We start from the raw sequence: 126,750 nt of genomic DNA on the forward strand, positions 1-126,750 counted from the left end.
GACTGATGAGAGAGCGCTGAGGAGCTTGGTCTACCAAAGGTAAACCCAAGTGCCTGAGGGTAGAACATGTTTCTGTAGTTAGTTTCCTCTTACAAATAAATTAGAAGAGTCCTTGTGGGTAATGTTTTGTGTACAAATGATGATGGTGATATACAAAACCAATTTTTCTGCCTTCTGTTCACAGAAAACTCCCATTAAAGTCATTGGAAAGTCTGCTCAGTTACAGCTTTCTGTATAGGGTGGGAGTTGTACATGCATGATGAGCATGTTTAGAGCCTAATGGAAAGGTGGTATACAAAGCATAATCATTATGCATGCATTTAATTTTATCTTATTAGGAGGGCAGAATATAAGTTATAAAACAACTAGATGCAATTCCTGAACTTACCCACTACTAGTGGCCTGTTTCTTGGGATCAAAGTGAAGCTTTAAAAAGTATTTAAAGTCTTGAAGTGCAACTCAGGATATTCTCCACATGGAAGAGAATACGGAAGAAAGTTGTGAAATTCGTTTATGACCTAGGCTAAAAATTGTGGTCAGTAGGGCGAGGTGACAGCGTGCAAGAGAGGCACACTAGGGCAGAGCACTGGAGGGGCTGCAAGAAAAAGCTTGAATATAATGCAACAAGAAAGGGGGATTTGAGGAAGGAAGAGACATTTTATATTTGAAGGATGCTCATTCTTTGGGAGGGAGGGGGCCAGGCAGAAACTGAGAATACCCATTATCTTGTATAAAGGTAGTATGGCAGAGCTCTTAATCCTGCTGCTGAAGATAGCTCTGCCCAAGCCTCCTGTCTTAATGAAAACTGTGTATATGAAGTAATCATCCATAAACCACTTAAATTTCAAACTAAAAGTTATGAACTGTAATCCTATCTATTCTATACATGGTCTGTGGCCAGAAAAAGTGGATTTTTCAAACTAGGTATTTTGGATCAACTTCAGTTTATGATTTAGCAGTTATAACTCCTGTTAATGTCCTTGCCCCACGAAGGAGTTTGGTCTTTTTTTTTTTTCCCCAGCAGGCACCAGTTGCTTTCTTATAGCATTCAAATACTTTTACCCAATATAATGCTCCTAATTCTACAGAAACACAATGTACATTTATATATGGTTAACCTGATGCACTAAGGCAGTTCAGGCTACCCTTGAAATTCTAATCGTTCTTCTGGCCTCAAAACACAGCATTTAAACATCCTAATATATCAAAAGAGCTAAGAATTGTTATGATTTTTCATATGATGGATATTTCAGGGAGCAGGTTAAATGTATCTTTATATCTTTTACTTTTTTTCTCATCTTCTTGGTTTTAAGAAGCAAGTTATTTTGTGCTACTTTCACTGCATTAGTCCAACGACTGTTAAAAAGCTTTGGTTGAATTTCTGTTTAGTTGAGAGAGAAGTGCAAATAAAAGAAGCAGCAGATGGTCCCTTTGTGACTGAATGAAGAAAAAGGGTTTTGAGAACAATATGTGAATAGGTGTAGTCTAATAAAACAGTCAGCCACCTGCTGCCTACATCCTTCAAAAAGATTCTGTTGCATATTCTGGGAATTAACGAGTAGTGCGTATCCTTATGTTTAATCTAAATGAAAGCTGTAAGGAGCAAACAGACCTTTTTGCCCTGGTGTTGATTGAGTTGTTCTCTTGGTTTTGAATTATTTCTGTTCTTTCTCTTTTAGTTCCATCCTGTGACTGTAATAGCTAACAATTTGGTGGTGGTTTATTTTTGAAAACAAAGAAAGATTTTAAAACCTAGAAAGCACCTACACAATTTTTCCTGGTTTTAATTTGAGAACTTAAAGTATACCTGGAAAAGAAGGATTCCAACATTTTGCTGTACACATCTTTTTTTTTTACATTGCACCCAACCTGTTGCTTGGTTTACCATACGTTGTAATGTATATTCTTTCTCTTCTAGGGATTTACTCTTCAGCCTGATTATCAGAATATCATCAATCCAACATCTACAGCTGCACAAGTTGTTACCCAAGCAATGGAGTATGTTCGTTCAGGGTGCAGAAATCCTCCAGCACAGACTGTGGACTGGAATAATGACTACTGCAGTAATGGGTAAGCAGCCAGTGAATGCCACCTTGTGTTGAGCAACCTTCATGACACAAGCATTGGATAGAGAATTTGGAAACAGCTTTGTTGCCTGTTTCCCTATAGTATTTTAGAAGTGCATCTGTGAGGGCATTATATTTGTTTAGCAGTTAGATTGTTGTAGGACTGCAATACAGCAGTAGAGAATTCGTTGCCCCGTTATCACAACAGAGACATTTTGGTCTTAGAGCACTTCCATTTGTTAGAAAAGAAAAACTGAACTGTTAGGGAGAAGGTGAAAGAAAGAAGTAATATGTGCCTTCGACCTGAGGGACAAATGGCAGGAACTGTTTCTTCCAAATTCTCTATCACTAGGTAAAGTTTACTTCTGGTGGAAGTAGCTGGGTGGGCCCTGAAAACCCAGGTCAGTCACTGAGATGCCAGGGTGATTGATGCAAGGGATACAGGATGAATGGAGGGGAACGACATGAAGCTCAGGAGACTGTTACCAGACAAAACACCATACATACAAGAGCTCTGTGCCCTTAGTAGCCCCTTCAGACCTTCAACTCCCAAGCAGCATGGTTTTTGTGGAGCCATGTTGCAGTTCCAGCATCTGTCTGGAAACCTTTAACTATCTGAATGACATATTTGTCGAGTTCTGGATGATAGATATCGCGCCCTGTGTGCACACATCCTTCAGCCTGACCTCTCCTTGACCTTGGCAAGAATCCCCAAAGCAAAGGCAGATAAAAAACTCTCCTAATAACCAAGGAGCCACATCCAGCCCAGACAATCAAACCCAAAGCAGAAGTAAAGACCAGTTTCACCCATTACATTTACTCAAACTCAGAATTTTGCTTGCATTATTTTAAAATCTTTGTTGAACTCAATCTAGAACTGAACAAAAAAATTTTTGTGGTTACCAGTTCAGAATAACATATTGACTAAAACCTGCTGACCCTGAGGCAGACCTTAGCTAGTCTGCAAAGCAGCATCACTTTCCCCCATGCCTATCCCTGTTGCCCCATGACTTGCCCATGTGTTCAGCAAAAAGTTCCTGCTTCTCTACTGTACCACTATACTGCATTGCTTTGTGCTGCCATCTCTTGTAGGAGAGGAGCGCAACAGCCTTTTATATCCATTTAAGTTGAGCTCTTAATAGACTGTCCTCCGCCAAAAGGGCTATAGCCAGCTACAGCTTTGATTTCTAGTCTCTTCTGGTGAAAAGCAATGTATGCTCATTGCCAGCAACGCCTTCTAAGTGCTCACTGAGCATAACTTCCCATCAGCACAAGATTTCTCTCAGTAGACCGTTTATACCCCTCCTGTATAGATGTGTGTGCCTCTGTGAACGTGCGTGCATGGATTTAGCCCATCTTTGCTGTAGCTGTGGCATGAATTGCCAGTGCAAGCAGTAGCTTGCTCTGTGCTTGCTACTCCCTGACTTCAAACCAAGTGAGCTGTAAAGCTGTGGAAGAACAGAACTGGTGCCTGGGTTACAGCAAGGAAGCAGGAGATGAAGAGAAAACCTCTGCACTGTGAACCAAGCCTCACCAGTCATACTTTTTCTGCTTTAAATTATAATTTTTTTCTGACTTGCACAGGCCGTTTCGGATTACAAACTGATAAATGATCCCTTTTTGCTCTGAACTGAACTGGTATCTTTCAGGAGAAGGTGAACCAAGCAAGAACTGAATGTAATACTGTACTCGACCCAGTGTGTTGGTGAAAGGCTTCCCCCAGAGGCAGGAAGCGTTGGCTCTAGTCTGGGCTCTGCCAGAATTGTCCCATGTACCCTTGTGTGAGCTTGCCTAGCCCTGCCAGCATAGAACATTTTGTCTATGTCTGTTCTAACAAATAAAATAGGCCAGGAACCTAGGCTAGTTGGCACAGCATATTGACTCATGTCTATATAACCAAGCTCTCCTACCATATAAGAAAAGTGACCAGCCAGATCATATAGGCAAAGGCTGCTTATTGAGACTGGTCCCTAGACCTGTGCTAAACCTTAGGTGCGCCTAGGCAATTTTTGAGAGAGGGACAGTCAGGACTAACCACCCACTAGCAGGTGATCCCAGACCAGTACTTAAACCCATGTCCCAGTCCTGTTTAGTGTAGAGATAGATTTGACCTCTATGTGCCACCATGGAGGAAGAGGTTTTCTTATTATTTTTCTTACTATTGCCGTGGTACTTCAGCCATACTTCAGTGATATGCCTAGAATCAATGACATAGGGGAGGGTCATGGGGATTTTTGGAAGAATAGGACTAAAAATTTGACAAATTTAAAAATAACATTTGTTCTTTTCTCTTTGAATAGGAGCATGCAGAGGGACAAAGCACTCTACCTTACCTGAAAATCTGAAACACCTTTCCTTTTCATTGAGGAATGCAGGGAAGTCTTTTCATCATGGATTGCTTTATGCAGTCAAGGCAGTTCTGCATTTTATTAGAAAATACAAGTTGCTAAGCACTTAGGACTATTTGAGCTTGTGGGTCACCCACTCTGGAAAAAAATAGTCTTGCTTCTTTCTTTTTCTTTTTTTTCCCCCCATTTTTTCTCTTTCTTTCTCCTTTCCGCCCCCCACCCTGAGATCCTGTAACGGACATTGCTTTTCTTCTTTCCTGAAGGAAACTTGGACCATTCAGATTTTATGTTGGTTTTTGCTGTGAAGTGCTGCGATAGTAACTGCCTTAGCAACTGTAGATGTCTCGGATAAAAGTCCTGGATTTTCCATTGGTTTTTCATAATGGGTGTTTATATGAAACTACTAAAGACTTTTTAAATGGCTTGATGTAGCAGTCATAGCAAGTTTGTAAATAGCATCTATGTTACACTCTCCTAGAGTATAAAATGTGAATGTTTTTGTAGCTAATTGTAATTGAAACTGGCTCATTCCAGTTTATTGATTTCACAATAAGGGTTAAATTGGCAAACATTCATATTTTTACTTCATTTTTAAACAGCTGACTAATAGTTCTATATTTTCAAAGTATGTGGAGAAAAAAAAAATATTCCCGAATGATATTAATTAAAAATATTGGCTTTGTCTCATTAAATAAAGAGAAAAACTAGGAAAAAACTAGTGTTGATAAAGAGCAAACACATTTATTTTGTACTGCCTAAAAATGCTTCTTTTTTTTAAAAAAAATCACTTTATGTGTAATGATTAGTAAATGTCATTTAAGTCCTTTTATGTATAAAACTGCCAAATGCTTACCTGATATTTTATTAGATGCAGAAACAGATTGGAGACAGCTAAATTATAACCTTTACATATGGCTATGTATTATTGTTTCTTCATACTGTGTCTGTATTTAATCTTTTTTTATGGAACCTGTTGCGCCTATTTATGAAATAATAAATATAGGTGTTTGTAAGTAAATTTGTTAGCATTTTAAAGAGGTTTCTTTGACGCTTTAACTTTTGCTGGCAAAGATTGTTCACAGCTGATGTGAATACTTTATTTAGTTTTTACAGTGACATACATAACACCAAACCTGCTTTTTTTGGCAGGAAAGGAAGGTAACCAATACTTATTTCTATATTTCTTTGATTGTTAAAAAAATGATATTTTAAGTAATTTTAAAGCATTGTAGCAAGACGTTGCCCAAAACTAAGACTTAAACCAACAAAACTAACTAAAGAAAACAGCATAATGCTGTTTCTTGAAAATGTATGTTTTCATTGATTGGTCAAGTGGAATAAAAATATTACCAACAGAAATATTACCAAATATGCTTAAGCCATTTTATTATACATGCAAAAGAGCGTATAGAGATTTAAGGAGTGTATTGCAAAAACCTCCTAAAGTGAAAGGTAAGTAAAACAGCTACAGACAAAGGGATAAGATACCCCTCCCCCCCAAAAAAAACTGATCCATGTTTTGGACCAGGGATAGCTCTGAAAACAGATTTCTGGAGGATTTCATCGTGGATGCCTGTCCAATTAATGAAGAGTACCACTGATTTGTATTTTCTATGTGAAATAAAGAAAGCAACTCTGACTAAATACACATTATACAATGCCAACAATTTTTTTAAAAGCAAAATAAAAACAAAGGTGTGCTTGCTTTGGAATGATTTTAGGCAATGTACAATTGGAATCACTTGGCATGTAATAACTAATAAATAATGCAGATCAGATATGATTACTCAAATGACTGTAGCTGAGAGCTCTAATTTTCCTGTCTTGAAACTGTATGAGAACTCGTGATTAAATTCACAGTTTATTGTTTGTCTGTTTAGTACTTTAGAAATATACCAGCACTACTAATTACCCAATGTCTTCTATTTATTATATTATAGTAAACTACATTTTCCACTCATATTAATTCAAAAGTGAGAAGATAATTACTGAGGATGAGAAAAATCAGCTTTGATTTTGACAGGCAGGTTTCTTTTTTCTTTTATGGAAAAGAACTGTGTTATCTCCATTTCTTTTAGAGCAGGTATGCAGTCACATAAAGTTGTTAATTTCGATATCCAAGCAGAGTTCAAAATACAAGAAAACTTTAATGTAAATAAAAAAAAAATCATGAATAAAATACTTATTCTGTATGAACTCCTTGCTAGTTGATGTCTGTTAGTCTGTAAGAACTTAAGCCTCTGGTGTGTTTAGCATAAAGCACCTTACCAGTTCCAGTGGTTTCAGTGGGGCTCTGTGCCTGGGCTCTGTTCAGCAGGAGCAGCTCTATTGGAGGAACAGCAAAACTGGCCTAGATTACACTGAAGCCACTTAGTTGCAGAGGAAAGATCCAACTTTGATGCATAAATGTCAACTCGTCTTGTCTGACCTTGGGAAAAAGCAATAGTTGCCTGCCAATGGCAATCTGTTACTAGTTTTCAAATGCGTATTGACGGACAGCGGAGTCAATAGCTAGAGCCCAGAAGGTTGAGATCCTTTTGTAAGCAGGTGAAATGCCACTGAAGTTCGTAAAGGATGCCCTATCCTTTGCTGAAGCACTGTGGCTTAGGCACCACAGTAACACATATACTCAAGCTACTGGTTGCAAGTCACCATCTGTCATGAGGCTGGTAATGAGAACACGCAGGAACAAAACAACCCACACGTGTAGTAAATAAACATGGTAAAGACATCTGTCAACGTGATAGAAACCAAGGGAGATAGTCTTCCATTATAGGAAATTAATTTATCTTTTCTGATGATTTTTAAGTAAAAAGCAGTACATGAAGCACCAGGTTAGCAACACAGGCACTCCGGAAAGTTTAAATCCTATGTGCTGGAAACCCAGGTAAGCAGAGGTTTTGAAAAGGAAAGACAGTTGGAATTTATCTCTTGAGATCAGAGTGCCTCATTCTAGTGACTGGTGTCCTAGTCTCTCTCTTACCAAACTCGGAGAGGTTTGAACAGAAATCCAGTCCGGCTGTTACCTGCTACCCAGAGAAGACCTTGAGAGTCATCTAATATAGAATTTTTTTTCCCCACATTCCCCCACAGCCAGGAAGTAATTAATGTATTCATGGTGGGCATCAGCCACGCACAATGAAACTTTATGTATTCATGCCCACTGCTCGCTCTCTCACCAAATACTCTTTCCTGATTCCTGTGGCATATTCTACCAAATATTCCCAGTGAGGCTCATCTGTAAACAGGAAGCCCTACAATGAAAGAGCTCATTACTAGAATGTAAAACATGGTCTTATCACCTTCCTCAACCTTCTGAGACTCTCTCTCAAGCTAAACTACCATCTCCCAGACCGTATCTGTCTGTTCTCACCCAATCCTGTAAATATGGCAAATGTGTGGAGAAGTCTTTGGGTGCTCTGGGGAAATGGAGTAGCTAACGGATATCCTTATTCCTTATTATGGGAGAAATAAAGAGCAGTATGTAACCCATACATGAGAACAACCCAGAACTTGCACTGATTTATAGGTGTAGGTACTAATAGATAGATGGGGAGCCGTTATACTGTTAATTATTTATTTGGTGTCTTCAAATCTTTTTGCATTTAAATGAAACATTATCTAGTGTGTCTTAAAACATGACCTGATGGTGCTGGCAATGCTGCAGGAGGTGCCCAGCATCTCAGAGAACACGAATTCCTGCCTCATGTCAGGTCTCGCCTACAGCATTTGCTTTCCTTTGCAAAGTCATATATTTTTGTATTGCCCAGCAGCACATTAAATCACAACTGAAATGTAGTTCCTATTCCACCGACAAGAGGACAAGTGAGAACAATGACTTGTAACATTTCTGAGTCTGTCACAGTTACTGCCTAATTAGAGGAACCTACTAGCAAACGTGCATCTGCATGGCTCCTACAACTGTCATCGCTTCACATCCTTTTAAGGGCTTGCTGCAATAGACACTGTATAAAGAAATTTCATTCAGGCCAATACCACACTGGCAAACATGTAACTAGCTCGAAAATAGAATAGAGGAGAAAAAGACAGGAGGCGGAGAAGAAAAGGAGATGGTCCTATTTTGAAAACAACTGTGTGCAAAGATCTACAGTATACTGCAGATAAGATCCTTACCCGCTGACAATTGTGTGATTGCAACAAGTCTGAGCATAATTGCTCTGATGGGCTGTCAAGGAAAAGATTAATTTGGCAAAGATTAGTATTGACTTGCTGTTTATTAAGGCTTTTAAACAGCTGTATCTGGCAACATTCCTGTAAGTGCCTGTCATGTCTGAAAATCAGGCTCACACCCGGGTGCTTGCCAGCTGTTCCTGAACAAGCTTACCACTTTTGAGTATCTTTCTCCAGGCCAGATAGCAAGAGCAAAGTATTGCCAAATGAGTCTCTCCCATCCTGTCACTTTTCAGGGCTTCTGAAAGCTAAAATGTCAGTTTATGGCTTGATGGCTGAGCTGATAACAGCTACCGGAAGCCAGTCGGGTGGTTAGAGAGGTGCTACACAAACCTGTCCCACATGCGGAGAGTGGGTACTGCTGTTACTCACCTCACAAACAGAAAACCACAGTTTGCAACTGTTAAAATGCAAAGGGTTTTTAAAACTGCTAGTGCCTATGATTAAAGTTTTTCAAGTGACAGAATTTGTCCCCTCGGGCACTGCACATGCACTGTGGGCTGTAATGGATAAAGCCAACACAATAGGATGGTGTGTGAAAGTACAGTAGACATCATTAATCTTCATAAAATGAGCCAACATTTTCTTCGATGATTTTTTTTTCCCCAAACTGCAGATAAACATGAAAGCATACACACAAAATATCCTGGGTCAATGGAAACCTGTAAAAGGAAAGATATTGGCCGCTAATTTTTTTTTATGTTACTTAAGAGTTTAGCTTTGATTATAGGGTTTAGTAGCCGGTTCAGAAACAAATAATGCCAATGGAAAGAAGGATAAACTGCTGCAGCTAAACGCCAATACAAATAGCCATGTGTTACAATTAAAGTTGATTTGGCCTTTCCAATAGAAGTCTGATTTTTCTGGGATTAATCTCGACCTTTTCAAGTTGCATCAGGCTGAAATAAGTTGTCAGAACAGATGTGAATTTTGTTTGCAAAGAACAATTGCAATCCGGTAACCCTTAGAACATCAGCATTTTCCAGACTGCCAGCCAGCTGAATACTTAGGATGTGGATGGGAGATACTAAACGCCCACAGCAGGCACAACCAGAGGATTCATAACAATGTCTAGAGGCTGGAAGTTTAAGTCATAAATTTTCAACCTCAAAATAAAGTACAATTTTTAACTCTGAATTTACCAAGCAACACAGCGGATACACAGCCACCTTCAAATAAAGGCTTTAGATCAAGGATGGATAGCTTTGTAAAAGGCAAATCAAATTTAAATCAATTTAGCTAAATCAATGTAGCTAAATAAAACACAAGGCTGGGTGACCCTCCATGTGCCACTGTTTCACAGCAGGCTGGGCACACATTTTGTAACCTGTAAGTCTCTAACAGCTCCAAGAGTTGCATGTTTCAGAGGCTACTCTAAATTAGCTTTCTAAGACGTTTTGACTTACAAGCTGCAAGGCACCAGTTAAGGAAAAAAAAAAAAAAGAAACAAAAAAGGAGAACCTCTAGTGAATATTCAGGATCTCATGCTTTGGTATCTGGAGTCAAAAACTTCCCAGCTACATGCACAGCATATATGCTGACCTTGATGCTTGGTGCTGGGTTTCAGTGGAACTAAAAAAGCCCAGTGCCTTTCTGGTATGTGGAGGGAAAAAAGGTCTGTGGGGCAAACTGTGGGGCTATCCAGCTTAATGTGTTAGCAAAGTCCTCTGCAGCCAGAGCCTGCTGGTTGCTTTTGTTATGCCTTTCTTCACAGTGGAGCACTTGTATCTGTGCTTATGCCATCTGATGCAGCAGTATTGTTAAAAACTGAAGACACAGGAGAGGTTTTCCCTACTGGCTGCCAAAGCACCGCTTAGAAGGCAACATTAAGGACCCAAGTTCATAAATAAGGCTATCTGATGCCTTAATTAGTACAATAATACTTTATATTTTGATATCTTCTTCTGCTCACAGTTCTGAAATAATGAACCAAGGCTCTCCACTCCTCTGGTATACAAGTATATGTTATTTCTTGTGTTAAAAAGAAGAATAAGCAAGATGGTTAAGTAAAGTGCCCAGGGACAAAAAGTAATTTAGTAGAAGTAGCTGGGATCTAAGAGTTTTGAAAAGCAGTCTTCTGCTTTAATCATAACTGAAGTTCAACAATTGTGAGGTAATGCTCCAATCCATGAGGACACCTTTAATTCAGGTGAGTTTTTACAAACAATAAACAGGGGGTTTTATTTCTCTTTTGATTTTTTTCTTTTTTCAGGTCTTTGATGTACAACTGAGTGATATTTTCAAACCTATATGTAAACTAAATTAAAAAGACTAAAATGATAAAGCAAAGATGTTCTCGTAATCTCTGGTTTTAGGTAGCTGGAATTTGAGATTAAAACTGCAAATCTCATGAGACTGGTATGTTGACTATACTATTCTTATCCCTGAAACATCTTTATTTCTCCCTCTCCCACCCTCTCTGCAGAATTTTATCCTAGAACCGGGCCAAGCCTTCTTCCTGCCTGACTTTTTGTGTCAGACAAAACGAAGCACTGTATACATCTGCACACCTGGGAGACTCGTATGACCTGCAAGGACAGAGCCATGTCAGCTGAATGGGACTGACTCAGTTCCTGACAAAAGTTGTCCACTGCAAACAGGCTGAAAGCAGTCGGGCAATGAGCTCCTGGCAGGAAGGTCATGGTTTTGCAGAAAACGGGCAATAGACGGGCAAGGATGAGTATTTGTAAAGTCTGAAGAGAGAATTTTTTGAGAACAACATGAACAGAAGTCAGAAACAGGCTATCCTGACTTTTTGTGCCGGGCCACCTTTGGACTGGCAAGGAACCTGAGCCCAGATGTGGGAGCCCAGTTGATCCCAGTACTAGCAAAACTTTGATATACTGGAGTGGATCTATCGGAGGTCACCAGGATTGTAAGAGGACTGGACTGCACAGAATAGGAGGAGAGGCTGAGGCAACCCAAGGAGAGGAGGTGAAGAGGAGATCCTATTGCTGTTTGCAAATGCCTAATGGGTGTTTATAGAGAAGACAGAGTCCAAATCTTTTTGGAGGCACACAGTGAAAGGACAAAAGGCAACAGACACAAGTTGCAATGAAGGAAGCTCGGATTACATTTTAGGGAAAAAAAGAATCTCTATGAAGGAGTTCAAACACTGATACAGGCCCCCAGAGAGGCTGTGGGATGTCCATCCTTGGAGATACTCAGAACTTGACTGGAAACAGCCCTGAGCAATCTAGTCTAAGTTTTCAGACTGTTCTTGCTATGGGGATGGAGAGGGGTGGAGCAGACAACCTCCAGAGGTCCCTTACAACCTATGCTGTTCTAAGATTGTGTTTCACACAAAGTCCCTTACACACAGGACAGAAAGAAAGAAAGCCCAGAATATCATGGTTATTTGGCCCCAGATTAGAAAAGAGAGGGAGAAAGTCTTTGTTGGTTACTAACTGTTACACACAAGTGAAAAATCACCTCATGTGCTACAGTAAATTGTACTATTTTAAACTTAGGTTTCACAGTCTGGTTTTACATGTGCATAAAAAGCAAAAGTGAATGTCATTTTGTATTTGAGTTTCCTGTAGAGGTTTATTTAAGGGAAAAAACTCCCAAGTAAACCATAAACCCCAATGCACTGATCATTCTCTTGAAATTAATTTAGTTTGCGTTTTTTGGACTGCAACTTTCATGCAAGGACAAGCTGGGAGTGTATTGGTTGCCAGAGCAAAGCTGATTGGTCAAAGCTTGGACTCTGAGGAGCAGAGACTCAGAAAAATGAAGGAAAAGATTTTTTTTCTCCTATTTTTTATTTTTTAATGTATAGCACTCAAAAGAAGTCTCTGGGGGCTTCAATACATGACTTCACATTTTAATACTTTTCCACCACCAGATGGTTTAGATAAAACCTATTAGGTTGATTTGTGCAAATGGTTTCACACAAAAAAATGCCTATTTTTAACATTTTTGCCTCAAGGCTTGGATTTAACTTTTTTTTTTTGCAGAAGTGGAGAAGTTTTGCTAGTGTCTAATACTTTAATCATCATCGCTCTTACCATCAAATAAGATTCATACCAGAATGTGGTTGATGGATCCTCTAAAAGAATTTATGTCAAAAAAGTGCATTAAAATTACTCCATAAATTTGATTTATGCATCTTTTCACACAACCTTTTCGTGTTTGCAATTTTCCATAAGGTTAGTTATGATCATTTCAATCTCTGCATAAGTAGTGTATGCTCTGTCAAACATAATGATGCAAACCCTTTATCTTCCTTCTTTGTCTTGATGTCATTACTTCGGAGAATACGTTCAGTGTGTGAAAATTGGAGAGGGTTATCTACTGGAAACCCTAATTGCTCTTACGGGCAAATCTTCTCCTATTTCTGGAGGTAGGGAATTCCCCCCCAGCAATGAAACTGATTGACTCTACTCTGCATGTGGTGAAAGGATGTGAGGAGGGCATATATGAGTTATTTCAGTTCTGCAGAGACTTTTTATATTGTTCAAGGAGCTAGCTGGGAACCAAGAAGAATAAGATATGGAAAAATGCCAAAATTGCTACTGTTTCATTTACATGGTCATCCTATTTGATGCCGAATAGGCAGTATTGGCTGTTTTCTGTCATTTCAGGCAGAGCTGTCTGGGTGCTTAGAGTTGCCCAACATCCAGCCCATCGTTGTGCAGAGCACTAGCACCTAACACTAGCATCTGGCAGATGCAGACTGTTAGGATCCTAATCCCACTAGCCTCCCTCTGTAGACAGAGGAGAAAGATCAACACCTCCAAGGTATGTATTATTTTGGACAAAATCCTCTCTCCTTAGAAAAACCACCACTCTACAGTACTCGGAGAGCCCAAAAACCTACATCTGCACTACACTAGCAAGTAAATTGGCCCATTAGGAGCTGATCAGTGAACTGAGGAAGTACAGGTGACTGAAGCTCCTGCAGCTGCATGACGTTCAGGAATTTTACTTAGGATCAGATTTGCTCTCTTCCTCTACACTGCACTTCCTCATCACATGTGTAGTTTGAAGCTGCCCAAAGGACCAGTCTGCGGCTGTAACCCCTGTGTCCCTACCAGGAGTTGGAGAAGATTTGCTGCATGCCCAGAGTGGAGCTCTAGGTCAGTTTCCTCTGAAAGAAAACAGATTTGCACACCCCAGAACTGTTTTTAGAACCAAATCGATGTGTGGTAAGTCAGAGTGACTGCAGGCTGACTCACTATTGCCCTGAACCAAACCACTAATGTAGATACAGACTAACACTAACTCATTAATTTTAACACGAGAAGTTAGGAGGCTGAATCCAAATTTGGAACTTGATAGGCATTCAGCAAGTTAAATGCCATTAACTGTTAACATGGAGATTTAAAAACAAACAAGTAAACCTTGTTTGTAATTTACAGTATTGGGTGCTTTAGCTACTTTTGTGAGAAACTGTTAGCAAGTAGGCATGGGGAAGAAAAAAGATAGGGGACTTGAAAACAACAAGAGAAAAGGGAAAAGCAAGGAAATAACATCCTTATATGTCTTCAAGATGCAGGTTTGTGCAGCATCTCATTCTGTTGGACGTTCAGAGAACCTGAGTATATGTAAATAGAAACCACTCCAAAGAACAAAACTCTCCATGCAATAACGGGATTTCCAGTCATGAGTATATTGGTTGCAGGATTTACACCACAGGGGCAATACATTGACAGACCGTGACTTCATATATACATCACTGTATTATTATAGCTGTTAGGATGTTCAGGAGGTTGTAATTAGTGAGCATCAGGGTGTGTAAGCCCCCTGCGTGGTGCTGCCAAGGCTAATCCATGTCAGTGCCTACAGGCAATGGTGGAAAATAAAACATTTCAGTGAACAGCAACAGGAAAATCTAAGCCAGGCCAAGACAGCCGCAAGGCCCTGCAAAATGAAACAAAAGCAAATATAATCCAGGGGTCAGAAATAACTGCTGAGCTGAGGCTTATTTTTGTGGTGTACGTCCAGCAGCAAGAGAAAAATTTGCATATCAAAATGATGAATGGGCGTGTCGGAGCAGCGGGTGGGGGTTTCTTCCAAAATAATCCGAACAGATACCAGTACCTCATTTTTAGCTGTGGATGGTAGCTGAGCACAGCCGTTCACGGCTGGATGAGAGCTCTCTACAGCAGTGTGGTAATACACAAAAAATTGGGTAAGCTCTTCTGTTCGGTGCTCCTCACTAGGCTGTGAGATGTGGATCTGTTGCCAAGAGCAGAAGTCAGCGAACTTCTTTTGACCTTGGCAACACCCTTGGCTGCAACTAAAGGTTGGACTTTATTTTCCTTTAAGTCAAAGCTGTCCCTCCTTCAGTACCCTCACTCCACCGTGACACCTTGGCCACGCTCCCTGCCAGGAGAGAGATCAGGAAGCACAGGAAATGTCTAAACTGAGAGGTATGGGGGGTACTTCTCATAGGCTGGTAAGGAGTCTAATAATTGGCTTTTGCAGGGTTATTTCCAAATGCTGGCTCATCGCCTAGGACATTCAAGGCTCTTCAGTATTCAACCTGCCATCCTGATGGCTGCATTAGACTGACCAGGACTGGCAGGTCAGTGTCAGCATGCCAGTGCAATGGCTGATGGGCAAATGCACCAAGGTAGCTGTTTGTTTATCCAGTTCCCGTAGCACTTTTCTACTCTTTTGTCCACTCCCCTCTCTGTACTTTGAAGTCCGTTGCAGCTGGGTCATCAGCCACTGCCAACTATTATTTCTGTCGCTCCTAAAAATCTGCCCAGTGTGTTACATGGGAAACGTCTGAGGGGGAGTGAGAACCATCTCCGTGGCTGGGTGAAAACTATAGAGAAGTAGAGCCATTGTATGGAAATTTTTCAGTATGTTACCTTGAGTGAGCTAGCATTCCCTTTCCTCCATGCCCATTCCCCCAAGAAGAGAAACTCTCATCATAACAGCAAATACATATGATTATGATTTTTTCATAATGAATATTTGTACCAGGGAAATAGATTCTAAAAGAATAATGTGCATCTAGTCAGGGAAAATGGACCCAGAGTATGACCTTTGTGCCCTCAAAAGAGCTATAACTTGAATTACAATGAACCATGCATGAATAAACTGCATATCAAGAAACAGCTAGTTCATCTCTCTAAACATCAGCCTTATGGTGCATATTTGCAATCAAAAAAAAAAAAAAAAGAAATTCATCGTATGAATAATTTGTTGTAAATTATTTGTCCATGGTAGTCACTATTATCTCTCAAAACTGTTCCTTTTATCTTGTTTGGGAGAAGAAGTTTTTCTCGACATTGTCATGCTCTTCCCAAAATGAATCATAAAATTTCCTTTTGAGAGACACATCCAAGCCAAGAAGCCTTAGAAGGAGATGCTCCTCCGGTGAGACCTTATCCTCTACTATAGAGACTAAAGGGACTTTTGCCATTGATTTGAATATATCTGAATTAAAAAACAGAAAGAAAATTCAGACTGTAGAAATATTTCAGTTTAGATGAAATATTAAGCTAAAAGCAGAATGAAGGTGTTGAATGAATTCCTTAACGTCATGTTATAATTTTCTCCAAAAAAGAATATAGATAAAACAGGTAAAAGCACACAAGCAAACACTTAAAATGAATTAAGGTTTGTTTCAAGAGAGGGTAGAAATTCCACTTTGCCCTCGAAACAGATTCTTCTCTCCTTGTTCTTAGACCAGCCAGAGTTTTAATTTGCCTCACACAAAGAAAGTGCTCCCAAAGGTATAAGCATCCAATTTGCAATGTGACATGCGGATGTTCCACCTGCTTTGGGCCAAGCAGAGAGCCAGCCTCTTTTCTGAGGACACTGCTGCAGAAGCATCTCCACAGGGATTTTAAAAATTACAGCCTGGGATGTTTACTGGGTATGAGGAAGTTTAGCCTGTTCAGTGTTAAAAAAAAAAACGGGTTAAAAAAAGGTGTTCCCTCTCAGCACGTCTTCAGGATTTAAAGGGTGTATCAGAACCGCCAAATAACTTGGTTCATCATTTCGCTCCTGGGCTCTGCTCTTGTATGTTACACAAGTGTTAGTTCACTCCTGAGCTCCCTCTTGGAGTGAATTTCCTCTGAAATAAAACTTGTGTGTAGTTTTGAGCATATTGTCCTATGTTTTGTTCTTCAGCATGGACAAGACAGACCAGCCCCACGTGGCACTCCAGCACTATCTCTGCATGCCTATCACCCTCAAAGAGCCCCACTCCCATCCTAACATATAATCTCCCTTTCCAGCCAAACTTTCCAGTGGGCTGCAATACAGCCATCATGTTTCCGAAGGAAAGAAAACAACCAACCGACCAACCCAACAAACAAAACCCTCACCCCAAGTATGTTTTGCAACCCCAGGGTACCTTGTGGGATGCTCAGGGGACCTGGGCCCGTGGGCTGTGCAGTGTGGACACAGCCAGTCTGTCCTAGCAGATGCTGGCCCTGACCGGAGTGGACTGGACCATGCTAAAATGCTTGGCCTGGGAGCTCCACATCACTCCTTGGTGTGCGTGCCTTCAGCAGTAAAGTAGCTAAAGAGACACACACACATCTCTGGCAGCTTTTCTGTGCCTCACACTGGGAATTATCTGGACCAAATAGCCCTTCAGACACACTTGCTAGCACCGCAAGGGAGACATCAACCATACAGCAATGCTGCTCTTTATATGTTACATAGGAAGGACTACTGGAATTATTCTATTCTGGAGCTACAGGTATATATGGTGAGAAAAGCGTTTTAGTTTCAATTTAGAATATGCAAGATATCTGTCTGAGACAGTAAGAACCATTTTGCAAATGCAACAAAGATTTTTTAATGTAGCTTGTGCCAAACATACTATACAATTTAAAGCAAACACTAGATGGAATAAAATAAAATAAAATAGCTAATGGGAGAATATAATACATACACAGTGAGGCTACATATTTGACAGTCTGCCACTGCTGAGTATTATTATCTATATCACTGTATTCAGCCATGTGAATTATCTTTGCATGAGCTATGCTTCATCTTATAATATGAAAAAGGCTGTGTTTGAAAACTGTGATCAACATAAATTATGCAGCTCATAACTAATTTCTAATTTATGTTTCCTTTCATTTTGTGACTCTCCTTTACAGTGATATCTTGATCCCAACGCACTGAAGAGTCTGTTATGTACAAAACCGGAATGCAGCAGTTCTGTACGCAGTAAATTGAGCGAGACAGGCAAGCAGGGTACTACAGTGCACTGCTCCTCTGCCTCACCTCGCAGAAGCCAGAGCTCGTGCTGACTGGGAGATGAAGAGGTTTGCAACTAAGTCATAATTCTGTCATTACGCATGGACACGTGAATAAGGCAGGTGAATTTATACTCCTTGGGGACCAGGCACCTGACAGGCACAGATGCAGTGATCTGAGAAGATCTCTTGGGAGAAGAAACACTTTGTGGGTGAGACCATGGTTTGACTGTTGTTCCCACCCGAGTATCAAAGCACACAGCCCTGAATGATGCCATCCTGATCATGGGTTTCTTTTCAGCCTCCACACCAAGGGCAAGTGGCACTACTGCAGGACCTTTCTATCCTCAAGCCACAGAGACTTAGCCCAAAGCAGAAGAGTAGTCTTTTCTGATACAGAATGAGCCAGAGAAGCAGCTGCATAGAGTGACTTACTGTCACAGTGCAAGACATTACCATAATAGCAGCCAGATGCTCAGGCTTTGCCTTCTCTTATTAGAATTACTATTCATATCACAGGAGTGCCAAGATTTGCCAGCCAAGATTGGCACTTGACAGGCACATGATAAAATACATCCTTCACCCTTCAGAGGTTCCAGTCAAAAATGTCAAGACAGGTAAAAGGCAGGAGAAGAAATAGGGGCATAGATAAGCTAAATGATTTGCCAGTGGCTGTAGGGCAGAGCAGGGGCAGAGCTGGACAGTAGCCAAGTCTGGCATGCTGCCCTGGCCCTGGCACGGCACTGCCTTCCCCATCACATGTGCCGCTCCTCGCAGCTCCAGGGGCTTTGGCTCACAGCCGCCCTGCCTCTTTGAGACACCGTCCTGGTGAAAAGGTGCCCGTCTCTGACAAAGCACTCCTGCCTGCGGTGCGGTAACAAATACTAGCGGCAATGCCAGAGGGCAAAGTCTAGTTTTAACATGACAGATCATTGCCTGGAAATCATCCTGTCCTGGTAGTCCCTGCATAAAAAGGGACAGCAAACTAAGTTTGGTAGCAGCTCATCTGTTATGTCACCAATGTAAACCGGTTTGTTTTATCTTTGACAAGGCTATAATCCTTTAGTTCAGTTTATTACCAATTAAACACATGCCTTCATTGATGGCCTCCTCTCATTAGAGGAAAAATATCTGAGTAGTTAACTTAGTAGGAGTGTGGAGAAAGAGCCATCATCAGATAGCATGTGTGCACTTGCTTTGTTAATTGAAAACCCACAAAGAGTCACATGCCACTTTGTTTTTTAATTTTGCCGAGATCGGAAAAATCAGTTTAACAGAAACAAGAGCATAGCCTCAAAGGTAAAAGCCCGGGGGCAAGAGATAACCATATGGGATATTATCAAGGTAGGTCACATTTTTCTCTAAAGTTGAAACAGTAAACTCCTAGAATTGATAAAATCTTGCAGCCAGACTTCATTCAATATGAAAAAGCACTTGTGGGAGGGAAGCATCTGTTCATTATCACTCACGGGCTTAATTGTATGTTTCTTATCACCCAGCGGTGTTTTCGTACTTACCACATGCACTACCGTATGTCCAACTACAAAGGCAGAAAAGAATATTGTAGCACTTTCTGAGCTGCTTGTTTCACAAAGGAAGATCGCTTCAAATAACCTACCTGTCTTCTGAGAAAAGGGAAGGGGGCAAAATGCGGGGAGTGGTGTCTCCTTCCAGAGCTAAATTGGTTCCTTTGAGAACAGCAAACTTCTAAAAGAAGACATAGCTCCAATGAGTTAGTTAACACTTTGACTAGTGATCACAGACAGGAGTTAGTGTGAGTCAAACTTACCCTTTTTCCTCACAATAAAATAAAATAAAATAAAATAAAATAAAATAAAATAAAATAATTTGTTACTTCTCTTAAAAACATACTACAGCTATGAAACAAAAAAAACGAATTAAGAAGGAAAGGGAAAAGCAGTAGAAAGAAAGAAAAGAAATAAAAAAGAGAACAAATTGTTATACGAGGTGATGATATCTGAGAGATTCTTTCTTGCAATACTGCCCTCTCCTTTGTGTCTGTCACCTCTCACCTCATGCTCTGCTCCCAGGCTCAGGCCTGTGGTTTGAGCTCTGGTTTCCATTCAAAGCCTTCAACATCAGAAAAGGAAAAAGGCCCACCAAATTCTTTTCAAATCACTTTTCCTACTAGAAAAGAAATAATCATTGCAGGGCTGAAGTAGTCCTCTCCATGTGAGTTTAATTAATTGAAGCAAGAGAGTCCCCAGGAACCCTGTCATAATTCCCATCAAAAACACTGCAGTAAGTAACCCCATAGCTACAGATGAGGGACTTTTTTCATTACTCTTTCGATCTCAACGCTTCAGAAATCCTTTTGTATTTCAGCCATGACTCAGCTGATTTAGGTACTTTAATTCCTCTTTTCTTCCTTCATGCTTTCCATATTGTTCTGTATTTCCAAACAGTATGTACATGAAATTCATGCTGTGAAAGAGGAGAGGTAATCTCTGATAGCTGCTTGAAGGCTCAAGCTAAAAATAGTCTTGTGCCACAGAGGGCTGCTTTTTCTTGTTCTGCAGATTTATATTTGCATTGGTTACATGCCAGGGAGTTTACTAAGATGTTTATTTCCCCACATATGGCAGTTTCAGTGTGGTAATCTACTGAACAACAACGCTCAAGAGCAGCCATCCACTGCACTTCCATGACATCTTGCATTAGAAAAAATAAGGGACACGTTACAGTGACATCCGAGGATTTCTTCTTCCTAACCATGTAAGGGGCTTAACTTCCAAAAACTGTTTGTTTCTCCAAGACCTCATTATCACAGACACTGGGAATTAGGTGGTTCAATTTCTCTCTATTTGCCTTTTTTTTTTTTAATTAGAACGCCCCAGATTTGCCTAGCTGTGCTCAAGGCGGTAAGACAGGTAGTTCTGAACGTTCAACTGCTTTTGGCTCGCCCTCTTCTGACTCCTTCCCTGTGCTCATGCTGCTTCTATCTGGTCTCGGAGATGCTTTTAGTGCTTCCTAGCATGAAGCCACCAACTCTGCCTCTCTTGTCTGCCTTTGAAGTCAAAAGATTAGCCCCTGCAGTAGGCAGCAAGCTGAGCAGAGTACACACAAACTGGTTTGGGGAACTTTTTTCTTCTTTTTCCCTTTGCAGATTAGCCCATTCTCAAGTTTGTCTGTTAATCAGCTCTAGGTTTACCTGATTGAAATTGCCACAAGTCAATTAGATTTCAGACCCAAGGAAGGAATTCTGTAGAATTTACTGGAATATCCACTATGTTCAGCACCTTCTCATTGAGATATTTCCTTGGTTTTCCTCTTTTTCTCTGTCTTCTGAGTAAAACAGGATTCATCATTGTCCTGTGTATACTCACCCTGGCTCTAACATATAACTCTCTTTCCTCAGCTTTGCTTCCCCTTCTCCCGCACTCTGCTCCTCACTAAACCAGAGCCTCTTGCTGCTGGAAGTATCAGAGAGGCTTCAGGGTAAAGCAGATCTTTCATCTATCTGGAGTCTCTGACTCCAGTGGTACTTTTAAGCTCAGAATTAAACTAAGCTCCCCAAACTAAAAATTTATGACCCCATGCTTCCTTATTTCTTCACATTTCCTTTGTCTGTAAACTAGACCAGCAACATTTTTAGGGCTTTGCCAGAACTTGTTTGATTCTATGTCATTTCAGACCTTTATTAAAGCCAAGCAGCTGTATTAATATTATGCTTGCACAGTTCAAATTAAAAAAAATCAGGACATATAAAAATGAAGGTTTCAGTGGTAGCCTTTAGTGGGTATACTTCAAGTATGTTTTCCAATAGCTATTGACCACACGAAAATAATACAGCATATCAAGCTTCCCACTTAACCAGGAAAAGAGAACACAGGAGAGCTTTTATACATTCCCTGCAGCTAAGGCACTGTCTAATTTTTCTATTTCTAATTCTAATTTTTGCATCCTTTGAATTTTTTATTTTTCCTATGCAGTTTTTGTGCTGCTTGAATTTAATTTCCTGATTGATTTTTTTAAGGAAAAGTAAAAATGAAAATATCTGGAGTTATATGATTTGAGGAAATTGTAGATTTTTTGGACATGAACTCTAACGGACATGAAATGCTAAGCAGCATTTTTGTGGTGTCTGCTTTCCAGAGCATCCTTCTCTTACCCCTTTTATACATTACCCTTAGTTAAAAGGGTACCACTTTTACTCCACATTGCCAGTGCTTCAACATGGGACAAATCCCCACATCTACCGCAAACATCTATTTCTTTACACTTTTTCAAAAATTTAATGCAAGTGAGAAAGCAGCCGCCTTGACAGCTACTTAGAAGCACTAACTGGAAGAACACAGAAGCAGTTCTCCCAATGACGTTTAAAGGCACTTTCGGTACTGGGTAACCACAGCAGGGAGGTAGCGGTTGACACCATGGTTATACAATGAAGGTACCAATGCCCCTACCAAGGGTATTAATAATTGTATTGTTCTGTATTAAAACAATAATAAAAACTATCAAATCAAATGGTGAAGGTAAACATGGAGCTAATCAGGAAGGAGATTTAGGAGTTACAATATAATTCCCCCAAAGCCCCCAGCCTAATTAGTGAAGAAGATAAACTGGTTGACAGATTGCACAGCTAGAAAAAACATAAAGCAAAGGAGGTTATAATATTTATTATTACTGTGTAAGACAGTGATTAGACCCCCAACCTCTGTACAGATCTAATCACCATCCCCTGGAAAGGATAATAGCCAGCCCTGCGAGTCTGGTTTGACAAATTAATCCAAGCCTCATCCAAATGAAGAGATTTGTAGTTTTCAATGAAAAATTAACTCCTTCACTGTGCAGCAGGGAAAGCACTGCATCCACGAATGGCATTGTTACTGGGAGACAGTGCAGCACCACATCTGTGCTCAAGGGTCTGCCAGATAGCACATGGAGAATTGTTCAGTGTTGCAGGAAGCGCAAAGACTTAATGTAGAAATTAGTGTATTTGTAAAGCATTAGTCATCATAGGATAAAAAACCTAATTCCAGGATGTTGACAGTAGTCTACAAAGGATGAATCGACAAAGCTGGTCATTCTCAAATTCCTGACCTTTTTGAAGGACATCCATATATCTCACAAAGGGCAAGGTGAGGCTAATTGCTCACATTGAGCCTCACACACTGTAGAAAGTGTCAAAGAAAGCAGAGTTGATTAGCGTGGCAATCTGAAAGCAAACAGAAAGGAAGGAACATGGCTACTGGGTGAGACATCCTATGGACACCCATATTCTGTCCAAAACATGAGAGACATGAGAGATTTTATGGAGTTTAGGGAATTCAGGAAGTCTCTGAAAACTGCTGGAACAAAAAGCAAAATAGAACCTAAGGTCTACCCAGGAAACAGCCCAGTGGGCAAAGGACAGGCCTGAGGTTTTTTGCCATGTAATGAATTACCTTTCCCATGTAGTGGGAAGCATTTTAAGCCCTTTGGTATAATTGACGAAACGGTATGGCCATTCACTTCAGGGCCATGGCCAGCACGGCATCCCCTCCCAGAACATTAACAAGCATTGTTCAAACTGTAGGCGTTATTCACCTGACAAGTACCAAAATTATATGATGATAGTAAGTAAGCAAGTAAGCATGATTTCTGCTGCAATGATTTTAGCAAGACATAGTTGAGAGACTTAGGGAGCTACACAGCTCAGCAGTGTGGTTCCTACTTTTTACGTCTAGACTCCCAAAATGAAAGCCTTTGTGCAGAGGTAGGTATGTAAGCACGCAGTGTGATCGCAGGGAGAAGCAGGTGCCTCAGCACAGCCTTCACAGTAGTTGGTAACCTGAGAGAGTTAAGGAAGTTACTAGGAAGAGCTGAGGACAGAGGTTGGTCTGAAGACCTGCCTGTCTCTGACCCTGTGGTACCCGATTCTGTGCTGCGAGGAGATACTTCTATTTGTAAACCCATACTGAATTTTCTCCAAGCTACCCTTTAAAGGTGATAGCAGCAGCTGTCTTCTAGCTGGGAAGCGGCATTTGCAAAAGAGAATACAAGCCCATTTTACCACCCCAGGGCACAATAAACCAACCACAAGACAAAAACATTTCCTTGAGTAGAAGTACTGGAGATGATGCCCCCGAACTGAAGCTCTTGCTCAGAAGCACTGTTATTGTAAAATATTCAGGTGCCCTTGGGATGAGGTTGAACAATTACCATATTTGGCCGCAATGTTTAACTTGGGCAGTAGGGTGGACTTGAATTCATTGGTGGGAATCTAACCTCATTTTCTACCTACATCTAATCTTCCCCTCCCAAGGTGTGCAGAACTCAGTGAGTTTTCCATTTCGATTTTCAGTCTGCAGACTTTTTCCCATTTTGGCCAAAAAGCAGAGCTTTTAAAGAGATCTTTTCTCACTCGCGTCATGAGATTAAAGCATTTACTAAAGCAGTGTGGTGTGTTTGCCATTCCTTGCGCCTGTATCTGAGTGATTTAGAGAAGCAAGGCTATGTTATTGTCCAACCGTCTTTTGAACAGCTGGGCTTTACAACAGTAGAGAGAAATATCTAGGGAGAAGAGGGGCTTTTAAAAGTCTATGAACACTAAATTCAGAGAACAAAAATTATGAGAGAGTCCTGTTTCGTGTTTAGTTGAAATGCATATTTGATGAGACTAGATAACTAACAGCCAGTCCTTAAGGTAACTACTCAAAACATTATTATGCTTGTGCTATACAAAGATTATATGTAGTGATAACCAGGTAAAGACACTGAGGGAGGAAATAAATTCCCATAAAATATTTTTTGGGAATAGCAAATAAAGAAAAATATAACAGAAGTATAAAGATAAAAGTGAAGGAGATTTAAAGGTAGTAAGGTAGTTTGGTTTTTTTTTTTTTTCCCCCAGAAACAGTCTGTTCACCGAATCTAGATACTCTCCCAAGCTATGTTAAGAAAAGTTCTCATGGAAAATGTTGTCAGGGCGCTATGGCCATTCAAGGTATTTAAGGTCCATTGATGCCCTCAGGGTCCTGAAAAATGTGAAGGAAGTGTTCTGTGATTGTCCTGCTCTTAGGCTGTCTAAATAAAGCTGATAACTAAATAGACCTTATTGTGCTGTCCACAGTCACTGCTAAACAATGGCAATAACAAATAAAATCACACAGTCCTCTAAGATTATACAGAGAGAAGATACCACCACGATCACCTAACCTGCTTTTCTCCCTGTACTGTACAAGCTAATCTGATCTATTCTCAAATGTAGGTGCAGGTATGGTCCTAAGTGCTGAGCCAAAAGCAGACAGCATAGGAGATATGTTTGGGTGAAGTAAGTTTTCCTTTTACACTTGGGAAATGCAGCGTTTGGGCTACTTCACACAACAATCATAAACGTTTGCAATTAAGCATTCATGTCAATTATTTACTACAACTTTTTCAAATTTTTGGAAATTACTTAGATCTTTATTCCTGAATTCCTAGAGCTACATGGTTGCTCAATATAACAAATAGGTACAATGAGTCTATTGGGCTTGGGATCAATTTATTGATAAGATGAGGAGAATTTGAGGAGAGCCTTCACAGCAAATAAAAGTATCTTGTGCCCAATGTGATAAAAAGGGAGCCAGTGGAACTATGCGAGAGGTGTGCATAGGAAAGCAATTTTGCCCTCTAATAGATATCAAGTGAACAGAAGTACCTGCAGTAATAGAACTTGTGAATGCAGACTGAGTGCTTCTTTAGAGCTGAACACAACCTTCACAATAAACTCCCCCAAACAACCTCAAACCTAATATCAAGACTATCCCTGTGGAGAGCTCACCTATTTATTACATCACACCACTTGCATGAAAAACTTGCTCATTGTAGAGAAGGTAATACAGCTATCTTGTCGCGATTTGTGGTGATCAACCCACAGGATGCAAGAATTTTAATGTGCTACAGCTTCGTTGTGTTGCAAACCTTGCCAGACTGCTGATCCTATATGTTCATAAATGCCATATGCTGGTCACGGAAAGACTATCTGAATAACTCTCAGAAATTCTGTACTTTTAGGAGCATTTGAAATGGCAATTTTTGACCACAAATTTATTAGGATTTACAGCCATACTACTGTTTTCAGTTACACTTTACCACCGTTTCCTGGTTTATTCAGTCAGCCTCAGCAGGCATGATAGTTGCCAAACTCTATTAGTAACCACGTCAAGAAGTGTAGAGGAGCAGGGGAATGAACACATCAAGAATCCAAGCAGAGCTGAATGATTTTGCTACAGACTATATTTGATCAGTACTTTTTAAATGATATATTTTACATGTTACATGTGAAGAAAAGGGGATGACTCAAGAGCAAGGTAATAAAACTACCGCATAGGCAGAATGCATGAAGAGTTTCTCAAGCCAGAGTAAGAATCCATCACTATGGTCAATTCAGCAGCTGTCTAATTGTGACGTCAAGGTTATAAGAGCAGCTTATATACGGCCAAAGTAGGTCTATTGATTTCAACTGAATGTAAACTCTTTCACTTAGCCGGGGATCTTATCCGTTGTCCCTACAAATAGAGGTACCAATGACCATGATAATAATGACATTATTCATCAATGATATATTTCATAGGTCTTCTAGTTCTGTTTAATTTTGCTTAGTCCCATTTTAATCACTCTAACTTGCAGTTTTCATAGTAGAATGACCTCTATAGGCAAATAATTTCTTTTTAACTTAAATGACCGTTCTGCAGTCTGTTTGACCTCAGAGGAATAAAGGTTATTTCTTTCTCTTTTTATGTGCTAATGAAAATATGGAAATGAAATGATTTCTGTTGCTTGTTACTGTTTTCAATGTTTATTCAATCTAACATCTTCAGCTGGGCAGATGTTTGTGTTTTTTCCTGTGTTTTTGCAAACAGGGAAACCACTTTTTTTTTCTGTTGATGGGAGGGAGAAGACAGTAAAATCAGCTCTGTCAATACTTTTCACATGTGTATGAAATAAATATCTCTTATAAGCATATATATGTATACGTGTATATATATATACATACATAACCCTTATTCATGTGTAACAACTTTCCATGATAGCAAGACAAAGTAGCAAGCAAATTCTTCTTTACAGAGATATTTCAGGATCTACAGATGGCACCATGGATTCCACGACCATGTGCAAGCACTGTATCATGTTAAATCCAGTGATAAGCAATCATAAATCTGATCGATGATAACTATTCTATCCATTGGATTTAAGGTCTTAATGATTTTTAGGAGTAGGGTAGGTCATAACTTCACACTTGGATGGCTTGTTCCGAATTGATTTAAAAATGTGATCTCTATCTTTCCACAAGCATCATCTTTTCTTGCCTGAGCAGAAAGATCCAGGTCTGTTAGCCAAATTTTAGGGGACTTCTATCAGCCTCAGGCTCCAGCCAACCACCAGTGGGGACGAGACACATCATCACTCTGAGTGGATGCAGGTCTGAAAAAGAGTCAGAGAATGAGAAAGATTTTGGCATATTAAAAAACAAAAAAAGTGACTCCAATTATTAAACATGAGAAGAGGGCAGGCAACAAGGGAGAAAATACAGGACTAAAGATTTGAGATAGTGTTGGAACGTAACGTAAACCCCTAGCTGACTGCAGGACTACGGAGCCTTACAGACCCCCTTTTCCAAACAACTAATGATGCTTAACCTCTTTTTGCCAAAGACTAGACTTGATGTTAAAGTCATTACTTATTTTGTTTTGTTCAAGCAGTATAGCAAGCAGCAAAACAGCACAATGCTACTATGCTAGCCCAAAATCAAAATGGCACCACAGTGGAGCCTATTTTCTCAGTGCCTAAAATCTGCAGAGTACAAACCCCACTTTTCTTTATACTCAAAATACAGCTAAAGGATTGCGTTGTACCACAGGTTGCTGAGATATCTGAGGTATCTGAGCCACATGCTTATACTAGTCTGTCTCCCAATTCTGTGTTGTACCAATGCATCTGTGCTTTCAAACGGGACAGCTCAACCACAGAATTTTTACTCTTATTCACATTTATTTGTCAGTATCGTCATTTCTCAGCTGTACAGTTTTCTTAACTGTCACATGTGACTTTTACTGTCGTTTAGGCTCAGGATTTCAAAATACAGCCTGAATTTATGTTAATGGATGCTCCCATTAACTTCAACGGTGCAGGGTTAGATGCTGATGTAGAGATGAGAAAGTAAAGAGTGCAGAGTGCTGAGGGGCCTGGGAAACTTCAGATATGAGCTTAGGCCCCTGCCTGACCAGCAAAGCCTTGCAGCACACGTGGAAGCTCCTCTGAGTCTGCTCAATGAGTGGAGGGGAAAAAATACAAGCAACCAGCCCCAAAGGCACTTAAGGGCACGTTTTAACAACGAGATCTGGTTCACACTGTGAAAGAAATTAGAACAGAGCATTTTGGAGAATGAGGAGAGAAGGACCCTATCTGCTGAGACACACTCATGCAGAAAAGACAACAGGACAGCGCAGGTAGCTGTTAAAAGTGTAAGGTGGTTATTAACAGTGTGTATCAGGGAATAGCACTTGCACCCTGAACAAACAAAGATCACAGGACAGCAAACGATGTTCCTCTTTCAGTCTGATGCAGTTGTATTATTCACATTATTGTTAATTAAAAAAAAGACACCACACAGTGGGCCACTTGATAGGAGTCAAATTTCTGAAATGAAAAATCTAATGGTTTTAATGACCTATGGAGAAGACTAGAATCAAATGGTGGCAGCAGTGGTGTGTGATTCGCAGGCAGGAAAGGGCGGTAGAAGTTCAGTACTGACTAGAGTCAACAGCAAGAAAACATCCCATCGCTATAGTGGTGTGAGATGAAGACTGTAGAGAACTGAAACGTTAAAATAGAGAGAGGAGTAAAAAAATGCTAATTATCTATCTGTGATTATTAAACTTTTTAACCGGTCTCTGAGACCTGTTTGTTATGTTCACACTATTCAGAACTACTGAACGGTTCCTTTTGCAGAAAGGGATTAGCTTACAATCCTAAGATCTGGATTCATCCCTTCAGTATTCACTTACATACTTTGACTTTGGATTGATTGCACACCTGGCATACTTCTGAATATGACTGCTTTCATAGTAACTTAAGGTAGTGCTTGTAATAGTGCCTATAAAGCTTGCAATTTTCTAAGGCTGTAATCAATTCATTCATTAGGTTTTAATGTATTCTTTTATGTTTTTAAACCATAAAGCAGCACTGAACCATCAAGTGTAGTGATATTAATATAAAACTATGATGCACCCCCAGTCTTTTTCTTTCTTAAAATACAAGAAAAGGTTAATTAATGGCAGTTAAATGAAGAACAAATTCAAGGAAATATTATTTCATTCAAAATACGGAATTTACAGCCCCAAGAGACCTTTTGAGTGAAACAGTGAGTTGAGTGATTGGATTTTAAAAAGATCTAGATAATTATGTGACCGTTAGCATTTATAATTATGCTAAGATAATGAAGTATAATGAAACCTCATGTTTCTTGGCATAAACTGATTACTTACAGGAGTCAGGAAGGAAAATGTTTCAGAAGATTGGCATTTCACCACTGGCCAGGTGTACTTTGGTTTTGTTGTGCAGATTCTTTTTTTAACTTTTCTAATCTGACAGTGAACATAGCTGTAGGCAGAATGATAGATTGAGTGGGGTAGCCATCTATTTTACTCTAGAATATCCTATCTCCTAACCAGCGGAGATAATAAAGTTTCACTGCCTATTTGTGAAACTCTTTTATAAGTGTTCAAAACTGACTATTCAAAATTGCCAGAGGAAATTCTATTTGGAGATATGTCAACAGCCTTATCTGCTATATCACCTTCTTCTTGCTCTTTCACAACCAGGTATTTCATTGACGGACATTGTAGTCTCAGAAGCCAGATGTGTTTTTTAAAGGAAATGTCATTGATCTAATAGAGGGCAGACTTTTTGGCAGAAGACAAAAAGTTGCTTTATGAATATTTTTAACCTAGACAAGATTTAAAAGTTTTTTTTCCTAAAAAAAAGTGTGAATCAGAGATATTTCACTGTTGTTTACAAGGCACAAAATCTGTCCTAGTGTATTACATAGTCCGGTTCTTCTTTACCCCTTCATTTTAAATAAGATCGTTATAACATTTTGCCATGGAATAATATCTTTGCTTACACGTTTCATGCCTGAGTTATGTAAGTCTGTATGTTGCATAGATACTTAGAGCACCGTAAAGTGAATGTAGTTTGATTGAAATATCAGTCTACCGTGGCTGTGTTTGGCATTTCCTTTCACACCGTGTGGTCGTGAGGAGCAAAACTGATGTAGCCTAGCTATTTCTTACCCATCTTGTCTATTAGATGATGAACAATAGCACTTTGCACAGGTTGAGGCGCAAATCTACAGCCATCAGTTGTTCAGAAGAGTCTCTCCAGTCTAACTACTGGAGAGAAACTCAAAAACTAGTTGGAAGTCAGTAGATGTGGCCTCTATTCCTCATTCAAACAAAGACTGTCTTTGTTAGCAAGTTATGTAATACTTCAGTATGTTGCCTTCCCCAGCTGTAAAATGAGGATAGCAGTAGTTACTTCGGATACTGAAAAGGTTTAGAAAGCTCCTTTAGATCCTATTATCACATGCTAAAGGGTAATGGTTAGACTGTCAGAACTGTGGACACTAGTGGAAATGATAAAAACAACACTAACAAAACAAAATCCACATTAGACTAGCAATCTAATTCGTATAGCTTTGCTGCACGATTTCTGACACTTTCTCTAAATAAAAAGGTTTTGAAACAGCAGGTAAGGTGAAGTGGTGTTTATTTCTCTGTTTCAATATTTCTGTTAAAAACAAGCATCAGGTAGTGGGAAAACTGAGGAAAAGGAGGAAAAAAATGAGAGTTTTATTGGCCATGACTTTTTGGACATCAATGTAGGATCTATCTGAAGCTAGGATGGGAGGCACCATTAGCATTCTTTGTTAGAAAGAGACTAGCTGGAACCTGAAAGAAAAAGAAAAAACACACACTTTTTAATCAAAGAGGCAACGGATCCTTCCTGTATTTGACTTTCTAAATATGCTCTGAGATATACTGTAGAGCAGGCAGTTCCATTTATTAACTCACTATAATATGAGCTCAATGCAAGCTCTGACTGTACATGCAGCTAAATACAAGAGCTGTATAATTATACATACTTATTCAACACCAATTAGAATAAGAAAACTTCCTATACAAAAGCATAAGCTGAATGCACCGAATAGCTGTGTAAACAGGCAAGGTGTCGGAACAGACCTGAATTCTACAGGAACTAAAGTGCTGAGAAAGTTGCTAAGCAATAGCTGTCTGTGCATAAAAAGCCCTGTCACCACCAGCCTTCCACATATTCTGGTGCCTGTTTCTGCTAGTGAACTAAATATCTCCATCCACTGCAGTGAAGGATGCATCCTACAGAAAGGGAGGTCAAATCTCTGCTGAATCTTCTGTATAACCATAGATGAACTACAACAGAAAAAGTGTATTGGGCTTTAGTTATTTTCTTCGCCTACCCTTCAACACATATCCAATAGTAGAGACTCTGGCAAAGAAAGCAGCAATCATCTCTGCATGTACTGGGACACATGTCAACAGTATACCCAGAAAGGATATTGCAATCGGTAGCCATTGCCTCTCCCTCACCTGAACCAAACACAGGGAGCTGAGCAGGAATGAGACTCCTCACAGATTTTTAGGCAGTACCTAATCAGAAAACAAAGATTGAATCTACTTCAGTATTTTAGTTTTGATAAGCAAAGTTTAGAACTTCTGAAGTGAATCTCCTGGTTGCCCCCACTTCTTGTGCTTTGGTTCACATTACAGTGCAGTCTAGTACTGCATGAGTCAGTTTCTTGCTGAAGTTAAACCAGAAGACACACTCCAGCAGCACGTCTGATGCACTCTATTCGCTCTCACGCGGTCAGTCCATAAGACCAGAATTGAACTGGTCCAAAGTAAAGCCTCCTGAAATGCACGTAACATGAATATCAACTATTTTGCTCTGCAGGTCCACTCCTACTCTTCTGCACCACTTCCTAATGTAAGCACAGATAAAGAGCTTTTTAGTTCAAAGAAAAATTTGAATTGTGTCAGAAAAAAAGCAGAAGCAAGAAACTATTTGCACAAGCAAGATGCACAAAATAAACATATAACCTTCACCAGTTGAAGTTTCTGCTTAGATTTTTTTTCAAGCAGAGATTGACACAGAACACGTTGCTATATATTGCAGAGAAGGGCATAACCAACTGTTCTCATAGCTGAAGAGAAAAGCTACATTCCCATGCCAAAAGCCCCTGCTACAGACCACCATAGTAGCTTGTTCTTCTAATTGGAGCTAAGGTACCACTAACTGGATTGCCCACTTCCCTCACACCAGCAATTGAAAGCCATGGGTCAGATTTCACCTCCCTGGTGCCCTTCAGGAATTGTTCTTATCCAGCATACATCCTGCAACTCTATTAGTTGAGTCTCGGCCAAGTAATCGCTTACCCAGACTTTAGCCTGAGGAGAGGCTCACTTACATAAAATTGCTGTCATAAGCATACTGATGGCTTTATCTTTTGGATTATCTCCGTTTTTAGGGTCTCAGGCTCTGAGAACATTCCTATACCTATCTGTCTATCTGCCTGTCCATCTATTATGCTTATACAGTCCGTATCACTGCAGTTCCTCTAACTTTGTAATACACGAGCAAACATTCAACTCTAATTTCTAGATACTCTTGAAAAAAATGAGACTGCAGTAATTTCAGCAAGTTCAATGATCAATGGTGTCACAGCAATTGATGGGTTAGAATTGACTGAGATGGACTTTCCTTGTTCCTACGGAAAAAATCCGATTATTCTACAGCCATGAAATGGTGCTTTCTGTTCCTCTAACTTCCCTTGCAAGTTTCAGAAAAGTAACATATTACTGAAGTATCAGCACACAGATCTTCAAAGGCTCATTTCTTGTTAAGCTGTTTCAGCTTCAGCCTGCCAACTGAGGCAGGCTAGCTAGGGTTATATTTCAGTCACTTTTCCAAAATCCACTACTGCTGAGTCCTGGATTATCCCTGTCTAAAAATTCTGTCCCCCTGTGTCTGAAGGTGAAATTTGGTTTAGCAGCAGGAAGGTGTTAACACAACCGCATTGTGGAGATTAACATTACAGCAAATCATCAAAAGAACCAGAAATATCCAACACATTCAAGATATCTATTTTTGATGAAAGCCTCAAGAAAGTATAATAGAATATGGTTTTATAGTAGGTCAGTTATGAATTTTTCTTGGAACACCAACAAGAGCTTGGCAAGAGGCAGCATGTCTGTACTATAATTTTTTGCTTTTTATTTAATAACAAGTTCCATATACCAATTAACTTTCTCTGCTCAGACTAAGCATTTATTGTTTCACCTGCTTTAAACTAGGAACTGCAATCTCACTACTAAAGGTTAGGAGTAGTGTTTAGTTTCACTGCAGTTCCCGTAAGTACCTCTGTGTTAGTGCTGAATTATCAGTACATGACACCTAGCAGCGGTGTTCATGATGATTCACAACAAAAGCTCACGCCTCTCTCATGTTAAATGTTGGTTCTGCTCCTAAGAGGGAACACCAAGGTGTGCAACATGGGGGCAACCTAGCAGAGCAAGCCCTTATTTCAGCGGGTGTAAAGGTCTCATACTCACGAACCGTGATCCCCCTCTTCCTGCTAACTGCCAGTCTGGCAGTGATTATTCCTTGCTCTCCCTTTGCACCAGCCTTGCACATGGATTTCTGCAGCCCAGGCTCTTACCCAGGCCCATTCCGCTGCTGGGCTCTGCATATTCTGGTTGCTGCTCCATATGCCACGTTTCCCCGGCTACTAATCACGCCACTGCACTGTTGTTGCCTATATCTGCCTGCAACTGTTCCTTCATTTGGCTGGGTAAATATAGTCTCTGGTAGGATGGTTTGCTTCCTGACAGCTCTAGGTCATGGCTGTGCCGTGCACACATGCCCTATGCTGCTATTCAGTTACATCCATGTCTGCTCAGCCTTCTGACAATATATAGTTCTCATCAAGCTTGCTTACACCATTACCATGTTAATAACAACATAATCATTTTTAGTTATGTACTGCTGCCTCTGACCAGCTAGTGTTTGTGAGGTCCCACTTCACTAATGATGATTCTGGTGGGTTTTTTTGGGGGGGAGGGAAGGGAGTAGCTGAAAATCTTTTAAAGAAGCAGTGTCTGTGTCGTCTTCCCAGTCATTTGAAACCTATTTAAAATCCAGTCATTTAAAATAAACCCACCAAAAGTATGTACTGTATGTAAATGGATATAGTGCTGGAAAAGTACTGAGCAGCAGATAGAAAAGATAGATATAATTCAATAGGAGATTGACAGCTCTAATGTCTGTTATGCTAATTTTTGATGTAGACATTTAAAACGAAACAAAACTTTCCTATCTATAAACTACATACTGCTTAGTTCACATTGGTCATGATTAGGAAAGAAGTTCATGCTGTGGAATTACTACCTTCCCCCATTTGATCCATCTGACCTACATGAGGTAACTTGGAGAGGAAAAGATCATGAATCAAATACTAGACAGTGGCCCAAGCAAATGGCTGTGCAAAGTGGTGTGGACTTGCTCCTCTGTTTCAGGCACGCATCTCGTTATTATGTAAACTTTATCAGTTTATGAATACATGGTCATTCAGTTTGAAAATTCTCCCATCTGAGTTCAAAGGTTTCATGCTAATGCTTCTGTTATTGTAAGAAATCAAAGCAGCAAGCTAAGAGAAAAACCTTTTCCCTAAAAAACCTTGCAGAGCTATCACTGTTGCTTCAGACACAGCAACAAAACAAACTGAACTAAAATCTACAGTATGTGCACTCGAGGATAGGTGGTAATCATGCATGTGCATAATCATGTTAAAACTGCAAACCCATGAGCCTCAGCTCAGGCTCAAATCACAGTTCTCTGAAATAACTCGGACAACACAGGGAAGAGCTTTTCCTGAGTAGCTTCTAGCTTTTCTACATCATACCCTCATATACTGTGTTGGTGGATGGAGAAATATGATTAAGGTATTTCAGGCCTGACATGAAGATTTTTCCAGTGGAGAGGGTTTTGATAATGTAGTGCTTCTGTAACTGGGCTTCTAATGCCTGCAGAAGACTCAAGGTCTGAGAAGAAAACTAAAAATATATATTTCAAGGGAAAGCACACATCAGTGCTACAGTAAAACTATTAGGCTACTGAATGTCTGTTTTGAATTATACCAAATCACCTGAAGACCATATGGCAAATGGAAATTTTTTAAGTTAACATTTACTGCCTTGTACAATATCAAGAAAGATTTTTTGTTACTTTAGTTAAACCTATATATGTAAACTCATACACTTTCAGCTTTCAGTAATCAATAACTGAAGGCCAAACGCAACCTGCTGCAAATACATAATCTGCAAACCAGTGAGATGTCTTCCAGTGGAAAATGATGTCTGCATTTTTAAAATCTGGATGAATAAAGAACCAGTCAGCTAATCTTTACACAGATACAGCGTCATCGATTCTTCCCAAATTCACTGAGGGAACCAGGGCTAAGACGCTTAAAATAAGGTGCTGAAATGTGGACTCAGGTGCACAACTTGCGGAACCTATATCTGAAAACATGGACCTATTTGTCTGTCCCTAAAAGAAGAAAGTGTCTTAGCAAGTGTACTTTCCCTGTGCACTTTCCTATGCACATCCTGCACTGTAGGTGGGTTGCAGATGGAAAGAGCAAATAGCAATTCGAAGAACAGTTTGCTTGCAGCGTGGCAGAAGATTTCTCAGATGTTGAATAGAATTTGCTAATGTTTGCAAGTGCATTTCCATATATACATTCAGCAATTAGCCAAATCATTGTCCAAATCAAGCATCTAATATAGCTAGTGAGCCTCTGCCTTTGTCCTCACTTTAGCAGAATGTGGCTGTCTTTCTGTGCCAATATTTCTGCCATTTCATGACTTGCATCGTGCGACCAAACCCATGGCCTCAGGATGTTTCCTGGTTCCTAAGAAAACCTGAACCCTTTAGACTAGAAAGTCCATTATAGTAGAAACTGATTTTAAGTTTGCATTGTGTGTTGATGCCATTCTGAATATATATTTCTCACTGGTGGGATGGTTTGTTTCTCTCCTGGCCCAGATTTGTAATGTTTGTTCAACTATCCACAAAGTGGGTTTTTGTAGTGAGTCTTGATCAGTCTGTCTCAAAAATATTTACCCTCAGTAACTGTGTATGATTATGTAAGTGTTATAGCACACAGATTAGCACTAAATACACATTTAAGACAATGGGAATTGCACAGGGGTAGCTGAGTAATGGCTACCTGGACTCAAATGTCTTTGTATGTAATATTTTCAGAAATAGCCATCTTTCAGTCACAATATACCTCTGTTTTCTATCCTTTTAACCTTCCACAAAAGAGAAAGAGCATACTGCTCTCTTAGAGCAGTAGAGCTCTTAGAGCTACCAGTTAGTCTATTATTCATATTCTACTTCATCCCAGTGGGAAAAGAGGAAGTTTTCTAAATCGAAAAGGTTGCATTATGCATTCTGTCTAATAAAAACTGAGACTTTATCATTGTTGTGTTATAGTCTGTCAGATGCAATATAGCATATCAATGAGTTGCACCCGTCTAAAAATTGAGGACTTTTTTTCTGAAAAGGACGTTACTTGAAAGAACTACTGTAATGAAAAATACATACCAACCTGATTTGTATTTGGATATTTTCGTTTAGTTCTATGTCCTTACAATAAATCTGTTTGTCCAAAGTATGTACAGGATAGAGGCCTTTGCTATGGTGGTACCTGCTATTCTGTGTGAGGTGGCATTTCAGTTCCTAGAAGTAAGTTACTCTGCAACCCTAGTGTTTTTTATTTGGTCCTCGTAGTACATTTCCTGTGACTATGACTGTATTGTTAAATAACACCTATCCAGAGACCACTATGTGGCCTTGAAGCCAAGTAGCCTGGCCTGGCCTGGCCTTGTCTACACCACACAGCACCTATCTCCTTCAGGTTCTTCAGGTCTCCTTTGGGCCCAGGGTGGCATCCGTGCAGCTCTGAGATATAATTATCATTTTGTGTGTGCATGTGTGTGTTCAAAACGTTCACAGTAATACAAAAGCACATTGCAGCTTACCAAAGCAGTGTTTCTGCAGCCTTAAAAGAAAAGTATGTGTTGCATGCCTCGGGTTTGATATGATGACATGTTTGAGGTGTGCAAAATATGCTAGTACAGTTTTGGACAACTGTGAAGGGTGGAGGGATCCAAGTCGTGTCATTCTGGTTCATATTGTCCTTTTAGGAATGGCCTTTAATGACTCCAAGCCCCACATCTGAACCTGGCCATCTTGTCAGAGCCTGCTAGTTGGCACTTGCCAGAATCATGCCAGAAGGCAATCCATCAGGCATCACGGATGAGCAGAGTATGTTTCCTCCATGCTGCTTGTCATTTAGCAGTGTAGATGTGTGCTAAATACTTCCATGTCTTCCCAGAGTAAAAGATTCAGGTGTATATGTTCATCTAGGTATGTCATCCTCTGTCTATTTTTCCACCTGACACCACTAACTCTGATTTAATTACTTCTGATTTCCACTGCTGATTGGAAAGTCAAAGCTCCCAGTTTGTCATACTTAACTGAGAAACCATCTCTTCCCAAGTTCTGAGTTACTAGGGTGCGTGTGGAGTCACAGAAATGCCTAATCTGTAATCCATGGCCTAGCAGCTTAGTTCTTCCCACCTGTGTAGCGTTCTCAGGAATATATTCTTTAAATAGCTGTTATGCCAGTCTACCCTCTACTGCAATCTCTCCCAAGACCCCAAAGCGTCTCCAAAGTCACGTGGCTGGTACACAGGGCTGTTGATGAGAGGAGACGGGGAGGAGGGTGGGCACCACTGAGGCACTGCATAGTCAACACACACAGTTGTAGTTGTGTTTCTTTGGTAAAGACTAAATCTTTCCAAAACTGCATACACTACTCAGGGCTGGAGTTAAGCGATCGAAAAAAAAAAAAAACTTATAACAAAGGGAGAAAAAAATCTTCACTACTGTTACCACTGTTAATTTCTGAAGCAAGAAAGCTAAATTTAAGTCTGACTTCTTGAGCAGCTCTTCATATACACAGCTCTTAATTTAGGATGAAGGAATGCACTTTTTGTGAACTTTATAGCTCTCTGTTTTAATTTTTTTTCTTTTTTATTATTTTTTCTTTTGAATTCACAACACGTTTCTGTTTCATTCATGGAACAATAAGAGCACTTTCCAGTGGCCAAAAATAATATGTCTAAATTCCAGTGGACTTTAACTAAAGACTGTGTAGACCAGTGGATAAAGTGGGATCCTTATATTTCAAAGTACAAAGTTCAAATTTTGTAGGTGTTCGTAGTTTTATTTTTAAGTTTTAATGGTCTAGATTCTCAGTTTGGGTAAATCATCAGAGCTCCACTGATGCTAAGGGAGCTACGCCAAGTTACATTAGCTTAGTATCTGGCTTCACAACTTTTTTCTGTTTGTATCAAATTCAGCCTTCAGTACTCATGCACTAATAATTTGTTTAAAGTCTGTAACTATTTTTTTTCTTTTATTATAAGTAAAAATATAGCTCATGAATTTGTGAAAATGAATAGGCTCTATGAAGGGCATAAAAGGGACTGGACGTTCCCCACTTAAACTTCTAATGAAGTCAGTGGAAATGTTGCCTGAGTAAAAACATATGGACAAATTCTCTTCAGTCTCTGCAAGGGAGAGCAGGACACAAAGATTTCCTTTCCACTCAGACATAGGGCTGTCCAGAATTAGAAGGTGATAGCAATGTGATTTCTGCCATCAGTCTCAATGTCTGTGAGTTTTAAGAGCAGGCTGAGGGCTCCCCAGACTCCCAGATCTGCCCATTCCCTATCTACTGGCACTCATGGGCTGCTTTCCCTGCTGATCCCTTTTGGCATCCACATGCTTGTATTTAATGATCAATAAGCAACTGAGCATCTTGCAGGGTCCTACATATTCTAGGGGAGCCGCTTCTCAGGCCATGCTGCCAGGTTCACAGGCTGGATGAACCACAAACTTGAGCCTCGCTAGCGCCATCCCTCAAGAGTCAGTATGAATCCTTTCAGCGACACCAAGATGTTAGCTGTAGTTTTATTAGGAAGTTCTGGCACACAGCTCCTCTGAGTAGGTAGGCCTATAACTATCATTATTTGCAATTAAGAGTTAGTTAGCCTAAGCATTTATTAGATGAATGAATCTTAAGAATATCTGAGCGTACATAATTATGAGAGAAGTCAGTTAGAACTGGATATAGCAGAGCTGTGGATCTGCCCTGTTAGGTAGCTAATGGCTACCTAACTACTCAGCTAAGGGCTGAGAGGGATAAGTAGTGGAGTGAGTGGACATGAGAGGTCTCCCTGAGAGTCTCCTTCTGGCTGAGCCACAGCCATCTCTGCATTTTATTCCATTTTACAAATGCGGTTCAAGAAGGATCATAAGATTACGTGAAGACATATATGAGCAGGAAGGGCAGCAGTGCCCCTGCCATTCACGCAGCACACTCACTGCTCAATGAGACAGACCTGCTGAGTCTCCCTGTATCCATCCTTCTGAAAATCCCCTGAAAGACCCTATTAGAAAATGCTACTTTTTTGATCAAATGATTATAGATGGATTACTTCTTGTGGTTTTTTGTTTTTGAAATTCCTTTTTAAAAATTGAAGAAAGAAGAAATAATTCAATTTTTGCTGTATGACTAAGCACCATTTAGAAAATAATCACAGTTCAACAATATAAGGAGAGGGCAGTTTCTGAGGTCCCGTGAAAAGCTATTCTCTCTGGATAAAACCATAACCAAAGCTCCACAAGTAATTAAAATGATGATCTTTTTTTACCATGGCTGTAAAAAAATTAGGTTTTGTGTTGTGAGATTCCAGCACACTTATGGGAAGTGTAAGACACTGACATAGGTAATAATGGAAAATGTATACGCCAGTGTGTGATATGGAAGGAGGATTTCCTGTGCTTTTCTTCATTGTTCTGTTCTGGTTCTCTAGCAGTGGGCTTGTGAGTTTGAACCTAGGCTTGGTAACCTATACTTTTATTTACCATGTAAAAAGTAGACCTGCACCTGTTATTTTTGAAAAGATTTTCATACATATTTCCATATTTCCGTACACATTTTCAAATACAGTTTGACTGGTACTGCATAGAACAGTGTGACTTCTCACATAGTTTATATTAGCTTAGGTCACATTTATCCAGCTTCATGAACAGATTCAGTTTGCTGTAGCTGGATTAAATTTTGTGAGCATATAATCAGGTAGCCACAGAAAACAAGGTATTTTTAAGTCAAGAAAGCCAAATTTGTCCTTATTTACCCTCTGTGGAAACTCATTAATTTTCACGAGTGTAATAGAGGACAGAAACTGGTTGTACTCTGGAAATCAGTACAATGCCTAGGCCTACCCTTTTCCCACAAATTTAACATGGCTAAGGACACCTGACATTACAAATCCAACCAAAATTTTGATAAGGGAGTCACTGCCTCGCTAGCTGCAAATCTAGCAGTTAACTGAAGCCATTGTGAACTGTGCAAAACCCAAGGAAGCACCGTATCTTGTGAGAACTGCCGATTCACTGAAAATAGGAAAGTGAAAGGACATGAAAAAAGTGAAGCCCATCACAACCTTCCGTCTGCAGTAGTTACAATGAGACCACGAAAAACCTGCAGATAAATGATCCAGCGCTCCAAAAGCGGCGGAGCACTCACAGAGGTTTTTTTTTTCTTCCTCAGCATAAGTACCATCCAAGTCTCCCACCCTGCAAGTAGACAGGAATGTAATAGGTAATAAAAGAAGAATGGAAAGTAAAGAATGCTTCAGCTATGACTCTAAAGATTATCAAAAGAAAAAGCATTGCCTTAAAATACAAAGCCTGCATTTCCTTCCCCTTAAGCTGGGACAGACGCATATGATATCATGGAATTTCCCATATTCAGCTCTGTGAAAGTCCCTCTGTGCAAATGCTACTCACCCGGCCACAATTGCTCTGTTAGGAGTTTTGCTAAAAAAGGAGGAGAGTAGTTGCAATCTGCAGCATCATTTCCAGAGCTGGCTGGGAATTCTGTGTTACATTTTGTGTTTACTGATTCACTAAAGCAAAACTCATTTATGGGAAAGGACTGAACGTAATCTCCACCTGAAAAAGAATAAAAAATCCCCCCCGCCTTTTTACCTTTGTGAAATCTCCTGCTTTACATTTCCAAAATAAAAGATTGTCTTTGGAGTTTATAAATAGTTTTGTTTTGAAATCTAACTAACTTCCCCATTGAAAAAGAAGTCAAAATAGCCAGAGAGAAAGCATCATCAGAACCAAAATATTTTCCTTGACCCAACCAAAAGCATTTTTGACTGTCGATCTATGAAAATTTTCAATTTTTTTCTCCTTTTGTAGGAGGGAAAAGCATTCTGAAATCTCAAAACTTCTAACAATCAAGTAACAATGTTCCATTACTACTCTAATCATATCCTGAAAAGTCCTGGAAAAGGCTCCATTTAACTGAGTATTTCTCAGTTCTCGTTTGGATTTCTAAATAGGAATAAAGAGAATATAGACATTCTCCTGGATAATCCATGAGGAGGTAGCTTTACTGGAGACGCTGAGGGTTGCAATCTCCTCGTTAGCCAACTCTAACACCATGAGCTTCCTAGTACATGAGCAAGAGCATCCGTGCCATGCTCTCCCTGCTTCACCTCTGCATTCACCCACTTAATCCTGAAATTTAGCCCCAAAAAACTGTTAGCTTCCCTGTAGATACTGAGATATGTAAAAGGCCAGGATGTTCACATGCTCTGCCTACTGTAGATAGCCAAAACCAACCTGCTGGCTGTACATTTGAGCAGAAACGCCACTTTCCTTAATTCATAGATATTTCTACTACATTTTATGCTGGAAGGCTTGATTTGGTCTTCAGTGTTTTTACATTGAAAAACTGGGGCTTTTTTTCTGTTCAGAAATGCTATGTATTCCATTACTTCATGGTATTTATAGTATGTCATGAACTTTAGCAAGAGAGAAGGAGCACAGTAAACCACATTTCACAACTGTTTCTTGGGTTTATGTTTGTTTATTTTTTAATCTCTTTTATGTCTGAAATCTGCCCTGAACAAAACAAAGCTCTTTCATCAAGCCAAGCTTTAAAAAAATACATTTGCACAGAAATATTCTTATATTGTCAGTGATTAATATGTATACAGTGTTAGTCTAGTGCCATCAAGTGACCAAAAATGTGAAAAAGCACTTCTATTTCTTTCTTTTTTTTTAATCTACGGAAAGCTGACCCGTTATCCTTTCAATACAAGTACAGGGAAATAGCTTTACAGATTTTCAGTGGTGTATTTTTAGAGTATTTCTGATAAGAATCCAAAAGTTAGCCTCAAAATGTCTTGCATATGTTGATAAATCTAAGCCTCCTCTCTTTTCCCACTTTAAGACATTTGAAGAACCTCACTCACCTCTCTGTCTGAAACCTTGGCTGTGTGGAATTTAATAGGAAGTCTCACTAAGGTCACAATTCACACCAGTTATTAATTTTCGGTGCATTTTTCCCTTTCTAAGGCTTAATACTGGCTTTCTTAACTAAAGATATCTTAAACTGAGCGTTTAAATCCTTATTTTGGTTTCTGAAATGTAGAAGTGATCCTTGCCAGAAACAAGCATCCTAAATGGATCTAAAAGAATACAATAAGGAAAAATTTTAGGGTTTAGAGCTTATTATGTCCACTGATGTTATATGATTGAACATTGCATAAGCAAATATATGTAATGTAAACTTGTAGGAAAACATTTCTACAAATTGTTTTTCCAGATTTTACTTATCTAAATAAATACATATATAAACTATATGCAAAACTCTCATCAATGTACTAGCTAAATAAAAATAAGTTTCTGTTTTGTCTGGGTGGAACCAATCTCAGAATACTTTATTTTCTCTCTCTCTCTCTCTCTCTGAGGTGAAATAAATGTATTTTCTATTGAGAACGAATATATCGTACTAACTTTCCACCAGCAGGCGGAGCTCTGTATCAGTCAGCAGGTAAACGCAAGCCCTAGGAACTGGAGGTAATGCAATGCAAAAGCTTTACAAAACGCGCTTGAAAGCAAAAAGAGAAATTAGGAGAGCTGTGGATCATCCGGCAGGAAACTAAGTATAAGCATTTGAAAACCGGAGGTAATCCCCCAGTGAGTAGTGAGCGAGCTGCAAGAATACTGGCCTGCCAGAGCTTTGCTGCGGCCAAAAGCAGTGGGGAGTACGACTACAAATCATACTTTTTGTCTGATCGTTTCAAAAGCAGAAATAATACCACAGATGATTTTGTAAAACTCTTTTGTTGCTAGTTTGCAGCATCTGTACCTTTACACTTAAAACAAATTCTTATACCCCATGTACGGTAGACAGTTAGCACTTGTAACACTTGTGGCTATAGATGCTGATGAAATATAGGGAAGAAAAACAAACCTTTGTGGTGTTGCCATTGCACAAGAACCTGTGGTTTACGGTTGGATCTACTTTGTGAACAGCCTGCCGGAATTAAAAGCTCTGCACTTCCCCCTAGCTTTTAAAGTGGCTTCATGTGTTGTCTGTGAGTGTCCTAAGGGCACTGGGAGCTGTGTAATAATGAGTGTTCAAACATTTAGACACTATTTACATTTTAAATGTGTATCTAAACATTCTGTAACTTTTCTGTCTTTTCATTGTACTTGCACCTGCTTTGTTTCACACTTCCCTACACACAGATGAAGTTATAATTTTATTTTATAACTTAAACATTGGTTGCTTCTTAATATAAGTTTCTAAATCTCTCTAGAAAAAGGCTGCAGAGAAAAGAGCCTAAATTACGTATCCGGAGACATGTAACAGCGACAAAAGCATAGTGAGCAGCAGAGACCAGCCAGAGAAATCTCACTGCTAGTTACAAAGAGATACATATACGTTGGCAGAAACTGGAAAATATTTTCAAAAAGACAAATTCTTTCAAGTATCACCTCTAACTCGCAAGGTTTCAGTTCTGGAGGGATTCAGTTACTGTTCTAATGATTGATTGAGAAGCAGTGGTCAGAGTAAAGAAAAACTTGAACATCAATCAGATGCTAACAGTAATTTACAGGTAGAACTTTATCCTGTCCATACTAATGTTTCTCCTCTGCTAAAAAGAACTGCTTATGATCTCATAACTTAATTTAGACATTTGAGGCCTTTATTGTTTCTTTGATTTTCCTGTGGCCCAGTTGCCATCATCATCATCATCGACAGCTCATGTAGTTCTACTGTTGTTGTTGTTGTAATTGATTTAGTGTCTGGAAGCTGAGTCATGGACTGCACATTATACAAACAAAACCAAAAGATTCTCCCTTTCCCAAAGAGTTTTTTACTTAATATAAAGACATAACAAATGTTTTCAGATAGAAGTTGGGAAATAATCACAGAATCACAGAATGGTTTAGGTTGGATGGGACCTCTGTAGATCATCTAGTCCAACCTCCCTGCTCAGGCACGGTCCTCTAGAGCATATTTCCCAGGATCACATCCAGATGGGTTTTGAATATCTCCAGCGAAGGAGACTCCACTGCCTCTCTGGGCAACCTGTTCCAGTGCTCTGTCACCCTCACAGTGAAGAAGTTTTTCCTCAGGTTCAGATGGAACTTCCTGTGGTTCAGTTTCTGCCCATTGCCTCTTGCCCTGTTGCTGGGCACCACGAAGAAGAGATTGGCCTCATCCTCTTGATACCCCCTCTTCAGGTACTTATACACATTGATGAGATCATCAGAGTCCAAAATATCCAACTCACATGTACAGTTGGCTAGAAGAATGCATCCCACTTGTTGGACATACATCTGGTGATCAAAAACCATACTCCTGGCTTTTATTTCTTTTCCCCTCTTCCCAAGCCACTATGACTCATTGCTTAAGTTGTCAACTATAGTGCCGGATACTTTTATACCTGATAATTAAAGATCCTGAGCACACAAGCTTGTTTGGAGTCAACAGACCTGAGGCTCAAAACCTCAGAAAAAGGGTAGATGTCTTTTCCTTTGGCTTTTAAAAATCTTTCTTAGTGACTTAAAATACACCCTTGCAACACGCAAATCCTTCAGTGTTTACCACCTATGAATGACAAGCCAAACCCTGCTTTACTATCTAAACCATCTTTCCACCATCTTTCTTTTTCTTTTGAAAATAGTGATCAGGTACCTTAAAGCTGAACAGCTTCTTCCATTAATGGTCTTTCCCTTTAGGAATCTTTAAAGTTGTTTAAAAACTGGAACATAATATGAGGAGCTGTTCAATTTATTTTCTGCATATTGCTGAGTGATGTAGTCCTAAGTAGTTTCTCACATCCTATTCTCTTCCAATTCTTTGAACACAAGGCCACTGAAGTCAGGTTATCATAATGAGACAGCAATATCCTATACTGTGTTTCTCTTTCAAACCATTCCAAGTGGGAACTCTAAATGCTATACTGCAGAAATTACCGTATGCTTATGAGTACTGAACAGAAGCCCTAAATTGGTTCTGGAAATTTTTCAGAGCACACAACAACTTACAATTTCACCTCTGTTCTTGGATTAAAAGCAATCTACTTAAAATGCACAAGACTGCTTTTCCTCTCTCCCTCTAAGCAGTCAGCTGATAGTGGCTGGGCTTCCACCACAATGAAAGCATGGCTTACAAAGCAGCTGCAAGAGCAGCTTTATGCTTTATATCTGGGGAACCTTCCCTGCTGCATGGTGGACAGTCTCTCCAGGCATGTCTGATCATCATAACTCATGAGGTCTGCACAACCGCAGAGGTTTTGAGGCACTCTGGAGCTCTGTTTCTGCTGGAGGTTACTCCTCAATGTGTGTGATATGGCCAGCAGGGCAGTTCAATCTTTGAGGCAGTTTTGAGGTGCCATTAACAGACAACATAACATCATCCATGACCGCTTTTGAAAACCATCTCCTGCAGCAATGCAACTCATTTTATCTAGCTGTAGTTGTCTTAAAATTAGATGTCTAATTTAAGACAGTCATCTGGGCTCTCTCTGTAGTAAAAAGAGATCCTGTGGGCATCAATTCATTCCCCTTAGGGGTGGTGTCTGAGGCAAGAGTGGTGAATTGCCCATCTCTCTCCATGTTGTACAGTAGAAACCTGGAAGACTATCTTAGGTTAGAAGCTTGACACATATATGTGGCTAAATTTAGGTGAGAAGAACTCCATCCTTAGTGCCTCCAATACAATTATTTCCTGAAGAAATTTGCCCTGAAAAATCCCACTGAATAGAAGTGCTGTATTCTCCAGCTGTTCTAAAATAGAATATAACTCTATTGACTGCTGACAGAAGAAATGCAATTTTCCAGTCAAGAAAAAATCTACTCTTGCATTCACAGATATATTCACGGGACATCAATATTACACGTCATACAAAATGTGTCAAGCTTTCCAGATGGGGACGCTGTTGAAGGAAGGGCCTATATACATTTACTGTGTATTCTTCACTAGACGATAAGCTGTTTAATTTGTTTATTCGAGCTTTGCCAGAGCCAATCTTACACTTTCATGCATACCCCAGTTAATCATGCAGTAGTAACATTTGTACAGAACTTAGCTTTCCATAAGTTTGTTCATTGCTGAACCAGGTTCTGATTTATGGAAAATGGGCTATGACTAACCAGTAATTTAGACTCTATGTTAAAGAAATATAACATTCTTGCATGTAAGTGTGAAAATTATCTAATTACAGAGCCGTTTTACTGTTTTACTTCTGAAATGAAAGCATGAATATTATTCTATCATAGCTCCTCTTTGCAGCAAGAACACTGTTGGGTACACAGCAGCAATAGTAGCGAATGAATACATGGTCTAACATACCTGGGACTATTACCTATGGAAAAAAATACAGGCATTTAAAAAGATTCTCAGCCAAGATTTTTAAGACTTCCGCTCAAAACCTAACTGAGCAAATTAAACAGCTTAGTCTTATTTCTGAGAACATCTCAGCTCTTCTTTTGCTTTCTTCTCCCTTTCTTTCTGCTTGAATGCTGAAACTGTTGACCAAAAAAAAAAAGGAGGCTTCTTATCTTAGCAGCCTGGCAATTTACAGAGTGGTATTCAAACTTGCCCTTGCCATGCAGTTTTCTACATGTACATTCTTAAACATACAATCACATGTACTTGCTCACAAAGAAATAAAACAATGTGCAAATGGAACGTTCTGCCATCAAATCAACTTTGTACCTACAAAAATAGGGAAAAACAGAAATATTATAAGGTACTTTTTAAACTTCCATTTAAGTGATATATTATGGTGATGGATAAAACAAAAAACAGATTATTCTGAAAGGTTCTATTTTGACATTATTTTTGCATAAGTGTATCTTTCCTGAACAGACGCTCCCCGCTCCCCTAGACTTTTTGACTTTTGTCTCACAATATCTATCCATCTTTGTTTTCATTCCTGTTATTTGGAATACAATCCCATTGTTCTAAAGACTATGCAAGTTTATATGCAATGAGGTCTCTAAAAGTTCTTTCCTTAAAACCAATGCTGGTTACACAGAGAAATGACTCAGCCATTCATCTACTTTTCAAATTTAACATTTGTGGTACCGTATTTAGCATTTATACGTCAGAGCAGAGTGACTATTATGCTTTTAATGACATGAAATATGCGTGTGTGTGTTGGGAGGGAGCTAAGCCATCAGCTTCATAAAGCAGCTGGGATATTGAACTTGCTAGGTAAAATCATATTTGATAAACATAATCTGCATTATGTTTCCTATTGGGGTCCTTGCAGTTTTTTCCAGTATAGTTAACAGCAAGGACCCCAACACATGTTCTAAAGCTATTTTAATGGAATAAAGTAAATATATTCTTTTATGTTAAAATTTTGTCTTCGATCTTTAAATCTTATATGCCTTTTGAGAGAATGGATTAGTAGTAAGTGCTGTTTTCCTCAACAGTGTGGGTATATAAAAGCATACAGGATTATTTCTGGATTTCCATATACCCTGCACTATTTTACAAATCCTCTTCAGGTCACTCTTATAAGGAGGCCATAGGGATCCATTTGTAGGTGGAGAGCAGAGACTGACCAGTTTCTAGAAGAAGTCCATCTCCACCTTGGGAAGTAATGAATATTCAGAGTTTCATGACCAATGAATTGCCAAGTCAGAATATGACTTGGGATTTGGGAGTCACTCTTAAACGCTCAAAATATATAAAAAGAAAAACATCTCTCAAAGTGCAGTCATTCCTTCAGTGCCAGACAAATAGGATATGATTAGGATATGATGATTCACCTCGTCCAAAGACTTTGGGTTTAAGCTTCAGCAGCTAAAAAAGACAAAACAGCTTTCCAAATTTTACCTCTGATCATAGTAGACATCTACAGCTCAAAGTAATTGAAGACTAGTGACAACCTACCTCTTCTAAATTGCATATGCAGTTGTCCCAAGAGATGTCTGCATTGGCTGAGAACTGAGCGGAGTTGTCTTCTATGTTATGCATTTGCCTATAGGCACACTGTTTCCCATGCATGCCTACATTAGCCATTTTACAGTTTCTAAACAGAGTAAACTGACCACACCAGAGGCTGGGAATCCAGTCCTGAAATTCTGCACAGCTTAACACATGAAAAAGGGCTGCTAGTAGTACTAGTGAAGGAATACAGAGACTTAAAGGGGATTTATTGACTGCCTAATACTTCTATGAATCATAAAAACAAAACAGTTTATAGTCAAGTACTACATTTGATCATGGCTATAGTTCGGAGAGATTTTACTAGAAATATTACTTTTACGTGGAACCTTCCATTTAAATTGCTGTGTAAAACACTTGCACAAAATTCTCTCTTCCTTGCTTTCACTGTTTTTCTTACACAACAACTTGAAATGCTAATAGTACAAAGCTGCCCATAGGATTACTTTGCTCCAGGTAAGATGGTAAATTTGTTTATTGACAAAAATTGGTTTAATTAAAATTGATTTTAAATCAGTTAAACACTTACAAACTTCATTATGTACACACAAAAATTGATTTACAACTAGCTTAAAAAAACATATAGCAGAATTTAGTACGTTTAAGCTGATTACAAACTAGCCTGAATGTGTTCACCCTGGAGCTTGCAATGGTATGATCAGGGTAGATTTTACGTGATTATTTTTAAATTAGTGGAATTTTTGCATGTGCCTCCAAGTCATCATTCAGATTGGGGCAACAGATAAGCCAAGGAACATCTAATTATTGTTGCTGTTGATGCTGTTGATGCTATTATTGTTACTGTGGTAGAAGCAAGATGTACCAGTTAGGGATCTATTACTGCAGTCTGTGAGTACACATACAATGAAAAGATAGTGCATGCCACAGAGAGCTTACAGCTAGGATCTCTTTTACAGAATTTAATCTAAAAGTAAAAAAAAGTAAAAATTTTCAGTCAAATCTTTTTAAAAGTGCTGACTTCACAAAACTGAAAACTTATTTTTAAAATTTTTTAAAACCATGAAAGTTCACAGGAAAATCCCAAATAGTTTAAGTATCATTGAAAAACAGCACAAGGTGACTATGTCATTTTCCATGAAAAATGTGCTTCTATTTTTTGACTAGAGCTATAGCAATAAGCTAAAGCATCCTTTTCAAGCTTTGCTTTTGGTTAACGTGTCATGGGTTGGCCATTGCCATACCCTGCAGAATAAATGCATTATTGGGTGGATCCTTGAAATACGCTCAGAAGTCTCATTATGCCCCCAACAATTCAGTGAGAATTTTACCACTGCCTTCAACAGCTGACGTTAAGCCTACCCTGAACATGTCTAAAACTTCTCAATATAATAGGATGAATTGATGTGGAACACTTGAACATTGTATTTCAGGAAGCTTTTCAGGTACCTGGAGGACAAAGCTCTAGCAGAAAATGCCCTGGAGAATATCTGCCAGAAATCCACCATTGTAGAAACCTCCTGTAATGAACTACTAGCATAGTATGTATAGTACTACTTTTGAGACACGAATACTATATTTACAATGATATTGACGGATGTATTAAGGGGTATGCATTCACATGGTCTCCCCCATCCATAAAAAAAATCTATGTGCATTTTTAAGTTTGTGTTGAGAAGTGGGCATTGATTGAATTGAACCCCTTAGGTATTTAAGCTAACACTATAGGAGTGAAAATATAATGGTACTAGGTCTTGACATTCTGATGCTTTCCATTATTTGCTCTCCACTAGTTTCTCAGGAAAAGGAAAATGAGCAGGGGTGCTTACCTGGAAAATACAAGGGCAGACATAGACTTGAATAACAGGCTGCTGACAAAAAATCTAGAATGGAGGAAGCTAGCCAGCCAGATAGGATTAGAGTAGCATTTTGACAGAAGAAAGACTAATGTTTTTAGGGGAAGGGACTGGCTTTTAGCCACTCTATGCACAGATAATGCTCCAGTCCCAAAGGAATCTCCTCTTCATCGGGATCAGGAACCCCTATGAACAAGGAGAAGAGAAGAACCTGCTGACCAGGGAGAGGGCACCATGTACTCAAGAAAAATAAACACAGTGGTAGTCAGAACTAACCTCTGAAGGAATCAGATTTAGACTTATCTGAAGGTTTGACAATCTTCCCGGCAGACAACGGAACTCATAAACCTGGCCTATGCAATCTGAGGCTTCCCCAATGGTCCCAGCTATTATTGGTCATCCATATTGGTACCAACGTTACCGCCAAGACTGAAGAGAAAAGAAGTGATTTCAAGGCTATGGAGGAGAGCCGTAAAAGAACCAGGTGCAGAGATTATATTTCCTCTCCCAGCCAAAGAAAAACTCCCCAGCAGGGGTGACAGATCCTGGGGTTAAAGGCATAGTTTTGTAGATGTTTACACAGAAGAGCCTGAACAAGACAAGAGTCTACTTGACCATGGGGTTCTGTTCCATTTGTGCTGCTGGGAAGAAATGGTGTCCATTCAATACAGAAGGGAAGGAGCATTTGAGGATAGTGTCTCACGGAGATTGTGAGGTGTTTTTTCTAACATTTGAAAGAGACTTTGAAAGAGGACAGTCACAAAGAGCTAGAGGTGTGGAATCAGGGAGAGAAGGAGAGAAGAAAGAAGTTGATAGACATTAAGACAGAAAGGAAAACCATGAGCAACCTGGAAAATACCTTGGGATATTTCCAGACAAATGCCAGGGATCTACTGAGTAAAAGCAAAGAACTTTTGGAAAAACTATAGTTTTAGTAGCATCACAGAGATAATGGCACACTTCAGCAACGGTTGTGTATAAGAATACAGCTTGCTAAGGAAATAAAGGCAAAAGAAAGCAAAAGATACTTCATTTTGTATCAAATTAAGAAAGAAACAAAAGATACTGTGTCTTGGTGAAAGTAAAAAGGAGGAAGTAGCAGTATGTCATGATTGGGGTTCATTTTTTATTATAGACTATCGATCTATTCAAAAGGAGGAATTCAACATTTTTTCTGACTTTTTCTAGGCAACTAATAGAGGCATTAAAAAAGCTTTCCTATGACGTAACAGTGAATTTAAATTACTCAAATATCAATTAGAAAAACAATGTGGCAGGACATGAAGGGTCCATTAAGTTCTCGTAACCTTTTATGGATGATCTTTTGCTTCAAGATGTAAAGGAAACTATGAGAGACGTTACTAACTTGAATTTCATGACAAGTAGGGAGGAACTAATTTTGATGTCAAACGTGGAAGGTAAATTGGGTGAAAGTGATCATGAGACATTCTACCAAAAATAGGCTTCTCTGCTCTAAGAAGAGGAAGAAAAACCATGCCTGCACTGCCAGCTACGGATTGCACTGTTACATAGAAATAGTTAAGCTACCTTTCATCAAGTTAGTCCAGATACTAAAAGCAGGCTCATCATAACAGCAGCATAACTTGTTCTGCACGAACTAATTAACCTCCTTTCTGCATGGTCTAGGCCTGAGCTCAGTCATTTAAAGCTAACCTAGATTTTTTACAGAGAACAATAGACTCATTTTTTAATTAAACTTACGACAGCAAGCTATCTTGATGTGGACAAAAAAGGAAATAGGGGAAGTTGACGTAGACTGTGTTAAAGGTCACATAAAAAACTCGTTAAGCATTTGAAAAAAAAAGCCCCAATAAGGAGACATAACTGAAGATGAGCATGAAAGAATAGGATTAGCTTGTAAAAATAAAATCATAAAGCCTACAGTACAAAGTGAGTGATAGGCAAAAAGGGATATAAAGGACAAGAGGAAAATCTTCTGAAAATATATTAGAAGTGTCCAGATACTTAATGAAATTTCTCTTAAGAATTCAGAGAAAGAACAGGTTAAAGACTGTTTAGATGTATTTATTCAAGTCAATAGGGCCTGAAGAATTTGCTTTAATAATATAGGTAAAATAATCTCTAAACAGCTAGAAGACTGTGCAGGTTCCAGGAGACTGGAAAAGTATAAAATGTGTCTATTTAGGAAAAGCAAAGCCTTCCAGGTTAATCTTAATCCTTAGAGATATCCTGGAAGAAATTTTGTGATAAAGCAGTTAACATACATTTGTCATGAACAACACAAAATCTAAGACCAATCTAATGTCCTTTTTAAGAATCAATTTCACTCGTTCAGTAGAGAAACAGCGGATTTCACAGGTCTTGAGATTAGCATAATTTAGACACTGTCCCATGCATTCGATTTATTAAAGATTTATTAAGATTTATTAAAACAAAAAGCCAGGGAAATAAAGTTGTCATGAAATCACAAGCCAATAGGCATGAGGCTTGTAAAGAACCAAACCTGGAGAGCATTTTCAGTGAATCCCAGAAGGATCTGCAGTTGATTCAGTTCTATTCAGCGTTTTCATTAAGATGTAACAGAAAGTAGCCATATAAAAACAGTGCTTTTCCACAGCCTAGCTAGAAGGAGGATGAGTTCTAAATTATTTTAGTAACTTGGATGCACATCTAAAGTTAGCAGGATAAAATCATTAAGGCTAAGGAAAACGGTTGCACATGAGAAGAACTCAAACATACCTAACAAAACGGGGAGAACGAGGTAGGCAGCATATTAGAAAAGACAATGAGCAGAATAAGGTCCCATCATAGAAAAAAGTAAATTTATTTCTGGGATGTATTAACGGAAATTCCTTTCATCTTTTACGTTATGTCCCATACCTGGTACATAATTACTCCACTTTGTTGTTGATGCCTCAGTAGGGCTGCTACAAGGAGCAATATGACAAAAGTCATACTGGAAAGAAGATAGAGAAAAAGAGTAAGAAAAAATCATGTAACGAATGCAGTCTATGAAGAAAACTAATGAAATGGTTTACTCTACGAGAAGACTGAACATATACGTCTACATACCTATATAAATATATATATATTTACATGTACGCACGCACACACACACACATATTTATAAAATATATGTGAACAATACAATAAAGATTGTCCATTTCCAAAGAAAATTCAAGTTGGATATTGGACAAAACACACACATAAATGCAGCCAAACATTAGTGCAAACTACATACAAGTGTTATAGAATTTCCCTCAAAAAGGTGTTTTTATAAACTGATTATATGAACAGTTCTAGTGGATGATCTACCTCAGAGGTTTTCAAACTCCAGTCCCCGTCTCCTAAGATCCTCTGAACTACTCTTAAGAGGTCCCCGAAGGGCAATTATAAAAAGCAAACCTATTCTCAGTATATACAACAGTTCTCATATTCATGTTTATGGGTCCACAAAGTGAAAATGTTTTAGGAACACTGATCTACATATATCTGACTGAGCCTCAGTGAAGAGATTAGATTAGATAATCTCTTGAGGCCTACAAGCCTATAATTCTTTTATTCCTATGTGACAAATTGTATCTCCTCTGTGACTCAAATTTTACTTATAAAAATGCAGATAACAGTATTTTCCTGCCTCACAAGAGATTGTGTCAATAAAGGCATTGTAGCTTGTTCAGAGACGGCGGCAGTTATATGAACTACAGCGTGCAGAATTGCATTTACTTCCCCTTCCACAGAATTTTTCTTAGATTTTGAACACCTGGCAGAAGAACTTTATCTCCTATGCAGGCTGCATCTGTCACACACATTACGGTCACAAGGAATCTCATGGAATTTGCTTTATATTTATATCTCTTATTTAAGCTTGTTTGCGATGTAATAAGTATATAAAAGGAGCACTTGTGATTAAAAGCACCTTTATTACAAACTTTTACAAAAGTTTTCACAAAAAAAAATCATAGTCACTAGGAGAACAGCATCTAATACTGGCTTTGAGTAGAAAAGCCCTCAGTCAGCTGTACAAATGATGGACACAGGCTTCAGTGAGGCCCTCGGGCATCCTGTCTGCTCTAGGCTGCACCGTCACACATCCATCCCTGAGAAAGCCTATCCAGGTACCTGCTATTGTGGAGGTAAAATGTGGGGACGAGCAACCTGAATATAATATTGTTATTGCATGTTAAAGCAATTTTCAGCACAGACATTACCCTCCCTTTCTGCCTGGGACACAGCTGGGACCTCTGTGATGGTGGTGGCCTGGAGGCAGAGGCCAGGGGCAGTGCAGGGCAGTGGGGACGGGGAGGCAGAGGCCGGCAGCCCTGTGGGGTGGTAGAGATGGAGAGGTAGAGGCCAGTGGTCCTGTGGGGTGGTGGGAACAGGGAGGCAGAGGCTGGTGGCCTTGCGGGGTGGTGGGGACAGGGAGGCAGAGGCTGGTGGCTGTGTGGGGAGGTGGGGACAGGGAGGCAGAAGCTGGTGGCCCTGTGGGGCGGTGGGGACAGGGAGGCAGAGGCTGGTGGCCCTGCGGGGTGGTGGGGACAGGGAGGCAGAGGCTGGTGGCCCTGCGGGGTGGTGGGGACAGGGAGGCAGAGGCTAGTGGCTGTGTGGGGCGGTGGGGCCACCTCTCCCCAATCGCCCAAGGCTGCGTTTTCCTGCCAAGCCGTGATCTCTGGGCAGGTGTGAGCTGGGGACATGGGTGGCCCCTGGGCGTCAGCAGCGACAGCAGAAGCTTTAGTGAGAGAGAGAGAGAGAGAGAGAGAAAAAGTGTGTGAGGGCGGGGGGTACCCTGCCCCACGGAGACCCCATGCCGAGGGGCGGCCGCCCGGCCCGGCCCGGCCCGGCCCACGCCCCGCTCCCCGCGGGCCGTGACGGGCCGCAGAGACGCGGCAGCCCGGGCGAGGGCGCAGAGGCCTGGGCGCCGGCAGCCGCCCTTCCCCGGCTCCGCCAGCCGCCTTCCCCCGCCTCTGCGGCGCTATAAACGGGGCGGGCGGCGGCGGCGGCCGGGCCTGGCGGAGCGGCTGCCGGCTCTCCCCGCGGCCTGCAGCGGCTCCATGGCTTTCGTCCGCAAGCGGCGGCTGGAGCGGGAGCGGTACTCCAAGGAGAGGTGAGCGGGCCGGCCCCTGGCCTGCGCCCCGGGGCGGGGCCGGGCGGGGGGCGCTTGGGGGCCGCCTCCCGCGGGAGCGGGGCCGCGGGGCCGGGCGGGCGGGCGGCGCGGCCTGCAGGGAGGCGGCCGGGCCCGGCGCAGCCCGGCCGCCAGCGGGCTGCTGCTGCTGTTGGTACTATTGTGTTCGTTGTTTTAATGGAATCAGCTGTGGTTCCCTGCGGTTAAGCCGGCAAAGGCAGTAGGAGAGACCTGGGAAAACATTAAGATAAATACCGGTTAGCTTGCTGGAGCTCTGTGAAAATAGTATGTGTGGGGCTTTCTTCTTTCTTCTTTCTTCTTTCTTCTTTCTTCTTTCTTCTTTCTTCTTTCTTCTTTCTTCTTTCTTCTTTCTTCTTTCTTCTTTCTTCTTTCTTCTTTCTTCTTTCTTCTTTCTTCTTTCTTCTTTCTTCTTTCTTCTTTCTTCTTTCTTCTTTCTTCTTTCTTCTTTCTTCGTCGTGTTAGTGGCTTGGTGTTACAGGTCTGTTTCAATGTAGATTCCTTCCCCCCCCCCCCTTTTTTTTTTCCTGAGCAATATAATCAGCATATTGTCAACCATTGAATTACAGACTCTTTCGTGGCTCCTTGAAGTGTTAAATGCAATTATCCTGTTCCTTCTGTCTGACTGTAATCTCTATTTTTATGTTTCTGTGGCTAACTGAATATAGAAGAAAACTGTATCGTGATCACTTGTGCATATCCTGAATTTAGTCTCCTAAGCAGTGCCTGACTTCTTTTTTTTGTGGCTTATCTACCTCTAATTTGTCACAAGTTTCAAAACCCTTGGCAGTTTCCATATTGCCTTGTTGGAGATCGCCGTAAGGTAAGAGCAGTCGGAAAAGCTCTTTGCCCAGGGCGAGTGGCTTGTGGAGGGCCAGCGGGGTTTTCTCTCGGTGGGGACCGGTGCTGCCATGCAGCCCCCATTGCAGTGCAGAGGCCGGACACCAAACTGGTACTGTGTAAACCCTGTGCAAATCCCTGCTGTGCTGGTTACGCAGCACTGTTTATTGTTGGGGAGAAAAACCTCATGACGAGCGTGCCTCACTCTGTCCGAGTAAGCTCTGATTCATAGCTGTGCAGCATGCTGAGGTACTGCAGCTTTTGAGGTACTGCAGCTTTTAAGGTGCGTTCAAAGCGCAGACTTATTGTGGATCGCTTTTTCTGTTTGGGACTATCTTGTTGCTTTGGGCTTGTCATGGATTGAGTTACCTGTGAGGGATGGTAGGGAAAATGAACAAACTTCCTGTGCGGGAGGAAAAGAGAAAGATTTTTCCCGTAGATGTAAAACATCTTCAGCCTAGGAAGATATGGAAGAATGACTATAAATCATCATGATCAGCAGTCAAAGTTTCTTCTTATTGAGAAGCCTAGGAAAAGTGCATGACTGATCAGATTTGTCCCAAAGAAAGTGGGCGCTAAATCTCTTACAAAAAGCTCTGAAAACAAACCCTGTCAGCATTATAGGTTTGCAACTATTGACAATCTCTAGTTAGAAATATTTTTCCTTGGTTATATTTGGAAGCCTTTTAGGATCTTACCTCTTATTGTTTGGGTTTGTAATTTGAGTACATCAAGATAAGTCTTGCTCTCATTTGTGCTTGCAGCTTTTCCCGTGTAGATATCTGCAAACTCATTTCTCCCTTCCTTTCCCTTACTTAACAATATTTGTGTAAAATAAAAATAAATGGATGTGTATTTTGTACCGTATGTCAAGTCTTTTTCCTCTCCCTCAGTGTCTGTGGTTTTCAAATAAGGAAAACTTGAAAATTTGTTTTTGAAGTGCTTTAAAGTGTCCCCCCCCCACCCCCTTTTCTCTTCTCCAGATCCCGGCTTCTGTTTTCATTATAGTCCTTCCTTAAACACAGAAAATTTTAAAACTTTAATTTTAAAACTTCAGTTGAAGGGATAGCCACTGAGAGGTTTTCTTTTAGCCTTCTGGCTGGGTAGTTGTTACAGAGACATCAACTCCTGCTTAAATGTTTTGTAGTTAGATGACTGGGACTTTTTGAAACTTGGTGTCAATGGTATTTCATAGTTCCTCTGTTGTCACTTTTATGACAAAGCAGCGTATAAATATCCAAGTTACCAAATATTTGGTAAGAGTACAGAAATTGAGTCAAAAGGAGGAATAACAGAAAAACAGGCAACTTTCACTGTGAAAAGCAGTAGGTAAAAAGTTAATCTCCTTATATAGTTGCTTTAGGGCTAGGGAGAAAGGCAAAATCAGTTTTAAGTGATCTGAAGAAGAATGCTTTCTTCTTCACTAATTACGTGGGCCGCTTTAGTATCTGATTACAAAAACCTACTTTTCTGACTATATATGGTTTTCTAGAAGGAAACGGCAAAATATTAAATGGTTCTGCGCGGGCACAAACTGAGACCGAAGAGTGAGGTCTGCTTTACACTTCATTAAACAGGCCCAGCTCCCTACTGAGGAGGGATATTTGTAGAAGGAATCTCCACTTTAAACTTATTTGTACTGGTAGCCATCCATTTTCATTTTCCCCAGGTATTCAGTGTAAAGAAAGATGAGGTATTCCCCTTTTTAATGAATGTGTTGCTATGTGCATGCTTACCAATTTAGTACTTAAAATTTCTAACGTGAGCAGGAGGGGTTTTTAAAAAAAATAACTTTAATTACAAAACTTCAAATTAAACGGTGTGGGGTGTTCTTTTTTTTTGGTAAGCATGTTGCTGTGTTTACAGAGGGCTCCTTCTGCTGGCTGTGTGCCAAAACGTGGGCACGCCTCGCTGTTGATGCAGAGGCTTTTTATAAATAGTTCTGCTGGTGTCATGTGCACTGTGCTTCCTGTTCAAGGAGTTCATGTGCTGGGCTGTTAACAGCCCTCACCGCAGGACACGACGCGCTGGTAGCGTGCAGCTCCTGCAGGTGGATTTTTCGCGTGACAGCTCCCTTGGGTCTGTTTGTTTGTTTTTAGATCTGCAGCCTTGCCTTATCCTCTTGGGACAAAACACGCATAAGAAAAGCTTTTATTCAAACATCAGCAAATGAGTGCTGTAGCTAGCATAAGCAGCAAATATAGATACTTTACTGCTGCTAGGATGGGATTTAGTTTTACACCAAAGTTTATATAGCTGTGGGCTGCTGCTGAATCAGGCTGGCCTGCTTTCTTGTCCCTGGCAATGTACTCCTATGGTATCGGGTCAAGGGATTGTGCATTTGCAAGGTGTGTCAGGTCAGCTGCTTGATCTGACTGAAAACTATTCTGCCCCAGTAGTTTTCCAACTTGAGCCTTTCTGATTGCTTAAAGTGTTGCAAAGGAGAATTGCTGGTGGAGATGAAGTAAGGCCTACCGTTGCAGAGCAGCCCGTATTTATGTTGAATTAGCTGTTAGCTGGATACTGTCATTCTATATTTTTATTTTTACTAGATCTCTGCTAGAGCATAGACCAAAAAATAATCCTGTATTTGTTGTCTAAGTGTGTGTGATTCTGCAAGCTGTTGAGTTCAGTGGGATTCAGTTGAGCTGTTTGCAGAAATAAAGTCTATGTTGGAATCTGTAAATGGTGCTGCCGTGGCTCTAATGAATAGAAAAAGGCTTCTGAATTCTCATGCTCGTTGCTTGTTCTAGATGGGTTGATATAGTAGTTTGACTGTCAGATCATCTAGAAGTGATGGAAATGTCTAAAAATTCAATCACAGATTAAGGCTTCAGAGCAGATCAAAAGGTACCTTCTGCTCTGGATGGTATAAATGGGATGTTGCCAGGACACTGGCCCCTGCACAGTCGCTGCTGTCTGATTCTGACAAGTCTGGTGCTTCAGTTTGTAGGTGGCATCAGTGTATAAAATAGGGTGTGGGTTTTCCCTCGTGTTCCCCCTCCCCTTTGTATTGCTGGATCTTACATGAGTTCTTAGCTACCCAAAGTATGGAAAGATGTGCGTATTAAGCGCAAAGGAAGGTCCTGAAGTAGACTAAGCTTGAAGCTCTTATTTGGGGGATATTGGAGAGTATTTTGGCAGGACTTCTAAACCTCTGTTTGTACTTTGTAAAATAAGAATACTGCAATTGGCTTCTCTGTTTCCTGCTTTGAGCAGCGCTGGGAATGTTTGGGTGCCATCTGGGTTCCCAAACCTTATATTCAGCAGATGACATCATATGAGGTTAAGTTTTGCAAGTGTGTCCTTGCTGCTTAATATCTTGCCTGGTTTTCATATGCGTTTTGGGTGTGTTCTTGAGTCACGTTCCCTAGCCTTCCTCTGAGTGGCAATTACACAAGAGCTTTTTTAAAAAAGGCAAAAATAAATGAAACACTAACATCTTTGTTTTTAAAACAAAGCTCTGTTCACTTGCTACGCTTGTGTTGTACCCATTTCTTTCTGCTACTTTAGATTAACTTCTGATTTTCTTGGCAAGCCTCTTTCTTCTGAAGCTGCATGTCTATGCTGATTCCCTTCACAAGGGAATACCTTTGACATCATTTACATGTGACTTTTCCAGGTTTTCTTAATCGATACAATTTTTCTGGGATAATACAAAAATAAGACTGTGTAAAATAAGTCTTCACGCCAAATTGTATTAGTAAGACTTAATTTACCTCTCCCTTAAGTATAGGTGCTTACCTTTTCATCTCATATAGGTTGGTCATGTATTATTAAAAGACTAGCTCTTAAATCCATGGGTTCTGTGTACTTCTAATGCCAACTGATGTGAGTGAGAACTGAAGAAGCCCCAGCACAAAAGGTTTTGAGGCCTTCAACAAGGTTTTCTCTGGGGGGAAAAAAAAGTCCAATATAACACTCCATAATTAGCTGCTACCTTCTTTCATGCCCCATGCCCTCAGATAGACTGATACAATTGTGACCAAGTTCTGAGGAATTATTTAAGTTGTATTTGACTTGGAAATATCTAACTTCACTTCCAGACCTGAGAAAGTCCTTGTGTTCTTTAAAGTTGTCTGTTTTTTTTTCCTCCAGCTATGCAAGCTCTTGTAATAGATGTTACCTCCCCTAACATGTCCACGCTCCAGAACAGCATGTTTTCCCTCCTCCCTCAAGCTTCTGCTGTTGACTTCAGATGTGGAGTTCTCATTAAATCTGAGCCATAACAACTTAAATGCCCTTCCACCTGCTCTAAAGTTCAAGACTTTCCCCTGATGGCAGTGGTTTCTACCAATTCCTCTTGTCCCAGAAAGTGAAACTGCAGCTTCTCACTTTCCCTAGCAGCAGAGCTGCTGTGAAGACTTGCTGCATCAAAGGTGGCAGGTCTTGCTTCTGGCCCTGCTGGTTTTCCTCCAAGCCTGTCGCACAGTACTCTCTCTGGTACTTGCTGGTCCCTTCTGCGAACTGATTCGGATAACCATACCCACAGAAAAGTATCCTGGGTTCTAAACTGAAACTTTTTATTTTTGTGTATGTGCTCGTTTGATAGTGCCTTCAGTTGGAAGGGGCTTCTCTTCACAAGTGTAAATAGCAGTTGTTGAGGCATTAGAAGTTGGTAGGCTAGGTTGGACAAGGGAAGCTACTGAACTTTCTTTTAAGTTCAGCTCTTTAAATGATCAAATATATTAAGCAAATAATTGTTTTCTGAAAAGTTGCCTGAAAGCCTGTTTGTTATTGGTGAGGATGAAGACCAAACTGTTAAGAAGTTGATCTGTAGGACATTGAAGATTTTTTGAAACTCTACACCCCTTACAGGTGCTTTCCCGGGGTTTGAGCTTTCTTTGAAAATCTTGTCTAATTTGTCTAGATCTTTGTCTTTAACAGAATAATATTTTGCTTTTTGAAATATTCTAGTATGTCAAGTTTAATATGTGGAGATAAATGATCCCTGAAAAGATGATTGTGGCTCACTGACTTCATAAGTGTGTTGTGAGCAATTAAGTAGTGTGGTGACTACAAAATATGTGAACATAAGCATGTAAAATATGTTCTGGGTATTAGGAAGCCGGCACAAATATATCCAACGATACACTAAGGATTTATTTCTTGATGGGTTTTTTTGATGGATTTTTGTGTCAACAGATATTTCAGTTGGTTTCCATGGGCTTGCCAGGAGAGGATACCTAGTTAGAGAAAGATAATACTATTGTTAACAAATGCTAATTAAATGATCCATGCCTAGGAAGTTTCAAGTATCAGTTAGGTTATACATTTTGAAAATGGATTAAAATGAGCTACTTGCTAATGCTAAGAAAAATATCTCAAACTTGATCCTGTTATGTTTGCCTGAAACAATCATTTCTATTATTCATTTTATTGTGGCATTGTAGGATTACAAGATTTGAGAGCAGTAGGCACAAACAGCACGTCCATGAAGAAAAGTCAGGTGTTTATATTGGAACTAGAAGTTTTCTCCAGATACTAGTTCTTGCTGATAATTTAAAAGAAAAAAAAGTTTCATTATAGATCTAATAATGTTGTCATGCATTTCCTAATTGATCCTTTTGGTCTACTTTTTGGAAAAAAGTAAGTTATTAAAAAAATGAGGGGATGAGGGACAGGACAGATAGGTAGCTTTATTGAAGTTGTCCAGTGCTTCTAACTTGAAGACCCTATTTATATGTTTGCCTGACTTTAATACTCAAGCTGAATTTTTTGATGCCTTAAAGTCAGCCGTAAAGGAAAGGGAAGGTAGTCTGGGAACAGGCATATTTGGCCTTTCGTTTCTTGGCATGGCTTTGTGATCCCGGCTGTTCTTCTGGGGCAGTATAGTAAGTCAAAGGCTTAATGCTGTATGCTGGCTAATGAAGCAGCGTACAGCGCAGTGCCGCTGCTTGATGGATCAAGACCAAGATGCAGTTCCCCACTGTTACACATTTAATCAGTTTCTTAAGCAAAGTATCATACATTCTCTTGTTACTGTTGCAGCCTATTATTAGGGCAAAGTGTCATGGGTATACAGTCTCTGAAGAGAAGGATTTCTGAGCATGTGTATACGCTCTTATTTGTGGCTACAGCAAACCATTGTTATTGTGTTCTGCTTAATGTAACACAACCACAACAGAACGTGAACAAAATGAATGCTTTTTTTTTTGTGAAATATGCTTCCTTAATGAGCAGGCACTTCAATATGTAGTTCATCTCGTGAGCTCTCGACATATTCACTGCATGCCATTTAAATACTGCTGTGGGGATACCTGGTGTCTATTATTAGCATTGTCATGGGCGTTTTGTGTAAAGCTTGTCGCTGGTGTCATGCAGAACTTGGGCTCAAAGCATGGATGTGAATAAAAATTAAGTAATTCTGCAGATCAGGCTAGTGTTGCAGACAAATTGTTGGATTTCTGACTGAACTGATTTAAGATGTTTCTTTTCCTCCTGCTGTGCCAATGCTCGCTGCTACTCCCTGCAGCTGCAACGCACAAGTTCACCCGGTTATAAAGCTAATAAGCCCTAATAACCTACAGTAGTTATTTAAAATAAGTTATTATGTAATGTAGTTTCACCTTATATTTAATCTAGCCTGTTTGGATTTGCCTTGTACCAGCACGGCCCTGCTCTCATCCTACAGCGAGCTACTTTAGAAGACTTTTTCAAATCTCTTTTTGTTTGTTTTCTGTTGGATTAGTTCCTAAATAGTTTTGTTGTGGGTTTGAACAAATGCCAAAACTGGCACAAAGGCGGGACAGAAGTGTGGCTGGAGAGGGAGGTAATGCCTCCTTAGAGCCATAGAGTGGCTCAGCTGTGATGCAAAAACTATGCCCATGTCTTCTGTTACCATTTTAAACCAATATAACCTGGTTTTGCCTCAGAAAGATCTAATTTCATTCATTCCAAGCTGTTAGCTCCTGCTCTTCCTTTTCTGTCATCGTTATGTCTTGATTGGGCTAAGCTGATCAAGTTAAACTAATATAAAGCTTTAAAAAAAAAAAAAAAAAAAAAAGAGAGAGAGAGAGCTAGGTATATTAGGGTGGTTCTCATCCGAGATGTATGAAACAGACTCAAATACTTAACCTTACATATGCTGGGAATTCATCTGTCGTCATGTGCACACAAATTTCCATGTAGGTGTGTTTGTTTTTTTTTTAAAAGTCAATTTAAATGAATTCATACTAAGGTGGAGGAGAGGGCCAAATCACTGAAGACTTCCAAACATATAATGCTATATATGCTACCTGTTCGGTGATGTTTTATTTTTGAAGAAATTATTTATTGTTTTGTAGGTTTTCGCTGCTCCTTCTTAACCTGGAAGAATATTACTTTGAACATCACACAGCTAATCATATTCTAAATAAAGGTTGCAGAGATGAAAGGTACAGAACTCCTACATACACTACTTTGCTAGAGTCATTCTAGTTTTCGCTACTTCTAAAACATGTGCAACTACGTTATGTTCCTTTCAGAAAAATCAGAGGTTCTCTAAAGATCTGTTCAAAATCGATTATTTTTGAACCTGATGAAAAAATTCAGCCCATTATCAAGGTAAACATTGCAATCTTACAGCTTTTTGGTAACTTCAGATTGCTTTTAAAAAGCTTTTTAAAAAGGATTATGTCTTTTTATAACTTGCTACAGATACCCCTGAGAGACTGCATTAGTATAAAAGCCCCAGAAGACAGTGAGGCTAATAACCCTTTCACTTGGTACGTGAATTTTGGTTACTGTATTTCTGCATGTAACTTTATTTTTAAAGCCCAAATCCCCATGTCTTCAGATATTTTGTTTTCATTTTAGGGATACATCTGGAGGGATTTCTGTTGTATGTAATCAGGTAAGAACCGCATATAACAGTTCCTTGATGTATAAATGAGAGAAGTTGTTCTGTAATGGTTCTGTAAGAAGAAGAGAAGTTCTGTAATGGTGTTTTTCTTGGAGTTGGAGTGTTTTGTTTTTTTTATTTTGTTTTTTTTCTTAACTGGGAACAAAAGTAATTAGTGTCACAAGCCCAGCATTAATGTGAAGCTATTGATGCTGTAAATCTCAAGTTATTTATGACTTCATTGATGGATTACTTTGAAAAGGTGAACTTTCTGTCCTGTGCGTTTTGCAAAGGAGCTTGGGGCAATTTTGGAATTGCATGGAGAAGGGGAACAGACTGTTTACTTAAGCAAATTTGTTATTACTCATCTCTGTTTTGGTCTTACTACAGTTTTCTGTAGTTTTCTCCAACTTTGTGCAGCATGTAGTGATAACGGCAAAGCCGTCCTGATCCTTTTGAGTCCAGCTTTATGAAAACATTGGACTCTGCTGTACGTGCACCAGATAACCTTCAGTAGCTGCACTACTAACAGAAACATGGGTTCAGGTTTCAGTTATGAGTTGTGATTAAGTTGAGTATGTCTATACTTAATGTTAAGCAGCAGAATATACTTTTAAGTTTTGTAAAGTTGGAGCTAATAGGTGTTTGAGAGCTGTAAAAGCTTCAGCAAAACATTCGTGTGTTAATTTCAGGAAAGAACAGAGATGAGGTGGGAAGTACTCTTTTAAATATGCTAACATCTTTGTCAAATCCATTACCTTTAACGGTAATGAAAATTGATAGCCTTATTCAGTTGAGTATTGCTGCAATCAAAAATGAATTCAAGCGCTTAATTTTGTCTACTTTGGAAACGTTTGTGGATTTTGTTAAAGTAATCAGTAGATTTAATTTCATCTTTGAAACTACTTCTGTGAAGTGTATTGTTTAGTTACACTACCTTGCACTGGCAATTTTTTTCATCTATTGACGGATTATTTTGCTTAAGTCATTTCTAATTAAGACCTGCAAACTTGAAGGTGATTTAAAAAAAAAAAATAAGAAGTTGAAATGTTGCCTTTTATTTCATCACCCTGTTTTTTGCCTCCACCATAAATCATCAGTATGTGTTCTGAAAAAAACAGAATGAGCGTAAAAACATATTGGAGGAAAGGAGAACTAACTTGCAAAATGACAAATGTTGGTTTAGCTATATTTAGCTTGCTAACCATTCTTATATCATTGGGGCAAAGTTCTGGAATATCTTGATGGGGTGATATTCTTATAAAAGGGATATAGGGACTTCTGAATGGGAAGTATATGTTAGTGATAGTCTTGATAAATCATAATCAATTATAAAGATTTCTTTTTTCCTGTGTAGAATTTCTCTTGTAGGAGACCGCACTTAGCGAATAGTTGGAACATCTCAAACTTCTGCGTTTTCTTCAGGCTCAAAAAGCATTGTCAATGCATAGCTGGATAAAAAGCTTTGCTTTACATAATAGACTATGAAATAGAAGAAATAAAAATAACTGTGGATTAGATTAGCTTATTTTCAATATATTTTTTTCAAAGTAGAGTGAGGGGAACGTCCTCCAAAAAAGGAGATGAGTAATGTAGGCCAAAGCTTTGTGCTCTGCTTACATATGCTAGAGTACGTTTATGTATATTCCAGTTTTTCTGCGTAAATTTGGGTTTTGGAGGCTGCCAATGCAGAAAAATACTTACTTGTGTGGAAGTAAGACCTGATGACAAAGTAGGTGTGCCTTAGTCCAGTACTGAGTCTCCTATGACCTATAAAAGTCTATGTTAGATTAAAGGTATCAATTGTCATTATTCCTTAGTGTAGCAGTTAGAGGCACCCTGAGTTAGTAAGCCTCTGAGTATACCACTTGCTTTCTTCTGGCTTGACGGTACAGCAACCTGTCATGTGACAAAGGTGAGCTCTAGTGTCAGCCCGTGTGAGGTGGGAAGGACTGTACGTGCTAGACAGCTGCCTTTTGGCCAAGAGACAGTATAGTAGCTACTCTTAGAAGGTTAGTATCTGTTCTTGTTTAAGGATGTGACTTGATGTTGCTGCCACAATGCCGTTGGATGTGGAATCGTAGTACGCAGTCCGTGGCGCTGGGCCTGGTGGAGCCGTGTGTCAGGTGCAGCCAAGTCTGTTAGGCCATGGAGTAGAAGAAGGCCGGTGGTGTAGCGTAGTATGCTTTGTATAGTTCAGAACCATAGTCAGGGCTGAGAGTTGGTGAGTTTGAGCCTTTCCTCTAGACAGAACAAAAACACGACCTATTTCTGACTTTCCAGTTCTTTCACCTGGCAGGAAATAAGGGGATATCCACAAACCAAGGTGTTAAGAGTTCAGGTGGAGGTAGGAGGTACCTCCTTTCAGTAGGAGGACGTGAAGAGAACGTTGTGAAGAAGGAGAGTGTCTTCTGTCATGTGTCTTCTGGGGAAGAGCACTGGAGAAACAAAGCTGTTCGAAGATGTGCTCTTGGATGAGAGAGGGAGTCTGATGTTTGTGGCTAATTTGAAACTGGAAGCAAAATCTTTGGTAGTGGAAAAAGAATAAGAGCTCATTTGAAAAGGCTTATAGAATAATTTACTTCATGGATTAACTTTGTTTCAAGGCAGAACCTTAAAAGCATAAGCTGCAAAAGAAGAGACAGAGGAGCATTCTGTTAAATGCAATTAGACCTGTTGTCTTTTAATCTTGCAAATCCCTGAAGATCATATGATTAGAATGAAAGAAATGAACTGTTTAAATAGGTACTCCTCTGAACTGAATTGAACACTTGTCCTTTTTGCAGTTAGTAGTTAGCTGTTATAAAAGATTATTGCTCTTTTTTGTAGTTCCACTAGGGTAGTCACTTAACACAGGATATTACAACCCAGTTTTTTACTTGGTTAAATAGTATGGTTAGCTTTGCAGTCTTTATTTTAAGGCGTAAGACTTTAACATTCTTTTGCTCTTTCAGGTTTTTCTCATTAAAGAAAGAAACATTATTGGACCCTATAAAACAGTAAGAGTAAGTAGGTATTTTTCACTATTTTTAAGGGACCTAATGATTTGAAAGAAACTGCATTCTTGTTCTGAAGGAGCAAGATAATTATTGTTTGAGGAATATTACAATAAAGCATCAAGAAGTTAAGTCGTTTTGTGTATTAGATAAAACTAGTATCTGAATTCTTCTGTAATGTGTTTGTGATGTATTTGTTGGAGGACATGCTGCTGACTTGATACTTGATATTTACCTTGATGTGCAGCTCCGTAGGCTCATCAATCAGAACTGTCAGCTGGCCACCACTGTTCAGTGGAAACTGCATCCTGGCTGAGGACTTCTCAGTTCTCATTACACCTAAACAAAGATCTTGCTAATTGATATTTCCCAGCTGAGTGCTCCACAGTTCAAAGAAAAGGCAGGGAAGTCTTCTCACAGCAGAAACCAGAGCTTGCTTCTGCATGCATGGTGTCTGCTCATGGGATGGATCTGCTCTAACTCTGCGTCTGAGGACTTCAAGGCCTAGAAAGAAGGGTTTTTTAGCTGGAATGGGAGAGGGGTTAAGAAATGAACTCAAAGTAAAAATACAAAGTCATTGAAACACGCTAGAAGAGTATAATCCAGATCAAGGAAAAGCAACAGAATTCTAAACTTCTATATACGCTTTTCAAAGAACATGAGCTCTTAAGCTATTAATAAACATCGTTTTTATCCAAGAATTCTTGACCAAGGCAGAATCGCAACAGGCAGAATTGTATTCTTCAGTATATTTGTACAAGTAAAAGATTTCAGGAGTAATGGAGTACATGAATTTTTAATATTGTTATGAATAGCAGAGAGACTAGAGAAGATCTCTAATTTATTCTCTCAACTGTTTTGGGTTGTTTTGGTGATTGGATCTAACTCTAAAGTGGAATCTTTAATTTTTCATTTGCTTTATGCCGTTCATGTGCGTTTATGCTTCATGTGTTGAACCTGCTTTCTGTTCTAGTCCTTGTATTTTCTGTTCCATCTCCATGTGCAAGACTTATGTATTACATAAAAAAGAGAGAGAAGAGCCATTTGGAAAGCTTTTCATTTTACTTCCTTGTCCTAACTCAGAATTCATTCATACTTAAAACATACCTAGTCGTAATTACAAGTTACAAATTTTTTGTTGCTCTTAAATACCTTTGATTGGAATCATTACCTGTTCCAGATGCTTCACTGAGTGCTTGAGTTTCATTTTGCATTTTAGGTGAACATGTCTTATTAACAAGTATACGTTAACGTGTACGAGAACATGTATAACATTGATAAGTTACAGAAATACTGAGCTATTGTTCTTGCGTGTGGTTGGAGAGGTAGCTGGAGAAATGCTCACAAAAGCTTTTATATTGGCTGTAAGTAGTCCTTGTAAACTGTTCCTAGGATTTCTTAGATCTATGCCCCTCCTGTTGAGGGATAAGGGTGCTCCCAGTGAAATGTTGCAAAGATTTCATCCAAATTAGTGCTACTGAATTTTTTTGTCTCCCTTTATCCCAGCCCCACTTGTTTTCTGAAGCATATTTTTCTCTTGGATTACTGTCAATTCAGCTCAGGTAACTGTGAAGATGATCTGAATTTCCATGTTTTCTTAAGTTGCAAGAGAAGATGTTTTGATAAATAAATCCTACTATATCTGCAGATCAGTGTCTTGAAATAGTCTTACTGATTACTCTTTACAAATCTAACCTAAGAAAGGAAAAAGTCTTACAGAAGTATGTTAGCATGGATGTTGTCCATGCTATATTCGGGAGCTGTCAAGAGATTCTACCACCTTTGCTGAAGGCAAGTTATATGTAAGAGTTCATTGTGGTCGATTTTCACACATACTTTTAATATACTAAAATAAAAATATGTACTGTAAAACGGCACTTAAGAAAACAGAAAATTTTGTAGAGGAAAAAATGATTATGCCACACATTCTGGGTGATGGAGGTGGTATGTTAGTGAGTTAGAAATGACTGGTTAAAACAGGTTGCGATTGCATTTTTTTTGATCATTCCAGCTCAAAACAGTTGCTGCAGAGAATGATAACTTGTATAGCATAACCTTTCAAGATTTGATGGATTAGAATTTTTTGTCTAAAAGGCAAGCAGTAACTGCTTAAATGCATCACGTCACTTGCTACATGGAGCATGTACTAGTTCTACATTTTACGAACATTTAGCGCCTATTAATTTAAGCACTGCAAAGCTGTTAACGCTGCATTGTATTAAATAACAAACCAAATACTGTCCACAAAGAGCTTTACCTCAAGGAAGATACATTTGTGAAGAAGTTAAGATTTCTCAGCTATCTTCAGTATGTATCAGGACTGCTGCAACCTCTGAAAAGTGTCCTTTGACCAGCTTGTATCGTGTTTCAATTTTAGTTTAATTGAGTTTTATTTTAGGCCTATTTGTACTAAACATACTTTTTGTTTTAGGGTAGAACTGAATACTTATTCCAGTTGGATGTTGCTGGAAAATTGGGAGATGTTGTACAAACTCTACATCAGGTGCGTTTTATTTGATATCACTGCACGTTGTCACAGCTTCTTTTTTAGATGTTTCAGGGGAGCTTTCTTTAACCAAGTATTTTGAGTAACTTCTCATTTTTAAGCTGAAATTTTTGGAGTATCTCTTTTTTCAAAATGCAGCAATTGAACATAGAGTCGCTAGTTCTGAGAGCAGTCTTAAGCTTCTCCTGTCAGTTGCTTTCTAGGTAGGGTGCTAGTACATAGATAAAGTAATAAAATGGTAATGAACAAACAAAAAGGCCAAGAAAGTATATATTTTCTTTTGATATTCTATCACCATTGCTAAATCCTTCCCAGTTTCTATTGACTTCTGAGCTGTGTGAGAGATGTCTGTGGTATTTCACTTAAAGCTCATTATTCTTTAGCTCTACAGGGCCTCTTGTCTAGATAAGCTGGGAGATCAAGCTGCCATGGTAAGTACCTGATGAATTCTATTGGAATATTACTGTTAGCAGTGAAATGTTAACTGCATTTGGATTATGGACCATATTAACTTTTTTTCTTCTCTCTCTCTCCCTTTTAGATAACTGCTATACTGCAGTCACGTTTGGCTAGAACTTCGTTTGATAAAAACAGGTATCTTTCTAATAACTTTATACTGAAAAATGAGTTTTAGCTTGAAGGATTAGTCTGTTGTTTCAGTATTTAATAAGTGTATGTGTTTGGGGCAGCATAAGCTCTCTAATTCAGAGAATTATGATCCATCTTAGAAGATAGAATGGGAAACTGTGGTGTGAAGATAAACCTGATACTTTTTTTTTTTTTGTCTCTCTCCAAGCTGTTAAGATTCTCCATGAATTTGTTGTAAATGAGGCATTAGTATATGCCTCAAAAGGCTTTGTCAATGTAGTTACTGCACTGACAATGGTGGAGAAGGTAATAACTTTCCTTTCTGGAGTGCCTGTTAAAGTAGAGGTCTGAACAAACAGCTCTTCATGCCTAAAATAGTCTTCCTTAGTAAGGTCCCAATCCAGATGTCCCAAGCTAAGAAGATAACCTAACACCCTTCTAGAGAATTTCAAAGGGTAGCTCTCCAGAAGTAAGATCCAGAGGTAAACTTACTCCCTTTCTTCACTTGTAGATTTCAGAGCATTTCTGAAACGCTGCATATGGAATGCAAAGCAGAAATGGTGACACCCTTGGTGACTAACCCAGGGCATGTGTGTGTTACTGATGCAAACTTGTACTTCCAGCCTCTTAATGGATATCCTGTAAGTGTCCGGTAAACTGTCTTGTGAAGCTATGTGCACCCTGTTCTTCTAGTGGACAGTTGTCTCTTTCTATATTGTTTCTTTTAAATGTGCATGCAACACAGCTCCTAAAAGACTGAACTTTCAGTTATGATCAAACCTTCAAACCTTTTAGTTTTCCTTTAATTTGGACCACTGAATTGCATTCAGTGTATCTCTGTACACTGAGGCATTCTGTGTTTGTTGCTTGAAGTTGACCTTGTGCTGACAAGGCAAAAAATGTCCTTTGCTAATTGTTCATTGATCCAAAAAAATGCAGAGTAGATTTCCTTTTTTAGCACTTAATTCAAGATAAAATTCAAAATGTTATTCCACGATGCAATGCCTACCTAAAGAGAGCTTTATATGCGTATTTAGTTCATGTCAGAAAATCTTAGCTATGTGCAGAAGACGACTTTCTAATTCTTGAGGAAACTGACCGTTCCTTCCTCCAGAGGAAAAATGAGTGCATGTCATAAACGGATTACTGCTTTGAAGCTTTGCTTCAGAAGTGGCAGCGGAAGTCTCAGCAAACCATTAATATGGTTAGAAACATGTGTGGACTAGTAAAATCTGATTCACTGCTGAACATGAAAAATTGCCGTTCAATTTCTGGCCATAAGGTGGCATCGTTGGTGAATAGTTTGCCCAACAGCCCCGTGGCTTCTTTATTTTAATATCCTATTTTTGAACACCCTTGGATGTTTATTGTCACTGGTAGAAGATTGAAGTGGTAACGCATTATTTGTGTGTATGCGTGTGTTTGGTTTTTTTGTTTGTTGGTGTTTTTGGCTTTTTTTGCAAGCCGCTTTGTTATTTGGGAACGAAGCAACAGTTCTTTCCTCTTTTAAAATAACTACTTAAAATCACTGTTGTACTGCTAAAATGACATGGATGGATATTGCTTTCATACTACTGGTATCTCTAGTCTAGAAGAACTCCAGATTGACTGGAAAGGGTTAATGTAGAAGAAAAGTATAGGCTAATATTTCCTCTTGGAATGTCTTTTCTCACAGAAACCTGTAGTACAGATAACACTGCAAAATGTGCGCCGCATCTATAAAAGACGGCATGGCCTAATGCCGTTGGTAAGCTCAATTTATTTGTTCCTTCATGCTGCGTGTGTGATTTCTTACACACCATTTCAGCTGGTCAGTTTATCTTTAGGTAAAAGTTAGCTGATTTTTAAGAAACTAGGGATTAAATGGTGAACAGCACTTGAAGATCCAGTCTGGTTTTAAGTGTTTTAGTTCCCTGTGTTGTCAACAAGATGAAATGGGAAGGGTCAACTATGTAAAGGATGAAAAGTTTCTTTCATAAGCAGTCATTGTAGAGGGAGGGAGAAGGAAGTACCTCCAGGGGGTAATTCATTCCACTTATCTCAAACACCTATTTTAGTATAGAATGAGTTGCCCTCTCGTGGTGCATTTTTCTCTTGGAATTGATTCGTGGATGGAGCCTGATCACTAGTTTAGGCTGACACTGGAGTGATGAGTCCTGCTCTAAGTGACTGAGGGATAATGCAAGTGCTGCAGTGGAACCTTAAGCTGTGTGGTTTCACTGTTTACACTGAATTTTCAGTCTTAAACAAAAGTGTTATCTCAAAACGCACTTAAACTAAATGGACTTCTAAGTATATGCTTCGCTCCATTTACTTAGGACATAAAATATATAACCTATCCTCAAACAATTCAGATGGAGCCAATCTATGGACAGCTGTAAACTTATTTGCTCAGTTGGCTGTAATGTGCGTGTTTATGGTTGGGAATAAGGGAGATGAAAAGCAAAATGTTAAACTATACGTGGGCCAAACTATTGCCCAGTTTATCAGAGTCTTAAGTTCCAGATATTGGTAACTGAAATGTTCTATAAAAATACGAATGTCATAGCTTGTCAGTAATTATTTTCAATTTATTTCCCACGCCTTTAATTTCTAAGGGACTTGAAGTATTTTGCACAGAAAATGATCTGTGTTCTGACATCTACCTGAAATTCTACAACTATCAAGATCGAGATGAGCTCTATTTCCTTATTGCAACATATATAGGTTTGCAGCACTTTTTTTTTCCTATTATTATTATTGTTATTAATGTAATCCCCTTGTGAGGGGAAATTTTCTAGGTTGCTATGTGGAAAGAATTGGGAGGATAAACAGCTGAAGTTAACGCTATTATAGCAATGTTTGGTAGAAGTAAGCAAAGATCAGAATGAACTTTCCAAAATTGCATATATTCTGTTTGTACTTGAAGACCTGAACATGAAAGCTGACATAACATTATTAAAGTGAAACTGATTTTTTTTTTGATTATGCAACTTTATGTACTGTTCTAAAAAGAATAGTTTCTATCTTCAAAGCAAGGGGTAAACAAGATCCACTGAGCCAAATAGTGTTTTGCTGAGAGAACATAAAGGCTTGCTTGGGTTTTGGTTTTTGTTGTAAAGGGGGGGGGGGGGGGATTTTTTTTTTTCTTCTAGTTAACTTCCAAAGATCATATTGAGCATTCCTGTAATGAATGGCTTTCCAGTACACAAAAATGAACTTTCCTCAGTCTTATCCATGTTTGAAAAGCACCTTTCCAAAACAGTTCAGTTCTCCTTTCTATTAAATCTTGTATGCATCAGTTCCTGGGAAATGTTATGTATCTCTTGCAGAACACAAACAGAACCTTTCTAAAGGCTAGTGTGTGTGCTGAAAAAACAAATATTAGCTTTATCCCTCACTTTCTGTAATGCAACTACAACTGAAACATTGGGGCTCATGTTTATTGCCAATATTGAAAGTATTTATGTAAACTTTAGAATTTCTGGTTACTGTATCAGAACTCTAGTTTTATTGTAATGAACTTGCCTAAATATCAGTAGACGTCTTCCCCACTTCACCAGAGCTTGGAATGTCCACTAAGGCTACAAAGAAATGATCGCTTACCCTGAGAATCCTTTTTAGTTTTTCAGATTTTTCTTTCAAAAATGAAGGAGATCCTGAAATGATTTTCACTGTACTAAAATACATGCGTGCTAGTTATCCAGAAATCGAAGCCTGAAATAGAATAACTTTTTCTGTGCTCTTTCAAAGACAAAGTTTCCAGATGCATTGACAGAAGTAAAGCATCCAGTCCTGTGGAGACTGGAGTTCAGTTGTACTTCTCAGAGGTCACTCATTCCTGTTTTAAAAAATGTGCCAAAGGGGATGAGTGGAAGAGTTAAGATAGTCTTTTCTCTTGGGATCCCATTCCAAAACAGCTCCTTAGTCTGTTTTAAGGATTTCTTTTGTTAGTGATGAGAAACTTTTTACAAAGTAAGCCCTTTAGATAAAGGTGGTTGTGGTAACCTTATAACCTTAGCAGCTGTTTCTACCAGCAGAAGATTCCCTCTTGGAAGGTGCTGAGGTTTTTGTTTTTTTTTTTTTTTTGCTTATTTGTAGAATTTCAAGAAGTGAGGTGAGGTAGAATACGTTTTTGTGTGTTTGTGGGGTGTGGGTGTGGGTTTTTTTTTTTTTTTAATCTCCAGCTTGAGCCTACCCTATCCTAACCTTAAATCATTTTGTCAAACGGAACAAGTGGGGTGTATAATGCTTTGCCCCCTGAGGTTGTAGTTTCACAGTGATTACTTGCTGAGGAGGCTGCCTGGTGGGGCTCCTGTCACCTTGATGTGGCTGCCCTCCTTCAGTTCTGCTGTCTCAGGCATTTGGCAAGGTGCTCACTGGATCATTGCCTTAAATGGCTTAAAGAAAAATATTAACAAAACAAATGACTCATTTCTTCTGATAAACCTGCAACCCATAGGACGGACTAAGAAGAACAAGAAACCTCTCTAATTCCATCTTAAGATGGAGAAATAGCATGAAATCAATATGCTCACATCAGTTTATCCTGCACCAGTATATCTGCCTGTTGTAACTATTGATTATAGAATAGTGCAGTTTTGATTTTTCTTGACTCTCTGGCTCATGTTTCAGAGGATCTCTGTGCATAATTCTTCCCTTCTTATGTGGCGGACAAGTTTTGTCTTCTAGTCTGTTTTAGTGGTTCTGAAATTGCATCTCGCTTAGATGCATGCATGACTCTCACAAGCAGTTAGTTGTCAGCAGGCATCCTTAGTTGTCCAGTAGGAAAGTACTTTTAACTGTTTTCTCTTCTCTTAGCAGAATTGCTTTTAGAACTCTGAAATCTTAAAGGTTGCCTTGCCTGATTGCCAAGAAAGGTTCATGATCTGCAAATGTTTTTTTCTATAACAGTTCAGGTTCTTTGCCATCCATTGCTTCCATGTTCAGTTTCAACACTTTCTAGCTGATTTTTACTGTTGAATGCACTGTTTAAATAAGTGTTCTAAAATGTATAGAGTATAGCAACCATTAAGCATAAAGTTACCACTTGATTTTAAAATTTTCTTTTAAACAACTGTTCTTAATTATTTTATAGTACCTTGCATAGTGACGGTTGCACTGTGATTTGGAGGGGCACCCCAAAACCTTTAATATTTTGTTTTATTTTAGAAAATCATGTTACAGAACATACAGCTGAAAGTTATATGTTACAATGGCAGCGAGGGCATATTTCAAACTACCAATATCTCCTTCATCTCAACAATCTGGCTGATAGGAGCTGCAACGATCTCTCCCAGTATCCTGTATTTCCCTGGATCATAGCAGACTACTCTAGTTCAGTACTAGGTATGTGTATGCATCATGTGCAGCCTGAAGCACCATGAGCCGTGGGGAGGGTATACTGAGTGCGCGTATCTCAACATGCACCTCTGGTTAGTAAACTGGATGTTATCTTGTGCAATTAGCCTTACTCTGGAGTTTAGTGCACAGAATACAACATCCTTTTTTCCTTTTCTTTTTTTTGTATGTGAAAAGTGAAATACTTGATATTTAACCTGTGTTTGGACACTTTGAAAATCAGTGGCATAGGGCATTCAAAGATTTTTCTGAGGTTCCAATAAATTCAAAAGGTTCCAATAAATTCAAAAGGTTCCAATAAATTCAAAAGGTTCCAATAAATTCAAAAGGTTCCAATAAATTCAAATAAATCCAGAAGAACCAGTAAACTAGCTTTTTATGGAACAAGCTAGATGCATGTGTAGAATTCAGGTGTTCCAGCTTGGGATAGCTTTTACAATTCTTAATATTGCAAGTTGAAACAAAAAGGCCAACTGACAAGGTTTATGCCCAGATAGACTCCTTGATAAAGATCTCTGTGCCGTTTGTGTCAGAAGCTTGTGGATGTGCACCTCAACAAGGAGGAGAGTCAGAGTAGGAGAATCTCATGGTGTTCCTCAGCACCTGCTCAGGCGCTCCAGTATGGTCGTTTGATGGAACTAAACTATTGCGCGACAAAATAGTGAGTAGAAAGAAGAGAATACCACTTGCTTGTGCCTCAGGTAGCAGGATTCCTACTGATTAGGACTTGTTGCAATAGCTGTCAAGTATATGTAACTGCTAACTCTGAAGCAAGAGGTTTGACAGTAAATCTACAAGGAAGGAAGGAGATGTGTGGCCAGTTAGAGTAAGATTTTTCTTCTTTTACAGTTAGGAGGAAGAGGAAATTCTGTCTAGTAGGAGAAATGCATAGAGCTTAACTTTTCCTTGATGTGTGCAGTTTGTGTGGTGTTTTTGTCTGTTTTTTGTTTGTTTGGGGTTTTTTTTTAGATCTGACAAAGCCTGAAACATTCCGTGACCTTAGTAAACCAATTGGTGCCCTGAATAAGGAACGACTGGATAGGTTATTGGTATGTATGGTTTGGATTTTGTTATACTGCTTATTATGGGCCTTACGTATATTGGCAATAAGAGCTCTGTTGAGCGACCTTTGGGAATTATGCAGATATCTAAAACAAAGTCTAAACCTTATTATAGACAAGCTTACCTATAAATTTTTCACACTTATTTTCAGTCTGATTTCATCAGTACTGATTTTGTCAGCACTAGCTTAAAATCATATTTGAATCTGCTTCATCTCTCTCACTGCCATTTTATATTTATACTCTTTAAAAAAATGTTTTATCTCTTTTTAAAAAGAAATCCCCAAAGCATTTAACTATTGTAACTCCATTCACATGGCAGACATTGAGATACGGTGAAAATATTTGGAAATATAAAACATTAAGACCAATGGATTCAAATGTATAAAGTAAAATACGTATAGAATTAAATTAGTAGAAATCTTAAGTCATTCCACTTAAGAAAGATGCTGAATTTGAGGGAAGACATTTTAAAGGGAGGAAATATGGAGATAAGAGCACCCACTTGAAATTTCCACATGCAGATAATGACGCACTAACTTTTTCCTGTTCTTAAAATAGGCAGGCTTTCTTTTCATAAGTGGTCTAATACATGGTCGCAGAGTTAGGTTTTTAGCTTCTTGGATTTTAATTCTTTGTATAAAATTACTGTCTCCTATTGGTAAACTAATTATTCCAAAATCACTGACAGAACGCAACTATGTTGGTCTGACAATATAGACAAGGCTATAGGCTTATTAGTAATAACCATGCAATCAGACCATCTATAATGTACTTTATCTAACAAAAAGGGGTTTAGTCCTAATCTGTGTCTTTTTTTAAAGACTGTATGTATGTTTAATCTTGAAGGAAAGCAGGAGATCTTACTTTAATTTCTGTTTTTGTTGTTTTAGACACGTTATCAGGAAATGCCTGACCCTAAATTCATGTATGGGAGCCACTATTCATCTCCGGGTTATGTTTTGTTTTATCTTGTTAGAGTTGGTAAGATACCTGTTGCATGCTGTCTGATGAGCGGACAGCTATCTCAAGAGTGGACAAGGTTAAATGCAAGCTGATGACTTTTTTTTTTTCTTTCTCCCTAGCACCAGAGTACATGCTCTGTCTGCAGAATGGAAAATTTGATCATGCTGACAGAATGTTCAACAGGTTTGTTTACATTTTGCCTATAACTAGGTTGTTTTTATTCCCTTATTGAAGTTTTTGTTTTAAAATATGCATCAAGAGGGTGCAAAGTCTTTAAATACTTTTCAACTAATGTATGGCTGGTATGTGTTATCCAGTCTTGCAGAAACCTGGAAAAACTGTTTGGATGGTGCAACAGATTTCAAAGAGGTAAATGGCCAGAACATGATTCAAATTATTTTTGGTGTCCATGCTGAGCTTTCGCTTCTCAGATGTCTCCTATGGGTGTATTTTTTTTTTGCTGCTGTTTTTATTGTATGTGTGTGGTTTTGTTTTTTTTTTTCCCTCTATTGGCTGAATTTTGTGAAGCTTATGTGGTTTTGCCTTTCTTCCTTCTCTGTAAATGCATGAATTTTTGTCTCTCTGCTTTCCGTCTTTTTGTTTAAAAAATGTCACTGTGAATATGTTACTGGAATAAATGGGAATTATCAGAATAGATTAAGGGGAAAAACATGCAATTTTATGTAGCAAGTTCATCTCCTGGAATCTCTCTAGGATTTGGCTGCGTTATGATAATACATCTGGAAAGGTTAAGATACAGGATTTCTATCTCTAGTTTTTGAGCCTTATAGAAACAATAACTTTTGGGTACTTCTAGAATGTGTTGAAAGATTAATCATCAAGTAGTGGGGGCTGTTAAATTATATTTCCTTTTGATAAAGGAGTTTATAGTGGTGTGCAGTTTTTTGTTTTGCTTTGATTTAATACTATAGTCAAGTTCTCAATGGTGGAATTAGGAATAGTTAACTATGGTGGTCTTAAACAACTGACTTAGCTTGTGAGGCTTTTGTCATCGTTCTACTTATTTGTTTTAGAGTTTTGGCTTGAATCTTACTTGATCCTTAAAAATGAGAAGGCAGCTATGCAATTGGAATTCTGAAGATGAGCTTAGGTATAGTGGATTCATCTGTCATATCTTACATTTTTAGAAATATTTATGCCACTCAATTATAAACACTGAATTTACCTCACAGAATTGTCATATTGGTATTCAAGAAGCCTAACAGTAGTTGGAAGGGTAATGGAAGGAAGTTTCCAATACCCCTGTCTGCTGACGGAGTGGAAGGCTTGGAGAAGTTAGATTAAGCCATAAAGTTGGCTGGTGTGAACATCTATCACTTCCGCTTTTTACTGACTGTATGATACTTAAAATGATCGAAGCCAACCTAATCTCAAAACTTCCCTTTTTTTAATTTTTCTCTTCTTTCAGCTGATTCCAGAATTTTATGAAAATGATTCTAGTTTTCTAGTAAACGGTTTGAAGTTGGACTTGGGAAAAAGACAGGGTGGAAAGACTGTTGAAGATGTAGAGCTTCCCCCTTGGGCATCAGGTGATAACGTTCATACATACAAATAGCTTGACTGTCCTCACTATTCCATTCCTGGGATGATTCTTCTTTTCCCCAGAATGCTCATTCTGTTTTCTTTTGAAGGATTTCTTACTCTTAAACACTGATAGTTGCATTTAATTTTCATAACAAATCAAAGGCTTGTGGGTGTGGCGTGGCATTTTTGTTTGTTAGTTTTGAGTAGCTATGGAGATGGCTACCAGTACTGAAGGGGCTATCTTCTCTAAACTTTCTCTTGCCAGGTCCTGATGACTTTCTTCAGAAGAGCCAAGAGGCTTTAGAAAGTCAGTACGTATCGGAACATCTCCATGAATGGATCGACATAATATTTGGCTACAAGCAAAAAGGAAGCGAAGCAATTGCAGCTCACAATGGTAAACACATACTTTATGACTTTTTTTTGCTATTTTTGTAATTAGGCAGGTATGAGTAACTAATAGTGTATCCTAATGCCCACTTTGTTTTGAACATTCATGACTATGCTTTGAATGCATGGTTCTTAAAGGAAATACTGTTCTTCATCACTGGAAATAGTGACTGTTCTAGTAAAGTATATCGCCTTTATGGTAATTTGCATCTGTGTAGATGTACTTAAAATGGTAGGAAAGAAGATTCCTCAGCGATGTTATTGTTTGTTCACACAGCGCAGTGTGAAAATATAACATTGAAATAAGAGTTTCCCAGTTACAAGTAAAAGTCTATAGAAATCTCCATGTACACATGCGTTTCACACTTCTACACTGTAATTGCAGTGTAAGAATTTCAATTCATTTTTTTTTTTTCTCCTGAGAGAATGGGCAAGGGAAATAATAGGCTAGCACTTCTTTGGATTGGGAGCAGAGGAAAAAGCATGCAGGTGACTGTCTTGTCTGTCTTGTGCCGAAGCAGCTGTAATAGTGTGTATTCTTTTTACTCTACATATGGCAAGTCTCATTGTTTGAAGTCTTGCGCTGAGCATGTGTATGGTGTTGTAAATGTTTACGAAAGAGGATGTTACACTGCGATTGCTATCTCAGTGTACTTAATTTCTCTAGACCTAATAAAAATACCAATGATTAGTTCATTCAGTAGTCTGATATTTAGCTTGAATATCTTACTATCTTATGAGGAAATGTTCTTTTTCTAGAGGAAGATTAGCAGATCAAACTTAAAGGGTGAGGACATTTTCTTTATTCAACAAGGTCCCGCTCCTTTTAAAGGCTACAAGCAACAGAGAATATGCGACAGTGGTAGGAAAGCAAAGCCTTATGCTTAGCAAGATAGAATAAGCTTTAAAAAAAAAAAAGAAAATCTACTAGCAACAGCTGGGAGGGAAGGAATAAGCAACTCTTTATTTTGGTAGTCAGTGCTTTTAATTTCTAAGGTGTAACAGCATGATACTTTCTTTAATTCTCCCGCACATGTTGTCTTTTAAGTTATGATTGGCTATATTTTAGGTTTGCAGGAATTGGTTACAATATGATTGGATGCCGTAAGTGTCAGTCACAATGTGGCAGAGACTTTTGATAAGGCAAGTTGGCATTAAATTATGGTATCTATGTTTTATTTTGTGAAATGAGAGTACTTTTTAAGCATATTAGGCTTCTTGTACTGAAATGTGGATTTTTGTTAGTGCAATGACCTGCAAATGCTTCCGAGTAGATGAGAGGGACAGAAGGGAGCTTAGCATGAACATAGTTATGTCAAAAGGCAAAACAGATGTTCCTGTGCCAACACACCAAAGTAATTCTTTGTTTGTGGCCACTATCCTCATAGTGAAACAGCTATTAACACAGCAGCTTTTTAATTGGATAAAATGAGCAAGTGATTGTGTAGACCTTTATGAACACTTTTGTTACCTGTCCAGAGAAGAAGACACTGAGATTTGACGCTCATGTATTATCAGTGTGTCTTTTGATGAAGCCGAACAGAGATCTGATTTTGCAACGGTATTTTTATTGGTATGTAATAAGGCTTAAATAAGTCAGCCATCCTTTATGGAAGGACTGACTTACTCTCAAACTTCATAGACTTCTTACTTGAAGGAAAATTTAAGATCAGAATGCAAGATCTCAAATTCTCTTGCCTGCTGAAAGGACTTAGCTGCTTAGTTGAGTAAAAACACAGTATATTTACAGTAGGTATGTAAACCAAAGAAAATAAGCCTTGTGTATCTCCATTGTACAAATGAATTTATTTTTTTCCCAGTGTTTCACCCATTAACCTATGAAGGAGGAGTGGATTTAAACAGGTAATTAAAAACACATCCGAATATTTTGGTTAAAGCAGTCAGCTAAGTTTGTCAGTATCCTTCCACGTTCCCTGCTGTCTAAGTGCTCTATATATGAATTTTGTAGATGTTACATTTTATATTCCACAATATGCTATCAACCAGTATCAGGTTGTCAGTTTTAACATTTTGAAAGATTATTACTTGAACACCTCTTCAGTCTGATTTCTGTGAAGTTGTTTTATTAGTTTTTTTGAAGAGCATACTGTCATTGTACTTAAAATTATGGAGCTGTCATATGAACACCTGCCACATCTGAGACAAATCAGTTCATTTTCAATGGCCTATAGTGCTGTAGTAACTGCACGTGGAGGCCCATGCTTTCAGGAAAATAATTATTGCCTTAATGAAATGTCTTTGTCTTCCCACCCCCACCCCGGCCTCCCCTTTAAGTATTATGGACCCCAATGAAAAAGTAGCTCTGCTGACACAAATCTTGGAGTTTGGACAGACACCAAAGCAGCTGTTTACAATTCCTCATCCACGAAGGATAATACCTAAGTTTAAAAGCTTGTCTCAAACATCTAGTCACGGTGTTTCCATAGCTGAATCTCCAGGTAAATGTATAACAGATAATTAATATGTTGTTTTGAGAAGTTCTGTGTCTTTTTCCTATGGGATTTCATTATGTAACTCTCTTGGCCTCTTTCAGTGTTAGCCGGTCCAAAATAAGTGCATGAACCAACTATTAAAGACAAACTGACGAGGCTAGTTTTAAATTTGAAAATATAGGCATTGTTAAGCTCTCGTTCTGCGTTTTGCCTTATAAGACTGCTCTAACAGTCTCCACTGGATTTGTTCAACCTCCGTTTGTGAAGTTATGGGAAGGAATCGGAGTCAAACTGATGTGATAGCAGCTTTGAATGACTTTCTCTGTAACTACTACAAGTGGTGCTTTAAAACAAAGTTTTTAAAAGTTTCAGGTTTTGAACAGGGATATCTCTGGGTCTGTCAATTGGTCTAGTCTCAATGAACTCTAAGAAATTAATTAAAAAAGCATTTGTATCCAGATGCTTAATCTTCTGTAACTTCTGAATGAAAATCTAAGAAGTCACTGCTTTCAGCATGTAGCGTAGAGACAATGCTGATTGAATAACTGCCTCCAAAACAAGAAGCAGATATTTAATGCCAACACAGGCTTCTGTTGGATGTGCAATATAGTTCCTATGTTGACTGAAATGAAATTAAATGATTTTGAAATGAAGATGCTTTGGTCCTTATCATATGAATAGTAATTGACTATAAACTGGACTGAAGCTTCAGCCCAAGTATCATATGGAAGGATGATTTTCCCCCTGTCCCCAGTTGACTGTCCTCAGTTTGCTTACCTTTTGATGGCATTTGATTTTTTTTTATTTTTTATTTTTTTTTAAGTAGAGATGTGAAAGGCACTAGTTAGCATGGCAGCTGGTAGCATCCAAAGGGCATGTTTGGCTTTAAAAGTTATATGTGATGTTAATAATGTTAATACATTAGTATGCTGTAGTGGTAGTGCACTGCCTGCTTACGTCATTAATTCACAGATCTGCGGTTCCTGTTGGGTTTTGGTTTTTTATAGGAGCTGACACGTAATTGGCTCAGTTAATTTCATTGCCTCCTTATCCCTTAAATTTTAAAATGCTGTAGTGAAACGAAGTTGTAACAGTCATAACAAGATAAAATAGACTAATAAAAGCACATGTTATGTAACAGTAGGTGGCTTTCTTGTTACTTGTCTGTTCAGAAAACTTTTGACATCTCTATGGAATCCCGAAGCATCCCTGTGGAAAAGTTTTTCCGTTTTGGAAATATTTTCAGTGAAGTCTTCAGTTTAAAAACCCTAGTTTTCAGGGGAAAATGTTTTTTGATTGTGTAAACCTATGTATTCAGGAAGAGATTTGGAAAAAAGACAATAAGATGACTAAATACTGTAACCAAGAACCTGAAAGGAGACTTTTTTAATTCCTACGTGACAATTTCTGCACTTTCATATTTGCACCTTCAGCTATCTAGTTATTTGAAATTGATGTTTTTATTTTCTGTTTCTGATGAAATTTTATTGTGGCATTTTACTGTAGCGTCTCCAAATGAAGAATCATTTGAAGACTTAACAGAAGAAAGCATAACACTTGCTTGGAGCAATATTGCCAAACTAAAATTAGATGAGCAATATAAAATTCACAAAGAGTAAGCACTGCTTTTTCTTTTGTGGTGTATTGTTCACAGTCAAAATTGTTCCACTTAATTTGGTGGGGGAGGGGTTAGGGATGTGTAGTGGGGGAGAGAGAAATCTGTGTGTCAATCTGAATGATGGTAAATGCTTTCCCTTGAGACTGCTTGGTTGATTTGGTTACGCAATACGAGTTTATGAGGGATTATCGGTCCAGAAGAGGACCGATATCAGCTTGGTTTTAGTCCTTATACAGGTCTAAAGCAATGTTGATTAACATTTTAATACCTAAAGTAGATATTGATTACTCTTCTCTGAAGCTGTAATAGCAGCAGATAAACAAAGATACAGAGATATAGACGCAGATAACTTTTTTTGTAAAACCTCGGGAATTACCCAACTCTTTCTCCTCCCTCCCCCATTTTATTTGATTTGAAAAATTAAGACACTTTTAAAGTTCAACTTCTGCACACCTAGGGCTGTTCCTGTATGAGCTATTTGTCAGTCTCCAGCTATAGGTTATCTAGGAATCCACATACTCAACTACTGTTATGATGGATTCCTAGGGTGTCCTGAACCAGCAGGGGCATTTCTGGGTGAACTTAAAAACACATAGTAATGGACAACAGCAGCCTCTTCTTAAAGGGTAGGTTCTCCTTTGGCCCTGTCCCTTGTCCTGGTGGCTGGAGTAGATGCAGGATCTCTTAATACTTTGAGTGCAACTACCTTCTTGGTGACCCTAAATTAATCTAGAAGGGAGACGTTCTCTTTCTCATGTCCAGGAAACAAGGCAATACTTGCTTATATATTTGAAAAGGGGTACCTGTTACCAGGTTGGTAGGGTTAGGGAAATCCTGGTCACGTGGGGAGACTTGGATTTAATCTCCTGTTTTTCTTGTTTTGTTTTGTCCAAAGGAGAATAAAACAGAAATAGTTCTGCATAACAAAATTTCAGCAGCACATAGTGCTTTATACTTGCTAATGACTAACCCCCTACTGTAAGCTAGTTGATGGGTACGTCTTTAGAGTATTAAGACTCTGACAGTGCCCATCTCGGAGAAGAGATGTGTGAATTCTGATTCCTGACTTTTGTGGTATTTAGTATCAGCTTGTAGGCAGATTTCTGACACTTATTGTAGTTAATCCCAGACTGGGAAGACTGGACATGAATCTGTTTCTCTTTTGACATAGGTATGTCCTTTCTGATGAGGATGAAATACTGACAGAATGATGTGGGGAGGTTGTATTGATGTTTCACATACTGTACCAAGGTGTTTTTTTTTTTTTTTTTTTTTGTCTCTAGGCATATAACAAACTGCTTTAGGGTTTTCAATCTCCTTAAATATCTAACTCTCACAGAGGTCAAATAACAAATTTCAGCTATTGTAAATAGTCAATTTACATTATGGTGGTTAAATTTCAAACCCTATGAAATCACCTATAAGCTTGCTTGTATTAAACAGGGCAATAACTGGAATAGCAGTCACTTGCAATGGCTCTTCTGTTTTCACTACATCCCAAGGTGAGTATTACTGCAGAGGTATTTACTAGATCCTGCAGTGCAAATCCTTCAGCAATAGGTTATAATGCCTAATAATGTTTTGTGAACAAAATACTGTGATACTTTCAAAAGTAGTTGAGATTGAATCCCTGAGCATCTTCACTGAGAGCAAAATGAAGGCAACCTTAAATGGGATTTTCAAAAAATCATTTGGGTCTGGTTTTTGCACACTTGTGAAAGGGGAGGCACTAGTCTTCTACCAAATACAAGACTTGGCCTTACTTCATACTCAGTACTTTCTTACTGTCTGAGAGAATTTTCAGTATTTACATATAAAGGCTTCTTCTGTCTGACTTCTGGATTGTCAGCTTTGCAAGTCATCTATTCTGTGTATTTAACTTAGTTAATTCCTGTGCCCTGTGAGTAAATTTAGGTTTGTTTAGTGCATAAATTATTTATTAATTTTAGATCACTTTGACTCAAGGGTTTCAATACTATCTGAATCTGGGGTTGGGGGGTGGTAATTTCTCCCTTTTGATATTGGAGTTCTGTTTTGGAATTTAGTGGGCCTGCGAGTCCATGTATAACTGGTGCAAGGCAGGCTAGTTCCAGGTCTGACTTGCAAGCTTTATAAGAGTTTTGCAAGGATTATGAGACACCCTTACCTGCTTTTTATAGCTAAATATTTGAATATTCAAACTGGAGCAAAGTTACCAGCTTCTGTAATGTAAAACAGTTCTTTTATCTTTTGTCTATTTTGTCCATTATTCTTAGATTCAACTTTGAAGATGTTTTCCAAAGAATCTAAAACACTCCAGAGAAGTGTGTCCTTTTCAAGCATGGTGAGTCACTGTCACAATAAAAATGAGATCATTGAGAGTCTTCTGAAAGCTACCCACATAAATGGCTCTTAGCTACTTTGATGCCTTTTTTTCTTCCCCTGCCTGTTCAATTGTTTTGTGTGGATAATTTACCAGAGTGAATTGAGACTCTCATGCCTCTAGTGAGAGAGAGCACATCCTCTGGACAGAGAAAGGGAGCATTAAGTGGCTGCATTTTTGCTTTTGTGCTAGCTCTATTCTGAGTTTCCCTGCTATCTAGGGAATGCCTTACGGTAGACAAAAATAGTCTGGCATGTGCAGAGGGGTCTTCGTAGACAATCTTGAATAGTCATTAAGCCCAGAATTACAAAGCCTAAATTCCCCTCTGGTGCTCATGCCCAGTACTGACTGCCCTACTGGTCCCAAGTTTGTTAAGGCTACGAGTTGATCAATAGGGGAAGACCGAGCACTGGGACTGGAATTTACACTGTGAATTTAGGCCATCTTCTTTTGATGAACAGTGATCTCGGCAACTTCTGAACAACATTTTCTTCTGCTTCTAAACCAGAACTTGCAGAGGTATTCTATATTTTATTTTCTGTGTGTGAGTGCTGTGGCTGGACCTGGGTGTTAAAGATCTACTTGCAACTGTCCTGTTCTGATACCTTTGTTGAGACAATATCCTAGGATGCCTCAGCTTTCCTCTGCCCCCTCATCCCCAGGATGAGGGGGCCAGATGTTGCCCAGCTGGAAGCCATAGCCTACCATAGCAGATTCCCAAATAAATTGCAGGAACAAGACCCTGGGCATGCCGTGGCGCGCACACTAGCAGATGAATCTAGATTCAGCAATTCCTAATGCTTTAGCTAAGGCAAACTTAAGAATTTCACTTCCTGACTGGGTAAAAAGGAACCTCTTCTCTAATAGGCTAGAAGTCATGTTCTTGTGAGTGAGCCTTGTATACCTTCGTTTTTTCTTCTCTAGTTTTAGTGTTGATCTGTTCCAGCAATATTGGAAACATTAGTCTCTTTACTCTCCAACTGCTTACTATTTTTTAAAATAGATCTAAAACATGAACAGTAATGATGCCAGTAGAAGCCTTAGGCTGATTTTTTTTTTTTTCCTTGACGCTTCCAATGATGGTAAGGTAACAGTGCAGTTGTCTGTAAAGAATCTTTCTTGTGGGGAATGATATAAATTAGATAATTACCTTTCTTTAAAAGAGCTGAGCTCATAAGTAGCTGTTATGGAGCACAAACATCAGAGGAAAGCTTTATTTTTAGTTAGCTAGCTGTTTGCATCTAGAATTGACAGTAGCTGGCAAGATGGAGAAGTGACCCAGTTCCTCCTGGGTGAGGAATAACACACCATATCCTTATCTACCAGCATTTTGAAACAGGAGATCCATCATAGTTCTGCATGCATTTCTGAATGTTAGTGCTAAGTTTGTACTATTAAGAATTCAGTATTTTTGCTTTACAGCATGTTCAGTAGCCAACCTATCAGGTTTTTCTTAAGGAAAGTTCATATGATGCCAGTATGTTGTTGGTGTAAAAGATGAAATGCTGCTTGTTCTCGAAAAGCATGTTAAAGTACTTCTACTTGATTTAGGGTTAGAAATTGAACACTGCTTTCTTTTCCTCTTTCTTACAGGCTTTGTCATCTTGTTTAATCTTACCAGGAGATACCACTGTCATATGTTCTTCATGGGACAATCATATGTGTGTATTTACTTCCTACTGACTTTACTGAATTACATTGGGTGGCTTGATAGTTATGCTAAGGTTTCAGATAACGGCATAGAAGTTCACCATTGATAAGCATTGTCTATAATTCTGTGTTTTAGTAGACTGCTGTTTAGAAAGTGTAGAAGCAGAGTTATTTTAATTTAGTTAGAACGCACTGTTCAAGTTTTCTGAAGAAGTGATGTTGTATAACTCTCTTCCTGTTAGATATTTTTATTCAATTGCATTTGGAAGACAGCAAGACATCTTAATGGGACATGATGATGCAGTCAGTAAGGTCTGTTGGCATGATGAGCGTTTATATTCTGCATCTTGGGATTCCACTGTGAAGGTTTGTACCTCAGCTACTTCAATAACTAGTACTCTAATATTCAGCAGGCCAATGTTTTGCAGTGGATATACCTGCTGTGTTAGAAGCAGATAAGCCAGTATTACAATAAATTTACCTTCATTACCTTTATGTCAACTCTATTCCGAAGCTGAAGGGCTACTTTAAAGAAATTTCATTCACTCTAACTTACTCAAAATGTGCTTTCTTTGGGCAAACTGTTTAAAAGTTCAAGTGTAATAGTTTTGGAGCTTATGTTCTTCAGTTAGGCAGACCATAAACTTCTTAACCAAAACAGCATGCTTTTGGATGGAAAGGCAACTTGCAATTTAGGGGCAGGAGAGAAGGTCCTGAAATGTTTTGTGTATGGCTTTTGGTAAGTATACTTTCAGTGCAGTGATATATCCTTGTTCAGGTAGGCCTCTGTAATCCATCTGGAGTCAGCAAAGTCACGGTTAGTATGTTGCTCTGCTCAGGCTAAATGAGCTCGAGTATCATTTGTTGTTGCAGTGTTGTGTTGTGTAGGCTGCTTGTGTAAATGTGAATATGCCTCTCTTGTAAGGTGAGAATTCAGTAATGCAGAAAATTATCCAAAGAATTATCCTGATGCTTCCCAAGCAAACCTAAATGCTTGCATTATAGGTGTGGCACTGTGTTCCTGGAGAGACCCTGAGCAATAAAAAACACCACTTTGAACTGCTTGCAGAGTTAGAACATGATGTTAGTGTAAGTATGAAGATACAGATATAAAATCTCAGAATCTGAAGATTATTCTTTAATTGCTCATTAAAATTAAAATAAAGTCAAGATATGAGAATGCTGAAGCTAGAAGAAGAAAGGACAGGCTGAAGGTACAGTAAAAATTAACTGCAGTGTCCTCTGCTTCCTTGGTTGAAATGTCCACTCTTGGACTGAAGCAGCAGTATTAAACAGAGGCAGGTTTTTAATTTGTCTTGCTCAGATTGTACAAAGTTCCTGTTAGTCTTGTTGGGGTTTGTGCGTGGGTACGTTTTTGGATTTTTTTGTTGCTTGTTTTGGTTTGTGTTTTTTTTTTTTTTTTCCTCCTCCCTCTCTCCTTCCATTTCTCTGTCTTCATATTAAAGCATCTTAGCCAAAGGCAAGCCAATGAAAAAGAATTAATTGGAGTGAGTTGTTGTGCTATAAAAAACATCGTTACTGAGTTCAACTGTAAATATATAAACATATTTTGTACCGCTTATCACACTTAAATATGCAGTTACAAGTTTAGACTTGTAACATGTAAATATTATTCTTGCAGAATATGTAGAATTAATGTATTTTAAACCTTTTAAATTTTTAGTTTAATGGACAAGTATTGAAAACAGTTGATAGCATGTCAGAATTGCACCAGAGAATCAAAAACACTTCCTAGGTATCATTTGTTTCTGTCTTTTGTTTGTTTGTTTAAAGAAGAATTTTACTTTTAAAGGTTAAAGTCTTATATTTTTAGATAGAGTTTGTGTATTAAAAGTAGTCTGAAAAGTCAGTTTGTTTCCAGTTCTACAAATAAATATTTTAAAATACCAAGAGCTTTTGGTTTTTTTTGTTGTTTTGGTTTTTTTAGGTAGGGCTTCAAGAAGTACGCTTTATTAAGGATAGTGCATGATTAAATGCAAAAGCCTTCTGTAAATAAAACAATCTTATGGATGAAGGGCGTGCTTTGTGCATGTTTAAAACCTATCTCAAGATGACTCACGTGAAAGAAGAGTAGAATAATGGGATGTTTAACTTCCTAGGTAAATACAATCAACCTAAATGCTGCAAATACTATACTAGCATCTGGAACCAAAGACGGTACTGTTAGTATCTGGGATGTTACTACAGCGACAGTGTTGCACCAGTTGCCATGTCATTCTGGGACTGTGTTTGATGCTGCTTTTAGTCCTGGTATGTAGGATTTCCGTATCTAATATGCACTGTAGGGAGTTGCAAAGGGAATCTTACTGCCATTTTCAACTAGTATACTCCTGGTATTGGAATTACTAATAAAATGAGAATGCTCGGATATGTTGGTTTGACACTCATCTCCGCTAGCCTATTAGTGGTACACAAGGCCATACTAGACTCTAGACCTATGTTTATTACTGCTTTCTTGAAGATACTTTACAGTAAACTAAGTAGGTCAGGCAATATCACATCCAACATTCTGTGCTGGAGATTACTTTGATACTACAGCTGTATGTGTAAACATACTTTCTATTTTTTTTGTACAGATAGCAGACATCTACTCAGTGCAGGAGAGGACAGCTGTTTTAAAGTAATAGATGTACAAACTGGAATGCTTATTTCTTCTGTAACTGCTGATGAGCCACAGAGGTAACACTGAAAAAATATGGAGTGTGAAGTCGAAGTTGCGTGGCCCAGCTTAGGGCATTCTGGAAATGTCTTGATGGTTGGTCTCAGCAGTTTCATGGAATCTCTTTTTAGAGAATGAAGAGGGCAGTAATACTAAAGACTGCCAAGAAGTATGTCACTTAAATCAATAGATCGAAGTGCAAAGGCTGACATACTACTGTGTTCTCTGCTATGGCCAAGGTTTCCAAACATGGACACAAACAAGTACCTAAGCAAATAACTTGTTTTTTCACGCTAACTTTAACTTCCACAAAAAATGGTGAGAGCTGTAGCTAACAAGCTCTGAGGTATGAACGTTTCTAATGGGGAGACAGTTTTTACTTAAATCATCTCTGGTAATAATCTTTATTTAGCAATGCTTCCTTTTCATTTGGATAAACTAAGAAAAGGTTAGCTGTTATAATTAAACAGCAATCACTGAATAGTTTTTGTTTCCTTAACCAAAACACATACAGTCCTATATAGGTCACGCAGGTAAATTGCTGGAATGCTTACTCAGTTACTGGAATAAAAATATAGCGGCTGTACATGGAGTCCTGTTACATTGCACATCTTGCTGATTTCATCAGTATGTTTTGCAAAGCATCCCTGGAAGTTCTCTCTTCCCACTTCTTCAAGTGACTGTTTCTGAAGCTTGAAATGACAAATGGAAAGTGGTAGTTCATGAGAGCCTTTGGGAACCGGAGACAAGTACAGCTGAATGGATCATCTTGTGTAATGAGGATATATTCCCCCCCCCCCCCCCCCCGCCCCGGCTTCCCTGCAGAGGAAGAAGCTGTGTGTAGTGCAGTCAGCAGCAACTTTGGGCCATAACTCTTTAAAATAGTTTGGGAATAACCTTTCCAGAGGGGCTTTGTTAAAGTCCCTCTGGTTTACCTGTCCCTTTTTAATTCTTTTTGGCTTGCTCAGTTCAAAAGTGTTCAGCTCATATTATACAAAAGATTGAAATGAACTGATTGGAGTTACTTTGCAGGTGCTTCAAATGGGATGGAAATACCATCTTATCAGGAAGTCAGTCTGGTGAATTATTGATTTGGGACCTTCTTGGAGGAAAAGTTATTGAAAGAATCAAAGGACATAGAGGTATGCCTGAACTATTCTTGTTCTCAAATCAAATGGAAGATTCCTGTTGTCTAAGTATGTTGGCTTAAACAAGTTTGAGAATAATTTGATCAGTAAGTGGTTCCTGATATTAATGTTACCTGGAGTGCCAGAACAAAAGTAGGTCCAATGGATTCTCCTAGGCAACTTAACAGTGGAGGAATGTTGCTATTTATAAGACTACTGAGCAAAGGCAGATGACCTGGGATGGCTTGAGGGTGGAAGAGTAACAAGATAGCCACATTTGTGTAGTATCTCAAAAGTCAATGTTTTCTTTAACTCACAGCCCTAAAGTGCAATACAGACTACATAATACAGTTTGATGTCAAGTCTGTCTGGACTGTGAGTCTAACAACAAAGTAGAGTTCACCAGAGTAATTGTTGTGGATAGGGATTAAAAGTAGTCTTGCATATATCTGCCTAGTCTTCAATGCATTAGCAGCCAGAAAGTCTGAACGAGGTACACAGTCTCAAGGCTCTTAAGGATACTTTCATGAACAGCTGTATCAAACTTCCCTACATAAGCTCTTGAACTTAAGCTACATAGAGATCCTTCTGTAGCTAAAATGAGCTTCAAGCCATATGCTAGAAGTAAGATGCTAATACAATTTTAATGGGAAAAAGTCCAAATGGCAGAGTTTAAATTTAAACTTTCTGGAGAAATCTCTTCCCCTCGTTCCAAGGAACCCTTGGCCGCAGTGTCATCATCTGCACTTTAAGCTGCAATTTACGTTCTGCCTCTGGTTCCCAGAGAAACTGAGGCAATGTGGCACAAGAGTATTGCTGTGGATAGGAACAATAATCACCTAGCAGCCTGCTATATGGCACATGTATGTTACACATGCATAGCATATATGGTGTCAGTGTAATTCAAACTAATGATTAGATGATCCTAAGTGGTTTTAAAAGATCTGTTTCATCATCCTGCTAAGTATTCCACTTGCATTTGAATCTGTTTTTTCCCCAGGTGCTGTAGTGTCTGTGTGGATGAATGAGCAATGCAACAGTGTTATTACAGGAGGGGAAGACAGACAAATCATGTTCTGGAAACTGCAATACTAAGTGCCTTTCCCTCCAGACATGTAAATGAACTCTTATTTTAAATGAAACCTTTTAAAGAAACATAACTGTGTGCAATGATGGCTGTTGAAGTTCTACCAGATAGGAAGCTTTGTTCAGCTACAACTTTCTAGTTTATGGTGACTTCACTGAGAGCTCTTAACTACCATACTTGTATGCATTTGTTTTTCATGGACTATTATACTGAAAGTGCTTGTCTTAAATGACATCTGAGATGAAATTAAAGACTTATTTTTCTGTAATTAAAGAGCTCTTAACTTGCAGTCATTGTTTGATTTGCGTGGGATGCATCGTAGCATGTTGTTTGAACTGGGTTCAAAAAATAACCATTGGCATTCTTAACTAAAAGTCTTTAAGGAAGCTTGCAGCTCAGCATCATGTCTCGCTACATAATGTACGTCCCTCTTTTGTGCAGTAAACCTTTCTGCTTAGTGAAGATGTGTAACAGTAGTAAATATTATTTGAACATCTAAGGCAGCTGCTGATCAGACCAGGGTTAATCTGGTCCACTAACTAGTCTCCAAATGTGGCCATCTGCAAAGGCACAGAGAAGAATAAGAGCATATTCTATGTTGGTTTCACCTATCAAAAAAAAAAAAAAAGAAAAAAAGAAAACAAACCTGATGTGTTATGTTTGGCTTCCTTTCAGGTTAAGTTTGATCCCCTAGCAAATAAGTTATACATGCATGTAATAGTGATACAAATTTTTCCTGAGCAATGTGCCTAAAGTTAGTCTCTTGTCTTATGCTTTATTACTGCTGCCTTTCATCACTTCTGTCACTAGTCATCTTCTTATTTTGTGTCCACAGTTCTCAACTTCTTTCAACTCAGATCATCTTCTGGATGGAACTTAAATAGCAATTTATAAGATAGCTAAGCTCCTGAGTTTATCCAATCCCTTGTTGTCTTAACTCAGTGACAAAGCACTGTTGCAGTAGACTTGTTTTCCCTGTAGGACTTCAGAACATGGTTCCCTGCAAAAAGCTGTTCTGAGGGTGAAGACTCCAAGTGTGAAGGGTTGTTTTTAATGGCTTCTTCATTACAGCAACAAGGACCTGCAGTTGTGATGTTCCCCCAGGTGTGACTGAGATCAATATTCATTCTCTGATGGTATTTGTTATTGTTGCTGAGAGATGCCCTGTGAATGGGTGTAGGACAAGCATGCTTCCCAAAGAACATAGTCAGTCCTTTAAGGCTGTAAACATACTGCCTTAGTTTTGACACCTAACAAGTATTTCAGGAGGCAGCTTTTTCTTTAGCATTATCTTACAGATATTTGATGTATAGTGGCTTTTTAAATTATTCTCTGAAACTTTTATTATGATGGATTTTGAATCTATTTTTTAATAATGTATTATATGATGTTAAAGTAAATTGAGGTTTCATCTGCATTACCCATTTGGTGCAGCAGATAACTGATTTTTATGCAAGTATGTGATGAAGACACGTTGGCAAAATTAAATTTTGTCATAGGTAGAAATGATTAAGCTACAACTCTCATACATGCTAACTGTTACTGGTCTTAATCTTGCAGTGGAATGTCTTGACCTGTTTCTTCACCTTTCATTTTAATCATTTCTTAAATACACCTGGATTCCTATCTCTTTGAGAACACACAAATTCTAAATTGTCTTGAAGATGTCTTATTATGGGCTAAGTGAATTGTGTGCCGAGTTATAAGCTCTTTGTGTGCTGTTTTAATTGTGGCTATCTTTACCTGTTTCTCTCTACCACGCTATGTCTTCCTTGGCCCACAACTGTCAGGTTTTCTGTATATAGTACCACCCTGAGTTCAAAATCTCCACTATAACTTGTTTTATCTTTTGATACAGTCTTTCTTTTCCACTCAGCTCCTGCTAATCTGTAGTTTCTCAGCTCATTTAAGTGACACTCCTGGTGCTTGAAAATCGCAAGGAAACTACCAAAGCTGTAATATACCACCCAACTTCCCAAGTGAATCACAGTTTTAAGCCCATACTTTTCTTGTGTTGTCTCTTGTTCAAGTTTTGGATACATTCATGCTGTTCTGTCACCAGAGGGCTTCCTATCATGCAGAGTTCTGTATTAACCTACAGGAGAGTGACCATGAATTGTAGATCATGCCTGAATTTTTAACTAACTAACTAAAGGGTTATTTTTTTCCAGGTAGCTTACTTCTGCTGCGTAAATATGGGTGTGCAGGATACAGTTTTTAATGGCCATGTGAGACTTTTTTTCTGCTGTAGAGCCTCAACTGCTTCAGTTTCATTTGTAGCCATCCTCATGTAAAAACTCATTTTCTGAGAGGAAAAATCAATAGGCTAATGAATGCAGTTACTGGGGTATGTTACTGTAATTTAGCAGCAGAGCTGTGCCTAAGGAACTACGTGTAGACCAGTATTTTTCTAGCATCCTCCTTCAAAATAGCATACACCATTCAGTGACTCCACATGAAAACAGGAGTTCATTGATTAATTCTTGTGCTTCCATGTACTACATGCTGAAGCACTCTACTCTAATGTACAACACATTGGAAGGAAGACATTGAATACTTCAGTGAAGGTCCTAACTCCTTATTGCTTCTAATCAAACTCCAGTGAAGTTCAAGCTATTTGTTAAAGGAAAGTAAAGCTTATTTTCCCATTCTGGTCCTGTTTCTCTCACTTGTCTGTCTTTACACCTCCTTATTTAACCAAGATATCACTTTAGCCACTTAACCTTACTGGGGAACTGTTAGGCTTTAGGTAGCTAAATGCCCAGTCAGGTTGTAATAATGTGTTTTCAGGCTTGCAGAGGTGAAGGTTTGCTTAAATAAGGATTTTTAAAGCCTGGCAGGAATAGGCCTGGCCCATGCTTCATAGTGTACTCCTAAGTAAAAGCTGGAGAGAGCAGTATTTCATAGCTAAAAAAGCCCTCATGTGCCACAGGTCCTACCTTCAGTAAGGTAGAAATCACAGCCACTCTAAATGAAATCACCAACTACTGCCAGTAACTGCTTCTTGCCTTAAGGGTTCCAGGGGTAAGTCAGTCAGTCATTTAGTATCTAGAAGACCCCATTATCCTGAAAGGCACTTTAAATTTGATCATCACTACAACTGAGTAGCAGTGTGAGGAGACAGGTGATACACTACTAGGCATAAACCCTAACAGAAATTCACTTGAGAAACAAGAAGCCAACTTCAGTCCTTTTCACTAGAATAGAAAACAATACTGAATATGCAGCTCACTGAGGAAGAGAGCTGAGTGTGGTTCTGCAGCTCTAATATAGAACTGAAATTCCCAACCTAGCCCCAGTAGCTACTTTTTAAAATTTATTTAAAAAATGAAGACAGCTAATTAGGAAACTGTTTAGGTCACATTGCAGAGTATGCAACTAACTTTTTATTATTTGAGCTTCTAAATCATCCTTTGAAGTGGTACTTCAGTTCAAGGGGATAAGCAAGTGGAATAGTTCAAGGGAATAAGGTGCCATCTTCCCCACTCCAATTCAGGATCCATGTTAGTTCAGAAGAAAACAGTTGAACTCATTTCATGCATGCACACATGAACACTTATAAGCTAGAACTATGTGCTATGAATTTGGCCTGGCAATGTAAGAAAAATTAGAGCTCGGGAATCATAGATAACACAGCGTTAAAAAGAACTCACCAAAACTGGTATTTAACTTTACATCACTTCTTAAAGTCTCAGTTGCCCCACCTGGCAAGCAATTATATAATAAAGTTGCAACTACACAGTTAGTGTATGTTGTTGAACACATAAAAGAGCTAAGAAAGAATATATTTTTGAAATTTGTTAAAATGATAGACTGACTGACTTTAAGATCTTAACACTGTAATCACATGGTTGAGGTTAGAAGGGAGCTCTGGAGATCATCTAGTCCAACCTCCCTCCTCAAGCAGGGTCATCTAGAGCATATTGCCCAGGATCGCACCCAGGTGGGTTTTTAACCATCTATCTCAGGGAAGGAGACGCCACAACCTCTCTGGGCAACCTGTTCCAGTGCTCTGTCACCCTCACAGTAAAGAACTTTTTCCTCAGATTCAGCTGACACTGCCTGTGGTTCAGTTTCTGCCCGTTGCCTCTTGTCCTGTCACTGGGCACCACAGAGAAGCAACTGCCCCCCCCCCAACCCTCTTGACACCCTGCCTTCACATATTTGTACACATTGATAAGATTCCCCTCTCAGTCTTCTCTTCTCCAGACTGAACAGGCCCAGCTCTCTCTCTCTCTCTCAGCCTTTCTTCATAGGAGAGAGGCTCCAGTCCCCTCATATCTTGGTAGCCCTCCGCTGGACTCTCTCCAGCAGTGCCATGTCTCTCTCTTGTACTGGGAAGCCCAGAACTGGACACAGGACTCCGGGGGGGGGGGCCTCACCAGGGCTGAGGAGAGGGGGAGGGTCACCTCCCTCCACCTGCTGGCAACACTCTGCCTCATGCACCCCAGGAGACCATTGGCCTTCTTGGCCACAAGGGCACACTACTGGCTCATGCTTAACTTGTCCACCAGCACTCCCAGGTCCTTCTCTGCAGAGCTGCTTGCCAGCAGCTGTACTGCTGCATGGGGTTATTCCTCCCTAGGTGCAGGACCCTGCACTTGCCTTTGTGGGACTTCACGAGGTTCCTCTCCGCCCACCTCTCCAGCCTCTCCAGGTCCCTCTGAATGGCAGCACAGCCTTCTGGTGTGTCAGCCACTCCCCCCAGTTTAGGATCATCCGCAAACTTGCTGAGGGTGCACTCTGTGCCTTCCTCCAGGTCATTGATGAATACATTGAACAGGACTGACCCCTGGGGGACACCACTAGCCACAGGCCTCCAACTTGACTCTGCGCCACTGACCACAACCCTCAAACTTGGCCATCCAGCCAGTTCTCAATCCACCTCCCCCTCCACTCCTCCAACCCACACTTCCTGAGCTTGCCTAGGAGGATGTGATGGGAGACAGTGTCCAAAGCCTTGCTGAAGTCCAGGGAGACGACATCCACTGCTCTCCCCTCCTCTCCCCAGCCTGTCATCCCATCAGAGAAGGCTATCAGATTGGTCAAGCATGATTTCCCTTTGGGGAATCCATGCTGACTACTCCTGATCACCTTCTTGTCCTCCACATGCTTAGGGATGACCTGCCGGATGAGCTGTTCCATCACCTTTCCAGGGATGGAGGGGAGGCTGACAGGCCTGTAGGTCCCTGGCTCCTCCTTCTTGCCCTTTTGGAAGCCTGGGGTGACACTGGCTTTCTTCCAGTCCTCAGCCACCTCTCCTGATCTCCAGGACCTTTCAAAGAGGATGGAGAGTGGCCTAGCAATAAACATGCTGCTCCCTCAGCACTTGTGGCTGCATCCTATCAGGGCCCATTGATTTATGGCTGTCAGGTTTGCACAAACGATCTCTAACCTGATCCTCCTCCACCAAGGGAGAGTCTTCCTTTCTCCAAACTCTCTCTCTTTTGGCCCCAGGGTCTGGAAATCCTGAGGACTGGCCTTAGCAGTGAAGACTGAAGCAAAGAAAGCATTCAGCAACTCCGCCTTCTCTCTATTCTTCATCACCAGGGCATCCACCCCGTTCAGCAGCAGGCCCATGTTTTCCCTAGTCTTCCTTTTGCTTTTGATGTATTTGAAGGGCTTCTCCAAATGTGACAAGCTTATTTAGAAAGTGATCTCAAACTATATTTCTTAGCTCGTTGCTGTTGGTGAAAACCTCATCTTAATTATGTGAGCAAAGACAGATTTTTTTGTTAAGAGGCACATACAGCATTCTAGAGTTTCAGTCATTTATTTGGTTATTTCTGAATCTGTAAGAACATGGTTAAGGCAAGAGATTAAACAGATTAGTTACAATTTTTATTAAGTAATAAAAAGATTTGAGTACATCTGTACACTACTTTTATTTTAATATGCTTACTTACTGAATGTCATTAGCTATATGCAGCTTAGGTGGCATTCTTGTGTAAACTGAATCTACTAGAACAAAAACAAACTAGTACTAGCCATATTTCTAATATGCTATTTCAAATCTACTGTTGCAAACAAAGTGATAAAAATACTTGTTTTGTCTGAAACATACAAAGCACAGCATTGTTCTAGGTTGTAAGTAACAATACATAACTTTGCAAGTGATAGCTGGTTCCTTTAGTTGCAATGGCTTATAGTAGTAGTAAACTAAGAGACCTATTACAAGAAGTCATAACAATTGGAATTTCACATTTGTCAAGCATATAAGGCTACAAGTTTTACAGTCTGTGAAGAAACAAGATAACATGTTGAACTGTAACATTCCCAGCCATAACAGATGCAAATGTTTGATGCAGCATATCTTCTCTGGGCCTCCAGAAAGGCTCATGTGCAGAAGAAAGAAATCACTGAGTATAATAGCCCAAGTTTAGTGGAATTCTCATTATACATACACATATATATATATATATATATATATGTATATATGCGTACACACAAAGTTCAGACTTCAGGAACAGAGTGATCCATCAGGCTTTTCATAATGCTAGTTGCCATCCTAAAGAAAAGGAAAAGGCATTCCGTTTTGTATGACAAAGATTAACTTTGTTAAAACTTCTAATCAGTGCATCTTTATCATTGCTAGCTCTAATAAAGTGAGCTCCACTATTTTTAGCAACAATTACATTGAGATAGAAAAGCCCCATCAAATTGCACATACAAGACAGAAGCCCCCAATATTCAGCATCTTTAATAGCAACTGAGTTGTAATATAAACAGCTTTCAGGGTGTGTACACTTGTGCAAGCAATATGGTGTCACCAGTAGGGGGGAGAATGGTGGTAGTCTAGACTTTTAATTTTAATGAAAAGAACATACCATGAGAGGGCAGGGGAGTTTCTTACTATACCCCCAAAGCACTCAAAAAAGCTACAGCATTAATTCTTCCTAACTTGAAACCTGTAATTTTGCAAGAGATTTAGCTACAGAAAGCTAGCTAGTGCTATCCAAGAATTAAAAATCCCCCTATGCCCTGCCAAGAATTACGCTTCTGTCAGAGTTAACTGCATTAGAAATAACGTTTAGTTACAAGGTAACAAATACTTGTTTTCCATATATTTCAGAACTTCTTACAGACTCAAGTTTAGTCAATTTATATTTAGAACTGGTTAGGTTCTTCAAGAGAAGAAAAAGCAGACAAGTGTTGCTAACACATGAACAGTTTAAAAACTAAACCAAACACACTAGTCAGTAAACCCATAAAATAAATTCATACTTTTCTCTTATCCAACCTTTATATTAAGTTTGTACTCATGACAAGACCTACTTAAATTTTATTTAACACAGGGGGTGGAGGGGAAGGGAGGAATAGGACTACCTAAACATCAACTTCATTATAATGAACACCATGACTGCTTTGTTTACTACCCACCTCTTTATTATATACTCATAAATACTGGAAGGCATGATGGTAATGGTCACTACGTTCCCAGCTGTTGCCAAGATGTCTGCTATCTGGGGGTCCTGTTATTGAACAAGAAGTCACATGAGCAACATCACCCAAGATGATCAAACACAGCAGCAGTTAGGGAGCTTTTTCTAGACAGGTTTATACAATTTCAAAGATCCACAACTCCTTGTCCAGAATATTTAACCTTCAGGGCAAGTCATTGAACCTGCAGTACTGATAACTTCACAGATGTTTGGTTTTATCTTGCATCCTGATTGAATAAGGCATACATACATAGACAAAATGTCTACTGCAATTTGACAAAGGCATTCAGGGAGAGGGGCAGAGGGAAGCTTTGTGCTTTAGGTTTATGACAAAGCCAGACTAAAGAAACACTGAGGGTCAACCTAATAGAGACAAAGAGAGAATGAGTTGTTCTACCTATAGATATAAAACTGCTAAAAAACCTCACAAAAATTTGTCTCTCTAATCAAATATATTAATAAATAGAAGTCATGAGAGGTAATTTTATAAATGTTCAGCATTATGTTCTAATCCTTTTGCGTACTTCCCCCCTCCCACACCCCCCCCCCCCCCCCCCCACACACACACCACCACATGCTACTTATTTTACCTTCAAGCCAATTACGTTCTGGCCATTAATTTCACAGATATTGTGCTCTGTAAGAAGTCCATTTCTTGCAGCAGAACTGTCTTTCACTATTGAGGTTATTTTTCCATTCTTGAATATGAAACCAACATGCCCTGTACTGTCTTTATGCATCGTAATAATTCGTTCAAAAGGCCTGTGAGAAAGACAGACACTCAAAACACAAGAACATGTTTCCAGTCTACTAAACCACAGAAAGAACTAAACACTGTTTCAGTATCTTTGACCTACAAAAAGGAATTGCATTGTAACACTCGTACATCTACTACTTTTCATAGCAGTTGAGCAAGTATTCTCTACTTTGACCTCTTATTTCCAGTCTGAAGTCACATTACATGGGTATGTAAACTTGCTTCTAACTCTATTCTACCCATATTCCACCCTCCATAGATATTAAAAATAAAAGTGGTCCATTAAAATGCAAGTTTTGTCTACCAACGTTAGACAGTAGCTAAAATAGTGCAGGCAGCTTTAGATAGACCACAGGACTCTGGAGATCAAGGCTTCCCCGTCAACATTACCACTGCCTTATAAACACAAAACCCTGAGGTTGTGTCTTAAGCTGCTAAATCCAGCAAGAGATTGGGAGGAAGAAGAGGTGGCAGGCGGAACAGTGCATCTACTGGCCACAGTACTTTGATTTAATACATGACAGAAGCAGTATGCTAGTAATCTTACTCCATTGGGTCAAGCTGCGTTCTTAAAGAAGAACAAACGCTGGGGAAAACAAAACAACCAACTTCTGAAGACATGTACTTAGTCAAATCATATCCTCTGTCTTCTCACAGCCTACAGACTTTATGTTGATTTTGTCAGATTATGATTACATACAGCTACATGCGCATGTCTAGTAACAAAAATTTGTATTGAATCCTCAAGCTTACTTTCAGTGAAGCTGGCATAAATTCATATGTAAGTAAAGTCCACAAGAAACTTACCATGCCTAAACACAAATGCAAAGGAAGATTTAAACTTAGTACCAAAATATTCAATATATTAGTACATCTTTTATTGTTTTTACCATCGTTATGAGTAATAGTCAAGTTATGTCAGAAAGAGCACAATTCTTGAATTCAGAACTTAAATTTGGCTTGTGCTAGCATTCATTAATTTCCCTCAAAGAGGTTAGGCCTCAACATGTCCAGGCAGAACATTTACATTGAAGTTTATAGGTTAATAATTATTTCTACAGTCACCTATGAAAGAACTTTAATAAAGTTCCCCAGAAATGTTACGCAGACAGATTTTGTAATGCCTGCAGTGCTTCTCCAGTGAAGAGAGACCAAACCTCACAGAATTACTCTTACATGGATAACAACCACTTTCTGTATCTGTGGTTAGTTTTACCTGTCCCGAATGATCACTGAAATTCTCTCTCCAGAGGCCTGTTTCAGAACTTTATGTGCTTTATCAGAACTCCATCCTGCACAGTTTTCACCATTGATCTGCAGAACTTGGTCCCCAAATCGCAGACCAGCTAGAGATGCTGGAGAGTTTGCCTGTACTAACTGGACAAATATACCCTACAAAAGAAAAAAGGGCAAATAAAGAAAAAAAAAAAACAATCTTCCTTAAAGATGAAAGTCAGTAACAGAACACATAGCCCTTTAGAGTTTCCCTATTACCTACGTAATACCAAACAAATGGACAAAAGGACTTGTTAATCACATTTCTTTAAGATGCACTTTGAAACTTTAGTCTCCATTCCTAGATGTCCCTAAAAGGCCATGAGGGATGATTAAAGCTGAAATAAAGTTAGGAAAAAATATTTAATATTTTGCTGGTGTTTATTTGAAGGGGTAAGTACTATTCTGTTTTAACAAGAAGCCTGAACAACTGGATCAAGGAAGTACTGATAAGTTTAATAAGATCTGCTTGCGCATTTAACTAAGAATTCCTTTCTAAGGCATCACAAAGTCTATATTTGAAGAAATACATCAGCAGTGCTAGAGCAAGAAAACCTGCCACAGAGTTCCTTTCTCAACCCCATTAGTTTTCAGCTGCATATTGCTTATGATTTGCTAGCACCTCTATTAATAACAAGGTGCTAAATATTATTTCTGGTAGAGGTACCCCAAAAACCACAAGTAAAGCACACCATGTAAAAAATGTCAATACTCCTCTCCTTACCCCATGTAGGGAGAGAATTACAATATCTAGGAAATCCCTAGCATTTCCTATGTTAGGAGGACTACGGAAGGACTTTAAGACTATATTGAAACATGTTTTGAATACAAGTTTTCTTTTTTGCTGTTGAGATTAAATGGTCTGTGAAGAAAAAAAAGAAAAGTAGCATTTTTCCACATGGAGAATCAAGAGGTCTCAAAACAGAAAAGCTCCAGAGCAGTTTAAGAATCTTCTTGCAGCTTATTTCCTTTACCATGAATGCAGAAAAAGCCTACTCTGTAATCACTCTTTATACTTTGAGAAGAGGATACTTTTACTATCCTTTTCTCATCCGTAATACATTGGAACAATAGAAAGCAAGGTACAGGTACTTCCCTGCTTACTGCTGAACTGCATCATCCAAAGCTTTCAAGAAGCTAGAGGCAGAAGTCTTGAACTGCTAACAAGCATCGTAGCAGCTGTGCAAGGACAATTTCATACTTCAGAGTAGAAAACACATTACATAGTTCTCAGGTGTTACAATATATGAAAGTAGAAATTGGATCTAAATTTACAGCAGCAAGTCTAAACAGCTTAAGCCCTCTACATTTATGATTTACTGTAAGATTTATGATTTACTGTAAGTATGGATAATGATAATGGATAAGTAAACTTATACAGTCAAACTATCTAGCACATACTACTGAAATCAATTAGTAGTGATTAGTAAGAGTTGCACAAGCAAAAAAAAAAAAAAAAAATCAACCTCCTATACTTACATTGTCAACAGACTTAAGGCGAAGTCCAATTTTGCCATCTTGATCCTTACACAAAATTGCTTCCCGGATGCCTTGCTTAATTTCTGCTCTGCGAATTCCAATATCATTTCCAGTCACTGGAGCTACCATGTAATTAGTAGAAGGTCGTGATACCAGCTGCTGATTGAAACAAAACAGCCAGACAGTTTAGTTTCAACTTTTGCAAACAGCTACGTGTCTGTTCATACCAAACAATATTGAAAAAACACAAATTAAATCATGATACCAGTTTTATTCCCTTCCCCCAAAATTGGAAATATACAGTGCTCAGTTTTTAAACACCAGAGAAAATAGACACTATTACTTAAAAAAAATTCATTTATCAATTAAATACTTACTACAAATAGTAGTCTACTATCTAGAATTGTAGGTATACCTTTAGTCTTTATGTTTTTGTTTACTAAAACACCTTTGACTGGTACCTACACCCTGTGACTGATCAGCTGCTGCCACTGGCAAGTTTCTCTGCACTTCTTCTTCATTGAGGCTCAGGCCCATGTACTGAGAAAGTTCTGGATACAGTCTTGGATATAAGCCTACAGGAGGGAAAAAGCCCACAACATTGTCAATATAATCATTGGTTTAATAGAACAAATTTGCTCTATTGCTTTCACATACTATTTTGACAAGTCTCGTGATACTGTCACATATGTAATTTTGAAAATTCTGCTGAAAGATCCACTTAATTCAGGACTGTTATTCTACCCCAGTTTAAAAAAGTAACAAGACATGTAGCTCTTTTTACCTTAAAGAAAAAAACACCCTAAACTTACAGGGAACTTCCAAGTTACATCCTTAATAGCATAAACAACAGTAGACACATGGTCATGAGATCCAAAGGCAAGGATGTGCTCCAGTCTATGAAGACATATGCCCTTCCTCCAAAGTTTTTGGGCAATTGGTGGGGAACTATTGGAGAATATAGGAAATATTAAGGACTGTATGAAGGCACAGCATGGAGAAAAGCACGTGTGTGTGACGGGGGAACCTACATACTGTGCTCTTCTGCTAAGTGCAGGACAGCATTGTGGAGAAGCATAGCTGTTCCAGCACAGTTACTGGTCATGTTGGTGAGATATTTCAGACCGTTCAGACTAAGTGTGACTTACTAGCCCAGATTTCTGACCCCAAACATATCTGTGCACCTCAAAGAGCCACTGGACACTTTTGTAAGCTTAGTTTGTATACGTACGTATGCATGGAAGAAAAAGAAGAGAAATGAAATAGAGTAAGAGTCATACAGCTTTAAATCTGATGGATTTTATACCATACTCACTGATTTCAAGACACCTGCAGGAAGTTTTATGCTGCTAGTGGGACAATATTAAGTTTCACTTTCCTGAGTACTTCTCCCTTGACCCTAGATTTGTATTTGTTTGTTCCTAAGACAGCTCATATATTTGGGCGGGGAGAGGAATGACATTCAAACTCACACCGTTTGCTAAAGCTTAAACACACAGGTGATAAGGAGATCTAAGTGTTGGAGGTAAGAGTTAAGGAGAACTCAAATGGTACAGGCAGTGAATCTTGTTATGCTAGGCTCACTTGGAAAAGGTTTCCACAAGTTAGGAGCTTGGTGACTGTTTGCCAAAACTTGCTTTACGAAGTAAACACCATTTTGTGAATTCTATGGCTCCCCCATTGTGGGTATTTATTATTTTTTTGGTATTTCCAAAAAGAGCACTGTCTCACCCTTTGTAAACCAAGTATATAAGTTATACTTTCATAAATACTTTTGATTGTACTGGAACTTCAGTTTTTTTTAAACTGTTTTCCAAAACATTTAGGATACTATATAGTACATAAGCTTACCTCCATCATGAGGAATAGGAGTAGGGGCTTCAGACAAGATCGCTGGATTAGCTGGGTTTGAAGAAAAGGCAGTCTGAGCCTAAGAGCAAGGAAACCTATATGCATTATCTTGTTTAAAAAAAAAATATATATATATACACCTACGAAACCTTTATTATGAAGCCAGGAGACAAAGTATCTTTTTTTTTTTAAAAATGTTAGTTAGCATTTATCTTGGAGCTCTGAAGTCAACCTTTTTCTTTGAAATAAATAACTTCAATGCTACTGCAGCACATCGTATTGATCTACTGAAGTAGTTCAACTACATTCCTCAGAAAAGAGACTACAGTAATGCAGAAAGACTTTACTGTCAGAGTTCGGGTTTCATTATTAAGTTAGAGAGATCTCCTTAAAAGACACGTTAAACTAGGTTGACAAAACTTTATTAAAAGTGAATTACATTTTATAGTATGACCTCTTGCAGAGTGTTTGTAATTTTTTTTTCCTTCAGCTGGGTCACAGGTGTATATCTTTGCAATTGGCAGGGACTATTCATAAGTTCATCTGTCATAGTCCCTTATTGCTTGTAAGAATTTTTTTTCCTAGAGAAGTTTCCAAATGCCCAACTTCACAGCAAGCACACTAGGTTTAGAAGTTTGTGCATTTCTTATTTACTCACAGTGTAAGAGAAATCATTAAAGTAGGCCTATTTCCTTCCTTTTCACAATATGTCAGCTATCCCCTTTGGGCCCTTACTTATAACCAGTGGAAAACCTATATCTCACAGGCTTATTAACTGTGATGAAAATAGCTACTCCAGGATCCTTACCATAGTTGAATGGCTCGGGAGGGGCGGGGCAGGAGGGGGGAGGGAAGAGACCACCACTAAACGCAGAGGTGAAACATTATGCTGAACAGGATACATGAATCACCTAATTCAACACGATGGTCAAAATTACTCAGTGCTTTTAACGAAATAACGCTTAAAAATAGTAGACTTAGAGTTCTCTTCTCTCAAGGAAGTTGTTTTTAGAAAGAAGTTTTAGAACAAAAGTGACTCATTATTTACCAATATCAAAGGCATTTAGAAGGAAAGCCTCCAGCTTGAATGGTGGACAGCAGAAATAGCTTAGAATATTTAATATGACAAGTCCTTCTAGTTTAACCAGCAATTCTTTTAATCTCATTCATTTGTTGTGATTAGAGACTTAATCTCTGCACCCTTCCCCCTCCCACAAAAATTCCATCAGCTGTATTTAAGAAGATGGCATCTTTACATTGCACTTACATGGAAGACATAATTTAGCCTTTGCTACCAAAAACCGCATTGCACTGGAACAGTTCCTTGAAATAATGACATTCAGCAACAACGTTTTACTTCCTCTCTGTCACAGCTATACCTTCTACACAGCCTAGTTCCTCCTAATAAAGTGAGATGCTGTCACATAGCTGCTCAAGGGCAAGCATTACTGCCATCATCAAAGCAAAAGAACATCCAAGTCTTTTCACCAGGTATCTGTAACCGAGTGCTCCTGACTTCTCCTTTCTGTCCCACCCCCTGCATGAATCTCCTTACAGACTGTCTAGCTTGATACCCTGTTTAAGTGGTAGAGCTTCCCTGAAATCCTATATTAAATTTTGACTGGACAGTCTTCTTTAAGTATGACAGCAAGTATATGTCCAGCATGAAGAATTTTATTGAAAAATGATCTTTGAGATTACAGTATCACTGAGGATAAAACTCAATTAACACAATAATTTGTCCTGCTCCCTATGAAAACCTCTCAGGGCTTACTCTCATTTGTCTGTGAAAGACCACAACGGAGCTCACAAAGATGTAGCAACATGAACACAAAATTCTGCCCAAGTTAATAGGCCCTGCTGAGAGCATGGGCAAAATATACAAGATGAATCCCTGCTCTATAAAGTGACACAACATAAATCTACAGTTTAACGTTTAAAAGACGCAGCATCAATACCCTCTTTGCCCTTCATCACGTCTTCATTCAGCAGTAACAAGAGTTTAGTAGAACGACTGCATTTAATATTTTTCATTGTAACATGTGAACAGTAACAGTTGGTTTTTAAAAGACTGAAAGAGCATATTCTTGGCTCCAGCCTGCTTTTTTAGTTTAGTCAGTGTTACCTGACCACAGTAAGACGACTTTCGAAAGATAATGCAAGGGAGCTAACACCACCAGCACAGTGCCTACCACTGCCAGACTCCCACCTCACACGTAATAGGTGAGGCTAAGGCACTCTACTGTGGGACAGCAAAGAAAGGTTAACAGGCTCTGTTCTGTGCAGTTTGTTTGCTCGCTTCCCAATGACAAGGGAAAGGACAGAAGTAATAGTCCCCTTAAAACCGAGCATAACTCATTTTTGTTGTTTAAACAGAGAACGAATCCAGTTTATGATTAAGAGAGTGGAAATCAGGGAACATGCTGAAGAAGTTAAGGGGAGTCCTTTCTTTCAAGTCAAGTTTCTTGTAGAATTTTTATTCATTAAAGTATCTTTCATTACTTGGTTTGATAAACATTGTTTTTATCCTCATCTTGCCTAATAATAAGGCTACCAATGCTCTTATGCAAAAAGGTGTTTACACAGATGCAATAACAGAATCACAGAATCACAGAATCGTTTAGGTTGGAAGGGACCTCTGGAGATCATCTCGTCCAACCTCCCTGCTCAAGCAGGGTCACCTAGAGCATATTGCCCAGGATCACATCCAGACGGGTTTTGAATATCTCCAGCAAAGGAGACTCCACACCCCTCTGGGCAACCTGTTCCAATGCTCTGTCACCCTCACAGTGAAGAAGTTTTTTCTCAGGTTCAGATGGAACTTCCTGTGGTTCAGTTTCTGCCCATTGCCTCTTGTCCTGTTGCTGGGCACCACGGAGAAGAGGCTGGCCTCATCCTCTTGACACTCCCCCTTCAGATACTTGTACACGTTGATGAGATCCCCTCTCAATCTTCTCTTCTCCAGGCTGAACAGGCCCAGCTCTCGCAGTCTTTCTTCATAGGAGAGATGCTCCAGCCCTCTAATCATCTTGGTAGCCCTCCGCTGGACTCTCTCCAGGAGTGCCATGTCTCTCTTGTACTGGGGAGCCCAGAACTGGACACAGTACTCCAGGTGAGGCCTCACCAGGGCTGAATAGAGGGGCAGGATCACCTCCCTCGACCTGCTGGCAACACTCTGCCTGAAGTATCTTGTACTGAATACCTGATACCTGAAGTATCTTGAGAGCTGGTCACTATCGTAAAGTAGCCAAAGGAAAAGTGTGGATTCCCTATGGTGTTAAGAGAGGCAGTACTGGTTTCTGAGCTCAAATTATCATGAAAGCTTTCTGCCACAGGTTTGAACACCAAGAACGAGAACCAGCAAGCTTACTAGTTCAGCCAGCGCCTATTCATCACTTCAGAGTTGCCCTATAGCATGAGAAGAGATTATTCACGTTTGTCAGTTAAGATCACATAAAAAAAACAAGGCACACGTATCAACACATTAAAGAACTGCCTAAGTTAGCAAAACAAAATGAATATATCCAACAGTGGTGAAATAAGCATCAACCATATTATACAAAACCACAGTTTGGTTTCCTTCTTTCAGGGTGCAGCGGCAAAACAAGAATTCCTACCTGCATCAGAAATCCCTCTATGGGATCCCTCCAATCCCTCTAACATTCCTCTATGTTAAAAGTCATTAGATCTACTATGGTCATTAAAGCCCATCTCATGAAAGCTTATTACATTTTACCGTACCTGAATAACTTTGTCCACCTTCAGATCTTCCAGGGAAGGGTAAAGAGACATTTTGATGCAATCTCACTGGAGGTAAAAGGAGAAAAAGAAAAGCAAACAAACAAAAAGGTCAGATGCATTTACTCAGTATTGCAACTTAAAAAAAAAAAAAAAGACACAAAGCATTAAATTAGCAATTTGTGAAATCCTCAGCTGATCCGTGTCCTGCAAGTCTTAGGACTACAAATACCCAGCACTGTAGATAAAGCCTATTATAGAAAAGCTGTTGTGGATAACAGATTAAAGAGGTAGTCTTGATGGAGTTTATTTACTACACTCAGTGTTGTCAAGGCTTAGATCTCAACTATGAAGAAAGCCTATACAGGTGAACTGTGTTCCAACAGAAGTAACGCAAAGAAAAACTTCAAGAAGCCAGAATGCAACGACGATGAGGTGTAACAGGAAATCTCATCATACCCCTCCTTGTAAGCAGAGGGGTATTTTGTATACAACTGTGGAAGCTTTCATACTGTCATCCAAACTTTCTAAACATTTGCATGGGTTCTGAAGTTTCATTAAGTTAATAAAGACAACTGGCTTCCAGTATCCATCTGTACCATACAAGTTTTAGAAAGAAACCATAAACCAGCCAGACTCAGCCAGTGGAGAGTTTCAAAATACAAGGAGACTTCAGCCTGGCTTTCATGTGATGCTGGGAAAGTCCTGTGGCAACACAACAGGAAGTGGGGGAGAACACCCCGCACAACTTCACGTGATCCTCTAAGGCACCAAACTGACACTCAGTTCTGCTAGGGCTAACTAACCGAAGCTTTGGAAACTATTTTCATGAACTCCCTCCCTCACATTCTTGCTGAGGTCAACAGAAGAGCAATTCATTGCACAAGAGCAATAAAACGTTTCATCTCACACTAGCAAACATTTAAGTTTGAGGGGGAAAAATTGAAGAAGACAAAAGACAGTTTTTGCAAGTTAGATGAGGTACTGAGAATGAAGTTAACAGCAGCCCTATTAAAGGCTTCCAGTTTTGGGATTAATTTTGTCACTCAATGACTAGTTTATAGATCCTTATTTGCATAACAATTTAGAAATAACTCCAGACTGAAAGTGACTACTATATAAATTTGTGAGCTTATCTACGCATAGCTAATCAGTTTTTTTTCCATGAACTTATGCCTAACGCAACACTGCAGTTAATACAGTAGACATTTCTTCTCATCATACTAAGGTCATCAACAACATTTCCACTTGTTCAGCAAACTGACAGCTCCAGTATCATGTCAGACTGCAATCAGAACATGAAAAAGTGCCAAAAATCTGACAGAGATACTGATTTGATAAACTGTGCACACATGGCCTGTTATGCTGTACGAGCTAATCGTGACTGATGCCTTTGTCAAACTGTTGAAACTAAACCAAACACAAAGAGCTTCCAGGTCTCAACTATAAATTAAGCACTCGCTTTAAACTGTTTTTTGGTTTTGTTTTTTTTTTTTTTTTAATTCTGTTTTAAGCCAGCGTTGACATGAAACGGTCACTTGTTTTGACTCATCCAAAACAGATAACAGCAAGTGCAAGCCCAAGTCCAATGAAACCGTCACTCGGGTAAGCAGTCCTCCAGACTTGGCATTCTGCTGCCGCTATCTCTAAAACCATCCACAACACCAGACACACAATTACTTCTAAGCTACATCTGTGCTAGCAAATTTAAACTACAGGTTCAAGCACTGACACAGTCTTTCAAAATTAGCATAGTCCCTGGCACTGCGAAGGCTTGCTCCCCACGGATGGCAAAGTCACCCTGCTTTAGGGTGATGAGGGAAGGGAAGGGAAAGAGTTCTGCTCAGAGTGAGCTAACGACTTCATATGCTAGGCAGAGAACAGCACAAGGTCTGTTGAGTTGTGGTCCCAGTTTCCACAATCTAGTTACATCTCCTCCTCCATCAGCTTTAATTTTTCCTCCACGTGCCACTTTCACTCCACACTGCGATTCCTGGTCATGTTTGTCACAGAGGGCCATATCTTTTTCTAATTTACCAAGAGGAGCGTGGTACTTCCTGTAGGAGAGCACTACCAAAGCTAAACCTGCATTTGTTCTCTGATCATTTAAGAAAATATTCCAGGAGTTTATCCTGCTGTTTTACAGTCATATAGGCCACCTTGTCTCCTCTGCTGGAAGTTCGCAAAATACAAGCATTCGTCAACATTACTGAGGAGCTGCTCTTAGCTTCCTGGCTATAATCTTAATGGTTACTATAAGTGAGTTTCTAAATAAATAGCTAGAATAACTGTCACCACTGTAATTACATTTAGTGAGTATGTATCTTTGTTGCTTTTATGTCAAAAAGGAGTATTTTCCATTTCTGCACCAGCAGTTTTAACACTTAACTTCCTTTAGCTAATTACAGGTCACATACGTATTTAAGACGACAAAAAACAGTGTATTTAGTTTAGAATGTAACCATTTGATAGCCATTTTCACCATAAGAGACCACCAGTAATCTTGGGAACAATCTGTCTATGACTTGTACCTCATGTTATCCACAGTATAAATAAGAGTTTAAACAGACCCTGAAACAGCCTTAGACAGAAGCTAGCAAAGGGAGCTACCACAAAAAAGGAGTCATTAGCTTCCTTTCCTCTCAAAAATCTACAGTTATTTGCCTTGATCTATAGAATCATTTGCTTTGATCATTCATACACTCCTAAATCTTGTAAAGAACACACGTAGTAACCTAGAAAGCGTAGAAAAGCAGAAGTGAAAACAGAAAAGAGTGGAGCAGAAAGGATGGAGTCTTAATTCAGCTAGCAATCCCACAAAACTCTTCCGCAAAGCCTTCTCCACTTTTCTGTGCATCTTTGGCTTGGAAATGCTGCTACGCAGCAGTAAGCACTTCTGACTAAGTAGGTCTTATTTACTAAAGGAGAGTAACCAATCACCGGCCTGAGGAACCCATGGAAATACAGCACTCGTGATATCCTTACGCTATCAGCAGGAAGTTTTAGAGGCAGAAGTAATCTCTAACACAACAAAGTGGCATAGCTGGAAGCAGACAGGCTTTCAGACGCATTTTCCAGGTCTGAAATGACAAAGCTAAATGCAGTTTAAGAACCGAACTTTGAGGCTGACCAGCATGTAGCAACTGCCATCTCTGAAAGGAGCAGCAGCCAGCAGGACTTGGGGGAAAGGGGGGGGGGGGGGCCCACGGGGAGAAGGAGGCATTTTATGTGTTTTATGACTATGGTATATGGAGAAATTACTGCAGGCTGTAAAACTGGTACCTCTATTAAGCACTGGCTTTGACTTCCAGAATAGCTAGAAACCAATGAACTATAAATTCATCTTTAAAGGAGAGACAGGACAAAACAGCCTGAAGGTCAGGCAGAGTACATCAGGAATAGGGCAGATTGTCTTGCAAGACATGTTCTCCACGAACAACCGAGGTTTGTTTGTTTTTCCCCCCCTTCTGATACATGTCTGATTAGCTTTAGAGCAGTGGCTCTCATTTTGCACTTAGCCCCAAAATCTGCTGCCTCCACTTCCAACCCGAAGAAAGGCTCCCCAGAAAGACATCCATTCCACCCCCAAAACAATACTAAATCGGTCTAAAAAGAAGGCGTTACAAGCACCTACAAACCTTCCCACGAACGCACTGGAGCTAGCGGAGAGAGAAAGGTCTTACAAGGAGCCTGAACGAGGAGCCAGAAACCACCCCCCAAAAACGAGCCTGGCTCGTAACAAAGAATCAAAACCACCCCTGGAGCCTGATTCACAGGCCGCCCGAAGCCAGAGCGGGCCAGCACACACGCAGCCGGTTCGCTCTTGGCTTTCAGCGCCGGCAGGACGAGCGGGGGCGCTTCTAACGCGGCGGCGGCGCAGCAACAGGCGGCGGCGGCTCCCTCCGAGCCGGGCCGCGGCGGAGGCCGCCCCGGCCGCGGCGCGACATGGCGGTGCGGCGGCGCCCCGCCGCTGAGGTGGCGAGGGGAGGGGAGAGGGGAAGGGACGCGCCGCTTCCACAGGCGGAAAAACGAAATCGCTTCTCGGCTCTCGGCAGAGCCGACTCTCCCCGGCGGCGCCGGTGGTCCGAGGCGGCCGCGCTGCCCCCCGCCCAGCCCCTCCACGGCGTCGCCATGGTGCCGGCGGCGCCGCTTCGCCTCCGGCGGGAGCCGTTAGCGCTGCTGCCGCCGCCGCCGCGAGCCCCCACCCGCCCCCGCGGCCGGCCGGGCCGAGCCGAGGCGAAACGGCGCCGCCCCGGGCCCCGCACACACAGGGCAACCGGGGTGGGGAGAGGGGGAAGAAGTCCGGTGGCGGTCGCAGGCCGACAGCCCCCTCCTCTTACCTCAACCCAGGCCGTTCGCGGAGGGACCTCAACGCACGGAGGGAGAGCGGCGGCGGTGGCAAGAGCAGCAGATCCCGGCGTCGCCGCTATGAGGGGCGAGGGGGCGGTGGAAAAACTGGGCCGGCACCGCGCATGCTCCGGCGGCGGGAGCCCATGACACGGCGGCAGGGCGGGGCCGGGCGGAGCCCGGGGGCAGCGGGCGGCCGGGCCGGGCCGGGCGGAGCCGGGGGGCAGCGGCCGCTGACGCTGACGCGGGTCAGGGCGGCCGGGTCGCGGCTGGACTGCGGGGCTGCCCCGAGAGACGGGCTCGGGCTGCCGCCTTTCCTATCAATTCCCCCCCCCCCCTTTTTTTTTAAATAAAATGTATTCTATATGCTTTATATCATTACTGATTGTTTGGGGTTAGTCCTTGCTTTTTTTTTTTTTTTTACTTTTTTTCCTCCTCTTTGTATATTTACAGCTTTCAGCGGTGCAGAGGGCCCTGCGCTCTCGTCGCCTCAGGTGCGGCTTAGCACCCTACCTCGGCCTTCTCCGACCGGGAGACAAGGCACGTCTCTTAGGGGAACACCCTAGAGAAATCACGATTTAAAATACACTAGTTACAGGAAAATTCCACTACAAACTAGGAGAGTGGCTCTTATACTTGACTACTGTAGTTATTGCGCTTTTACCTTATTTGTAGCGTTAACTTCTCCAGCATCAATTGGCAGTCTTCTAGATCCTTCTTTGCAAGACTACCTGTGGTCAAAAAGTTTGTTCCGCATGGCGGGAACTATTCTGATCACCCCAGAGTTTCCCCTGGGGTAGGAAACGGCAGGGTTCGGGGAGCTGGTCGGACCGTACGCTGGCCCTGAGGAAGCAGCTCTTGCTCTGGCTTCCAGGCTCTTTCCCCTGTCCTGCAGCTCCCAACTGACCCCGAGCCACTTCCAACCACTGCCCAGTGCTTTTGCAGGGCAGTTCAACTCACTGATGCAGCAGAAATTGAATCCCCGAAAGACGTGAATGTTTTTCCTCTGGGCTAGTGAGCTAAGCTGGCAACGAAAGGATCCCACAAGCTCTGGTGCCAGGGCAGGGGAAGGGAGGGTGTTGCTGGAAACAGGAGAAAAGAGGAGGAAGAGGAAGGAAAGGGAAGGTCCCTCTCTTTTAAACAGCAGCAAGCTGTTACGTCATTTTCCACTGCCTAGGAAATTACAACTGTATTTAAACAGATTTTGTTATAATACATATTTTTCAGCCCTCCTAAGCTTTTTGGATCTCTCCCGTTGTCAGCATCTTTGGTGAGCATCACAGGGCTGCATCGTGTTCTGGCAGCAGTCACAGCAGCGCTGAATTTGGAGATACAGCCTCTGTCCAACCACTCAGAAGGTTTCTGGTTTTATATCGAATTATTAGCCAGGTCTGCCACCTTCCTAAGTACCTTAACCTTTGACTACTGAGTCATGCAACTACAGATCACTAGATATATTTATAAGTGCAATTTCGGGCCTACAGTATGAGTTCACAAAAATTCTGTTAGGTACCTTTTGGGCAGGGAGAGAGAGAGGGAGGGAATCTAGCTCTGGCTTAATAGGGACAGATAATTATTGCTTTTGTAGTGCTAAATTTTCTCTGTAGTCAAAAATGATTTTTAATATAAATGAAAGACTTAAAAGTGTGTATGCTCAGAATGAGAGTGTAGCTTTTCATCCCACGGTGAGCTCGGTGGGGGTGAAGCCCTGTGCCCAGCCTGGGTAGTGGTGGTCATCAAGAGCATGGTAGTGTCCGTAAAGCATGGAAATAGCAGACGTGTGATTGACTGAAGCACTTAACACGACTGTGCATTGTCCACATGGCGCAACCCTGCTGAACATTGGTGCTGACAGCTGAGGGGCAACATCTTATTTCATTTTGACTTCGAATGCCCTTCTTGTTCCAGAGGCACTGCTCCTTTCTCCAGAAAGCTAGGTTTTTATTTGCCTTTTGCTGCATTACTTTATCCCTTGTCATGATCTTTTGAGACATTCACTATCAAGGTAGCAGCATTTGTCTGTAGATGTCAGACCTGCGTTGTCAATGCACATGTCTTGATTTTACCCAAGAGGCTGTAATAGAACATGCTTTTATATATATTTTATGTTTATATGTTTATTTATTTATAATATATATAATATATATTCTATGTAATTTTATATAACATATTATCTATATCTCAAATATATTTATGAATAAATATATATAAGAATAAATATATATAACATTTATATTTTATTTATAATGAGGTTCTAGCCGAAACACTGGACTCCATACAGTCTGTTATTTGTTGGGCTTAGTTTGTGTGCACTATTAAAAACACACAATATAAAAATAAGCAAAGACCGATCACAGGCCAGTAGCTCCGTATGGTAATGGAAGTGAATTTCATTACCTTCATCTCCGAACATATCGTGAAACCCAACTTACTCAAGGTTTTAAAGAAGAATGCTATGAAGATGCAGCCTTGCTTAAGACTACTACAGTCTTGAATAGAGACTACTACAGTTTTGAACTGAGAAAGATTAACCTTGTTATACTGAAAAACATTCTTAAAATCATTGTTCATTTAAATATAGAAATGAAACACAGCAAAACACAAATATAATTATTAGGAAAAGGCTCTGTCTAATCTGTGCAGCGAATGCACCATTTGACATGTGTCAGGGTCTTGATTCTTTGAATGCAGAGACCAAAGGGTCCCACTGTCCAAAAAGTCTGAGTTTCCTTCCCAGGGAAGCTGAGACACGGAAGGGGATGGCATGTTCCTCAATCTCTTTGTGAGGTGAACTCAAAATCTGGGACAAAGAAAACACTTTCGTGCTCCAGAATTAAGACGTTGGCAGCAGAAGGGCGTGGTTGTGCCTTTCTATGAACTCTGTGGCGATTGGGGAGCTCTAAAGAATCGGAGCTAAAACACTTACACAAGCAGCTCTCGATTAGTTCCTGAAGTATTTGCAGAAAGCATTCCAAGATTACCTATTGTTTGAGAGAAGTGGAACAAATGGCAAAGTTATCAGATTTTACTCACTGACATTAGAACACCCATGGGCAATTACGTGGTAATTTTCCAATTGTCAGTATGCTGTTATTTTTTTTACTAGTCGTATGCCAACTTTCAAAAAATAATAGAAACCACCAGATCAGTATCAGTGTTAGCAGCTGCAAAACTCTTAATAAAATAATACATGCTAATCACTCCAAAATTCACATTTCTCCTTTGAAGCTGGAAGTAAATTGTGCTTGTGTTCCTTAGGAAGCTCTCCACCCCTGCAACAATGAGATGTTATAAATGGTCACTCAAAACATGTACAAACTGTGCAAGAGAGCACCCTGGCAGTACTAGGAGTGGAATAACTGTATTAAAGAGGTTCTTTGCCTCTAATTAGAGTGTGTTGGAGTGAGTTAACTGATCCTGCTCTCAGCTGTGTGCAAAGAAAATCCTAACGTACTGTTTGTGTTTCTCGAACAAAGCAGCTCTGAGCCCTTTTAAGTAGCTCCCTGGTGCTGCATTGCACTGGGCACTGAGACACTTCTAGAATTTGTGAAGAATTTTTGGAGTTTGCGCGTAGAAAAAAGAATTCCAGAGCGAAAAAAAACCTGTCATACAGAATAAATTACGTTAAAAGAGCTTCACCCAAGTCAAACATTTAACATTAGAAACTAACAGAATTAAAATTGCCTGAGTCACTTTGTTTCTGACTCCCTGTTCATGCGTCAAAGATCTAGTCTTTTTAATACAGTAGAACATATTATTTCCACTCTCTTCTCATCAGCCCGTGGAATGGATGGTGCTCAGTGAATGTACAATTTTCCAGTGTTCAATTTGCAGTTCCGTACCTGATTTCCTGCCTGCTATTCAAACTCCGCTGTAAAGATGGCAATATTAATGTTGTCACAGTCTTCTGAGTAACACTCCAATGTCTGACTGCTGTGCAAGCAATTATTAATATTTTTTCTACTGTGTTTCCCAAAATATTAACATATTTCCCAAAATATTAATATTATAACAATATTTAATATAAAATATTAAACATATTATTAATATAAACATATTTCCCAAAATATTAATATTAATATTAAGGCATTTAACTTGAATATGCTCTTAATGCATCTTTTCGAGCTTTCAGTTCTACAAACTTTTTGTGAGAATTGTCGAACAGTATTTGTTAAATCAGCACCTTACTGACTTCAATCACAGTTATGATTGAACACTTCTGTGCCGAACACTTCTGCAAATTAGACTCCAGGGCCTCTATGGGGCAACGGAAAAACGAGAAAGCACAGTGGTGGCTTGTGAAGAGTCTGGCTGAAGGACTTGTCATTACGCAGGAACCCTGCGGCAGAGGTGCGAAAAGCATCGGATTCTGCAGACTGGCTTTCCAGCACTTAAGCAACATGACATTCCTCTCTCTTCCTGTGATCCTTCTCCTCATTCATAAGATACCTTTCAACTTTTATAGCAGATGAAGCAACGATCGATCCTGCAGACAACAGACTCCTTCATGCGGAATCCTGAATCAAGCCTAAGAGAGAGGAGACAGGAAAGGAAACTCAGGAAGTGGGTGGAATCGAGCTCGGTGCTTAAACGCAGAAAGGGTGACTGTGCTTTTCCTGTACCTAATCCACAAATGGGACTTCATTGGAAAGGACTCAAATAAACTAAACAGCTCTGCTCTACCTCTAACTTACACGTTTATATGTTTTTAAATCTATATCCTATGTTTTAATGTTGTAATGACTAGGGACAGAAGCTAGGCATAGTAGAAGTAAGGTATATATTTAACAGTAACAGTAACTTAACTATTAGATCCTGATTCCCCAGGAATTTAGTGGTTTTCCTTTCTCGTGATGTCTCTAAACCAACATTTTATGTATTTACATTAGATAGGCTCTAGTTCAGGCAGAAGTTATGATCCATGGTTCAGGCATCACTGGTGAAATTCTGTGGTCTAGATGAAGCCTGAGTAGAGGACTACAGATAGATCCTACTGCCCTCAAAGTCTGAAAATAACATAATGTGACTGAACATAAAGGTAATCTGCCTTTACTGGATCACAATGGTAAACTGGTCTCAGCTGAAAATGAAAATGCAGCGGGAAATGGAGTGTTATAACCCAAGAGAGTTAATTGAAATCATTGGGCAAATCTTGCTGTGGCCCTACCTACCCTCAGGGAGGACGCTCCCACCCCTGCTCTCCTTCACACTTGGCTAACACAGGATTCAGTGCTGGTAGCAAGAGCGGCGTGAGGAAATATGGGCTCTGATGCCTCAGTGGAAGTCTAGCATATTGTCTTAAAACACTAATAAGGATAAATTTGAACAGAAACCATACTGAACTGAGGTAGCTGAGATGGAGTCAGATGTTCTCCCTTTGCTGCTTTTGCTATGGGAACTGTAATCTCTGGCAGAAGGGGAAAAGAAATACTAAGCATGACAGTGACTCCAACTGTTACAGCAATATTCACCAGAAGGCATCTGTCAGAACTGGCGCTCTTCGGTCCTGCAGAGCTAACATTACACAGTTTTCATGAAGGCTGCCTTGGGAACTTAAGTTGCCTTAAGTGATCAGAACCTCACTTTATTGATGACTCATCTGAAGGTGTGCTTTACTGGCAGCACAGCAGCCTTGCGTGGCTGAAGAACTGTCTCCACCCTGATTCAGAACTCAGTAACTCCACACTCTGTCCTGTAGCTCAGGAATTTTTTTTGGAAGTCTGCCACCACACTTCTGATGACACTAAACCTGTTTAACTTATGAGAGCAGGCTCTTGAGCCGTATGGCTGCTGAAGCACCTATGTTTGTCAGCTTGTTAACAAAAGCAGTTATTTGTTCCCGTTTGTAAACTTTCTGGCTGTTTCAATGGTTCTGTCTTTTATCTGGAGTTTTGTCTTTATCTTCTTCACTTCCTGTTCTCTCTTACATCTATCTATTCTCCCTTACATCAACCTGTCATCCCTCATCCATCAGTTCTTTCTTTTTCCTACTGTACCATGATTCTTTCCTGTATTTCTTTTCCACTTCTCTTTCCCTCCTTATGTTTTATGTCTTTTCATCTGCAAAGCAAAGCAATGACAAAAGGTAGTTTTGTGATCATTGCTTATTTAAGTTAAAAAATAATATAAAAACATATAGAAGGAGATGGGTAATTTGCAACAGTCCAGCAATTCTGGTACTTGAAAGTCAGAATTACCTGTTAAACATCAGTGCAGACAGCTAGTTTTCCAAATTATCCATCTGCATTCAGTTGCAATACAATTTTCTCAGGCCAGAAGGCTGATCCACATGTAAATCTAGTGGATTGTGCTTTCGACAGCTTATTTAAGTAGTTCCGTCTTCAACTCTCTTTAGTCTGATCTGGACAGGTGGTCAGCCTGACATTTTCAGGGCACTTTCATATGTCTGTTAAAACAACATGCCTTATTTTTCTTTTCCCCTACGCAATGAAGACATTGTTTACTGCCACAGTTCCCTTTAACCAAAAAAAGCTTTGGCAGGATAGATATATGATTATGAAGAAGAATATATCACAGAAGAGGATTCAAGCCACGATTAGTAGAGTTCTACTGCAATACGGATGGAACTAACTCTTCAATTCTTCTTTCATATCCTCCAATAAATGCTTTGAAACAAAAACTAGCCCACAAAGAGGAGGAAAATATAATATTTAAATAATTCTAGTACTAGAACACATGTATTTTGTCTTGAAAGACTAGAATGCAGATCAGTAGCATAGTTGTGTGCCTAGAGCATGGACAGCCCCACCCTTTGTCTAGTTCTTTGCATTTTGCGCAGTCCAGTAAAGCTCAGATGTACATTAAAAGACACATTTATTTACTTACCGCCACTCTAAGATTTCCCATACCTAGGCTACATGTCAGCAGCCATGCACAAAAGACACTCTCAGAGAATGATCCTATGTTTGTATATAGATCTGAAGTAAAAGTGACAGAGGCTTCTGAAACATCAGAACAACTATTCAAAGAAATATGGGACGATAACTTCTCTCTGCCCACCAGGGCTGGTGTTGCTAATCCAGCTTCTCCCTAAACTTTTGGAAGAATTCTCCAATCCCTTGGCCTCTAAAGTGGCCACAGTAACCACTGAAACCACCACAAAGGGGAAGAGGAACGCATTGGTGGCTTCAAATTACCTCTGATTCCCCATTGACCCCTGTCTCCCCTCAGAGCTGGAGCAGGCCATAGGCTGAAGAAAGAGTCCCCGCTTCAACCACAGGTCATAAGCTGGCTCCCGTCTCCCAGCACTCAAACATCATCCTGCCATGGAGGCAGGAGGAAGGTGAAGGACCTCTTTATTTCCTTCCATATCACAGCTCGTGGAGGATGCTGCTGTGCAGGCTGATCACCTCAGGAGCAAAATGAGTGCATAGTCAACCTGCTCAGCAACTGGATGTGAGGGCTTGCTGAACTGGCACGAACCCGAGCTACAGGCCTAGAGGGATACCGACACCTGCATAAAAAGCATGGAGATATGTGTATACAGTAGACTGGTTTTGAAGATTCCATCCTTCTCACAGCGTAAATACTGATGTCATTGATTATTTTTTAATGTTCACAAACATGCCTGCCTAGTCCTTCACAAACTGCCCAGCCAGTTTCTGCCTTCTCCTGTAATGTTGCCAAAGCCCTGCAACTATCCTCCCATCTGTTGAAGCTAAGAAGAAACTAATTTCATCTAGGTGGCTTTTCCCTTGGAGATCGGGGAAGGGGGGACAGGACAGCAAAACAACCTCTCTCTCTTACTGTCCTTCTTCTGTCTCCATTTAAGCTGTTTGCTAAACCAACAGGGAGGGTAACTGTAAATGTGTTTGGTGCTTTCTTATTGGTAGTTGAGCCTTTTTGCTGATTTGGAGCCTTTGTTTTGACTTGCTTGATTAGGCTAATCATGGCTTAGGACAGAATAGAGTTAAAGGCTTTTTATCTTTTCCCTGACAATAGCGTCTCCCAGATGTCCTCTCTTACAATACTTCAGTTTGCATTTGGGGAAGCAGACTTGGAGTTCACAAACTGCATTTTTTGATTTTAGATGAATATAAACCTTTGCAGTCTATGAGCACATCTGTTCTGCTCCACTAAGGAGTATTCAGTCCGTTTGGCCAGACCACTAGTGTGAATTAAAACAAAACCCAAAACAAAATGTAGATAGAGCAGGCATCAGGTCTTGAGCACCAACTGTTGCACTCTGCAGATCTACTCCTATTGTTTTATACCATTTGCTACCACTGACATAAACTTGGACGGCTAGGGACCTTCCAACGACTCAATCTCCATGACTGCTAGATGGAAATGTTAAGTGAGTAGTGCGTATGATGGAGTAGAAGACATGAATTAAGAGCTACCCTTACTGTTTAGAGAAGGGTGGCTTAACGCAGGGAGATGAATTCATGCAATGAGTTGCAGAAGAGTAAATAGTAATGATATGTGGGAGGCAGGAGGACTATGCACAGGAAAGAAAGAAAGAAAGAGAGAGACAAAGAGAGAAAGGGAGAGAGAGGCAGAAAAAGAAAGAAAAAGGAAAGAGAGAAAGAAAGAGAAAGAAAGAAAGGAAAAGAAAAAGAAAGAAAGAGAAAGGAAAAAAGAAAGAAAAAGAAAGAAAGAAAGAGGAAGGAAGGAAGGAAGGAGTGAGCAAAGTGAAAGAGAGCAAAGCAGACAGTTCTACATTCTCTGCTCCATCTGCTGGGGCAGCCAAGAATAGCTTGTCATATTCTTCAAGCTGATTGTGTTGTAGTAATTTTCTACTGGCTTCTTACGTAACTCTCTTTCTGTAAACAGTTATTTAGTAATAGTAAGCAGTATCATTTTTGTAACCAGAACTGAACTTTGCTTGATTTATCCCTATTCAGTGTTTGAATGCCTGTAATTAGGCTTTTAAATATAATAGGATATTTTAGAAGCTGTTGTTTTGTTATCAAATGATACTACTCAACCATAAATCTAAAAGAAAAATGCTTGCTTTGAGAACATGCAGGTTGCTGCACTGAATGAGTAGTCGCAACTCTTAATTTTTTGTTCTGCATCCAGTATCCATTTTGTTTCCCTGCTTGGGTCCCCAACTCAGTTCTCTTTTGTCACCACTTTCATTTTTACTTTTCTTTTCAGGTTGTTATCTATGGCACCTAGAAAAAGTAATTTACTTAAATCTTGCTACTCTGAATTGCTACCAGCAAACATAGTTTTTGTGATGCCCTTTTCTACAGTTTTAAGGAAACCTGCCAAGAATGCTGCATATTATTAAAATACTTTCATTCAAATGAAGGAAAGGATGGTATATGTTCCTGAGATTTAGTTTATAACACTTGGTATTAGAGGGAAGATAGTATCACTGTATGATCCAGGTTTTAACAGAAAGGCTAATAAATTTTGAATTGGCATTCCAAAAGAACAAAGACAATCCCAGGGAGAAAATGAATTGATATGGTATAAGGAAATGAAGTTCATTGTTTGATATATAAGCATGCTCAGAGGATGCTCTGAGATAAACATATAAATATTAGTTTGTTCATTCAATGAAACATCTTCCTCTATAAAGTTAAATTCAATTTTAAATGTTCAGGGGCAATTATCTTGAAGGAGGATGCAAACAAACCCAACTTCCCAAGCCTGCCTAACTTGATTATCAGTCTGTATTGATTATCCCAATGCAAATACAATGCATTGTACATGCAGAATGCTTCATAACAAAAAAACCCGACAAGTTCAGAGAAATCACAAAGGTCTCAGAGGACAAAAGAGTTGTATCTCTACCATACTACATTCACACAATCTACAGGGGGAAAAAAAAAAGGTACAGTATTTTCCTGGAGCTAGATGGCTCACAAATGTTGCAGAAGGCAGAGTACAATGTAAGCAAAGTCTGCCTTTTGAACAACTATGACAGTTGCTAAAGCAGAGCAGTAGAATGCTGCTGCAATAGCATTAAATTATTATAGATTATATAATCACTAAATACTTAGATGGATCAATGAAGCATTATTCTCTATAGCATATTTAATATCATTTTATTGAGATTCTTGTATATACTCAGTCCTTATTTAGGTACACAAGACTACCACCATTTTTATTGGTCTAAGAACATAGAGGAAATGGTGAAACAGAATAGTTTAGGAATTTGCAGGATTTGCTTCTGGAGCTAGAGTCTCTGTGGAAGAGATGACATTTCCGGCATGATCAGTTGATAACAGCAGCTAGTTTAAACTGTTGTTACAGAGCTCTAAAATAGTAGTGAAAACAAAGTGGGATCAGAAAAGGCAACAATCAAGTGATGTCATGATTCCAGTTCCTAGTACTATTTTTTCCATAAGGGGAAGCACAGAAAAAAAAGGAGTGCAGCAGCGATGAGGTGCTGTACTGCTTGACTACCCTTAACTGCTCACTGCCAGGGCAGGTCTGTGCCCAAGCGTAGCCGGAAACCGGCACTGACCTCTGGAAAACAGAAGGGGCTGATGAGCTGGATCGATTTCTGGACATACGGTGTCACCTCAACACTAATACTGAACAAAGATCTTCAATTTCTGGACTGTCCCTTCAATACAAAAGCCAGTGTGATCACAGCTGTCATACCACCCTAAAAAAGACTGGTTTTCACTCATTGATAGAGAATAGTAAAATCTTGATCCTGTTGGAGTCAATGGCAAAAATCTCAGTGACCCCAGAAAAGCCAGGTTTTCAGCCCAGCCCTCAGGAACCTCAGCAGTGTTACCCGGCATATCTGCACAGGCCTGCCTGCAAACTACCTACGTTCGGAACAAACCGAGGTTTGCCTTCCCCAGAAACTCATAGTATAATAACTCTACAGTTGTATGTAAAGACAAAGAGAAAGATAACCTTTTAAATGGGTACAGTTAGGTTTCCAAAGGTCACTTAGAACAAGTATTATTATTACTTTATAGAAATAGGAAACATAAATACTGAGTAGCAAAGTACAATGACTGCTGAAGAATACAACACACGAGTGCTGCCTCAATAGGTTTACCAGTAGGTGGTGATATGCAATTATTTATCAGTAATTTTCTAGATGCAAAAGATTTGGAGTTATTAGCAGCCGCACTGTGGGACTTCTACACTTTTGTCTCACATTTTCCTTCCGTGTTGCTCCACCTTTTTGAGATCTCTTTTGCATATTTCACAGTTGCCATGCGTCTCCTGGTTCTGATGTGCCAGAGACTCCTCCTGATCTCTGAACTGCAGTGTTGCTCTCGCACTGCTTTTTCGGTTCTGTTTTGTTCTCTTTCCAGTCTCACAAAATATGCAGGAGGGAAAAGTAAATCATTCATTCACAGGGTGCACCTCTTTTTACTTCCACTAAATAAACTAATTTTATAGTTAGTTTTATGTAAATTTGCTGTTTATTGCAAAAGGTAGTGAGCAGTCTTTTGTAACTCAGTCACACCCTTCTGCACTCGAATGCTCCTGAGTTATGAAGCTATCAGTAGCTGTGGAAAAAATGATTCACTTCAGTTTGCCTATCTACTATTGTCTATTTAAACACCGTGGGTGGGTCAGGGTTAATGAAAGTCATATGGATACAGCATATGAGTTGAAACCAGAGTTTGGGTAGCTATTGAGTTGTTTCTGAGCGGCTGCACAAAATAAGCCAGAAGTCTCTCATAGACTTCAGGAATCATAGCAGCTCCTTTCCAAAAGTGGGCTGGGCCCGTCTGCTTTATGGGAAGAGTATTGGCTCCAAGGAGGCCGTGACCATGACCATGTATGGTTCACAGAGTGAAGCAGAGGTGTGGGACAAGTGGCAGTCTCTGTGCACCGCCAGTGGGCATACCTAGGAGAAAAAGCTCCTGGAGCCTTTTGGGGGCACCTAGTGCAAGGTAACTCTGCATCATTCCCTGCACAAGTCCCAAGTCCTGGCCCAGAAAACTCAACAAAACCCTTATATCTGCTGATCCTCCAACCAGCATGGGCAGCCGTGCTCATAGTGAGATGGAAGTGGATGCTAAACACATCTTACTGGGAAAAACGTCAGCATGCTGCTTAGTCTGCATTCATATCCTCTCTGAGTTGCTCCTTTTGGACTGGTTCTAGCTTAGCATTCATTAAGACTTACAGAAAAGATCAAATGGCAGTTGTTAAAAAGTTAACCCATGTCTCATTAACTTATGCTAATTACCATCAAACTCCACAGCAATGCATTGCTGAGTTTTTCCACTGTTCTTAAGGGATTAACACCCAAGACTGGCATATTTAAAACTGTAAAGGCCTCATGTATTCAAATGTACGTGTGCTTTGTTCCCAGTGGTATCATTGGCCTGGGACAAGCGTTGAGCCCAAGTCATGTTGGTTCTTTTTTACTGATATTCCTCTTACCATTTATGCCAAAAGTCTGCTTCACAAAGCAGGGCAAAACCAGTCAGTACGTTTTTTTTTTTGACTGTATCCATATCATCTTTGGGTTGCCTTTTCAATACCGGGGCAAGAAAGCCACCACCCTCAAAGCATAAAGTGTTGTGGAAAATATACTATCTGTCAATTAGAGCGGTGGCTGCAGGCGGCCCCAGAGAACTGCCTAGACATAGCCTCAGGTCCTGCTATGTAAATTGGAAGGCAACTGGCTGAGCTTTGGCTGTGGGAAGCGGGACACAGTGTCCAAACAGATGATGTATCTCTGTCTATCTGAAACCACAGAACTTTATAATATGATATCCAGAGCTTTGAGGCGCCCTACTGGTGTTAGTGAAAAATCAGGAAAGTGTAAAGTCCAGTAGTATATATGAATGGAGAATCATATTTCTCATCTGCTGAATTTGGGTAAATATCTGTGGCAGACAATGCTACTGCTTGCTTACATTTTTTACAGGACACATATGACAGGCTGCAGTCTGCTGTGGTACTGGCTGGCTTTGGACTATAACTGGTTTATTTAAGAAACTAGGTGGGAGATGATCTAGTATTATTAAGCACCTCGAACTATGAGAGAGTAACTGTTCTGTTGTTGCAGCCATTTATCAAAGGTGCTGCAAAATAAAGGTCTCTTAAATGGAGAAGAGGGGGCACATTTTATTTTCCTGCCACAAAGAGCAATTACTTAAGGTAGACTGCCAAACAGCTCCAGTCCTTGCTTATACCAGGTTACACTTTCAGTGCTGTTATATATGTACAAGTTAAAAAGAGAGAAGAAAGCGGACAGATTTTAGAGTAGTTGCTCTTTCTGCTATGGCAGCAGCGTGGCATTTGTAAATGCTATTATCATCACACTGAGCTGCAGCTAACCGAAATATGCAAGGAAAAGGCAGATATGACTGACAGCTCTACCTGCTGCAACACATTACAGTGTGAGGTGACACAGGTGTCTATCGCTGGATAAACATTGTTGCAGTGTAAGTGTTAGACACAAAGCTGACAGAACCTTCCGACTTTGCTGTTAAGTGTTGTTTGGATATAAAAAGGCTGAGACCTGTACACATGCAATAACAGAAGTAGACTCAAACATAATAAAATGTTCATACTTGTTTAGGATGAGGAAATGAGTGTTTAGTCAAAGATGACATCCAGAACCGACATTTCCCATAATGGGAACGAGCAGGAAATGAGAACGTGTGAATTATATAAAGTGATTGTGGTATACCAAGCTCACTGCAGCAG

At 39.6% G+C, this 126,750-nt stretch overlaps 3 protein-coding genes and 1 long non-coding RNA gene across 18 annotated transcripts in view; 2 read left to right on the top strand and 2 right to left on the bottom strand.

The window, feature by feature from the left end:
- TOX (thymocyte selection associated high mobility group box) overlaps positions 1-5,432 on the top strand; it is a 222,734-nt gene extending 217,302 nt beyond the window's left edge. For all 8 annotated transcript variants that reach the window (XM_009673517.2, XM_068932638.1, XM_009673523.2 and 5 more), the window contains 2 exons: positions 1,919-2,070; positions 4,367-5,432. In XM_009673517.2, the coding sequence (XP_009671812.2) occupies positions 1,919-2,070; positions 4,367-4,403 (189 nt within the window). In that variant the 3' untranslated portion in view covers positions 4,404-5,432. The remainder of the gene's footprint in view (positions 1-1,918; positions 2,071-4,366) is intronic.
- The window catches only part of LOC138066038 (uncharacterized), a 34,724-nt gene extending 27,672 nt beyond the window's left edge, over positions 1-7,052 (bottom strand). The window contains exon 1 of the long non-coding RNA XR_011139214.1: positions 6,683-7,052. This is a non-coding gene — a long non-coding RNA (uncharacterized lncRNA). The remainder of the gene's footprint in view (positions 1-6,682) is intronic.
- A 47,887-nt stretch (positions 7,053-54,939) lies between these two features.
- Positions 54,940-92,517, top strand: NSMAF (neutral sphingomyelinase activation associated factor). Of its 6 annotated transcripts, none has more exons than XM_068932639.1 (31): positions 54,940-55,177; positions 63,340-63,429; positions 63,520-63,598; positions 63,692-63,759; positions 63,851-63,887; positions 66,830-66,880; positions 69,303-69,374; positions 69,761-69,808; positions 69,919-69,971; positions 70,477-70,606; positions 71,641-71,712; positions 72,563-72,671; positions 75,117-75,293; positions 76,275-76,354; positions 77,260-77,350; positions 77,452-77,515; positions 77,650-77,701; positions 78,762-78,882; positions 79,143-79,274; positions 81,088-81,130; positions 81,563-81,726; positions 83,227-83,335; positions 84,782-84,840; positions 85,594-85,661; positions 87,294-87,361; positions 87,593-87,716; positions 88,356-88,439; positions 89,471-89,621; positions 89,948-90,050; positions 91,063-91,172; positions 92,158-92,517. In XM_068932639.1, the coding sequence occupies exons 1-31, from the start codon at positions 55,125-55,127 to the stop codon at positions 92,250-92,252; spliced, it is 2,757 nt and encodes a 918-aa protein (XP_068788740.1). In that variant the 5' UTR covers positions 54,940-55,124; the 3' UTR covers positions 92,253-92,517. The 6 variants fall into 6 exon arrangements, 5 of the variants coding, with proteins under 5 accessions (XP_068788740.1, XP_068788741.1, XP_068788745.1 ...); XM_068932640.1 differs by lacking the exon at positions 54,940-55,177 and adding an exon at positions 55,296-55,349; XM_068932644.1 differs by lacking the exon at positions 54,940-55,177 and adding an exon at positions 55,404-55,452.
- A 5,481-nt stretch (positions 92,518-97,998) lies between these two features.
- On the bottom strand, positions 97,999-113,265 carry SDCBP (syndecan binding protein). 3 transcript variants are annotated; one of them, XM_068932647.1, is made up of 9 exons: positions 113,127-113,265; positions 108,790-108,855; positions 105,049-105,127; positions 103,663-103,772; positions 103,198-103,353; positions 101,660-101,835; positions 100,277-100,448; positions 99,625-99,716; positions 97,999-98,752 (listed from the first exon to the last, which is right to left on the bottom strand). In XM_068932647.1, the coding sequence occupies exons 2-9, from the start codon at positions 108,838-108,840 to the stop codon at positions 98,698-98,700; spliced, it is 891 nt and encodes a 296-aa protein (XP_068788748.1). In that variant the 5' UTR covers positions 108,841-108,855; positions 113,127-113,265; the 3' UTR covers positions 97,999-98,697. The 3 variants fall into 3 exon arrangements, with proteins under 3 accessions (XP_068788748.1, XP_068788747.1, XP_009671819.2); XM_068932646.1 differs by having other exon boundaries at positions 103,198-103,356; XM_009673524.2 differs by lacking the exon at positions 113,127-113,265 and adding an exon at positions 112,425-112,447 and having other exon boundaries at positions 103,198-103,356.
- Between the last annotated feature and the right edge of the window lie 13,485 nt (positions 113,266-126,750).

The sequence above is a fragment of the Struthio camelus genome, chromosome 2, assembly GCF_040807025.1.
Source record: "Struthio camelus isolate bStrCam1 chromosome 2, bStrCam1.hap1, whole genome shotgun sequence".
In the NCBI taxonomy this organism is placed as follows: Eukaryota; Metazoa; Chordata; class Aves; order Struthioniformes; family Struthionidae; genus Struthio; species Struthio camelus.

What these genes read in the sequence shown, in the direction of transcription:
- NSMAF (XM_068932639.1), top strand. Translation starts at nt 55,125, where the DNA reads ATGGCTTTCGTCCGCAAGCGGCGGCTGGAGCGGGAGCGGTACTCCAAG. An exon ending in AAAGGTTGCAGAGATGAAAG is followed by an intron (nt 63,430 to 63,519) that starts GTACAGAACTCC and finishes TGTTCCTTTCAG; the next exon opens with AAAAATCAGAGGTTCTCTAA. An exon ending in GTGCAACAGATTTCAAAGAG is followed by an intron (nt 77,702 to 78,761) that starts GTAAATGGCCAG and finishes CTCTTCTTTCAG; the next exon opens with CTGATTCCAGAATTTTATGA.
- SDCBP (XM_068932646.1), bottom strand. Translation starts at nt 108,840, where the DNA reads ATGTCTCTTTACCCTTCCCTGGAAGATCTGAAGGTGGACAAAGTTATT. An exon ending in AGGTGGACAAAGTTATTCAG is followed by an intron (nt 105,128 to 108,789) that starts GTACGGTAAAAT and finishes CCTTGCTCTTAG; the next exon opens with GCTCAGACTGCCTTTTCTTC. An exon ending in TCCTATTCCTCATGATGGAG is followed by an intron (nt 103,773 to 105,048) that starts GTAAGCTTATGT and finishes TCCCTCCTGTAG; the next exon opens with GCTTATATCCAAGACTGTAT.